Genomic DNA, 144179 nt, shown 5'->3' with positions numbered 1-144179 from the left:
ATAAAAGTTTTCTGAAAGGGGCCATTTTCCATTTGTCATGTAATGTGTTTTAGTCCCTATTTTGGGGCTGAATATCAGAAAGTTATTAGTCTTATTATGGTGCATCTACTTGGAAGGACAATGTCTTGCCTTTCAAATTTATAGTCATTGAAGCAAATATATATATATATATATATATATATATATATATATATATATATATATATATATATAAATACCAAAAACTTGGTGAATCATATTTTTTGCTCTCCTACCCTAGCTAAGATAGCTTTTCATACAGGAACTAATAATGTTTTAGCTTTTATTTTTCATAGAAGAAGTCATTGAAACAAATATTGGATCCATAGATAAAAGGAGATGGGGTAGAGAACAGCAAGATATTTGAAATAGGGCTCAAATTAGGCAATAATAGAGGAAAAAAAACTTAAGGTGTCCCTGAGAGTCTGTGCGAAAGTTTGAGCTGGTGTTTCCCAGAGAGCATTCAACTGAGTAATAATCTTGCAAGATGTCTGGCAAGAAGTGTTCCATTACAAATAACTTTGGGAAGCCCCTACATATTCCATTTCTTTGATGATCAGAAGGCATATTTGTAATAGCCTATTTTCTCTTTGAGGGGTAGAAGGCATATTGCTAATTGAAAGCTATAGGAAATCTTGCACTAAGAAAATAAAGAGAAATAAAATTTGATTTTGCTTATACTACTGAATCTTAAACATTTGAAATAAGAATTTTTTCATATTCTCCCTATTAACATTATGAAAGGTGAGTGTTTCACAAAATTTAGAGAATGCCGTTCTAGCACATAATTTCCTGCAACAGCTCCGCATATAAAGAAGCAAAATTGGAAATGAGGGAGATGATGGAGAGCAGTATAGCCTTTTCTCTTCTTCCTCTTTCTTTGAGTGAAAAAAAAAAGTACAAATTTTAATATCCTGTGGAGAAGGAAGCTGGAGATTAAATATGGAGGGAAAAGGTAGGCAGTAAAATGAAATTTCATGGTCTGGGAGCATTAAAATGTTATTGAAAAATCTAATATTTTTCTTTTTCTCTCTTCTTTTTGCAGTAAGCAGTAAGGACTGTAATCCCCTTAGCATTCTGGAGTCACACATTAGGACAGAAATAATTCAATTTAGAACATAGAAAGTATGTATATAGAGGAATATTTTGTTAAGCTAAAGAACATGAAAGTAATAGTACTTCTTCCAATATTTTGGGTTAAGTTGTACCCACTTTAAGTGTTCTAAACACTATTACTGCTGTTGTGTTTTATTGTGCCTTTCCTTATTCAAAATGACACATAACATATTCACACTTAATATACTTGATATATAGAGAGCAGCCTGAATATGAACTGCTACTTCATGTGCATGTCTGAACACATGGATCAAGGTTAAAAAGAGGATATTTTGTCTAAAATAAAATCAGTATGCATCTAAGCTGACTTCAGGGAAATTTTATTTCCTTTCTTTCTAATCATTTTCAAGTGGTAGAAACATGACTATTTATGATTCTAATGAAAGTCTCTTAGTTTTCTGGCATTTTAGAGATTATTTTAGCTTTTCTTAAATTTCACCTATTTGAAAAAAGAGGAAATAAATACAAGTTATTAATGATGTGAATTACATTGTCATGGCAACAAATTTTTCCAGGTACTCTATGCTCATACAACCATTAACCCCTAGTCTCTATTTAATATTCAAGAGAAATCATTTTTGGAAGAAAAAAAAAATTGCCTGTCTTCAAAAAGGACAAGACCCTCCGTGTAAATTCAGATTATTTGCTCAAAATGAAAATAGCTTTCCAGTCCTAAAATGATTACAATTTGCATTTTTCATATTTTCTTCTTGGTTGTCTTTTATTCTTCTGGGAAATTTATCACTGAAATAAAAATTCACTATCCTGGCTAAAGGATTAACTTGAGATTTGTGACAAAGACAGTTGTACATAAAAATCTGTGTTCCTGTGCGCATACTTTGGCTGGAAGTAGCCACATTATATGGATGTTCCCAGCCTGCCATGCACTGAGGTGGGGCCAAGTGTTTAATTCTTTTCTGTGGAATATTAGAGAAGGTGATATATTTCATTTCCATGCCAAGGTAGAAAATGAGCTAGATATGGTTCCTCCATATTGCTTGCCCTTCCTCTGGAGGATGCAAAGAATATTGAGGTCATAGTCAACTAAGAAGAAGGCACAAAATGGAAATAATTTGCATCCTCAAAGCACTTGGAGGTCAGCCTTCACTGACCAAGAATACCTGCACAGATATATTAGAGAAATAACTTCTATTGTGTCTAGCCATGGACATTTTGATGCAACATTTTTAATACTAGATTGCAACCCAACCTATTATAATGCTTTGCTAGTTAACTGGTACAGAGAAGGCAATGGCACCCCACTCCAGTACTCTTGCCTGGAAAATCCCATGGATGGAGGAGCTTGGTGGGCTGCGGTCCACCAGGTCGCGAAGAGTCAGACACGACTGAGCAACTTCACTTTCACTTTTCACTTTCATGCATTGGAGAAGGAAATGGCAACCCACTCCAGTGTTCTTGCCTGGAGAATCCCAGGGACCAGGGAGCCTGGTGGGCTGCTGTCTATGGGGTCGCACACGGTCAGACACGACTGAAGTGACTTAGCAGCAGCAGCAGCAGTTAACTGGTACAGTAATCCATTAAATGCACTCGGAAATGTTAGTCATGTTTGAGTGCATTTACCTATTAAAATAAATAGATTTTATTGTACATGATGGATGACTAAAACCAATGGATGACCATTGTTCTCTGCCGTTTTAATTTTCTAATTCTCATGCAGTTTTAGATTCAATGATTTTAGGTTCGGTACCAACTTAATTAAAATCTTGGTCCCAAAGCAAGTCTCACAAATTTTACTTATACTATACTAACCATTGTCAAGGGGACAAAAACATTACTGGCTAAAATTTCTTACAAAGAAAAGCAACTTAGAAAATAAGCAATTTTCTAGCAAAATTTCTCAATCCTTGAGCAAGAATTTATGTTCGTTATATGAAATTCAGTCCCTTTTCCTGTCTTTTGGTATTCTGATTACTTTGTAACTGATATCTATCCTATTGATCAGCTCACCTTATTTAGGTTCTTTCTGAGTCAACTATGAATAAAATGTTGAATAACCTAGATAGCATCACCAATAGGGTAACGTCACTGATTCAATGGAAATGAACTTGGATAAACTCCAGGAGAAGGCCCCTAGGGACAGGGAGGCCTGGTGTGCTGCTGTTCAGGGGACACAGAGTCAGACATGACTTATCGACTGAACAGCAACAACTACAAGGCCAGAAAGGAACTGAGGAAAGAATTATGTGACGTGACATTGGAAAATTTCCACAAATCTAACCCTGATTGGTTGTTCAAACCATCACTTTCACACATTGCTCTACTATTGGGCATCCCCTTCTGCCTTCACCTGGAAGCTGACATGAGGCCTATCAACCTCAGGGCCCTCCCATGACTATTCCAGAGGATTCGTGGATCTTTATCCCTTTTCCGCTCCAACCAGTGATATTCACCACCTAATTTATATTTAAATGTTAATATAATTTCTCCAATATTCAATGTTTTTGTGTGTGTTGCAAAACTGTTCAACAGGTCCCATGCTTCTTTTGAGATCATTCTCAAACCCCAGGGTCAACAGCACTGTGCTGGCCGTGTAATGAGGACAAAGCATAATTTCTGGCTGCTATTCTAACCTCAGGTAAGGACTATTTTGCCATATTTGTTGTTTTTGGAGCTTGCTTTGCATATATAATATTGTATTAGTTTGCTGGGGCTGCCACAACAAAATACCCCAGACCAGGTGGCTGCTGATTCCCAGGTGGTGCTAGAGGTAAAGAACCTGCTTACCAATGCAGCAGACTGTAAGTAGATGCGGGATCGATCCCTGGGTAGAGAAGACCCCCTGGAGGAGGGCACAGCAACCCACTCCAGTATTCTTGCCTGGAGAATCCCATGGACAGAGGAGCCTGGTGGGCTACGGACCATAGAGTTACAAAGAGTCAAACACGACTGAGTGACTTAGCACTTAGCACGCACAGGCGGCCTCACCAATAGACGTTTATTTTCTCACAGTTCTGGAAGCTGGGAGTCGAAGCTGATGGTTTGGTTTCTTCTGGGCCCTCTCTCTGCGGCTTGCTTGCAGACGGCCACCTTCTGGCAGCGTCCTCGCGTGGCCTTTCCTCTGCGCCAGCGCATCTCTGTGTCCCTCTGTGTGTCCTGATCTCATTTTCTTACAAGGACACCATTCAGATCAGGTTAGGGCCTATCCCAAGGGCCTTCTTTTCATCTGTTCACACTTCAGAGGCCCTATCTCTAAACTGTCACCTTCTGAGGTCCTGGGGGTTAAGGATTCAGCATATGGATTTGGGAAGGACACGATTCAGCCCAAAACGAACATCTTGAGGATTAGGGTTTTCGGCGAACACCTAAATCAGCATTGCCATGGGTAGTTTTCAAATCATCTGCATCACGCTTTAATATGCAAACCCCTGTCTCTTCATTCTGGATACTGTGAATATAAATCATTCAGGGTATGGCTTGGGAAACTTTATTTTAAATAAATGTCAGTGATGAGTCTTACGTATATTATTTAGAGCTGGAAAACAACTCGTATAAAACATGAGAGTTTTCTTTATAGTCTGAGCAAAGGGTGGGGGCAGGGCAGAGATTCATTTGCTCTTTGGTTACTGAGTTATTTGCACTCACATCTAAATATGGCTAGGATGACCACACTGTCACTCAAGCTTAACCCTCTCTCCATTCTAATTGACAGTTTCTTGGAGAGGCCATCGGCTGTGGGTTGTTGCTATGGTAACCCAGAGAGGCCCACAAGGTGGGCTTAGAGGATAGCTAAGATCCTAGTAGAGTCTGTGCTGGATGGGATCTAAAGAGACCCCCTGACTTGCTAACAAGCCAGGTGATCGAGTCTTTGCAGAACTCCACCGCAGAGGTGATGAGAGAGTTTTCTGGCCAATAGTGTGTCACTAGGCAAGAAGAGTGCCTAGAAGGAAATCAAAAGCCTTCTCCTCCCTTAAGCCCACCGATCACTCAATAACAGGCAGTGCCCACCGAGTCTCCATTTCCAAGACTCGAGGGACTTAAGGTAGGTTGGTAGGAAAATGGTCCCTGATTCTTTGGAAGACTGACTGGCTGGGTTCAAGGTGAAGGCTTGTCTTCAGTTTGGTCTTTTCTCACAAGTCTAGGAATCACAGTAAAAGGGCTGTTAAAGAAGGAAGGAATCTTTCTCTCCCCACCTACCAGATGCCTACAGTAGAGTCAAATTTGGTGCCATTAGCTTAAAAAAAAAAAAAAAAATCCACTCACCACTTCCCATCATGATGACTTTGGGGTTGCTGCTCATGGATTCTGAGGAGCAGGGCCAATTCTTTGACTGGTGATTGTGGTGGTGGAGGGATTTGTAGTAAATAAAGGTTGACTTTAAAAATTTTTTTATTAAGAATATATTTTTCAAAGCAGTCCTAAGTTCAAGGCAAAATTGAAAAAGAAGTACAGAGATCTGCCATGTACTCAGAGCCCCAGCACATGCACAGCCTTCCTCTTTTTCAATAGTCCCCACCCACCAGGGTGGTGCATTTGTTACTGTTGAAGAGCCTACAATGGCCCATTTTTGTCACCCAGACTCCACAGTTTGCATTAAGGTTCCCTCTTTTCAACATTTTTGTTGGAGTACAGTTGACTTACAGTGTATTCGTTTCTGTGTGTGGGTGTATGCTCATTTTCTCAGCCATGTCCAACTCTTTGCAACGCCATGGACTGTAGCCCACCAGGCTCCTCTGCTAACTAAGGAATTCTCCAGATAAGAATACTGGAATGGGTTGCCATTTCCTACTCCCCAGCCCAGAGACTGAGCCTGTGTCTCTTGCATCTCCTGTACTGGCAATGGGTTCTTTACCACTGAGCCCCCTGGGAAGCCCCTGTGTTAGTTTCTGCTAAAGAGTAAAGCAAATCAGTTAGACATATACACATACCCACTCTGTTTAGACTCTTTTTCCATATGGGCCATAACAGAGTACTGGGTAGAGTTCCCTGTGCTATACAGTGGGGCCTTAGTTATCTATTTTACATTCAGTAGTGTGTATATGAGGATTTATTCTTGATGCTGTATAAGTTCTATGCATTTAGACAAATGCATACTGACACACATCCTTAATTATATTATCACAGATTATTTTCACTGCTCTATAAATCCTGTGTGCTTCGCATATTAATCTCCCATCAACCTCTGGCAACTTCAAATTTTTTTTCCCATAGTTTTGCCTTTTCCATAATGTTGCATAGTTGGAGTCATATATAACTATATATTATATGAAAGTGAAAGTCATTCAATCATGTCCGACTCTTTGTGACCCCCATGAACTATATAGCCCACCAGGCTCCTCTGCCCATGAGATTCTCCAGGCAAGAATAATGGAGTGTATTGCCTCCAGGAGATCTTCCCAACCCAAAGATTGAATCTGGGTCTTCTGCCCTGCAGGCAGACTTTTTTACCATCTTGAGCCACTGGGCTGACTATCATGTATTAACAGTATGTAATGTCTTGTGAGTCCCTTGGACTGCAAGGAGATCCAACCAGTCCATCCTAAAGGAGATCAGTCCCGGGTGTTCATTGGAAGGACTGATGCTGAGGCTGCAACTCCAATACTTTGGCCACCTCATGCGAAGAGCTGACTCATTGGAAAAGACTGATGCTGGGAGGGATTGGGGGCAGGAGGAGAAGGGGACAACAGAGGATGAGATGGCTGGATGGCATCACCGACTCGATGGACATGAGTCTGAGTGAACTCCGGGAGTTGGTGATGGACAGGGAGGCCTGGCGTGCTGCAATTCATGGGGTCGCAAAGAGTCGGACACGACTGAGTGACTGAACTGAACTGAATGTTTTCAGAATGAACTTTTAAAAATTATATAAAATATACATTTGTGGCACATGAAAATTTCTCATCTCAATTATTAATATTATTGTCATTGCTATTATTACCAGTTATACTGAGGAAGCCACCAGTTGCTGGGGAACAGCTCTTAGGCTGCAGTAAACACAGGGAACGTTGCTTCAGAAAGCTATATTGACGGGATACCTGAATGAGAGCTCTGATTCATTCTGCCAGAATTCTCAGGGAAGTCATCCCATGATAGGCACAGATCTTCTTTATTTTATTGGGGAGGAAGTGGTAATGGTAGAGATACATAAATATTTGGATATTTCTAAGTTTCCCTGAACTTTTCAAAAAAATTTTTTAACAGATTACTATTCCAATTCCTGTAAAGGCTACAGCAAAATACAGTGTTCCTACATAGGATGAGGTACCTGCCAACATTTTATTCTGTCTCAGTGAGCTGAGTGCAGAAATTTAGATGATGCTTAGAAGGGCTAGAGTCTGATTTATTTTTCCAGCTCTGTGAATTGTTAGGATCATGCTTGTGTGACTCAGCACAGACTAAGCCTGAAAAGAGTACCTCACTTGTTTGTATGTTTACACCTGGTCTTCATTATCTGATGAGCACATATGTACTCATTAATATGACACAGACTTAGCATTAGAATTTAAAGGCATCTAAAGGAGAAAAAGAAGGTTCACTAAGGTCTAAGTCATTCTGATGCCAAATTCTTGCTGAGGCCTTAGAGATGGCTTCTTAATCGGATTTCCTGAAAACAGAGCCTGAAACAGAAGCTAATATTTGGGTAGTTTATTTGGGAAGATGATCCCAGAGGTAGCAAATACTGGATAAAGAGAATAAAATGAAGAAGGAGCAAAAGTAAGAGGAAGGTGTTATCCATCTCATGGGCTACAGGCACTTGAGTTTGCCTGAGCCTCCTGAGAAGGCTTCGGAAATGCAGTTCAGAACATTCCCTAAGGAATCAAAGACGGAAACACCTATCTGCTTCTTCTTACTGCATTGGTTAAAAAATGGTCCCTGGGCATTGACCTCCATCCCCAAACCTCCCCCCGCCCCACACACACACATTTTAGCTGTCAGGGTATAAGAGAAGCCCCGAACAGCAAGTAAAAGCTACTTCGTTGGCCTCAGGCAGAGGTTGTACCTGCTAGAAGAGAAGCCGTTGGAAGCTTAGGAGAAATTGGCCCCTGCAGCCATAAATGGAGTAAAGTTAGAGAAAGATGCTTTTGACATGGCACAGGACAGGGTTCTGATACAAAGAGAAGATTCCTTATATGACTCTATATATACATTTATCCCTATTTTGTACCAAGTTTCCTATTAAGCATAGTGTATGTGGACACGCCATGGTAGAAGTGCTTTCTTAGGAAGAACTCCTTGACCTCAGTGAGCAAGTCAGGGAAAACTGATATATTTGAAGCAAGTTCAGTTCAGTTGCTCAGTCGTGTCCTACTCTTTGCAACCCCATGAATCCCAGCACGTCAGGCCTCCCTATCACCAACTCCCAGAGTTCACTCAGACTCACGTCGATCGAGTCAGTGATGCCATCCAGCCATCTCATCCTCTGTCGTCCCCTTCTCTCCTGCCCCCAATCCCTCCCAGCATGAGTGTCTTTTCCAGTGAGTCAACTCTTCGTATGAGGTGGCCAAAGTACTGGAGTTTCAGCTTCAGCATCATTCCTTCCAAAGAACACCCAGGGCTGATCTCCTTTAGAATGGACTGGTTGGATCTCCTTGCAGTCCAAGGGACTCTCAAGAGTCTTCTCCAACACCACAGTTCAAAAGCATCAGTTCTTCGGCGCTCAGCTTTCTTCACAGTCCAACTTTCACAGCCATACATGACCACTGGAAGTTAGAGACTGCTAAACGCAATTCCAGTGCCAGAAATCCTGACTTAGGTTATGGCAGTCACTGAAGACTCTTGGAGAGGAGGTGTTTAGCTCGTTCTGGAAGGTGAGTGATTCTTATCACTCTGCTGATTTCCAATGTTAATCTGGTAGCAATAGTAATGATTGACCTCTGTGTGTATGTGTTTATAGGAATTTATAGCTTACACACTGCTTTCTCACATGAACACACTTTAAGAACATCTGAAGAAGTGCTAGCGCCTTTACAAATACAAGGTAACTAAAAAGTGAAGTGAAGTGAAGGCATTCAGTCATGTCTGACTCTTTGCAACCCCATGGACTGTAGCCTACCAGGCTCCTCCATCCAGGGGATTTTCCAGGCAACAGTACTGGAGTGGGGTGCCATTTCCTTCTCCAGAGGATCTTCCCGACCCAGGGGTTGAACCCACGTCTCCCTCATTGTAGGGAGATGTTTTACTGTCTGGGCCACCAGGGAAGTCAAGGCAACTAAGGCCTTCCAATTTAGTGGAATTAAGTGACTTAGTAATCCCACATTCAGTAACTAGGAGAGCCAGTACTAGCACTAGGGCCTCTGACTTCCAAGCCAGTGACCTTTGCAGGACAGAATCACATGGGATAGAACTGGGCATGAGTCATAGTCATAACTCTGAGATTCAGCAGTGCTCACGTAGTGAAATGCATGTAGACTGAATCGGATGGAGTAGAACATGCTCCAAGGAAACCACGCTAGTGTTTTCCAAATCAGTTACAATGCTAGGAATATAATAAATTCTCAAATAATATCAATAATCATTGCTATTCTAATTCCATAGGTATAAATAGAGCAAGTTCTAAATGCCTGGGGGATGAACTTAAAGAAGATGCATATGGATAAGAATAAGGAGGATTAAGCAGATATAGGCTCTTAATTGGCAAGGATAGATATGCTTTCTACTTCTGCAGTAGATGGCTGGAGAGAAGCCATTTCTAGGCAATGGCACCCCACTTCAGTACTCTTGCCTGGCAAATGGGTCGCTAGGAGTCGGACACGACTAAGCGACTTTGCTTTCACTTTTCACTTTCCACTTTCATGCACTGGAGAAGGAAATGGCAACCCACACCAGTGTTATTGCCTGGAGAATCCCAGGGACGGGGGAGCCTGGTGCGCTGCCGTCTATGGGGTCGCACAGGGTCGGATATGACTGAAGCGACTTAGCAGCAGTAGCAGCAGCAGCAACATGAGTGATGTAGGTATTCTAGATTTTAATACACAGAGGCAGTTTTCAGCTTCTCAGTCTTTTTCACTATTTATTGTTTCTAATAACCGTTTATTGTTCCTAATAGGCTCAAAGCATTGTACGTCTGACTGCGAGGCCATAAGGCCACTATTCTTAAGTCATGATTGACAGTCTACCTAAGGAGATAAGCCTTGAACACATGCACTTTTAATCCAAGGCGGTAAGACAGTGCTGGGAGAGATTTTCAGACAACATGTGTTAACAGCGGGGGTGAAACAGGATGATTAGCAACTGCTTTGTGTCTTTCCGCTGGGATGTCCCTGGAAGCCACCTGTGGTGACAACTGCAGCTGGTCTCCTGGCAGGCCTCTGGCAGAACCTGTAGTACTGCCCTGCCCGCGTCTGTTGAATTTTGCATGTTTTAAGAAATGCTATCTAGGCCAAGATCAACTTTTGGCCTTCTTTCCTCCAGGCATTGCCCCAGGGTGCTTTCCACAGGGTCCCACACTGACTTTTAAACCCAGTGTCAGAAGACTGATGAAGGAAGAATATTTTGCAAAAAACCTGTATAGATCAGAGATCTTGTCAAAATCTGGATTGGGTATTTCTGGCAAAATAAAAATCTGTGAATAAATATGGGTACGTATTTCAAAATAGTGTTCTGAATATTCTTTCCTTACTTAGTAGTTGTAAATACTAAGCATGATTCCAATTTATAGGATAGAAAGATGATATATGAAGATAAAGAAGATAATTTTATTACTGGCTAGAGAATATAGGAACCCAAAGGGTAAATGATTTATGACTTTCAAATTTATTTCAAGTGACCAACATAAATTTACCTTAATATTTAATTTTTATTCTTGCTTAAAAGACTTGCTGATAGCCAGCCAATAAAAAACATTTTTTAAAAGGTGAATATTCTAATATTACTTTAAACTTGGAATTTTGACCTATCTTTCCTTCACTTTTGACTCACATGTCTTCAAGTCAAATAAAAATCTATTAAGTAAGGAGAAATAAAGCAAGGTGATATTGACCAGATATTCTCCTAAAATCCCCAGAGTTAATAACTATCAGGAAACACCTGATTCCTGTATGAACATTGTGGGTGAGCCTGAGCCTCATTCTGATCAGGAATTTACTGCCAGCCTATAGATGGCAGTACACTTACATTCCATTGCCAGAGTCTAATCTTATTTCTCCTTCCAGTTATTCTGTTCTGCTAGTTTTCTCATTTATAGCAAATAACTGGAGAAGGAAATGGCAACCCATTCCAATATTCTTGTCTTGAAAATCCCATGGACAGAGGAGTCAGGCCAGGCTACAGTTCACAGGGTCACCAAAGAGTCGGACTTAGTGACTAAACCTAACAAATGGTACAATGAAGAGAAAAATTCATGACTTTCCTGGGACGTAATTTAAGAGACTACTGGAAAATTAAAGGGAAGCAAAAGAAAAATGAAAAAGAAAAACGCTTGAGGTAAAGATTGGCAACAGACATTTTCACAGTCATAACTTGTTTTTTTGTATTAGTTTTACTGAGTGGTAATGTGGGTTCTGCTTTTTTATTAGACCATCTGACATGATATGTTCTTTAGCACTGTCTAAGTTGAAGGATGGTGCCCTGTTGTATAGTTCAATGATGTGTCATGCTGCCAATAAAGACATTTCTCTTAAGCAAGTAAGCTGGAATTGAGATATTTATGGGGAGACATAACCAGTACATCTAAAAGAATAGCTAGCAATGACCAATTAGCCATAATGTTAAGTTTCAATGGGTGAGAACCATCCACTGAATGTCCTAGTGCTATGGTGTTATTATCTGTTGCCCTGTCTGAGGAATCATTACTGCTAAGGAGAGATTAATTCAATGTATTGATGGCAAGGCCATTAAACCTTTGATATCAGTTGTATTATGTGCACCAGATTTCTTAGCTAAAAATGGATTTTTTTTATGGGGAATAATAGAAGATAATGAGGATAGAAACAATTACTGAGACTAGGGTTCAGCGATTATCAGCATATCAGTATTTGCATTTTAGGCCCCAAGGAACTACGCAGAGGACATCTGCCTGATTAGCAAGTCTTCATGAGCCATAAGAGATTTTGCTTTGCATTATTTATTTTTTAACAAAATGTCATGGGAGCTAGGCTCATTTGCTTTTTTAAGCCACCTGTCTCCTGGAATAAACAGGTGTGCTGTGCAGGTAATGTTCTTAGTGTAAATAAGCACGGACCAAAGAGAGGGCATGAGAGAAATACATTTACAACAGAGAAGTTAAATTCCTGACAGCTTGGCCATTAGCGAGTAAGTGTTGGGTCTGCAACACCTTTTTGTGTTAGCATCTGTCGAGGTTAAACATTTGAGCTCTAAATGTGATGGTAGACTACTCAGATATCAACCTCCTAAACTGGCATTTTTGAATGATTATCTTTTAGATGATAATCATCACACTTTTATTATATCCGAATGCAGATCTGCCACGTTTTTATTTATGATACTTTTTCAAGTGAACTTTAAATTGACTAAACTCCCCCTACCTAGCCATGTTTTATTCAATGCAAGGATGTCAGGAAAATCACAAATGCACCATATTTTTTTTAATAATATAAGAAGTATATCATTTAACATTTACAAAATGTTTCTGTGTTTAAAAAAAACTTCTGATATGCTACATGTGGGACTTCCCAGGTGGCTCAGTGGTGAAGAATTCGCCTGCCAATGCAGGAGACACAAGAGACATGAGTTGGATCCCTGGGTTAGGAAAATGCCCTGAAGAAGGAAATGACACCCTACTCAAGTATTCTTGCCTGGGAAACTCCATGGACAGAAGAGCCTGGTGGGCTACAGTCCATGGGGTTGCTAAGAGTTGGGCAGGACTCAGCAACTGAGCACGCCCACGCTGCAAATACTGGATATATGTTGGCTATTATTATTATTTCTAAACTTACTAAATCTGATTAATGCTATCAACTAGAACAGAATCATTACTAAAGCACTGCTAAGTACTTTGAAAGTTGCAATAACTTAATAAATTATCTTGAAATATTTGCTGATTGAAATAGGGGAATTTTGGAAAGGGAATGGAGTTTACTTATGGGGCATGTCCTGTGAATCAAGTTTCTCTGTTTGTTATTGGGAAATCAGAGAAGCATTATAAAACAGAATTAATAATGTATTTTACAGATGATGCCACTGGGAGATAAATTTACTTTCATGAAGATGCAGAGAGGGAAGACATCCGGTTTTAAGTCCTCTGATCTGTCCTGATAGTGCACTGCAGTGTCTCAGACAGAAAACTCACACACTCTCCACTAAGAAAGTGACACACTCATGGATTAGACCAGATGGAGGAAAGTGCTTGGTGATCCTGGGCTCCAAAGGCAGGTAAATAATTAGGGAACAGTTGGTCCTCAGGTGAACTGGAGAGGAGATGTCCTATCTGAACATTATCCCTGCCAGTCAGCTCCAGAAATGCTGACAGAGTTCTTAGACCATCCCATTTCTCAAAAGAAGCCAGAAATCCAGGATTGTTTGTTCCTTTGTTTTTCTCTGAAATCTCCCAGTTTTTCAATTTTTGCAACTAATTTGAATGCAGACAAAAATGAAATGAAAACCATCATCTAATGGTCATAGAGCCACTGCTTTTCAACTTCTGCTTTAGAGGCCGCTCCTGACCTACTGCCATTTCCAAACTGAAAGGCATGCTTGCATGAAAAAAGAACATGGACATATCTGGCCCACTTGACTAAGGAGTGATTTCTTTTTAAAAGGAAGAAAAAGTAAAATAAGTTTGCATCCTGATAAAAAGTAATTCTCCTTGAGCCCACTTCCTTTGACTTCTTATTTCATTCCTTGAGCTATTTTTCTTATCTCTTTATAGTTCTGAGAGGGTGATAGGGATCATGACTTCTCTAGATCTGGATTTAGGCATCACATCGGCCAATGAATGATGAACAGATTTTTGAGACTTATACATGTTTCAAGCAGTATGGAAAGAGCTTGGGCTAGAAGACAAGACAGCATTTTTGTTTGTTTCTTTCTTTCTTTTAACCAGGAAGTCCCTTTTCTTATATGAACTTCTATTTTCTCTTATGTAAAACTGAAGACTTGAATTTCAGCATGACTGAATAAAATGACCGATGAAATTGGTAAAGAATTTCAGTACCTAAGTTTCACCACCAGTTGAATTCATGTACTTGTCTGATTTCGAAGAAAGGGTCAGTGTTTAGGTCATAGTGATTAAGGACATGTTTGCTCCTGTTGATTCTCTGAATGATTTGGTCAATACTGAAAATCCACTTAACAATTTCAATCAACCTTTGAGGATCACCATTAGAATAAATGGTGAAGGGTCACCCACAAAATACATCTTACTTAATTCAAATTTGATTTCCTATTATGTCTAATGGTTAGATCTAGGATGATCATTCACTACCATTTTACAAGTTGTTTTAGTATTTCCTTCAAGGGATTCTGTATTTGGGAGATTCTGTCAACCAAACAAATATGTACAGGAAAAGCATAAGTAAACCTCTAATTTTGCATTAATCAAGACAAATAAACCTGAGCATGCAATAAAAGCAGTAATTTTCAAAAGATATTAGATTGCCTTGTTTAATTAGATGCTTGATATTTAGCTAACCTGAGCTTTTTGTTTGTTTTTTTCATTTTAATTAGCAAGCACATTCTTTCCTTAGATAATAACTGGAAGCCTCCTGTTGCTATCATAATTAACATCTAGGCATCCAGGGATCATAAAATGAGAATAACTTCTGTGATCCACAATTTAGACATTAAACTCTGTATATAACTCTTGTGTCCTCAGAACTACTTCTGGATACCATTAGTAAGCCTCATGCTTTCAGGAGATTTTTGTAGATGAGTTAATGCTATGTATTCATGATTATTTTTTCCCATTATTTGATGGGGGCAGTGAAAGCCTACATTTTTAAGAACACATATTTTGGGGAGGGTGGTCTTCAGCATGAGCTCTAGACAGGAGAAAGTGGGAAGAGTGATTATATACCACTTCCTGACCTGGCCCCAAATTCCCTATGAGATTCTTTGGCTTAATATCTCTTTTCACTCTCTGGCAAGCTAGATGCATAAAATCCATCTGTGGTTCTGAGGGCCACAAATGTCATTTAGGAAAAAGACCTCCCTTCCTCCGAATCTATAGGCTGCTTTGGGTTGAGGCAGGTGTGTGCTATACAACTATACTGTATTAAGATCCTGAGCTTTTAGGATTTCCTGTGTCAATTCCTGGATGTTATTCATCCTTTATCCTGATAAATTTCTGTCATCTTTCCATTCATTCTGCCCTTCCTCATGGTCTTGAAAGGGAACTTTTTTTTTTTTTTCAAATCAACCCTTGACCAGTTAAAAGTCACATGATAACATTGCTGATGCTCAGAGTCTGAGTCTGGGAAGAAGGGCTGTGTGTATATCCCCGTGTTCTGGATTAATGGTTCTGAGACATAAAGATGAAACCACTTTGGCCACAGCCATGAAGCTAATGAGTGAAGTTGGGACCTACATTAAAGTCTGCTGCCTCCAAATCTTGGCCTTTTTCTCCTAAGATTATTTTATTAATTGTGGAAGCTAAAGTCTTAGATCCTTAAGGCTGCATGTAATCAACTAATCAATGCCAATTAAAGATTAACATCTTCCTACCAACCACTGGAAAATAAACAAAAACTTTGTATTTAACCTCCTAGACATATTGCTCAATTTTTATCCCCTTTATTTTTTAATCTAATTAGAATGATTTTATTTATTTACTTTTTAGGATTCAAATATGGTTTTTAAATTAATTTTTTTATTGATTTACAATGTTGAGTTAGTTTCTGGCTGTACAGGAAAGTGAATCAGCCATGCATATATGTTGACCCAGGTCTCTTGCTTTGGAGGCAACTTCTTTACCATCTGAGTCAACAGGGAAGCCCATTTATACATATATCCACTCTCTCCTAGACTCCATTCCTACACAGGTCACTACACAGCACCAAATACAGTTCCCTGTGCTGTACAGTCGGTCCTTATTAGCTAGCTTTTACACATAGCAGTGTGTACATGGGCTTCCCTGGTGGCTCAGAGGTAAAAGACTCTGCCTGCCAATGCAGGACATGTGGGCTTGATTCCTGGGTCAAGAATATCCCTTGGAGAAGGAAATGGCAACACACTCCAGATTGCTTGTCTGGGAAGTCACATGGGCAGAGGAGCCTGGTAGGCTACCGTCCATGGGGTGGCAAAGAGTCAGACACAATTCAGTGACTGAACAACAACAGCAACAGCAATGACAGCAAAGTGTATATATAGGACAGTATATCCACTATAAGACAGTATATCCACTATAAGACATAAGGTCCTATCGCTTATGGTGAGAGTGGTGAAGTGACAGTGGAAACACAAGCACATCAGGAGAGGCGTCTCATGTCATATTGTTACATGACTGTTTTTGTTTTATGGAAGACCATCCTGAGCCATATCAACCTTCTTTATCCATTTTCAAATAGTCTCAAATGTTTGGAAAATAAATGTTTTTTTCAAGACATAGAGTAAAGATATAAGGGGATGAAGAGGATGAGATGGCTGGATGGCATCACCGACTCGATGGACAAGAGTTTGAGTGAACTCCGGGAGTTGGTGATGGACAGGGAGGCCTGGCGTGCTGCAGTCCATGGGGTCACAAAGAGTCAGACACGACTGAGCAGCTGAACTGAACTGAACTGAAGGATATAAGAAATATCAGTGTCAAAAATTGGCTATACAAAGAATACCTTATTTTTATGACAAGTGAACTCATTTCTTTGAATATTTATATTAAGATTCATTCTTCAGTGTTTCCATCTGAATCTATGCTAGCAAATACATCAGACAAAGGATATATTGTGTCTCTATCTGGCACCTAGTACGTGATACAAGATGAAAAATTGTTTTCTGAACAAATAAACAGATGAAAATATGAATGAAATAATGGTCCTCAGCCTGGAAACCCTCATTATAAACTAGCAGAGACAGTCAAGTGAGTGTTTTGCTTCCAATGTTTTTAGAAATCTGGCAGCAACTGAACATTATTCTATGATGCTGCTGCTCTAGGTTAAGTGGGTCACCATGTCTCTTTCCTTTTGCCTAGGTTTGGATCAGATCATGGCAGCAGCTGAACATTATTCCATACTGCTGCTGCTCTAGGTTAAGCGGGTCGCCATGTCTCTTTCCTTTTGCCTAGGTTTGGATCAGATCAGTGTGCCATGCTGGATGTCTCGTGGTGTGCAGAAACTCTGATTGATACTTATACGTCTAATTACAAATGAGGAAATGGATTAGCTGTTACACAATCAATGTTGTTGAATAGGCAAGAGTTTTTCAGAAGTGACTGATGGAAAAACAGTAAACTATATTATTATTGGCAGTTGTACATGCTGTATTCAACATTAAAACAATAGACAATCAAGCAAAATAAGAAATAGTGTCTCCATTCCTTCCCTGTAAATAGGTTCATCAATTCCATGTATCTAGATTCCATATAAATGAGTTAATAGACTATGTTTGTTTTTCTCTTTGACATGTGGACACAGTAGGGGCGGGAGAGAGTTGGACGGATGGAAAAAGAAGCATCAGCGTAGACACCCTATCAGGTGTAAGACGGAGAGCGGGTAAGAAGTTGCTGTGGAGCAGAGAGAGCCCAGGCTGGGGCTCTGTGATGGCCTGGAGGGATGGGATGTGGGGAGGGAGGGGTTTTGCAGGGAAGAGATGTATGTATAATTATGGCTGATTTCCATTGTTGTATGGCAGAAACCAACACAATATTGTAAAAATTAAAAATAAATAAAATAGTAATAAAAAAGTAAGAAATAGTACCTCATTTAACAGATATCAAATAAATGCTAAAAAAAAAAAAAACTACTGTCTATACGTCTTGATTAGTACCCCATTAAAAAGGCATGAAAACAAGGAAATTTATGGTTAATCCAGGAGAACACATACCTGCTTTGATTTAGTCTGGGACTTGATTCAAAATCTTTATTAGTGTTGCCAGATATTATTCTGTTCCAGTTTCTAGGGACTTTCTACTACTGTTACATTTAAAAGGCAATCCTATGAAACAATCAGAGATTTTCTCCACTAGGGGTGAAACAAGAAGTCACACTTCCAATTGGTCCCTAATTCAAGCTGAATTAAGCATATCAACCACTGTATCTTAGAGTTGGTAGGCTTTCTCTGCTTTCTTCTTTTTCCTGAATTATGCATCCCATTGGGATCTGTAAAGCTTGGTATAAATCTGGAAATCTCACAAAAACAGAACCTCATGAAATTTTCAAGGCTCTATGCCTTGATCAGCTTGAAAGTATGCTGGCACAGCCAGCATCAGCTCCAGCCAAGTCATGGATGTGCAGGGGGGCCAGCAGTACAGAATGCAAGGCAACTTTAGAAAGTTAAGTTCAAAGTGTTTTTGAAACTTCCCAGAAGTGGTGCCATAATTTCTGGGCAGTGGCTCAGGTATGAAAGTTCTTATTTCAAATGAATTTCTCCAGTAATTTCTGTACAGCAATTCTAAATGGAAAGGAAGCGAAGCTCTTTTTTTTCTTCTCAGGGTCATTCAAGAGTATTATTCTCTCCAATATAAATATTACCCTGCAGTTCTCATTCACTGAAAAAATAAGATATCAGAAATTAAATTTTATCTATCTCTTTAATGAAGGAAATCAAGAATTATTAGGGCCCTCATTTCATTATATTCTGTTTGACACACTTTATAAATGTTATTCTCTTTAATCCTCATGAAAACTTTTTAATGTAAATATTCTTACTCTGATGTCACTGAATGTGAAAGTGTTAGTGGCTCAGTAGTGTCCGACTCTTTGCAACTCCATGGACTGTACCCTCCCAGGCTCCTCTGTCCATGGGATTCTCCAGACAAGGATACTGGAGTGGGTTGCCATGCCCTTCTCCAGATGTCACTGAAGAGGCTGTTTACCGAAGGTCCACAGACCACCGAGTGCTAGAGATGGGATTCAAACCCACGCAAATATGAAACCCCAAACTCTACAGTATACCAAGGATTCTCTTTGGAGATAGCTTTAGAATTTTGGAATGCAATATACTTTGAAATATCTTCCTAACTTTTAGTTTATTTCTGAAATATGCATGCAATTCCATTCATTATGATTGATTACAATGCCTCAAAATCCACTTACTCCATGTTCACCAGACTCAGGGTACGGCATGTTAATAATCAAAAGTTGAATGACTGTCTAAGCCTTGTAATTTCTAAATGACTTTATGAGTCTTATCAGAAATAGAAAGGAAATAACTCATACTCTGATCATTGATAGCAAATGAATTTTTTGCATCTTCTTTTTTATTTTATTTTTTTATTTTTTTGGCTTCTTGGCCCCCTTTCAGAGCTTCCTTCAGGTCATTTAATAGAAAATGAAGCTTAAAGCCAATAAAAAAAAAGTGGGAGGAGTGTTGAGCTCACAGAAATAAAAGAATGGATGCTCACAGCAGGTGGAATGAAAGATAATGACCAAATATATGTGAGAATTAATACCATTCCACCTCTGTGTCCCCTGCCCAGGAAAAATTAACACCCCCACACCACTATATACTCCTGGAGAGTTAGATTAATTCCCATTTTCCTTAGGCTCATGATGAGTGACTCTAAGAGAAGGGATTCCATTCATGGAGCAAGAAACTTGCTGGAAGTGAAATTGATTTCTAATCACCTCCTGATGCTGTAAGTTACAATCAAATTGCTGGAGGTCCCATGGGAGCCCAGTAACACAAGGGCCCATCTAAATTGAAAACAATACCAAAAAACAGAGACTCTCAGAGTTGGATGTATCCTTCTGGACTGCTGCTGCTGCTAAGTCACTTCAGTCATGTCGGACTCTGTGCGACCCCAGAGATGGCAGTCCACCAGGCTCCCCCATCCCTGGGATTCTTCAGGCAGGAACACTGGAGTGGGTTGCCATTTCCTTCTCCAATGCATGAAAGTGAAAAGTCAAAGTGATGTCACTCAGTCGTGTCCGACTCTTAGCAACCCCATGGACTGCAGCCTACCAGACTCCTCCATCCATGGGATTTTCCAGGCAAGAGTACTGGAGTGGGGTGCCATTGCCTTCTCCGATCCTTAGGGACTATCTGATCCAAATTTTATCATTTAAAACTGAGACCAGGAAGATTAAATAACTTTTCCAAATCACAAAGCTCACAGGTGACTGAGCTGGTTTAAAAAAAAAAAAAAATCCATGGCTATGATTTCAAAGAACTGGCTTTTTAATGACTAGATATATCATATGGCTTTGAGCAATGAATTTCCCTAGGATTCCATTTGGTTATCTAGAAAATGGAGATGACGACACCCAACTCACAGTACATTAGAGAGGAGTATACAGCCATGTATGAGCGTGGAGGGGAGCGCCTCTCCGTGCGGCCAGATCTGTAACTCTCTACTGACATTTGCAACAGCAACAGTAGTCACAGCCACAGCTCAGTTGTAGTGGAATTTGAGAGAGAAACCACGCTTGGAATTCAGGCATTATTGCTCAGCTGAATGCCCTTTCCAATAAACCGTGTTTTAATTTCCTCAAACAAAACTCATTATTTGTGGAAGATTGTTTGGATGGTTTGGTAATATGCAATTAGGACTTACTGGTTTTATTAGAAGCTTACAGATAATATTTTCCTATGCATGATTTGTGACTGCCTTTTGGGGGAAAAAATAGAAAACGAAGGCAACATACACACTTGGATTTAATTTTTATATCTTTAGGTGACTAAGCATATTATCTTCTGCAAGCCATTTTGATCTTAGGAACCTTAAATTTCTCATATTTAAGACAGGGATAAAATGCTTCCCCACCCAAAGTAAAGGATCGTTGTAAGGACTAACATTTTAACACGAGTGTGGACATACTGTTTAATCTTAATATGCTTCACTTTCTACTTCAAATGCAAGGATGTCATCTGCTAGCTGTCTGGCAGAGCGGCTACCTCTATTAACACATGACTCATGGGACGCTGGGAAATTCCGTTATAGGGTCTAAGACTCAGTGTCTACATACACTTCGTGGAGTTATTTTTGAAATAAAAATAAAGTATATAAAATGACTGGCACATAGTCCACTTAAGAAATTATGTACATTATAATTATTTTTGGTAGACTTCAGACGAATAAGGCTTCCCTGGTGGCTCAGACTATAAAGAGTCTGCCTGCAATGCAAGAGACCTGGATTTGATCCCTGGGTTGGGAAGATCCCCTGGAGAAGGAAATGGCAACCCACTCCAGGGATCTTTCCTGGAGAATCCCCACGGACAGAGGAGCCTGGTGGGTGACAGTCCACTGGTCACAAAGAGTCGGACACGACTGAGCGACTACCACACACAGTCCCAGAAGAAAGAGTCACAAAATCTTCAGTTATATGAGGTTGAACCTTCTGAATCGCATGCAGTGAACAGTAAAATAACCCTTTTTCTCATCCCTCATTTCTCTCTAGTGCCTAAAATTGTTTTCCAGGCTCCAAAGCATCAATAAATGTGATTCTGAATTTTGAAAGAAACACATTTGGAATTTTTGCAAATGTATGACAATTGATATGCTGGTTAGCCTATTCTGTTAGAAGCAATCTGCTTTTTATAATAAGAACCTGGGGGCATCTCATGCCTCCTGGTGAAGGGCATGAGAATGTCTCTGGCCAGGCTAGCCCCGATGATAAAAGAGCAGCTGAACAGACGCCCTGGAGGCAGGTGGCTATCACTGTCACATCAGCTAATACTGGCAGGATGACGTCCATCCACACGGACAACTTTATCCATGTCTCCAGCCAAAAACCTAATTAACTTTGCTGATTCTTCCTCAGTATAGCAGGTAGAGTAATAGGTAGAATGACAGTCATCCAAAACCTCAAACTTTGAAAGTCAATGTGCTGGAGCTCAAAGAGAGACTGCGAGGCAATTTAAATACTCAAGGCTCCTTGTGAACGAAGTTGTCAGTTCTTGAGGTTTATCTTCTGTGTGTGTGTGTGTGTATGTGTGTGTATGCTCTAGATGAGTGCTTGCTGCGGCAGGCACAGAGATGTCCTTCTCCTGCCCCCATCGGGGAAGGACTTGCTACCCTGCTGGAAGGGCGTGTTGTCAAGAAATATCTCCATATTCTCAGCAATTTCAGGGTCTGCCTCAGCTCCTGTGAAAGTGAAAGTTACTCAGTCGTGTCTGACTCTTTGCAAACACATGGAATTCTCGAAGCTAGAATATTGGAATTGGTAGCCTTTTCTTTCTCCAGGGGATCTTCCCAACCCAGGTCTCCCACATTGCAGGCGATTCTCTACCAGCTGAGCCACAAGAGAAGCCCAAGAATACTGGAGTGGGTGGCCTATCCCTTCTCCAGAGGATCTTCCAGACCCTGGGATTGAACCTGGGTCTCCTGCATTGCAGGCAGATTCTTTACCAGCTGAGCTACCAGGGAAGCCCCTGAGAGCTGCCTTTTCCAAGCTCACATCCTTCCAGGACAGTGACAGTCCACAGCTGAGCCAGGCAGAGCTATGGCATCTTCTTCTGGAGCTGCCCACTAGATTCACCCCAGGCTGTGTCAGCCTGCCTTGGAGTTTAACTTTTTTCCTATTTCCCATATTTCTTTTGTCCTGTTCTTTCCATAGATACTGATCCATCATTAATGCTGACACATTAGACTCCATTTCATCAGCTACTGGAGAACTTAACATGCAGGGTAGGGTATTGAGGGTGATCCAAGTCAGCAGGAGACAAAAGGGGCATTTGAGCTAAGTCACTTACAGCTTAGCTGGTGATGAAGGACCTATCATGGTGGGAGGCCGAGCACAGGTTGCCTCTGCCATGAAGTGGCCTTCTGATGGTAAATACTGACCAGTGGTGAATTGAGAGGATATATAGATAGAAGGGAATGTGCTTCTGGATGTGAAATATCAGATAGTTGAGATGGAATGAGAAAAGAGCAGCTATAAGAATAAGAAATTAGAGGTTCATTACTAAACACCACTGGATGTTCTATGTAAAGATAAAGGAAGAACTGAGGAAATAACATGGAACTTGAAAGTCAGGTACACTACAGACTTGGAATGCTTGCAGAAAAAGTCTCCTTTCTTCTAGCAGAAAAAAAAAAAAAAATCAAGGATCAAGCCTAATCTTTACTAGTCAAAGTATTTTAACTTCAGAAAGAATTAAATGCCCAAAAAGGACAAATAAGTTATGTCAAGTTTAGGGCCTTATTTGAAAATAGAAACCAAAAACCTGAAACCTTGACACTTGAAGACATCTGAATGGACATACGTACAAAGATCTTGTTTCTCTAGTCTCCTTGGGAAAAAAGAAAACAAAACAAAACATGCAAGGGCCTGCCATGTTCATAAAAATTATAAGGGCTGAGTGGTCACATACGGACGTGAGAGTTGGATGTAAACAAGGCTGAGCACCAAAAAATTGATGCTTTTGAATTGTGGTGCTGGAGAAAATTCTTGAGAGTCTCTTGGACTGCAAGGAGATCAAGCCAGTCCATTCTAAAGGAAATCAACCTGAATATTCATTGGAAGGACTGATGCTGAAGCTGAAGCTCCAATACTTTGGCCACCTGATGCAAAGAGCAGACTAACTGGAAAAGACCCTGATGCTGGGAAAGATTGAAGGCAGGAGGAGCAGGGGGTGACAGAAGATGGAATGGTTGGATGGCATCACTGACTCAGTGGACATGAATCTGAGCAAACTCCAGGAGATAGTGAAGGACAGAGAAGCCTGGCATGGGGCACTTCATGGGTTGCAGGGTAGACTATGTAATTTTTAGTTTTATTATAGCCACAATAAAACCCAAAAGGAAACAAATGAAATGAATTTTAATGTATTTATGTAATCCAATATATTAAAATAGTATAATTTCCATATGTAATTAATAAAAATATTAATATGATACTTTTCATCCTTTATTTTTACTGAGTCTTTGAAATCCAAAGTATACATGTTATAATTTCAGCATATCTCCGTTTGGACTAGCCATGTTTCAGACGCTGAAACTACACAACTGCGTATGTGTAATAGTGACTATCGTATTGGACATGCTGTCTGTCTTCTCCACTGACTGAGGGGTTTGCTTTTTTTCCAAATAAGGAATAGTCTTACCATATTTCTGCTAAGAGAGCAACCCCCAAAATGAGTTTATGAGATACAATGAATAATTATAACTTCAGTACACCTCATCCTTACCAAGATACAGTTTATAAGTTTAAAAAAATCGTAAATGTTGCCAATAACAATTTAAAATGCTTAGTTTATAACCAGATGATGCATTCACATGAATTAAAATTTGTAGTTATAACGGAGTATACCCCAAATTTTTCTTTCCCACCCCAGTCTTCAGTTTGCCTCACCAACGTAATTTTCCAGTTTATTCTTCCAGAAATATTTTTTGTTACCTATTTTAATAGCTTCAAAGTTCAGGTAAGGAACATCTTGCTATGTGTGCAGTTCTGCTTGGAAATAATATGGACCAGTTTATGTAAAGAACTATTTAGGACATTTCCATATAGGTCTTAATGAGAATGTCCTAAATGGTTTTTTTTTTTTTTCTCTCTCTTTTTTTTAACCTAAATAAGCCTTACCAGTTCTCTCTGGGCTTCCACAGTTAAGCTCTTCCTCCCATATAATGCAGTAGTGAGACTTCATGATAAATTTGGAACTGCAAACTAATAGTAATATGTACCACAAGTGTGTGCACTTATTTTTTTAATACCTTAAAGTAATCTAGGAGAAGATAAAATGCATTTTATTTATATCATACACTGGTTGCTTACAGTCCTGTGTGCATGCCAGCTTAGGACAGTAGCTTGAAAGTTGCAATACAGTCAGAGAAGGTAAGGAATCCACCTGCAGTGCAGGAGACCCCAGTTCAAATCCTGGGTCAGGAAGATCCACTGCAGAAGGGATGGGCTACCCACTCCAGCATTCTTGGGTTTCCCTTGTGGCTCAACTGGTAAAGAATCTGCCTGCAATGCAGGAGATCTGGGTTCAATCCATGGGTTGGGACAATCCCCTGGAGAAGAGAAAGACCTCCCACTCAAGTATTCTGGCCTGGAGAATGCCATGAACTGTATGTGTGTATATATATATATATATATATATATATTTACTGTATGTATATCTGTATATATACTGTATGTATATCTGTATATATACTGTATGTATATATATATTTACATAATCCATATATATATATAAATGAATTTGTATATGTACATAGAAATACATATGTACATAGAAATACATAGAAATTTCTATGTATGAATTTCTATATATAACTATGTGTATATATATATAAATTTACATAATCCATATATATATATATATATAAATGAATTTCTACAAATCTTAATCTATCTTTGCTACACTGGCTGTAAATATGAACTAGCTATTAAATTAGCTGAGAGAGAGAGAGAGCTTCATTTAAACATTCTGCAAATATCTTTCCTTCAGAACCTGACACCTGATTATGCTGCATTCTTTCTAAAATTCACATCCATCGGCAGCAGGCTAGAGAACGGTTGCAGTATTTATTTACTGGCAAAGTAAATCTTTGTATTGCAGATCCTCTTTTTATCATCAAGATTGTATTCAAGACTATCCTAACAAAACGCTCTAGTTGAGAGCATGTCAGAGAGATCAGATTTATGCCTCTCGTGACAGCCATAACTTGGCCACAATGCATGTAATTAAGGTATCAATTTAACAGCCTGTATAATAACCCAGTTCTATAAACACGCAGGAAGCAGTGAGTTACGACAGTTATGGGTCCTCCCTCCAGTGCTGAATTTCCTCTCTGCCGAAGATTCATCGTCAGGGCCAGACCGTGGTCCTTGCGGGGTGTGGAGTGACTGCTGTCCGCTGGTCTTCCTCTCCTCTCCCTGGTCCCTCCGTCAGCCTTCTTCCCTGACCTTCCGCGTCTAGCTCCCCTGTTGCACAGCACGGTGACATTCGATGGCTCTCTTTGAAAATGATCTCTGCAGCGCCTTGGGCTCTTTAGAGAGAAGGTAACATATACCTACTAAGCCACACCAAGGCTTTTATTGAAGAGATAAGTCATCTGCGGCCTGCACACCATTAAGCCTCGTCAGCCTTTCTCTAGAGGGCACCTAATTCTGAGCTGGAGCTTTCCCTTAGGAGAATTTCAGACAGCATACCATGAAGAGAGACTAAAAGGTGATATTGGGTAAACTGTCCATGAGCTGACAAGAGCTCAGACTATGAAAAGAATTTATCAACTTTTTGTACAATACCAAGGTCCTCAGGGCTGCACAGTTATTTCTTTGAAACTATATGAGGGGATATATGTATGAAGATGCACTCCGTTACACAGCCGAAACTAACACAACACTGTAAAGAATTATACTAAAAAAGAAAACGTATTACAGAATGGGCAAACAGCAGGGTCATGTATACAGCGCAAGGGGCTATACTCAGTATCCTGTGATAAACCACAATGGAAAAGAATGTGAAAAAAAATGTGTGAATATATGTGTGTGCACTTTGCTGTGTATATACCGAAATTAATACAGCATTGTAAGTCAACTATACTTCAATAAAGTCAATTTCTTACAGACTATATATGGATGGAAAAAGCTATTAGGAAATGCGACCTCTTTCACAGGTATGACTAGAACATTCTAGTTTTATCCTAGGGAAGCTAGTCTATCACTGGGTTCTTTCCGTTTCTCCTTGTTTGTCCATATGTGCTTCTTGGCAAATATGGTGTTTATGTCCTTGTTAAGCCTTAATTTAATCTCTGTCTCTATGGAGCTTGCCTCCACAGCACGTGGTTAATCTGTATCATCTTTCTCTCTGGCCTGAAGAATCTCTCCTAGGAAAGAACATCCAGATTGATCCCATTTGTTTTCTGCTGCTTAGAGATCAGCATGAATGAGTGAAGTAGGGTGAAGGCAGGCAGGAAGGGCAGGGTAGGAAAAAATGCTACTCTATTTTTAGCTTTTCCTCTGAAAGGTTTCGTCTTGATGGCAAGCTGAGGGAAGAGAATCAGCAGCTTGCTTCTTGCAAAATTCTTTGAGCTGCTTTGGGAATTCTTAGCTAAAGAGACTTTTGAGGCTTTCAGAAATGTATTTTTAGTTAGAACCCCCAAATGTTTTCCTAAAAAAGCAATATAACTTCAATAAAATGTGGGATTCCTGTCCCAGGGAGCCACTTGGGCAAGGGACTAACCTAGGATTTCAGTTTCAGCATTTGTAAAAATAATGATAATAATAAAAATGGTCTCATGTTGTTCTTTTGAGAATTCAAGTAAATATGTGTGCAGAACATCAAAAATTTCCCCCTTGATTATTAGTGTACCATTAGTTAAAAAGGATGGTATTCATTATTGTTTTATGATCAGAAGACGTTCATTGAGAACTGGAGGAAAAATCATGTATTTATATATTGACTCTTTGTGAGTTGGAATGGGTTAGGCAACCAAGTGTCATCGAAGACAATATTCACTTGTACTCTTGGAAGGAAAATAATCCAACTGTTTGGTACTTCAAAGATTCTGATATTTAAGACAATAAGACAATAAGCTATGAGCTCCATTCACCTAGTTGGTTGGGTTATCTTTGTTTCATCTGGAATCACTCCTACACATGTGCCAGCTTGTCTTCACAACAATGCAGTGACCCCTCCGAGCAGAGTGGGTTGCATTTTAAGTAAAGAAGTAGCCTCTGCTTATGCTGTAAATGCGATTCCAGAATGGAAATTAGAATTTATATCTTCTGGTCCCGTGACCAACATCAATCCACCAAACTCTTTATTTTGCAACCTTGAAAAGCAAAACAAAACCATCTTCATTTGAAGTGTATATAACTGATCTCTAAGAAGATCTCCAAAGTAGAAGTGAACTGAGCGCCAGCTTTAGAAAGCCAAAATGAAAAGTAGTTGATGTGTAAAAATGATGCTAGCCCTGGAGCAAAGAGAGCTCCCCTTTGAGACAGGATGGATCACGTGCCGGGGCTGAGAAGCTTCCTGTTGCTACAAGGTGTTCTGCAGTCGCTAAGACAGAATGCCAAGAGCCCCTTCCATTGGGATCATGAATAAAGCTGTGTGGCACCTTTGATAAGACTGTTACCCTTGGAGCTGGACCAAATTCCATTTGGGAAGCTGTATTTCCCATCTATTTTTCAATGACTCCATATAATTCCATCTTGCCTTAAGTTACTCTGCCATTAATCATTTATCTCATTTCCTCTCATACTCTAGAAACTATAATAATAAAAACTCATCACATAATGGCTAATATACTGTGCCAAGCTACAACAAAACAAAGGAGCCATTAACAGTGAAAAGATCTTAAAAAACATTCTCACTAGCACCCTTGAATCATGGGGAGAAAGAAAAAAGACAATGTTGTCCTATCTTACAAGAAAAAAATTGAGGTCAAGGACTGAAATTGACCTGGCTGATAATCAATCAATAGCCTAATTAATTATTGATTATATATTTACATAATTATTAAAGTGTCCTTTATAATTGATGTTTTAAACATTTTCCCACTTACAGTTGAGGACTTTTAACTCCTGCAAACCTATTTGTAGAATTTTTCTTTTCACCTTGGTTGTTTGGGCACAGTTATTGATACATAAGAAGTGACTTTCAGTGTCATTTATAACTCAAAAATACCTGCTGACATTAAATCCATAGCAAGAGCTGAGTCATCAGCCACATGGAAATGTTCTTTGGTTAGACTTCAGCATGGGGTACTCAGCTCAGAGATGGATTTCAGAGGACATCAAGGGTTGCCCATTTTCTTATACTTTATTTAGTTGTCTTTTGTTTGAACCTGCCAATTTTAAAATCCTTGCACTTACTTGGTCTTAATAATTACAAAATGACATTTAAATAGGTCAGTATATCATCATGTTTTATCAGTGAATGAAGATCATTTCTTAGAAGCAAGTCACCATTATGTTTTTCAAGTAGAAGAAATCAAGCTGGAACTTGATCCCCTTCCTCCAATACACACACACATGCGTGCGTGCGCGCTCACAAACATACGAGTTTGGGGCAGGGTCACATTGCCCTCTATGGCATTACAGCATTGTGGCCGAATTCCCCTCCAAGCTGTGCAGGATCACACCCACTGAGTGTTCATAGATCGTGTCTTTTCTGCACAGCCTGAGAGAAGCAGCGGAAGGCAGGAAAGGGCCATGGGCTTTGACGTCACACTTTCTTATTTTGGGGCTTCCCTTGTGGCTCAGCTGGTAAAGAATCCGAGGTGCTGGAGACCTGGGTTCGATCCCTGGGTTGGGAAGATCCCCTGGAGGAGGGAAAGGCTATCCACTTCCGTATTCTGGCCTGGAGAATTCCATGGACTGTATAGTCCGTGGGTCCCAGAGAGTCAGACACGACTGAGCTACGTTCACTTTCACTTTTCTTATTTTGCTTCCAGAGATGCTGTGTGAATTTGGGGACAGATTTCTTACCCTCATCTTCTTAATACACATTTTGTGAGACAAAATATCCCTTCAAGTATTTCAGAACACTTCTGTTTTTTTCAAATTATCTCTTTCTCTCCCATTTTCTTATTTTTTTTTTTTCAAATGTGCTTACCAAGCTCTTCTGAGGTTGGCTTTCTGCAGTCTGAGAAGCAAGTGGTCCAAAAAGAATACCTATTTCTGTCCTAGACTCTTCTGTGCTCCTGAACCAACAGCAATAACAATCAAAGAAAAATAAAACAAGTTAAAAAAAAATCTTGAGATTCCTTTACAATCAATGTATGTCCATTGGAATAACTGTGGCCCGAGTAAACCATACTGAAACTTACCCAGGAAGCAGTGATAGCACTTACGGATGAAAGAAGAGTTGTGGACAAGTGTACAAGTGTCATGAACTCTCTGGGAAAGGATGAACATTTTTCATTGTCCCAGTTTGACATGATTCCTTTTCACTGGTAAGCACTAGAAATACAAGTTCATCCAGTGTTTTGGGCTAAAAATATGTCCTGAACATTGCATTGCAAAATAGATAACACATATCCTGCTTATCTTCACTCATGGAGCATTAGATTTCATGCATTTCTGGTGAAAGATAAACCCAGCATGCTTATGGATTTTATTTTCTCTAAGCAGACCTAAATGGTTTTATGAGGTCTGTCATTGGAAACCAATAAGAAAGAGCGAGAGAAAGAAATCGACCTGCTGCCACAGGAGAGACCTGAAATATTAGATCATTCCCGGAATGCAGAGACCATTGAGCAGGCAAACCCACTCTCCGCTAAGCTCTGATGGAGGCAAGAGTGACAGCTATTTATTAGGTCAGAAAACAGGGTATGTACTTTCAAGATCAGCAACATGATGTAAATATTGACTCGCCTCAATTTTTAAGCTGATGAAAGGGTGTTTGTAATGTTAAACTCTCCTTTAGCAAATCAGTCCTGTCAACACAGGATGATGGGAGGGGTGGATATTGACATGAAATGAGAAAGGATTTGCAGACAGAGTATTTGTATTTTTTCCCCCCTCATTTTAAATACACAGAGATACTTTATAAGTCCCCGTGGAGGAGTAGAGAGCCAGGATCTCAATTTCTGGAGCAGTATGACAGAAAAGTCCCTTACTATCTCTCAGTTAATCTAGGACCTTACTAAATCATGTTCATCCCAGAGAAGGATCACTGTGCTAATATTTTAGCATTACGATACCCATTTAACTTCCCCCAAATGAACAGGTTTATCTTTTTTCCTCCTTTGAACTCCTCCTGGAAATTTTCAAATTTGATGTTTGAGAAAATTACAGGAAACTTAGAAGACAGCTGTGTCCTGCTTTTGCAAATCTGTCCCTCTGAATGACTACAATAAAATCATTCCTTGTGGTAGAAAGGGTTTCCGCTGGGGTTAGCAAAGGAAATTTATTTGTTTTCCTGGATAATTTTACTGACTCATGAGGGCCTCAGATGTCCACTTACCTCAGAGTCTCCATCTTCTTATCTTTAAAAGTGCAGAGCATTTCCCTGACACCTTTCTTAAGTCATTGTTTTAAGGCTTGATTTAGAAGCTCACAGAGAGGTTAGCAGGCTTTAAAAGGGAAGCTGCTAGAAGCTTTAGGGTTTCCTGTACTCAGGTTCTCCTGCCACTCTGCTCTGATGAATGCCACAGGGACTTTAGGGCAAATCTAAAGTGGTACCCTTTCAGGTCAATTTCCAAGATAAATGAATTGTGTAATACAGTCAATCAAATCCATGCACTTTCTTTTGTCAAAAGGTACATACAAACGAGACTCAGTTTATAGTCTCAACATTTTGTGTTTCTGCACACCTGTATGTCCCAAGTGTGATTCATAGTCAAGCAAATCCTGGATTTAGAGGTAAGAACCGCGCCCCACCCCTCTTTTTTTTGGCACTGACCAGCCCCTTGGAGGCTGTCCAGCTTCAGGGGGAAGACACATGGCTACAGTGTTGCTTTGGGGTAGCACATCTGATCATTACCAGGTGATGACTCACCATCTGGCCAGAGGTTATGGGCAAAAGATCACCCAAGCAATCTTTCTTGGCAATTCCTTCTACCTTCTGATCCGTTTAGTAAAACATGTGTGGCCTTCATCCCTGACTCTGCATATACCTCTGGCAAACCAGAATTGTTCAAGTTTGGGCAGTTGGTCAACTCAAAGTTGAGGGGGCTGGGAAAGAGGAAATTCACAGGGCATCTAGTTGAGAGATGATGGAAGGTCTGTGCGATGTTAAGGTAATTGACACACCTGGGATTAAATTCTGGCTCCGTCATTTCACAGCCTTGAGCAAATTTTCTAAAGTTTCCAAACCTTAGTTTAAAACTCCCTCTCATTCTGTTTTTCTCTCTTGTTCTTTCTCTCTCTCCATCTATCTCTCTCTCTCCCTGTATCTCTGTCTAGCTCCTAGCTCTATTTCTATCTCTGTCATCTCAGCTTCTGTGGCATTAACAGGATTTGCAGATTTTCCATGATGTAATAATTCCACCACAACAGACTTCAAGCTACTACCATGGAGTCAGTGAATGTGGATTTGGGACAAGATGTGCCCAAATGGCTCCAGGGAGCTGGTGTCAGCGGGCTCTAGAATGCCGTTGGGTGTAAACTATTCGATATAGTGCCAGACCAGTGGAAGCCTGGTTCGATCACGCAGAGGAGGAGGCGAATGGAAGAAGAACACGCATGTGCCTTTGCAACAATTATGACAAACAGGAGCGACATAGCCCTAGAACCTGAGAGGAGGGAGCATCTGTTTTCAGAACAATGAGAAAGCAGTGTATCTTTCCTGTGATCAGGACCAAGCTCTTACCAATGCAAAGTGTGAGTTGTGTCTGACTGCAACCCCATCAACTGTAGCCCGCCAGGCCCCTCTGTCCATGGAATTCTCCAAGCAAGAACACTGGAGTAGGTTGCCATTCCCTCCTCTGGGAGATTGAACCTAGCTCTCCTGCACTGCAGGCAGAGTCTTTCCCATCTGAGCCACCAGGGATGAAGAGTTTGGACAATGTGTAAGAGGTTGGGTGGAGTCTAGGTAATAAGCAGGTGGTAAACAGTGTCTCTGACTTTCTTAAGCACTGATTCAATTTTCAGAGAAGTGCGAGGTTCTAGTTTAAATCTCTGGTTCATGAGCTATTGGAGAACACTAATATTTAAGTCATGTGATGGAGCAACAGGTGAGAGACGGAGTCCAAGTCTCAGTGGGGTAGCAAAGAGCTCAGTTTACCTTTCCAAGGCACCGTTTAAAGGACAGTGAATATTTCATTCAATCTTGAAAATGGATAGAAAGTTGATGAGGCATCTGGGGCAAAGATAATCTTAGCTTGCAAAGGTATGGGAAAGGCAAAGACTGTTGCTTGTTTGGGAATCTTTCTTGCCATCACCTTTGTGTAGATGGATGCAGAGTATGAGTGAAGACCATCCACATATGACACAGAGGGATGGGAGAGGGCAGGTCCTCAGGGGTGCTATATGTCTAGCGCAGAATCCTGTCTGTTATCTTTTAAAAATGGTAGCACAGTGGCAAGTAACACCATCACATCACTCATGTGAGACCTCAGGACACCTTATGGGTGGAGAAGTGATGTTTAGCCCCGTGTATCTAACATTGCCCGAACAGTCTTCCCCATATAACTCTTCTTGCACCTAATTCTCGGGTTGATCATCACTTCCCCAGAGAAACTCCCTTCATTGATATATTTGCCTATTTTTCTTTTCCACACAGCTCCCAATAAAAGCAATTTCCTGTTTTATAGATATGCATCCCAGTTTCAGGAATAAAGACTATACCATATTTGTTCTTATTTATATCAATGTAATTCTGACCTTAAATATCCATCCTGCTAGGATGATGAGAAATTTAAGCACTGCTATTTTAGAAGCTTTTTGCCCCAAGAGCTCTGGAAAATTTCTGTGATGAAACAGCACAGGGGATTAAGAAGAGCCTTCACGTCATGTGACACCACTTTTCCCATCCTATTCTGCACCGTGCTAAGGGCATGGAGACTTTGGGGAAAGATAAGGCCCAATCTTTCCACTCCTGCTGCACAGGCATTCCTCATCTAGGTCCTACCACTACCTGGGACACTTTTTGAGAATATGGCTGTTAGGGGAAGACTTGGTTCCCTTCCAAGGATTTAGGGGTCACCTGCCTCTTCTGCTTGAAATAAGATAGAAAGAAAAACCCAGGGGGAAAACTCATACTTATTTCTTTTAATTTAGTCGTATTATTCATTTGTATTGTTTTGGATGTATTTCCCCAGGCTAGTGGGCCTTGGAGGAGCAAACTCTCATTCTTTCTTGGTCTCCAAGCTACTGGCGTTCAGTTGGATTTTCATTAATACGTGTTAAAGACTTTAATTTATTCTAACCCACTAAATAATTTTTTTTACTAACATTTTGCCAAATGAAGAAACATTTGATGCTTAACAAGTACCTTACTACTGAAGGAGATGAATGCTATTAAATAGTCTGGCTGGTCCCACATATAATAACATATGGGATTGTGGTTATAAGCATAGCAAGGCAAAACCTGAAGTGCAGAGAGCTCTAACTTACTTTTCTTTTTCTTCTAAATAAGATGGTAGGGTCCCTAAATCATACTATAATGAAGTCTTTAGGTTATCTAGCTCCCAGGAAGGTTGATTTTTTTTTTTTTTTTCTCTCTCTCTTTACCTCCTTTAAGCAAAATACTGCATTGATTAAAAAAAAAAAAAAAAGAACACTAAAATAAAGTTTTTAAACTCTCCCTTTGTATTGAATTTTCCATATAAGTGTGAACGATTAAAGATACTGATTTTTTTTTCTTCCCACAAATTGATGGCCTTAAAATGATCATTAACTGGAAGTTATATGGGTGAATAGCTAGTCAATAAAGGGTAGCTTCACTTGTGACAAGCAGGAAAGTTCACAGCATAAAACCCATGAAATTGACCAATGCACTTGGAAATTAGAGTCTTAAGTTAGAACACTTTTATATTATTCATACTCTAACATATTTTAGCACAGAAAAAATCACCTTTCCCTCCTCCTTGGAATAATCCAGAGAAGGCTACTCATCTTATAAGTCTGCTTATAGGATCTTGATTGTCAGTATTTCCCTACAAAACCATTCGTAGGTGCTTCTGTAATCATTACACCAAATTCATTATATTTGACTGTTCAACAATCATTCATACCAACCTCTTTTCTATAGTGATGTCTTTTTAATTAGCATGTAGCTACTATTTTCTTCTGTAGATAAATGTAGTGTAATAAAAAAGAACAAACATTTGGGATTTGCAAAACTCACTATTACCAGCAGAAGAACTTTAGCAAATCTCCACATCCCTCAGGCTTTGCTTTCTCTAAAATAATAACACTTGCTCTTGGGGTAGTTTTTAAGATCAAAAAATTCATATGCAGTCATCTTAAAATTACTCTTGACAGAATCCTAATGATTTTTAAAAAGAACGGATCCCGGAGGCCTCTTTAAGTCTCTGGAGGGTATGTGTTTTGTCTTTGTTTTAACTGACTCATCTCCACCATAATATCTCTAGCTTGTACTTAGTGTAAATTAGAATGATCTTCTGTAGTACATTTTGTTTAGAGCAAGATTCTGCTCTAAAATGCTTTTTGAATATTACTAAATAAATGCATGCAAAATATGTGTAAAGATTAAAAATGTTATATCATTTAATATGTGCTGTAAAGTAGGTTCCACTAATAGCAGTAAATAATACATTTAAGAAAAAAATTTTAAGTTATAGGTGTAAGAGTATTCAGTTTCTTTTGATCTGGCTGCCCAAATTTTATAGTTCTTACTTTTTCTTTAAACTCTTCAGCCACATGGCTCAATACTAACTTTTATGCTTGATCAAATGTGATTTATGCATGAACATGTTTCAGCACTGATTTTTAGAGACTGAGTAACACCATCCAGGGCCTGGCTGATCAGCTAATAAGAGTTTTGCATTTGCTTATATAATGATGATCTGAAATACTCCCTTAAAGAAAAATAAATCTGGCAATCAATAGTCCATTATAAGACTAATTCTCAATATTCTGTATAACACTTAGCTCATGTATTCAGTTATCAAGCATGTTGAGTTTATAGATTCTGATGTTGTTTATAGGTTGTATATGCATATTTTTCAGTTTTAATACAATCCTATGATACTTCCAAATTCTCAAATCTTATTCGCTTTGGAAAAGTCACAGTCACCATTGGGATGTATGGATATGGACTTTGTAGTCCCTGGAGTATTTTTGCCAAGATTCTGAGTATTCAAATACCGCAGAAGAGGCAATAAGGTATTTACTGAAAAGAGTGTAGAGTTCTGATAAGTGAGGGGCATCAAATAAACAATGTTTGGACTGGGAGTTGGCTATTTCAGACAAACCCGAGTTGTTCTATAGAAGATCTTGACTTTTGAACAGGTCTGCATTTCTGTATGAGGCAGGTATCATTGCTGCTACAAACTTTTTTGATCCCAGAGATTGATATTACACATAAGCATTTAATATTTAGAAGTTGAGTACTTAGTACAAAATTTAGTACTCTTACAGTTTTTAGCTTGCTTTAGTCTCATGTTTCCTTTCCTTAAATGTAATCAGGGGAGATAGCTACTTCAACTAAAACAGATTGGAAGAAACACCAAACAGATGTCACTTAACTCCTACGGTAGAACACAGGATTGGAAAAACATTTCACAGTTGTTGTAAGTCAACAACTGAACACCAGTCAAAATTTCAGTCCCCAGAATTACTGGGACATTGTTTTGCAAAGAAAGGGGACCCAGGAACCAAAGAGGGGTATGATGATTCCAAATTTTGAACTAGGATAAAAATTCTGTGTGAGGTCAGGTACTATCTTCATCCTTTTTGAATGATTATATCACCATTTTGCAGGAAAGTTCTGTTTTGTCTTCATCCTTTTTTAGGTGTTTAAATTATGTTGCTATTTTATATGGAAATTTTGTTAAGTAGGACTCAATCAAACAGAAACAGAGACGATGCAGAGGAGTGAGGGGAGTGAAGTAGAAGAAGCAGAAAGGAAGAAAAGCAGCTCTGTGAATAGAGACCATGGCAAGAATAATTAGGATTTGGGGGAAAGATGGGAAATTGTCATGGAGGCAAATTCAATTTCTTGGTGGTCGTTTAGGGAACAACTAGAGCCATGGAAAAACATTTCCATTTTGGGATAGTCTGACAACTTGAAATAAAGAATTAGACATAGATACGAGGTATAGCCATGTATTTACAGGCAAACTCACGTATTTAAAGCGGCGATTCTCATGTTCCTGACTATAAAGATGAGAAAGCTGAGGTCTAAGAGGTTAACTGTCTCTGGAGGTTACATAACCAATACCAGCCAGAACCAGCCCTCCAAATCCTGTCTTCTTCCTGCTTCTTACGCTGCCTTGCCTGCTGGTGTCCTGAGTCTCCAGACTCTGCCCTTTCTCCTCTTAGATGAATCACATGAACCAGTGTGTTTAGTATAGAACAATATTTGAGCACTCCTCTAGAAATCCTCTAGAAATCTGGACTTCCCTGGTGGCTCAGATGGTAAAGTGTCTGCCTACAATGCGGTAGATCTGGGTTCAGTCTCTGGGTTGGGAAGATCTCCTGGAGGAGGAAATGGCAACCCGCTCCAGCACTCTTGCCTGGAAAATCCCATGGACAGAGGAGCCTGGCAGGCTCCAGTCCATGGAGGTTGCAAAGAGTTGGACATGACTGAACAACTTCATTAGAAATCATAATAATAAAAAAAAAATAATCCACAGCAGGGACAGAGTATATGCTCCACCTGTAACTTGAGGAAAACACTGTCTCCACCCTATAAACATCCCGTGCTTTGTGAAGCAGGACAGCAGCTCCACATACCACAGGGATGGCCTGTCATAAGTTGAGGGGCCACTAGCTGGAGGGGACTTCACAGGAGAGTTTTGTTAAGAACTAGACCAGAGACTGATGGATGGTTGTTTCTCAAAACCATATTGTTTCACTTTGCATAAATATTGATTATTCTGTATATATGTGCTTCTACTGATTATATGGGCTACATTATAGGCACTTTCTGTAGACTAGAAAAAATGCCCTTTAAAATGAGTTTATTTGCTTCTTCCTCACTAATGAGAAATCTTTTTTCTTCAATGAATTCAATAAAGTTATTTCCAGAAAACAGAATTTGAAAGGGCTTTCCTTAATTCCACCTTCCTTTATAGCATGATCAGAATCTAAAATCCTGAGTATCAAGGACAATTTTCTTTTCCGTTTTGACCTAGAATCCTAAAAACTAATGAATTATTATTCATTTGGCTGGATATATATCCTTAATACTTTCATAGCAAGAATATGTTAAAAAGTCAGAGTAAGCTTACAATTAATTGATTTAATGGAGGACTTTTTGGCACAATAATTGCTTTATCTATGCTTGTTAAGACTCTCCAAAGCAAGAGTTTCTATTATTAAATACTTTCCCACTTCTGCAAAGAAAAAAATTCCTTAATTGATTTTTTAAGGTTTGGCAATGATATCTCTATTTGTAAGATCCTCTCTCATTTCACACAGGGTTTCTCTCAGTTTTAATGAAACTAACTATAATTTATATATCACTCTGGATCACTGCAATTCACATTATCCATGATTCTAGTATCACATTAAAAATCAAAATATTGTGTAATACATTTAGAAAGGCGATGAGAGAACATCAGTCTTTGAACTCAAGTGCAACTCTTCATTTTGATCTGAAAGACTGGCTTTTATTTACTCAGGTTTTAGAGAGGAATCATCTTGAAAAAAAAAAATGTGCCTCACACTGTCTTTCCTGCTGCCCATAACTCACTCTTCATCCTTAGCTCATAAATCAGGGCTTTCACCTTTCTCAGCTGCTGAAAACAAATGCACACCTTCATAAATGCATTTTCTATTGATCCAGTGCTTATGAAAACCTCTACTTTTTAAACTCAGGTATACCATTCATACCCAACTCCCAGATAAATCTCAATTTCAAACTGAGATAAGCGAACCTGGTTCAAATATATTTTGAAAACAAAATCTCTCTTCATAGAAAATGGTTTGGATTTGAAGGGAAGACCAGCCTTGGAAAAAAAGCCCTATGTTTCACCAAGACTACGGAGTGAGATTTTACACTGTATATTTTCTGGGGAGCATTTGGTCAGGAAAAAGGAAAGAAAAGAAAGAAAGTTGCTCTGTTGGAATTTAAGTGAGCTCACCGAGAGTCAGGAGTTCATGGGATGATGCAAGAGCCTGAAGAGAGTTTTGTCTGGATAGATGGGGCAAATCAATGACCTTGCTGAGTGACAGGCCGCCAGATGAGAAGAGACTGGGGAAGGACCGGGGAAAGGGCCTTGAATTTAAGCTGAGCAGCAACGGGACAGGTGACAGCTGTAGGTTCTTTATGCGAGGGATGATGTCACGAAGTGGCATGTCGTGAAGTTCTGTACCAGAAGCCAGTGAGAGATGGATTGGGATAAGGTCAGAACTAACTGATTCCTGCAAGAGCTGCTGAGTTCTGGAGTGAGGATGGGAGCCAAGCAGTGCAGGCACAACCATGGAAAGCAACCTTTGGCGTGTCCTGCTGTCTCTCCAGTTTTTCCATAGACGATCCCATTCTGATAGAGGAAATAAAATAGAAACACTAGCCCTCAAACAGAAGGCATTTCTTTTAAGTCTTGTGTGATATAATATATCATGCAGTGGAATTCAGGATTGAATTAACTTTCCCCTTCTACCTCAAAGGAAATAGAATTACTCAAAGATCTCCATGAGAACAGGAAGGGACTGTCTTGCACAGGAGGTATCTTTAGTACCCAGCACAGTCCCTGGCAGGCATTAGATGTTCGCAGGGTTACAGGGAAGAACTGACTCCATGGTAGACCTGTTTCTTTCACTGTAACCTTTCCTTCCTCTTGCTTTTGTTCACTAAAAGGAAGCTGTCCATACAGAATGGGCTGCTTCAGAGAACCTTGCCTGTCTGCTTGAATGTTAAATCAAAACGTCTTTATTCAGGATCATGTCCATCTGTGGATGGCTACAGGAAGGAAGAAATTAATACATATCCTCCCCAAGGCTTGCTGTTCTAGGAGATATTTGTAAAATTAATGGCCTTTATTACTTTACCTCCACATCTCCCTCACTCTCTGTTCTATGAAAGAACCTGGCATCCAGACCCAGACAAGATGGTTATTTTTGAGGTGTCTGCCATCTTTTCAATCATCAGACTTTCCAAATAAAGTCATATTCCTTTCCTCAACACTCAGTTCAGTTCAGTTGCTCAGTTGTGTCTGACTCTGTGACCCCATGGAATGCAGCATGCCAGGCTTCCCTGTCCATCATCAACTCCCAGAGCTTACTCAAACTCATGTCCATTGAGTCGGTGATGCCATCCAACCACCTCATCTGTTGGTAAATTGGCAACTAAGCAAATGGTAGCAACACTGCAATTTATTGAATGAATGAATGAATGAAAATATTCTTTGTTAGGGAGAATAACTGGGAGGTTAAAATAGTTTTATGGTCAATAGACAATTTGTGGAGAGCCGATATCTAGGAATAGTCAGAATGAATTAAAGAATGGAGCAGTAGACTTGTTGGGGTCATTTGTCTTATTGCATACTTCAGGATGGGACTGAGGGCAAAGGATTCTGATTGATACAGGGACACTCCTGTGTTGATGCCTGGGGAGACAGCATATGGTCTGAATTTTTCTGTAAATTGAAACCTATTGCTTTTCCACCTTGTTTAAGGTGGTATGCCACAGTTTTATAAAGACTAAGGGATGATTTCTTTCCTAGTCTAAGTTGAACTGTATCAACAGGAAAGGCAAAAGTTTCATTGGGAAGAGGCAAAGTTTCATCGTTGCCTATGACTTGCCGTCTTTCAAATGCTGAAACTGAAAATTTTAACAAAATCTGTCAAAATTAAAAGCTTTTGGAGAATCTGGTTGAAAAATTCTGAATATTTATAAGAAGGTATAATTTGTTCACAAGATAGTTTATCTAAATCAGCAAAACTATTAACACAGAGACATATGCACTCACACAAAGAATTCCTAATCTTTTAAAAAAATTCTTTTCAGGTAACATTGCCTTACTCTGTAAATTTCAGCTGTATTAGCAGTAGATTTATTCCTCCAACTGGAAACTATCTATTAAAGCAAATTGTGTAGGAAATACCAATCCATCCAAATGGCTATCTTTTTGGTTAGTTTATTGGTCATCTTTTACTTGACATTCAAGCCTGTCACACCTGTAATCTGAGTTTCACTATTTTGAGTCTTATCATAGGCAGAAGCTAAGTCTCTCCTAACTTCCTTATATTCACCTTTGGCTTGCATGCATACCTGAATTTTGGCCTTTGAAAGAGAATCTGCATCTTTGTATGTAATTGAGCCACAAGTGACAAACTAATGTAAATTAAAATGTATTTTAACAATTTAAGACTAATTAATCCCTTCTAAATGTAAACACTTGAATCTTTTTTGAACCTAACTAATAATTTCTTTTCTAGTTCAAAGCCCTTCACAAAAAAATATTTTAGAGAGTTAAACGATATAGAAGGAAGTGCAAAAATTAAATATTCTCTTTATTCTTCCATTATTTTGTCTTAAGGAACAACTTGCAAAGTTTACATACAAAAAAATGCTCAAATAAACAATTGAACAGGCAAGATTTTCTTTCTTTGCCAGAAGTAAAATGTGTTTCTCAATGTCTCATTGTGATACTGGATTTATTTAATTCTTCAATAGATCTAGTGATTTTTGTTTCATATATATGAGGCTATTTTATAAAGTATATGCATTTAATTTTCCTGGCTAGCTTCTCTTGGTTATTTCTATACCAAGCAACAGATCAGTAACAGCACAGAGATTTAACAATACAATAAAACATTTTGGTATAATGGTCACATACCAATTTTGCAAAGAAAAATGGATACATATATATGTATGGCTGAGTTCCTTTGCTGTCCACCTAAAACTATCATAGCATTGTTAATCAACGATACTCCAACATAAAACAAAATGTTTAAAGAAAACAAAAATTAGAACAGACGTTGTTTTCAATGATTATAGAAGATTTTACCCTATTTTCAATTATATGATCCCTTACCTGTTAGAGCTTCATTAGTTCTAGCTGTGCCACGTCTTCAGGTAGATTATGCTCGGTTCAGTTCGGTCACTCAATCGTGTCTGACACTTTGCGACCCCATGGACCGCAGCACGCCAGGCCTCCCTATCAATCACCAGCTCCCGGAGTTACTCAAACATGTCCATTGAGTAGGTGATGCTATCCAACCATGTCATCCTCTGTAATCCCCTTCTCTTCCTGCCTTCAATCTTTCTCAGCATCAGAATCTTTTCAAATGAGTCAGTTCTTTGTATCAGGTGGTCAAAGTATTGGAGTTTCAGCTTCAGCATCAGTCCTTCCAATGAACATTCAGGACTGATTTCCTTTAGGATGGACTGGTTGGATCTCCTTGTAGTCCAAGGGACTCTCAAGAGTCTTCTCCAACACCACAGTTCAAAAGCATTAGTTCTTCGGTTCTCAGCTTTCTTTATAGTCTAACACTCACATCCATATGTGACTACTGGAAAAACCATAGCTTTGAATAGACGAACCTTTGTTGGCAAAGTAATGTCTCTGCTTTTTAATATGCTGTCTAGGTTGGTCATAGCTTTTCTTCCAAGGTGCAAGTGTCTTTTAATTTCATGGCTGCAGTCAACATCTGAAGTGATTTTGGAGCCTTCCCCTAAAAAAAAAAAGTCTGCCACTGTTTCCATTGTTTCCCCATCTATTTGCCATAAATTGATGGGACCAGATGCCGTGATCTTAATTTTTTAAATGTTGAGCTTTAAGCCAACTTTTTCATGGTCTTCTTTCATTTTCATCAAGAAGCTCTTTAGTTCCTCTTCACTTTCTACCATAAAGGTGGTGTCATCTGCATACCTGAGGTTATTGATATTTCTCCCAGCAATCTTGCTTCCAGCTTGTGCTTCCTCCAGCCCAGCGTTTCTGATGATGTACTCTGCATATAAGTTAAATAAGCAGAGTGACAATTGAGTATGTACTCCTGCTCCAATATTGGGACTGGTCAATGACTTGTCCAAAAGAATGTGACAAAGTCAGGTACAATACAACAGAGAAGGAGCAATCATTTGCTTGTGTGGTGTGGATTAGCCTCAAATATTTCTATTCTTTCCCGTGAGGACAGCATGTCCCAGGCAGGTGTGGTGGGTGTTACTTCTCCCAGACAGGTCCTGGAAAGAAGAGACATGTGGAGTTCAGAGGAGCCCAGTAGAATCGAACACAGTTGGAGACAATGGTCAGCTCTCATGTAATGTGAGTTAAGAGAAAAAGGTTTTGTTGTTGCATGGCAAGCAACAGGAAAGGAAGAATATTTGCTAATATAACAAAAGTTGGCAGACACAAAAACACTGAACATTTGCTTACATTGACTCTGAACTAGGATATAAAGTAATTCTTAACAAATTTAAAGAATCTCCTCTGACCTCAATGCAGAGGAAAAGAATTCCTGTCTATGTGTCTATCTATGGATCTATCTTCTTTGTAACTTGGAAATAACATTAATATATAATGCGTAGGTCCAGGAAGAAAACAATGGAACTTTAATTTTAATATGTGGAAATTAAGTACATACTAAAACTGAAGGGACATAGCTAAAGTTTCAGTTCAGTAGCTCAGTCCTGTCCGACTCTTTATGACCCATGGACTGTAGCATGCCAGACCTCCCTGTCCATCACCAACTCCTGGAGCTTACTTAAACTCATGTCCATTGAGTCAGTGATGCCATCCAGTCATCTCATCCTCTGTTGTCCCCTTCTCCTCCTGCCTTCAATCTTTCCCAGCATCAGAGTCTTTTCAAATGAGTCAGCTCTTTGCATCAGGTGGCCAAAGTATTGGAGTTTCAGCTTCACCGTCAGTCCTTCCAGAGAGTATTCTAAAGGTGTACCTGAGAGCAATTTTCAGTCTTAAATGTTTACATGAGAAAATAAGAGAGGAAAACTATAAATTGTTTCTCAGTTTAAAATACAGAAAAGTAACAACAGAATAACTGGTACAAAGAAAATAAAAGCTAAATCAACGAAGAAACAAAGAATCCATAATCAAAAATTTGGATTTTGGAAACACTTAGTAAAATAGACAAAGCTCTAGCACAAAGCTTTAGAGCAAACAAAAATTAAAAATAAAATAAAAACCAAAGTGGGGGAAAGGAAAAAAAAAAATGCCTGTGTGTGTGTTAGTCGTGTCCGACTTTGCCACTCCATGGACTGTAGCCTGTCAGGCTCCTCTGTCCATGGAATTCTCCAAGCAAGAATACTGTAGTAGGTTGCCATGCCCTTCTCCAGGGGATTTTCCTGACCCAGGGATCGAACTTAGATCTCCCGCACTGCAGGCAGATTCTTTACCATTTGAGCTACCCAGGAAGCCCAGATGCTTAGTAAAATAGACAAAGCTCTAAAGCAGTTGAGGAAAAAATAAGACCAAAAAACCCCCAATAGTATTATGAATAAAAAGAGGTTATCATAGAGATAAAGCAAATTTTTTAGAAACAAGAGAGAATTCTCCCAAGTTTTCTGAAATACAATTTGGAATACTTATATCCTAGTAAGACAAATTGAAGAAGAAATGGAAATCACAAGTAAGCACAGAAATTTGCGTAGTTATTTCAAAAATTATCCCATGCAGCATAGATGAATTAATAAATGAATTTGAAAGAAATAAACACAAAAATTCTTTGAGAAGAGAAAATTCTCCTGTTCATTACATGTGAGTAGCATATCTTAATGCCCAATCCAATGAGGAATAATATAAGAAGGGTAATTTTAAGATTTTATTTGTTCACATTTAAGATTGAGGCACAAAGTCTAAAAATACAGGCAGTCCAAACTCAATAGAAGAAAAAAAAAACACATTTGATCTATCTTAGAAATGCAAGGATATTTTGTATACATATCTATATCTATCTCTTCATCTATACTATAAATCTATAAATGTGTATGGGTATGAGTTTAACATATGGAAGTCAATTATATATCGACACTCTGTCCAAAAAAATGGAGAATTCAATTTGTAAAGAGAGATCAATTTCAGCACTTACAAATATATTTACATATATATGTACACAGGGATATATATATACACACACACAAAAGTATAAAATTTTTAGACAAAAGCTGTATGAACTATGTCAGTTGCATGTAAAAATTATAAAATTATATCCAAACTCATTTGAATGAACTAATGAAGAAAGAGCATAACTCATGTTCATAGAAAGTCTAGACATCAAAGATACCTATTCACACCCCTTTGCTATAATGATTTAATATAATATTAATCAAAATCAACAAAGAATTTACTGAATGCTGTTGTTGTAGTTCAGCTGCTAGGTCATGTCCGACTCTTTGCAGCCCCATGGACTGCAGCGTGCCAGCCTTCCTTGTTCCCCACTACCTCCCAAGTTCATGTCCAACTATGAATGGTCCATGCAACAAGGCCATTCAAACTACGAATACAAATTTGTTATTCTAAAAAGTATATTTATCAATTCTTTACAGTAACCAAACATAAAATTTGAAGAAGTATCATTTACAATGACTTTCCAAATAGAAAGAAAGTCTAGAGATAAATCTTTGAGCTATTTCTATGTAAAATTAAATCATTATAAAATAATTCTAGGATCACTACCTAGGAGACTCTTAAAAATCCTGGGAATAATAAAGCATAAGCACCATATTCATGAGCAAGAAGAATAAACAAAGTAGAGTGTCATATTCCCCCAGATTGTTCTTAGTTCTATTACTGTTGTAATCAAAACAAACTTGGGCTTCCCAGGTGGCACTAATGGTAAAAGAACCTGTTTGGCAATGCAGGAGATGTAAGAGATGTGGGTTCAATCCTTAGGTTGGGAAGATCCTCTGGAGGAGGAAATGGTAACCCAATCCAGTATTCTTGCCTGGAGAATCCCAAGGCAGAGGAGCGTGGCAAGCTACAGTCCATAAGGTCTCAAAGTGTTGGACACAGCTGAAGTGACTTCACACTCACACACACGCAGAAGTATGTGTGCATGTGTAAAACTGATAAGTGATTTTAAACATTATAGGAGATGCAGACAACCAATAGATGAAATTCTCTAGAAGATGAAGAATATGGTAAGAGGATTTATGAAATCTGTATTGTTATTATAATTCAACTAGTAGATTATTGGAGCAAGGGTAAACACATACACATAAACAAAAGACATGAAATACAAACAGAACCACATCAACTTGACACTTAATTTGAGGGAAAGATGGTATTTCTGAGTAAGTGAGAAAGCACTTTTTTTAGTCAACATTTGGGGAAAAAACTGACATCCAGGGTCAGGGAGGGTAAAAAATATTGACAACCACCTTGTCACCCAAGACAGTTTCATCTGGATTACGAATGCAATTACAAAAAAGAGCATCAAATGTATAGTATAAAAACTATATATAACTTTAGATTGTAATACAAAATGATCTCATGTTTTGAGATATAGAAAGATTATGAAACAGTACAGAAATCTACCAATCACAAGAGAAAAAATTTAATGAATTTGACTATGTATTTAGAGTTCCTGTTTGCGTGAAAAACAAAAAGGAAGGTCAGTGGACAAAGATGAGAGAATGTGACCACCATTAGAAGAGTTAAAAAAAAGAGAAAATTTACAATGGAAGAAGAGATTTCCTATAAATTTAACCAAGAGACAGAAATTTAAAACAAAATAATTCTCACTAATAACATAAAGAGCAAGTAGGGGAAAATGGGCGTTAACTATGGAAACGATATATGACCAATAATCATATAATCATATGGAAATTAATTCAGCATTACTAGTAATCATCATGATCTACCACTACTCATCTACTAGAATAGCAAAATATTAACAAAACAAAACAAAAAGTTGACTATCAGATATTGGTAAAAATATGCAGTAGCAAGAACTTTGATATACTTCTTATGGATATTCAAATTGACCTATTCAGTTCAGCAATTATCTATTAAATTTTAAGTTATGTATTCCTTATGATAATCACTGCAGATGGTGACTGCAGCCATGAAATTAAAAGATGCTTACTCCTTGGAAGGAAAGTTATGACCAACCTAGATAGCATATTCAAAAGCAGAGACATCACTTCGCCAACAAAGTTTCGTCTAGTCAAGGCTATGGTTTTTCCAGTGGTCATGTATGGATGTGAGAGTTGGACTGTGAAGAAGGCTGAGTGCCAAAGAATTGATGCTTTTGAAGTGTGGTGTTGGAGAAGACTCTTGAGAGTCCCTTGGACTGCAAGGAGATCCAACCAGTCCATTCTGAAGGAGATCAGCCCTGGGATTTCTTTGGAAGGAATGATGCTAAAGCTGAAACTCCAGTACTTTGGCCACCTCATGCGAAGAGTTGGCTCATTGGAAAAGACTCTGATGCTGGGAAGGATTGGGGGCAGGAGGAGAAGGGGACGACAGAGAAGGAGATGGCTGGATGGCATCACTGACTCGATGGACGTGAGTCTGGGTGAACTCTGGGAGTTGGTGTTGGACAGGGAGGCCTGGCATGCTGCGATTAACAGGGTCGCAAAGAGTCGGACACGACTGAGCGACTGAACTGAACTGAACTGGATTCTTTATGATCCATAAATTTCAGTCCTATACTCTAGAGAAATGTGTGTGTGTATTTTCAGGAAGATATTTGCAATAATCCATTGAGATCTTATTCTTAATTGTTTCAAACTGGAAACAACTCACATTTCTGTAAGACAAATTAGTTGTGTGGCATATATTCATGCAATGGAATATTACATAGAAATAAAAATGAACAATACCGGCATGTAACAACATGGATTAATTTTTCAAAACATAATGTTACTCAAAAGAAGCAAGACAGAAAATGATATCTATCTCCACTAATACAATATTTAAAAGCAATCAAAAATTAAACTGTATTGCTAAGATGTGCATCCTGAAATGATAAAATATGAAAGCATAACAGGTGAGTGATTATCAATGAAAGTAGAATTGTTTACATTCAGGGAATAGGAGATAGTGATTGAGAAGAGGCAGTTAGGAGACCTCTGGGGAGAAGGCCATGTTCCTTTTCTTAGCTTTACAATGATAATATTTTATTCAACTGCTCATTTATATTTTATGCACTCTTCTGTAAGTGTGCTATATTTCACAGTGAAATGCTGTTTTAGAAAATGTGTACAGACTTGCAAATTGGGAAGAAGATCCAAAATATTTTTGAAAAAGCTGATTTAGGAGGGGCAGCTGCAAAAACTTATGACAAAGTACCAGTAATTGAAATGAAGTGGTATTTATGAAGAGAAAAAAAATTGATGAACTGAATAAAATAGAGAACTCAGAAGCAGACTCATAATAAGAATTATATATGTAAAGAAATAGCATAGCAAATTACTGAGGAAAAATGTTTTGTTCAACAAATCTAGATAAAACATTTATTATGCTTATATTGAAAATCAAATCTCTAGCTAACATTAGGCACAAAACCAATTATAGATGTATTAAGCATTCAAATACCTAAAGAAAATTATGAAACTTATAAAAATAATAGATGAATATCTTTCTCATCTCCAGATAAGTAAAAATCTCTTAAACATGAAGTCTGGGCCATACCTACAAAGACTATGTTAAAATTAAGTAGAACAGTTCATCAAAAGATACCATTACAATTGTGAAAAGATAACCTAAAAACCAGAAGAAAATAATTGCAGCAAATTTAATCAACAAAGGATTACCACATATCAATACAGAAGAGGTTAACAGTAGTAGACTTGAATGTGAATTTAATAACCGTAAGAATAAATATCAGTCTCACTACTATCCAGGAAAACGAACATTAAGGTCATAATGATAAACCATTCGACAATTATTTGATTGGAAAAAGTTAAGAAGCAGTGTCAAAAAGCTATGCCACACCATTGTTGGTCAAAGTGTTAATCAGTATAACAGCTTCAGAAATTTAGCGTTTTCTTATAGATTTGAACATTCACATAACCTCTGACTTGCCAAGTTCAGGTCTAAGTATACACTCAAGATGAATTTTAGCTTATACACATAAATGTATTTTAAGAAAACTTTGTAGTGTTTCTATTCATCATAGATAATGAATAACTACATGACTTTTAATGGGAAACAGATTTTAAAAATTTTGAAACATCCCTGCGCTGGAATATTATAGAGCAGTGAAAATAAATAAACTGTGACTAACAAAAAGGGAAAGATTGTAGTAACAAAATTTGGAAGAATTTAAAATTTTAAAAACTTGAAGAAAAAGAAATGAATCTTATTTTATTTTTATAAATTGTACTCAGTTTGACCTATGTGTGTGTATGCATGTGTATATGGTAAATAGATATGTGTATACGGAAAATGCTTAAAGAGATGGGAGCACCAGACCATCTTACCCACCTCCTGAGAAACCTGCATGCAGGTCAAGAAGCAACAGTTAGAACTGGACATGGAACAACAGACTGGTTCCAAATAGGGAAAGGAGTACATCAAGGCTGTATATTGTCACCCTGCTTATTTAACTTCTATGCAGAGTACATATGAGAAACACTGGACTGGAACAAGCACAAGCTGGAATCAAGATTGCCGGGAGAAATATCAATAACCTCAGATATGCAGATGACACCACCCTTATGGCAGAAAGTGAAGAGGAACTAAAGAGCCTCTTGACGAAAGTGAAAGAGAAAAGTGAAAAAGCTGGTTTAAACATGTGATATATATTTCTGTATCACAAAATTCAACATCATAGTGACCTCTAGGGGAGATGAGAGCACGAGGATGTGAGATGGGGGACGAGCACATTAAGTGATTGAGAACATTCTAGTTTTAGACTTGTACGATAGTTCCCTTGTGATTTGCTGTATTATTGAAAATAAATGACGGGCCGACTGAATGAACAAAGATAAACCTCTAAAGTTATCTATTTTATCTGTGTACAAAAATTGGCCTTCTCTGGACTTTCTTCATCAGTTTTGGGAGGACAAATTGTGCAGTGGATTTCCAGGACTAAACCCCCTACTTATGAGACTGATAACCGAAGTGCACAGGTCTACTTCCTCTTCCATTAAAACGCTACTCATTAGCCCTTTACCAGCTATGCATTTTGGGGTGCTTATTTATACCTAGAATCTCGTTTCTTTCCCCTCTGTATAGCACAATGGGAGAGATCTACCTTGCCTTTACAAGGCAGCAGGGCGTTCAAGTGAAGCAACATAGGAGAAAGTCTATGACACTTGCACACTGTTAATCAAATATTTTACAAGAATATTATTCATGAAGCATCTTAATGTAGGCATTATTAGAAATTCCACACAATCTTGAATGCTAAATATTGTCTTCTGATACATTTAACGCTAAATCCATCCACCAGTAAGTATGCACTAGTGAGCATCTTTTGGATGCAAAAGATGACATGGGAGGCTTGGAGGTCCACAGTCATATAAAAGAGACTTTCCTCAATAAAGGTAACTGACCAGTTAGACAGGTGTTGTGGACTGATGCACCCAGGTTCTAATCTCTAATGATTAACTAAAAAGCTATCCCCAATACCGTTGCTATAACTTTCTAAAGTTGTTTTTTCCCTTTATCTCCCTCTTTGCACTGTAAATCCTCATTTAACAGCTCTCATCTCGATATCTCCCCTGCTCATTCAGAAGGGTTTGGAGTGTAGCATTTACTATTTATTTTTTTTAAGTTGACTAAAGTCCTCATTTCAAGGTTATGGTTTCTTGTGTGGATCTGTTTTATGTGCGAGATGTTGCTTAAGTGAATGTTCATCAACTCAAGTGCAGTGTTTTGAACTGAGGTTAGATCGTTATGGTTATGGACACATCATTTACCCAGTGAGAATAAGGTAACTTTTCTCAGTCTTTTTTCCATAATATGACTTGGAAGCCTTACTTTGTTTTTGGATGAGGTAGCCTAAATTTCTTTGACAGCAGTTATATACTTCCTGAAGTATGGTGACTGGAAGCATCTCCATGCAAGATATTAGTGGTAGATTTTATACTGCTAACAAAATCTCAGAAAAAATTATTCACATTTCTCTTGTTGCCTTCCCATTTCAATATCTCTACTATTATTCAGAAAGAGAATCAACAATGTTTCAAACTAGCAATGGAAACCAGAGTAAACTTAAATGTTCCTAACAGTTAGACAGATGGATAGATAGATAGATATTGTCATCAATATCAAAAATAAAGTCAAAATGAATTAAAGATCTAAACATAAGACCAGAAACTATAAAACTCCTAGAGGAAAGCATAGGCAAAACACTATCTAACATAAATTACAGCAGGATCTTCTATGACCCACCTCCCAGAGAAATGGAAATGAAAGCAAAAATAAACAAATGGGACCTACTTAAAAGCTTTTGCACAATGAAGGAAACTATAAGCAAGGTGAAAAGACAGCCTTCAGAATGGAAGAAAATAATAGCAAACGAACCAATGGACAAAGAATTAATCTCAAAAATATATAAGCAGCTCCTGCAGCTCAATTCCAGAAAAATAAATAACCCTATGAAAAAACGGGCCAAAGAAACTAAACAGACATTTCTCCAAAGAAGACATACAAATGGCTAACAAACACATGAAAAGATGATCAGCATCACTCATTACCAGAGAAATGCAAATGAAAACCACAATGAGGTACCATCTCATGTCAATCAGAATGGCTGCTATCAAAAAGTCTACAAACAATAAATGCTGGAGAGGGTGTGAAGAAAACGGAACCCTCTTACACTGTTGGTGGGAATGCAAACTAGTATAGCCACTATGGAGAACAGTGTGGAGATTCCTTAAAAAATCAGAAATAGAACTGGCATACGACCCAGCAATCCCACTGTTGGGCATACACACTGAGGAAACCAGAACTGAAAGAGACACGTGTACCCCAATGTTCATCATAGCATTGTTTACAATAGCTAGGACATGGAAGCACCCTAGATATCCATTGGCAGATGAATGGATAAGAAAGCCGTGGCATATATACATAATGGAATATTACTCAGCTATTAAAGAGAATACATTTGAATCAGTTGTAATGAAGTGGATGAAACTGGAGCCTATTATAGAGGGCGAAGTAAGTCAGAAAGGAAAACACCAATACAGTATACTAATGCATATATATGGAATTTAGAAAGATGGTAAGGATGACCTTATATGTGAGACAGCAAAAGAGACATAGATGTAAAGAACAGACTTTTGGACTCTGTGGGAGAGGGCGAGGGTGCGATGATTTGAGAGAATAGCATTAAAACATGTATATTATCATATGTGAAATAGATCGCCAGTCCAGGTTCGATGCATGAGACAAGGCACTCAGGGATGGTGCACTGGGATGACCCAGAGGGATGGGATGGGAGGGAGGTGGGAGGGGGGTTCAGGATGGGGTACACATGTACACCCGTGGTGGGATCATGTCAATGTATGGCAAAACCCACTACAATATTGTAAAGTAATTAGCCTCCAATTAAAATAAATTAATTAATAAAAAAAAACATTCTGGACTTTTAAAGATAGTTTGCAAGTTAATTCAGCAGAAAATTATACAGATATTAAAAATTTCCTAAATAGTATCCTCATTCTTTCCTTAACTGAAGACCAACTCATGCTCACCTGCTTCAATATCTTACTCAAACTTCAATCTAGCAAACTTCAAACAAAAATATGTAATAATAAAATTAAAATGCACTTAAAAATAAATAGTATCTTACAAGCAAAATAAGAAGAAACTACTTTTCAAGGAGATTTTATGTTCTCTAAGTAATCTAAGTTGGTTCCAACAAGAAAGTGATGCTGTGACCTCTGAAGCAAACTTTTGATTCCTTATTTTTTTATGTGGATTTTTGGATGTTTAATTTTTCTGTTGGCATAAAGTTACTGAGTGTAAATAATTTTTGACTAAGCTATTGTGCTTGTCAAAATCAACAATTTATTTGAGTGCAAAAAACCCTGTAAGGATGAGTAGTAAAAGTCTTACTAAGATTTTGGTGAGAAAAGGAGCTGAAACTATTAATACTTATCTAATCCTTGTGTAATCCTCATATAGATAATTTAATCTTTGTTTTATACAGTGCCCTTCATGCTGAGATCAAGATGGCATCATCCTAGTATAATTAATACCTAATGCCTGGGGACTAATAAAAAGGATTTCCTGGCATCTTCATTGCCCACCCAATGGTCCTTGGTCTCATCTCGAGAAGTACAGCATTTACCGACTATAACACTTTAAGGGTTCATAGCTCTCAGAAGTGCTGGAAACTAACTCCAGTATCAGACAAGGACGGATTCAGTCATTTAATGCCATGATTAGGATTTAGCTTGATATTCGGATATTATCACCTCCCACATCGTTCTGTTAATACACTGAAACTTGTAGATATTCACCCTATCCTATGAGGTCTCTTCTAGAATCTCTGTACTGAGTTTCTGTGAAAAATGATGTCATGTGCTCACGTGCTCAGTTGCTCAGTCATATCCGACTCTTTGAGACCCTTTGGACTGTAGCCCAGCAGACTCCTCTGTCCATGGATTTTTCAGGCAAGAACACTAGAGTGGGTTGCCATTTCCTCGTCTTGGAGAATCTTCTGGCCCAGGGATCAAAGCCACGTCTCCTGGATCTCCTCATTGTAGGCAGATTCTTTTACCTACTGAGCCACTGGGTAAGCCCCCTTTTAAAATGATATGTTTGCAAAATTAAGATGTCAAGGTGCTCCTAAATATCTCAGGGTCATCACCTGTTGCCTCTACCCATGATACAACCTCACAGTGGTATTATTTTTTTTCACTACACTGTTCTTTTGGTTATGTGAGCTTATAAGATGACTCATGTATAAGCTTCTCTTGGGTATTGTTTTTTAAACTACAATAATACATGCCCTACAATATCTTGTGTAAATAAATATATCCACCCTTTACATATAAGCCAAAGAGGGTGAATATTAGAGTCTAGAGGAAAATTTTTAAAGAAAACTTAGAACAGAACAAAAGTATTTAAAAGGAAGTCATTGAAAACATAACAAAGCATTAGTAAGTGAAGTAGATATAAGATAAACTAAGAGAAATGCCACCAAATACTGCCCTAGGTCAAACAGCCTGGGGTAGACAAATGCGGTCTTCTGAAGGGGCAAAAAAAAAAACCAGAAATGGTATGGATCTAACAGAAGCAGAAGATATTAAGAAGATGTGGCAAGAATACATAGAAGAACTGTACAAAAAAGATCTTCATGACCCAGATAATCATGATGGTATGATCACTGACCTAGAGCCAGACATCCTGGAATGTGAAGTCAAGTGGGCCTTAGAAAGCATCACTATGAACAAAGCTAGTGGAGGTGATAGAATTCCAGTTAAGCCATTCCAAATCCTGAAAGATGATGCTGTGAAAGTGCTACACTCAATATGCCAGCAAATTTGGAAAATTCAGCAGTGGCCACAGGACTGGAAAAGGTCAGTTTTCATTCCAATCCCAAAGAAAGGCAATGCCAAAGAATGCTCAAACTACTGCACAGTTGCACTCATCTCACATGCTAGTAAAGTAATGCTCAAAATTCTCCAAGCCAGGCTTCAGCAATATGTGAACCGTGAACTTCCTGGTGTTCAAGCTGGTTTTAGAAAAGGCAGAGGAACCAGAGATCAAATTGCCAACATCCCCTGGATCATGGAAAAAGCAAGAGAGTTCCAGAAAAACATCTATTTCTGCTTTATTGACTGCCAAATCCTTTGACTGTGCAGATCACAATAAACTGGAAAATTCTGAAAGAGATGGGAATACCAACCACCTGACCTGCCTCTTGAGAAATATGTATGCAGGTCAGGAAGCAACAGTTAGAACTGGACATGGAACAACAGACTGGTTCCAAATAGGAAAAGGAGTACGTCAAGGCTGTATATTGTCACCCTGCTTATTTAACTTCTATGCAGAGTACATCATGAGAAACTCTGGACTGGAAGAAGCACAAGTTGGAATCAAGATTGCCGGGAGAAATATCAATAACCTCAGAAATGCAGATGACACCACCCTTATGGCAGATAGTAAAGAGGAACTAAAAAGCCTCTTGTTGAAATTGAAAGAGGAGAGTGAAAAAGTTGGCTTAAAGCTCAACATTCAGAAAACGAAGATCATGGCATCTGGTCTCATCACAGTGGAAACAGTGTCAGGCTTTATTTTTCTGGGCTCCAAAATCACTGCAGATGGTGACTGCAGCCATGAAATTAAAAGATGCTTACTCCTTGGAAGGAAAGTTATGACCAACCTAGATAGCATATTCAAAAGCAGAGACATCACTTTGCCAACAAAGGTCAGTCTAGTCAAGGCTATGGTTTTCCCAGTGGTCATGTATGGATGTGAGAGTTGGATTGTCAAGAAAGCTGAGCACCGAAGAATTGATGCTTTTGAACTGTGGTGTTGGAGAAGACTCTTGAGAGTCCCTTGGACTGCAAGGAGATCCAACCAGTCCATTCTGAAGGAGATCAGCTCTAGGATTTCTTTGGAAGGAATGATGCTAATGCTGAAACTCCAGTACTTTGGCCACCTCATGCGAAGAGTTGATTCGTTGGAAAAGACTCTGATGCTGGGAGGGATTGGGGGCAAGAGGAGAAGGGGACGACAGAGGATGAGATGGCTGGAAGGCATCACTGGCTTAATGGACATGAGTCTGAGTGAACTCCGGGAGTTGGTGATGGACAGGGAGGCATGGCGTGTTGCGATTCATGGGGTCGCAAAGAGTCGGACATGACTGAACGACTGAACTGAACTGAACTGAAGGGGTGAAACTTTGTCCCTTTTATTCTCTGCTTTCCTAAGATAAACAGTGGGATAAACAGATAAACAGAACCATTTATAGCCAGGGTGTGGTGGGGGGATAAAGATAAACAGAACCATTCATAGCCAGAGAGTGGGTGGTGGGACTCATTCCATCACATTCACTACTTCTGCTTCAGAGGATTCCATATTCCTGTAAACCTGTAGTAGAGAGAAGTTTCTATTGCTGGGTCAAAGATGGGTAGAAAAGGTATAAAGAAAAGCCTACAGTGCATCCTTTAGCTTAACCTCTGCCCTCTATAGTAGAGCTCCTTTTTTAAAAAGTTTGCAAGCCAATATGTCTAACTTAATCAGCCTCAATTATGTTGGTGATAGAAATAGAAACAGGGATGATGAACAGTATAAGCTTCCCCTATGTGATAATGAAGCAGCACATAGATTTCCATCAGTTTGGGAAGCCCTAGGTAGATCCAGTTTCCATCTCCTTACGGGTAAGTCTGGCTCTTCAGAAAGTTTTGGAAAACCTGGGTCATATTTAAAAGAAAAGGGGGATTTTCCACATTTCTAGGTATTCAGAATGGCTTATTATATTTTCACATCTTTGGCATAGAGGAATAAAAATACTTGCATCTTTGATAGGTAAGCAACATCAGTCTTTCCTAGAGGCTTAATATATTGTGGCTCAGAGCATGTACACGTGTTGGAGATGACACGTGTAAAAATGGGCCAAATGTTTATAATCCCTGAACCTCAATTTTTCTAAAATAAGAATAAAATCACTACTTCACTAGAAGTTTGTGGGGCAAAATAAGATGTTATACATGCTGCTGCTGCTGTTAAGTTGCTTCAGTCGTGTCCAACTCTGTGCAACCCCATTGACGGCAGCCCACCAGGCTCCCCCGTCCCTGGGATTCTCCGGGCAAGAGTACTGGAGTGGGTTGCCATTTCCTTCTTCAGATATTATATATGGCACATAGGTAAACAACAGTTTCTCTACTGAATATTTGCCACCCAGATCTGACTCATTTGAAAAGACCCTGATGCTGGGAAAGATTGAGGGCAGGAGGAGAAGGGGACAACAGAGGGTTAGATGGTTGGATGGCATCACAGACTAAATGGACATGGGTTTGGGTAAACTCTGGGAGTTGGTGATGGACAGGGAGGCCTGGCGTGCGGCAGTTCATGGGGTCGCAAAGAGTTGGACACGACTGAGCAACAGAACTGAACTGAACTTTTCTGTATCCTTTCCCCCCATTTAAGATTAGGAGGTTAGAATGGGGAACAGATGTTTGTGGGTATGTACATCCCCAGACTGCATCTGATGGTGGAATTGATTGGTCCATAGTTTGGACGTGTGCTCCAAGCAAGTCACTTATACTCCTTACCTGACATTGACCCACAACCACAGGCAAGAAAAATGAACTTTGTTCTGCTGCACCTGTTAGAGCTCAGATCCTGAGGGTGCTGGTTGTCTCCTAAAAAGAAAGAGACCTACACAAAGTAAGCCAAACTGAAAATGGGTGGGTGTGTGCTCGGGAAGATGGTGAAAGACTTTGTGGTCATTTCAATTTTGGATTCTAGCTGTGCCTGCAACTATATCTAGTCTTGGAATTATCAGTTATGTCATCAAATAAGTGTCCAAACTTTCACATTGCTTTATCTTATTATATTCCAATTGTCAGTGACAATTGGAAATTCTGACTGATACAATCAGTACCCATGAACGATCCTGGGGCTTTCTTGGAACCCTGTTGCAATCTTCAGCCACACCTTCATGTAATTAGGTTTTGGGGGGTGGGGATCTTTTACCTGATTCTGATGGTCATTTCTTCCCTTGATCATAGTAAGGATTGATAGGATAAAGAAGAAAATAAAAGTAAAACTTTAGTCTATGAACTACTTTAAATTGACAAATAAGGTCGTACATTATGGTGCTCATCTCCAGCATGATCAGGATGCTCCTTTTAGGTAAACATGGCCTCGTAAATGGGGATGTGGTGCTTCCTTTTATATGTTGTACTCTGTAGAAACTTGCCAACTTGGTATAAATACCTATTTTGTCACAAATTTGTAATCCTGGTAAAACTAGTTAACATCTTAATGGTTCCATTTCTGTTTTGGTAAAATGTGGAATTTAATAATAAAACACAACTCCTAAGTTGTTATATGAAATAATTGGGAAAATGCATGTGCATAGCTTAGCTAGTTTCTGGTGCAGACAATACCCTCAAATGGAAATTATTACCATTGTTTTTCCAAAGGACATTAACCCACCTGGTTTTACCAACTCTTTCTCTCTCTCTTTAACAAGGAATTGCTTCCCTGCTTTGGGAAATTACCTGTGTTCATGTATACAAATTACAAAAAAAAAAAAAAAAAAAACACATTCTGACTCTTTCTACTTGTTCTCTTCATAACTACATACCCCATCTCTCCTATAGCTTGTCTATTGCCTTTAAGCTGGGTTTACTTGATCAAATGCATATAACTTAATGTGGGTTTAAATATGGAATCCAAGCCAGCTGTACTGATTTGGACTCTATAAGCATAATTATTTTTAGGAGACCCTGTAGAGGTTAACATCATTATTTTGATTATGAATCACATATAGAACACTTTATTTTTGCAAAGAGTTTTGGCATGGTTTCATAATTTAAAGTCAAAAGTGACTCAGTGGGGGAGGTGTCACCCATTACAGATGGGGAAAGAAAAGCCAAAGGGAGTTAAAGAATTGCAGAGCAAGTTCATCATTAACCAAGTATCTGGACATGGGTTTCGTAAATACTTACGTCTGCATGAGACCGACTCAACCAGAGAAGTGAAAATTCACACAACTGGATATCATTAGTTTGTCTGTTTCTCTGTCTCTCATTTTTTACTCTCTAAATAAACATTTTGAGGATGGATTTAATTAGCAGAAACAATCCATGTTACTGGTAGTACAGCAGCGACTCACTCGACAGCAGTTCACAGGTTTAAGAAATTAATTACAGAAATCAGGTCATATTGATTCGATAATGATATTTTAGATTATCTGAACTAATTTTTTCAGTGTTCTGTTCTTCATCCACTAGTCAACCATGGCTATCCTGAAATCATTTTATAATGGTGGTTTTCATTATTTACTCTTCATCTGTCTGTAACTGCCATCCGTTGACCACAGGAAGAGCAGTCCTATCTAACAGATCATGAAATCACAGATTACAACCTGTTTTATGGCACCCTATTTGCTTAAATCACACATTCAGAGGAGGGAAAGTCTGATAAAATTTAAAGGCTGGATTTTTGAAAAAAAAATATCCAGTGTTTCTTCATATGTAAATTTGAGGTAAATTAGAAAACTCTCCAAATAGATCAAATATCTTTAGGAGCCAGAAAAATATTGCTCACAAAGAAAGCTTTCTAAAAAAAAAAGAGAGAATTAACTGCTTTCTATTAATATAACCTGAGTGAAGGGTTACATTTCTTTCATGAAATGGTATCACTTACCTGAAAGTCATGTGAGAGAAAATGAGGTTCCTCACAAATATTTACTTTACTGCTTACAAACAGGAGGAAACCAGTCCCAACTGCACCATGTAGAAGAGCGGCAATGCTAAAAAGCTTAACTGTAGGAGACGTCCCTCCAGTGGTTAAGACTCCACCTTCCAGTGCCGGGGCTGAGGGTTTGACCCCTGATCTGGGAGTTAAGATCCGACATGCCTCTGGGCCAAGAAACCGAAACATGAAACAGAAGTGATATTGTAACAAGTTCAATAAAGACTTTAAAAAATGGTCCACATTAAAAAACAATTAAAAAAAAACTTAGGTATAGGCTCCATAATGAATTTGATCCAGGAGTCCGAATGATATCAAGTTTTGGCTTCTCTCCATTTTTTTCCCCCCTCTCTTCACATGATGAATTCAGGCTCACATTCTTTTGGTTCCAGTTCATTAAAAGAGAGAGAGAGAGAACTTATATTTCTCTAATCATTTAAACATAAAGCTTTAGGTCTGATTTTTGTTTATCGTTAAGTTTTGGACTGAGTTGAGTCACATAGCCACCCCTAATCTATTTTGCTCACTGACTTATTTCATTAAATAAAGAAATAAGACCTTTTTTTTCAGAAATAAACTTTTTCCGAATTCTAGAAAAAGTGTGAAGTATAGACCCTTTTTTTTTCTATCTATAAAAAAAAAAAATAAGATTTCTGAATTCTAGAAAAAGTGTGAAGCATAGACCTTAGACTTCCCTGGTGGCTCAGATGATAAAGCGTCTGCTTGCAATGTAGGAGACCTGGGTTCGACCCCTGGATTGAGAAGATCCCCTAGAGAAGGAAATGGCAACCCACTACAGTAGTCTCACCTGGAAAATCCCATGGACAGAGGAGCCTGGTGGACTACAGTCCATGGGGTCTAAAAGAATCAAACACGACTGAGTGACTTCACTCACTTCATAGACCCTTCTTATAATAAAATTTCTATTAACACTTGAATTTCTAAACATTTTGTGGAACAAACAGCTCATAAAATATGCCAACTGAAAGAATCTATTCCAGAATCTATTCCTCTGCTCAGCTGACTTTTTAAATGTTTTGTTTTCTTTTAGGGTTTATACCATTCCTGCAATGTGTCTACATGATATCTGAAAGACCCTTTCTATCTAGTACACCACAAGTTAATTCAAGGCAGCCAAATTAAATCATCCCAATGATTCAGTAATTTCCCAAGAAGACCTTCAGACCCCAAATTAAAAGGAGTCAACCTCAGCGCTTAATTGTTTTTACAGATTTTTTTTTCTTTATTGATTTTAATTAAGGTCTTTCTTGTCTGTGAGCTAGGAGGACTTTCACTGTCTATTGAAATAACTTTATTTGAAGTCAGGTTGACCAGAAAGTCACACAGACCTAATCATTTTGCAGGAGAAAGTTACTCTGAAATATTGGGAAACTAGAATCTGCCTTCCCTTTTCAGTGACAGTTACAAGTGCATATTGATTTCTGTTAAATGTCTCTTCAGTACCTAAGAGGCAGCAGCCATTCTAGGGAACATGGAATGTAAGAGCTCAAAACTATGGTCATAACTTTGAAGAAGGAAAATCTTTTTGGGAAGCTGACCTTTAAGTTTCTCTGTAAGAACTAATTTCACAGTTCTTCAAATCAGTTCAGAGAAGGCAATGGCACCCCACTCCAGTACTCTTGCCTGGAAAATCCCATGGATGGAGGGGACTGGTGGGCTACAGTCCATGGGGTCGCTAGGAGTCGGACACGACTGAGCGACTTCACTTTCACTTTTCATTTTCATGCATTGGAGAAGGAAATGGCAACCCACTCCAGTGTTCTTGCCTGGAGAATCCCAGGGACGGGGGAGCCTGGTGGGCTGCCGTCTATGGGGTCGCACAGAGTCGGACACGACTGAAGAGACTTAGCAGCAGCAGCACCACCAGCAGCAAATCAGTTCAACTTTCTTATTTGGGAAAAGAGTCCACAACCTTTTTCAACTGCAGAAACAGTCAACCATGATCATGTCCTTTCTTCAGGGATTTCCAGAGGCTAAAAATATGTTCACTGTAGTAGTCTGTGGAGCAGGTTGCCATTTCCTTCTCCAGGGGATCTCCTGACACCGGGATTGAACCCTCATCTTTTGGGTCTCTTGTGTTGGCAGGCGATTCTTCATTACTAGCGCCACCTGGGAAGCCCATTCTGTTTAAAGTGGAGGATTTGTGGTTAGAGAGATTAGGTTTCACATCCCTGGTCCAAGACTCACGAGTGCACAGTGTTGGATAATTACGTATCACCCTCAAACATCAGTGTTCACATCTGTGCAATGGGGAAAACAATATTCTCTGTCTTAGGCTTGCGTATATGATGTCGTTTTCATTTTCTGGAGATTAAATTAGTAGAAACAATGCTTAATGATATGTAAACATCATCGTGCACTATGTGTAATGTTATAATTTTGTACAAAAGAAAAGGGAGAGGGTGACTACTTTTTAACTTGCATGACTGGGGTGAGGAGGATAAGGCACTTCTCTAAAGCATACCACTTAAAAGAATATTAGAAAACTCAGTAACCAAGATAATATTTCAATGCAATATTTTATAAAACTAAAAATTAATATAATATCTACAATAAACAAAATATAAAAATGTTTAATAAGGATATATTATAGAGTGATATCCACATGATGTTGTCATAAGATATACATCAAATTTTCCTTCCTTTAACATCTGAAATTCAGCATCTTTGTACAAACAAAAGCTGCAATGAACATTGGGGTGCATGTGTCTTTTTTAATTATGCTTTTCTCTAGGTATATTCCTAGTAGCAGGATTACTGGGTAATAGGGTAGTTCTATTTTTAGTTTTCTAAAGAACCTCTGTACTTCTCTCCATAGTAGCTGTACCAATTTACATTCCTACCAGCAATGTAGGAGGGTTCCCTTTTCTCCATATCATCTTCAGCATTAAATGTTTGTAGAATTTTTAATGATGGCTAGTCTGACCAGCATGAGCTAATACCTCATTGTAGTTTTGATGTACATTTCTCTAATAATTAATGACGCTGAGCATCTTTTCATGTCTTTTGGCCATCTGTATGTCTTTTTTTGAAAGATGTTTAGATCTTAATTGACCTTACCACCAAAAAATGATAATTACATGACATGATGGAGGTGTTAGCTAATGCTACCATGGTGATCATATGGCAACATATAAATGCATCAAATCAATACATTGGGTACCTCAATTTTACACACATTATATGAATAATATCATTATTATTCATATAATGAATGAATTCAGATACCCCATGTCCAAGGTAAGGAACAATGGCTGCACATTGCTGGAGCAGCCGTGAAGAGATCCCCCATGCCCAAGGTAAGACAAATGCAGGTAAGATGATAAGTGTTGCAAGACGGCATCAGAGGGCAGACACACTGAAACCATACTCACAGAAAACTAGTCAATCTAATCACACTAAGACCACAGCCTTGTCTAACTCAATGAAACTAAGTCATGCCTGTGGGGCAACCCAAGATGGGCTGGTCATGGTGGAGATATCTGATAGAATGTGGTCCACTGGAGAAGGGAATGGCAAACCACTTCAGTATTCTTGCCTTGAGAACCCCATGAAGAGTACAGTTCAGTTCAGTTCAGTTCCTCAGTCGTGTCCGACTCTTTGTGACCCCATGAATCGCAGCACACAAGGCCTCCCTGTCCATCACCAACTCCCGGAGGTCACTCAGACTCACATCCATCGAGTCAGTGATGCCATCCAGACATCTCATCCTCTGTCGTCCCCTTCTCCTCCTGCCCCCAATCCCTTCCAGCATCAGAGTCTTTTCCAATGAGTCATCTCTTCCCATGAGGTGGCCAAAGTACTAGACTTTCAGCTTTAGCATCATTCCTTCCAAAGAAATCCCAGGGCTGATCTCCTTTAGAATGGACTGGTTGAATCTCCATGCAGTCCAAGGGACTCTCAAGAGTCTTCTCCAACACCACAGTTCAAAAGCATCAATTCTTCGGCCCTCAGCCTTCTTCACAGTCCAACTCTCACATCCATACATGACCACAGGAAAAACCACAGCCTTGACTAGACAAACCTTTGTTGGCAAAGTAATGTCTCTGCTTTTGAATATGCTTTCTAGGTTGGTCATAACTTTCCTTCCAAGGAGTAAGTGTCTTTTAATTTCATGGCTGCAGTCACCATCTGCAGTGATTTTGGAGCCCCCCAAAATAAAGTCTGACACTGTTTCCACTGTTTCCCCGTCTATTTCCCATGAAGTGATGGGACTGGATGCCATGATCTTTGTTTTCTGAATATTGAGCTTTAAGCGAACTTTTTCACTCTCCACTTTCACTTTCACCAAGAGGCTTTTGAGTTCCTCTTCACTTTCTGCCATAAGGGTGGTGTCATCTGCATATCTGAGGTTATTGATATTTCTCCCGGCAATTTTGATTCCAGCTTGTGATTCTTCCAGTCCAGCATTTCTTATTATGTACTCTGCATATAAGTTAAATAACTCCTTTTCCTATTTGGAACCAGTCTGTTTTTCCATGTCCAGTTCTAATTGTTGCTTCCTGACCTGCATACAAATTTCTCAAGAGGCAGATCAGGTGGTCTGGTATTCCCATCTCTTTCAGAATTTTCCACAGTTTATTGTGATCCACACAGTCAAAGGCTTTGGCATAGTGAATAAAGCAGAAATTGGTGTTTTTATGGAACTCTCTTGCTTTTTCCATGATCCAGCGGATGTTGGCAATTTGATCTCTGGTTCCTCTGCCTTTTCTAAAACCAGCTTGAACATCAGGAAGTTCACGGTTCACATATTGCCTAAGCCTGGCTTGGAGAATTTTGAGCATTTCTTTACTAGCATGTGAGATGAGTGCAATTGTAGTTTGAGCATTCTTTGGCATTGGCTTTCTTTGGATTGGAATGAACAGTATGAAAAGGCAAAATGATAGGATAGTGAAAGAGGAACTCCCCAGGTCAGTAGGTGCCCAATATGCTACTGGAGATCAGTGGAGAAATAACTCCAGAAATAATGAAGGGATGGAGCCAAAGCAAAACAATACCCAGCTGTGGATGTGATTGGTGATAGAAGCAAGGTCCAATGCTGTAAAGAGCAATATTGCATAGGAACCTGGAATGTCAGGTCCATGAATCAAGGCAAATTGCAAGTGGTCAAACAAGAGATGGCAAGAATGAATGTCGACATTCTAGGAATCAGCAAACTAAAATGGACTGGAATGGGTGAATTTAACTCAGATGACGACTATATCTACTACTGCAGGCAGGAATCCCTTAGAAGAAATGGAGTAGCCATCATGGTCAACAAAAGAGTCTGAAATGCAGTACTTAGATGCAATCTCAAAAACAACAGAATGATCTCTGTTCGTTTCCAAGGCAAACCATTCAATATCACAGTAATCCAAGTCTATGCCCCAACCAGTAACGCTGAAGAAGCTGAAGTTGAATGGTCTATGAAGACCTACAAGACCTTTTAGAACTAACACCCAAAAAAGATGTCCTTTTCATTATAGGGGACTGGAATGCAAAAGTAGCAAGTCAAGAAACACCTGGAGTAACAGGCAAATTTGGCCTTGGAATACGGAATGAAGCAGGGCAAAGACTAATAGAGTTTTGCCAAGAAAATGCACTGGTCATAACAAACAGTCTCTTCCAACAACACAAGAGAAGACTCTACACATGGACCTAACCAGATGGTCAATACCAAAATCAGACTGATTATATTCTTTGCAGCCAAAGATGGAGAAGTGCTATACAGTCAACAAAAACAAGACCGGGAGCTGACTGTGGCTCAGATCATGAACTCCTTATTACCAAATTCAGACTGAAATTGAAGAAAGTAGGGAAAAACACTAGACCATTCAGGTATGACCTAAATCAAATCCCTTATGATTATACAGTGGAAGTGAGAAATAGATTGAAGGGCCTAGATCTGATAGATAGAGTGCCTGATGAACTATGGACTGAGGTTCGTGACATTGTACAGGAGACAGGGATCAAGACCATCTCCATGGAAAAGAAATGCAAAAAAGCAAAATGGCTGTCTGGGGAGGCCTTACAAATAGCTGTGAAAATAAGAGAAGCAAAAAGCAAAGGAGAAAAAGAAAGATATAAGCATCTGAATGCAGAGTTCCAAAGAATAGCAAGAAGAGATAAGAAAGCCTTCTTCAGCAATCAATGCAAAGAAATAGAGGAAAACAACAGAATGGGAAAGACTAGAGATCTCTTCAAGAAAATTAGACATACCAAGGAAACATTTCATGCAAAGATGGGCTCGATAAAGGACAGAAAAGGTATGGACCTAACAGAAGCCAAAGATATTAAGAAGATGTGGCAAGAATACACAGAAGAACTGTACAAAAAAGATCTTCACAACCCAGATAATCACGATGGCGTGATCACTGACCTAGAGCCAGACATCCTGGAATGTGAAGTCAAGTGGGCCTTAGAAAGCATCACTACGAACAAAGCTAGTGGAAGTGATGGAATTCCAGTTGAGCTATTTCAAATTCTGAAAGATGATGCTGTGAAAGTGCTACACTCAATATGCTAGCAAATTTGGAAAACTCAGCAGTGGCCACAGGACTGGAAAGGTCTGTTTTCATTCCAATCCCAAAGCAAGGCAATGCCAAAGAATGCTCACACTACCGCACAATTGCACTCATCTCACAGGCTAGTAAAGTAATGCTCAAAATTCTCCAAGCCAGGCTTCAGCAATACATGAACCATGAACTTCTTGATGTTCAAGTTCATTTCAGAAAATGCAGAGGAACCAGAGATCAAATTGCCAACATCCACTGGATCATGGAAAAAGCAAGAGAGTTCCAGAAAACCATCTATTTCTGCTTTATTGACTATGCCAAAGACTTTGACTGTGTGGAGCCCAATAAATTGTGGAAAATTCTGAAAGTGATGGGAATACCAGACCACCTGATCTGCCTCTTGAGAAATTTGTATGCAGGTCAGGAAGCAACAGTTAGAACTGGACATAGAACAACAGACTGGTTCCAAATAGGAAAAGGAGTACATCAAGGCTGTATATTGTCACCCTGCTTATTCAACTTATATGCAGAGTACATATGAGAAACACTGGACTGGAAGAATCACAAGCTGGAATCAAGGTTACCAGGGGAAATATCAATAACCTCAGATATGCAGTTGACACCACCCTTATGGCAGAAAGTGAAGAGGAGCTCAAAAGCCTCTTGATGAAAGTGAAAGTGGAGAGTGAAAATGTTGGCTTAAAGCTCAATATTCAGAAAACGAAGATCATGGCATCCAGTCCCATCACTTCATGGGAAATAGATGGGGAAACAGTGGAAACAGTGTCAGACTTTATTTTTCTGGACTCCAAAATCACTGCAGATGGTGACTGCAGCCATGAAATTAAAAGTCGCTTACTCCTTGGAAGGAAGGTTATGACCAACCTAGATAGCATATTGAAAAGCAGAGACATTACTTTGCCAACAAAGGTTCGTCTAGTCAAGGCAATGGTTTTTCCTGTGATTGTCTATGGATGTGAGAGTTGGACTGTGAAGAAGGTTGAGGGCCGAAGAATTGATGCTTTTGAACTGTGATGTTGGAGAAGACTCTTGAGAGTCCCTTGGACTGCAAGGCGATTCAACCAGTCCATTCTAAAGGAGATCAGCCCTGGGATTTCTTGGAAGGAATGATGCTAAAGCTGAAACTCCAGTACTTTGGCCACCTCATGGGAAGAGATGACTCATTGAAAAAGACTGTGATGCTGGGGGGGATTGGGGGCAGGAGAAGGGGACGACAGAGGATGAGATGTCTGGATGGCATCACTGACTCATTGGATGTGAGTCTGAGTGAACTCTGGGAGTTGGTGATGGACAGGGAGGCCTTGTGTGCTGCGATTCATGGGGTCACAAAGAGTTGGACACGACTGAGCAACTGAACTGACTGATATGAATAATAAAACCAATACAGTATTGTAACATAATTAGCCTCCAATTAAAATAAATAAATTTATATTTAAAATAATAATAATAAAAAAAGATATCAGGATGGGAACAAAAACGATATGGTTTAATCCTAAGTTTTTCTAGTGTTAGGACTTGCTGCCCTTGCTGTCCTGACTGTTCTGCAGAAAAGGTTTCACAGAAGAAACAATAACCCATCACAGTATTTAAAGTAAGGACAAAGTAGTTCTTGGCAGGTTAATAAAAGGGGAATGGAAAGTCCACTGGACACTGGGAACAGGCTGCACACTGTGAGTCTAAGAACTACTATCAAAATCTGTAATAGTAAAACTGTATTATAGAGATTAGAGAAATTAAGAAGGTACAGAAAGGAGACAACCAGGTAATGCCAAGGGTCTTATATGCCGTACTGAGTGTCAAGACTTTATTTGGTGAGATAAATAGACAGAAGTTATTGCTTCTCTTCATTTTAGATACTTTGATCTAAAGTGATTAAAGTCCCTTTGCCTTATTTCTGAGATTCTTAGTGTGATTTTTTATTGTTTTAAACATTACGTTTGTTTGTTTGTTTGTTTAAGCATCGTAAAGACAATTGAGTAATACAACAGTGCTTGCATATAATTATCAATCAATAAATGCTATTGGTATTATCATCAATATCATGCTATTACTATTTTCTCAGAGGATCTTTCCTTTATACCTTTCATATTAAACTTAAGATCACCATAAAGATCACCTAAGTGATCCAGAGGGAAGTAACAGACTCTGCGAATCACCCTGTGTTCTTCACTCCAATCTCCTTGACCTGTATTTTATATTTTCCACAGAAACTCCTTCAGTCACATCCAAAAGCCATCAATTAATAAAACAACAACTTCCAGAATCTGAGCTTCTACTTTACTTATATCCTGCCAATTGCCCTGCCAGACCACTGAACATCACTTATATAAATTGTCACATCCCCAAAAGTGTTTACCCTTTAATCCTGAGAGATTTACTTTATGTTTAAAAATATTTTTATACTGAAAGAGGAATGTACAGTTAACATTTCATGACAATGGCAAATGGATAAATATGTTTAAACCTTGGGTTAAATGGGAATGAGACTCTCTTCGCTTCATGCCACCTTGGGAGGAAGGGCGTTTTTAGGATACCTTGTATATGAAAATGTAACACTCTGTCTATTGTGCAGGTGGCCCAACAGCTTCAGTCACTAGAGGAACTGAGATACATACACTTATTATGTAATCTAGATGTAAGTGGTGCTTTATTTTTATTCTTTTGTTCTAGGAGGTGTTATAAACTGAACCCTTAACTTCAGAGACTCATCAAATGACTCAGCTGAGCCATACTTACCACTCATGTGTAATATTGACCAAATCCAATAGCGTTTAATGACACATACTGAGATTATTTTTAGAGGCATACATGTGGTGAGAAAAATCCCCACAGCATGGTGCCGTGGCTATGGAACAGACAGAAACCAGGTACTGTCTGAGATGTTCAGAATACAGTTCTTACTGTTAAGAGATCAATTCATGCAATCAACAGTGAAGAAGTGAGAGTTAAAACTAGCCAAATGGCAGAGGTAAAAGTCTGAGTCATTACACATATACTTAATCCTTTTTCCTTGAGGGTTCTGCTTTGATCAATTTATCTCAAAGCGGCATCTCATTCAATATTTGTAATTACCTGATTCTGCACAGATATCTTTCCTTATAGGAATACCAAGTTTTGAACAAATTATGTTTTCTGCTTTAATAAGGGCTGTTATTTAGTTGCTAAGTCATATCCAACTCTTTTGCAATCCCAAGGACTGTAGCCCACCAGGCTCCTCTGTCCATGGGATTTTCCAGGCAAGAATACGGGAGTGGCTTTCCTTCTTCATGGTATCTTCCCCACCCCGGGATCGAACCTATGTGTCTGTCCTATATTGCAGGTGGATTCTTTACCACTGAGCCACCTAGGAATCCTGGAATAAGGATAATGGACATTAAACAACTTTCCCATGATCTCAAGACAAGTCTCTGTAATGGCAATCAAAATGTTCAGGCTTCTCATAGTAATTTTGTATCTGTGAATTATATATGTAAAAGACATTTTCCAGGGCAGTTGAGAAACAAATAGAAGAGAGACACAATTAGTAAGTGCATCTACTTGTGGGGGAGTTAACAGTACTGAGGAATAGCTTGCCAAGGATACCAGGAAAGGATGGACAAAGAGAAGGAAACCAACTTGACTTTTCCAACTGTTAAAGGTAACTATCATTAAATTTGCAAAAGGATGACAAGCATAATCATAGTAAAAAATAGTGTTAATTAGCTGGTAGTTAACTAAGATCATTAGTTAGCTAATTAGTTAAAGGTATCCAGTACCATTACTTCATGACAAACAGAAGGGGAAACAATTGAAATAGTGACAGACTTTACTTTCTTGGGCTAAAAATCACTGCAGCAATTAAATTAAGACACTTTCTCCTTGGAAGAAAAGCTATGACCAACCTAGACAGCATATGAAAAACAGAGACAATACTTTACCAACAAAGGTCCATCTAGTCAAAGTTATGGTTTTTCCAGTAGTCATGTATGGATGTGAGAGTTGGTCTACAAAGAAAGCTGAGTGCAGAAGAATTGATGCTTTTGAACCGTGGTGTTGGAGAAGACTCTCGAGAGTCCCTTGGACTGCAAGGAGATCAAACCAGTCCATCCTAAAGGAAATCAGTCCTGGGTGTTCTTTGGAAGGATTGATGCTGAAGCTGAAGTTTCAATACTTTGGCCACCTGATGCAAAGAACTGACTCATTGAAAAGACCCCGATGCTGGGAAAGATTGAAGGTGGGAAAAGAAGGGGATGACAGAGGATGAACTGGTTGGATGGCATCACCAACTCTATGAATATGAATGTAAGCATGTTTAGGGAGATGGTATGGAGAAGGAAATGGCACCCCACTCCAGTATTCTTGCCTGGAGAATCCCAGGGACAGAGGAGCCTAGTGGGCTGCCGCCTCTGGGGTCACACAGAGTCAGACACGACTGAAGCGACTTAGCAGCAGCAGCAGCAGCAGGGAGATGGTAATGGCTAGGGAAGCCTTGCATGCTGCAATCCATGGGTTCACAAAGAGTCAGACAAGACTGAGTGACTGAACTGAACTCAACTGGGGTAAGACTGGCAGATTCAGATTATGCCAGAATGCCCTGAATACTAACAGAGTATCCAGAATTCGGCTTGCAAAAATACATCCCACTCTGAATGGTCTTTGAGGTGGAAACATACAAAATAAGGCAAAGGAAGGCAAACAAACTTACTTTCAAGCCTTAATTCCTTGTAAGGAGTTTTGGTTGCCTCGATTGGATAGTAGAACTATAAATACTTCAAATTCATTTATGCATATATCTCAGGATATAGTTAATTTGCTGAGTGTTTTTGGACTAGCCTGTGGTTTCAAATTAAAGAACATTAAAGATACAACATACAGGACTGAATTCTAGGGAAATATAATCCAGAATGCCTAATATAGAGTCTATGTAAGCCTCCGCTTTTCTTAGCTCCCTGGTAATTTTGATTTCTAACTAATTTCGGCAACCATTGCATAGACCCTTTAATTGAGTGCAGTGATTCTATTTCTTTCTTTTTTTTTTTTTTTTTGATTCTATTTCTAACAGAAATGGCCTAATCCACATAGCAGGACTTCTAGTGGATGGTGTGTTGTTACTGTCCGTGTAACATATGTATCCCTGATATGAGCTGAGAAATGTGTGTGTGTGTGTCTGTGGTTTGCCCTAAAGGAAAGGTCATCTGTCAATCCACTGACTCCTCCCAGACAGAGGAGGATGTCTGTTTTGAACAATGCTTTATACTAGGATTGATTAACAATGACAACAGTAATCAAAATACAAGGGAAATATAGATACTGTAACTGAGGAACCCATTAAGACCACCGAGGCTTCAGAGGGAAGAAGTGACTTTCACTCGTGAGAGGAAATAAATGTTCATGTGCAGGAGAGATATTTTGCAATACAACTGAGAGAGGAATGGAAGCAGCGTGAGACAGATACATACTCATGAGCTTAGTTCATTGTGGGAGGCGATGATCCTTTAAATAAGCAGGGTGTGCTTTCAGAACTTGTAATGAATTTCAACTTTAGACAGTTAACAGAACTGGGAATTAACTTACTTCAGGAAGGAGGTATCCTGTGAGTTCAGCCTTTAAAGATGGCATGTGTGAGCAGAATGGAGTTTACATTCTGTACTACAAATATAGAGACTGCAGATGGTCAAATATCTTATCCACAAAATAGAATTCAAGAATTTAAGCTTCCCAAGCATTTCCCATTAATTCTACCACTGTTAATATAAATTGCTCTTAATGAGTTTTAAAATTAGAAATTTTGAAGGGGAAATACATTCTTCTATTGGTAGTGCAAAAAGGAAGGCTTTGGGAAATACACAGACTGTACAGTATTAATTTACTTTCATTGTCCGAAAATTAACAATATCGTTGTTACTCTCACTGTGCAATTCTTAAAAACAATATTACACAAGGCTTTCATGTTTACACTACTTGTTGTTGTTGTTCAGTCACTAAGTCATGTCCGAGTCTTTGGGACCCCATGAACTGCAGCGCACCAGGCTTCCCAGTCCTTCACTAGCTCCCACAGTTTGCCCAGACTTAAGTCTACTGAGTCAGTGATGCCATCCAGCCACCTCATCCTGTCACCCTCTTTTCCTCTTGCCCTCAATCTTTTCCAGCATCTAAATACTTTATAAAATACCCACCTAACTCGCTTTCACCTTTGGATGCATTTTCCATTTTTCAGGTCCTCTTTATAACACGTGCCCAGAAATACTCCGACCTCCATTGCTCCTCTTGCACTGTTTAGATTACATTTTGAAGAAACATGGTAAGTTTTCCTGAATGAAGATATGCAAAGAAAGCTCATTCATATCTTGGTTTAATGTTTAAAACAAAAGCAGACTTTAGAATTCCCTCTGCAAAGAAGCTGCCCAGAAATCTTGGACCTTTTGTCTAAAAGGGTAATAAATTTCTGACGTACAAAACTGAACATTGGATGAAGGGTCTGTATTCTCCCAGGAGTCTATTTCGTTACTCAGGAGCTACAGAAGAGCATCCTATGTCTGTCATGAATACCCTCACCATACAGTTCTAATGCTTATACAAAACCTCTAGAAACCCCTAAGATTTTAGCTATCATTCTATTTCTACTCTCCAAACTAACTTCAGTCTTTCAAAGTTATCCCTCATACTTTATTAAGTCTCCCTTCTTTGCCTCATGTTCTCTGGAAACTTTTACCTCCATCATCTCTTTCTTCTTTATTTTATTTAATACTTAATTTTCTATTCTCTCCCTTGCTGATTTTTTTTAAACCTCTGCTTGATGAGCCAGAGATTAAATTTAAACTTAGTCCATCCTCCTTCCCATCTTTCTAGAACTTCAGTATAAACGGAATCGCTACAAGCCGTGGGGAAATCATGTCAACCTATTTTTCCTCCTCAGGTTGACATGTCCCGTGTTTCCATTGTGTGTGCTCAGTTGTGTCCAACCCCGTGGACTGTGGTCCTGCAGGCTCCTCCGTCCATGGGTCTTCCCAGGGAAGAATGCTGGAGTGGATTGCCATTTTCCTCTCCAGGGGATCTTCCAGACCCAGGGACTGAACCCTCGTCCCTGTGTCTCCTGTATCGGCAGGCAGGTTCCATGTCAACTGCACCACCGGGGAAGCCCATGACTTGAGCCCCGTCTGCAGTGCCCACCTAACTCATTTTCCCTTTTGGACACGTTTTCCGTTATTCAGGTCTTCTGCATAACACCTGCCCCAAAGTACTCTGACCAGTGCTCCTCCTGCAGTGTTTCAATTCCAACAGCTCTTGTATTTTACTGAACTCCATAATTTTGGTGTTTTGTACCCTGTATGTATATAACTTTTTATCATTTAAATCATTTTCTTACATAAATTTGTGTGGCAGGTACTATCTTCCCCAATTATCAGACAGAAAAACTGAGGCTAGATGAGCTGATCCCAATTTTTAGGCTAAAGATGGAATAGGCAACATTTGGATCCAGGTGTTCTAACTTCAAGCCCTAAACATTTAGTTTGATGCCAAAATATTGTATAAATATCATCCATTCAGGGTCTTATTTTCATTTTTATTAATTTCAAATTAGAATAAAATTTATCTAGCAGAAGTTATCATGTCTTACACGTATTCTAGACAAGGAATACTAAATATACAGCACATTTCCCACTACTTTCTTATGAACTGTCTCATTGAATGGAATGGCAGCCCACTCCATTATTCTTGCCTGGAGAGTTCTATGGACAGAGGAGCCTGGTGCATTACAGTGCATGGAGTCGCAAAGAGTCAGACATGACTGAAAGACTATCATTTACTATAAATTATCATTTCATCTTACTTATATGATGCAGAGTCTATTTCATCTCATTTCCCCAATGTAAGTTTTGTTTCTATTCTTCAGTCTCAGAAGAGGAAAGCATACAAATATTTCCCCAGATATAATGAGAAAGATGAATACTTTCTGCTTGGCTTAAAAGGATGGCCTCTGAGCCAATCCTTCATGATAATCTCATCTGGAAAATCACTGGGAAGATGAGACCAGTAGATGGCTCTCTAATTCCTGAGTTACAAAGGAGAATGAAGCTAACACATTTGGCTACTGGGGAACAGATTTGATTCGATTGCACCAATGACAGGAATAAACTCCATGCACACTTGCTGAAATGGGACACTCTCTGCTGTTTTGTCACGTCCCTTAAAATGAGAAAGCTATTCCTGACCCTCCTCGTCCTTGACAAGTTCCAGAGATAGTTGAAGGCATCAGCACCAGCATGAAACACAATTTGTTCAGCCCTGGATGGAACACTGGCTTTATCAATGCAGAGCAGGTTCTTCCCCAGGATTTCAGTCTACCAGGAGCCCTGGAACTAATAGCGAAAAATGGATACAGCTCTGTTGGTCAGGTGGCAGCCAGTTGCCTGTCACAGTGTGACATCTTATGTCACTGCACAAATGTAGGACTTGTTTATTTTTACTAAGATGGAGCTGGAAGGCAAGGAATTTAGAGACATGAGATACAGGGAGAAAAAAAGCAACAATATTTCAATTTCTCCTTATAGACATTTCTTTTAAAAGTGTAATGTCTACTCAGTTTTCAGAGCTTCTCCCGTGTCTGCTGATTTTTTTTTTAATAACCAGCTTAAGATAATCAAAATGCCATAAAGGCATATTAGGGGTGGTATATTTTATTCCCCTTCAATAGCACTATGCTTTTCTTGTCTTGAAATGAAAAGTTTAAATACAAAGAAAACAGCATTTTTAAAGTATTGGCCAAACTATATCGCAGTTCTGAAAAGAAAGGAAGAAAAATCATGTCTCTGCATATGCAGGGATGTGCCTGTATAAACATGCTTGTGTACGTACGTGGTTCTAAGCCTTTACGGGTGATTTGTTCCCTTGTTCAGAGATCATTACAACTCTATTACATGTGGTACATTCTGCCGCTCCTTTACGGAAGTCAACTTTTGAAAAGCCTCTAAACAGTCCTCAGATCAGATCAGTGGCTCAGAAGTGTCCGACTCTTTGCGACCCCATGAATCACACCACGCCAAGCCTCCCTGTCCATCACCAACTCCCAGAGTTGACTGAGACCCACATCCATCGAGTCAGTGATGCCATCCAGCCATCTCATCCTCTGTCGTCCCCTTCTCCTCCTGCCCCCAATCCCTCCCAGCATCAGAGTCTTTTCCAATGAGTTAACTCTTCGCATGAGGTGCCCAAAGTACTGGAGTTTCAGCTTTAGCATCATTCCTTCCAAAGAAATCCCAGGGCTGATCTCCTTCAGAATGGACTGGTTGGATCTCCTTGCAGTCCAAGGGACTCTCAAGAGTCTTCTCCAACACCACAGTTCAAAAGCATCAATTCTTTGGCACTCAGCCTTCTTCACAGTCCAACTCTCACATCCATACATGACCACTGGAAAAACCATAGCCTTGACTAGACTGACCTTTGTTGGCAAAGTAATGTCTCTGCTTGTTAATATGCTGTCTAGGTTGGTCATAACTTTCCTTCCAAGGAGTAAGCGTCTTTTAATTTCATGGCTGCAGTCACCATCTGCAGTGATTTTGGAGTCCAGAAAAATAAAGTCTGACACTGTTTCCACTGTTTCCCCATCTATTTCCCATGAAGTAATGGGACTGGATGCCATGATCTTCATTTTCTGAATGTTGAGCTTTAAGCCAACTTTTTCACTCTCCACCTTCACTTTCATCAAGAGGCTTTTGAGTTCCTCTTCACTTTCTGCCATAAGGGTGATGTCATGTGCATATCTGAGGTTATTGATATTTCTCCCAGCAATCTTGATTCCAGCTTGTGTTTCTTCCAGTCCAGCATTTCTCATGATGTACTCTGCATTTAAGTTAAATAAGCAGGGTGACAATATACAGCCTTGACATACTCCTTTTCCTATTTGGAACCAGTCTGTTGTTCCATGTCCAGTTCTAACTGTTGCTTCCTGACCTGCATGCAAATTTCTCAAGAGGCAGGTCAGGTGGTCTGGTATTCCCATCTCTTTCAGAATTTTCCACAGTTTATTGTGATCCACACAGTCAAAGGCTTTGGCATAGTCAATAAAGCAGAAATAGATGTTTTTCTGGAACTCTCTTGCTTTTTCCATGATCCAGCGGATGTTGGCAATTTGATCTCTGGTTCCTCTGCCTTTTCTAAAACCAGCTTGAACATCAGGAAGTTCACGGTTCACATATTGCTGAAGCCTGGCTTGGGGAATTTTGAGCATTACTTTACTAGCATGTGAGATGAGTGCAATTTTGCGGTAGTGTGAGCATTCTTTGGCATTGCCTTTCTTTGGGATTGGAATGAAAACTGACCTTTTCCAGTCCTGTGGCCACTGCTGAGTTTTCCAAATTTGCTGGTATATTGAGTGCTGCACTTTCACAGCATCATCTTTCAGTATTTGAAATAGCTCAACTGGAATTTTATCACCTCCACTAGCTTTGTTCATAGTGATGCTTTCTAAAGCCCACTTGACTTCACGTTCCAGGATGTCTGGCTCTATGTCAGTGATCACACCATTGTGATTATCTGGGTCATGAAGATCTTTTTTGTACAGTTCTTCTGTGTATTCTTGCCATCTGTTTTTAATATCTTCTGCTTCTGTTAGGTCCATACCATTTCTGTCCTTTATCGAGCCAATCTTTGCATGAAATGTTCCTTTGGTATCTCTGATTTTCTTGAAGAGATCTGTAGTCTTTCCCATTCTGTTGTTTTCCTCTATTTCTTTGCATTGATCGCTGAAGAAGTCTTTCTTATCTCTTCTTGCTATTCTTTGGAACTCTGCATTCAGATGTTTATCTTTCCTTTTCTCCATTTCTTTTCACTTCTCTTCTTTTCAAAGCTATTTGTAAGGCCTCCTAGCAGAAGATAAATATGTGTCCTGTCAGAATTTACTTCTTCATGTTTTGAGATGTGGTTCATTCCAATATCACTTCTCTCAAATAAGACAGGGGAAGCCCAAGATGCTGTCTTTGGAAAAATCTGCATGAACAGGTTAGGAATTCCTGAACGTGGTCTCTCATGGGCGGACTATGAAACTTCTGCCTAGCTTCCACGCTCACAGTTACTTTATGCAATGCTGAAAGGCTCTGAACACATATGACTTGAATGAAAGTAGAACTATACATATTTGAGGTTTGGAGTGACACAGCCAACTAACCATTCATATAGATAATTTCAGTGGCTAGGGCACAGCAGTGCTATTTAACATAGCTCACCGACCTCATAAGGTTTGAATATGACATGAATGATCACAATAAGCCATTCTCAGTTGTTTCTGTGCAATTTGAGGTTCCTGAATATTCCAGGTCTCTCTAGGATAGAGGAATCTGATCTGAAACAGAAATGGACACCACAGGATATCGAGTCTGCATTTTAACCAGAGCTCATGTAGCCTAGCCTCCTTTGCCTGAAATTCCAAAAGCCCACATCTTGGATTCAGCTTCCTTAACCACTGAGATTATGAGCAATGAAATCAGCCACTGTGTGCATCAATTTGTCAAACTTCAAATCCATGAAATATGAAAATGAATAGTATTTATCTTAAAAAATTCATATAAGCATCATCATTTTACAAAGCTTTTAACTCTTTGGAGGAAAGGACATTTCTATTTTCCTTCTTTGTATACTGTTACTTTTCACTGCTTTATTTTTATCATTTTCACAGAAGTGAGTGGATAAGCCCAGATTCTCCAGTCTTCTGATTATTTATACAGCAGGGGATTTGATGAACACCCCTTGTGTTTATGGAAAACTGTGTGTCATGTGGATAAAGTGAACTTTACTCAAGTTTGAACTGTTCTAGGGACTCAGGGTGGATAGAAAATACTCTAAATATATGACAAAGTGGATTATTCTTCTTTTTGACTTGTAGTATATCTGGGAAAGCCAGGAACTAAGGAGGGTGACAGAAAAGATAGAGGGAGAAAAAAGCTCATATTTGTTCATCTTCTATTTATAGAACAACTTAAAATGAAACCAGTGCTTACGATTTGCTTACAATGCCCGACAAGACTTTTAGTTACTCCCATTATTGAAAATTACACCCCTTATAGGAGCAGTCATAGCAGGTGGTGCTGAGCTAGCGTAACATCATTTGTGGAAATACCTGTCTACGTATCCTGGAACTGATGACTAACCCTGGAAGCCCAGGACATTTATCAGTCCATGTCCTAAAGAGGGAGATGCCCAAAGTGAGGGTCTGCTATCTCCCTCGGGGTTAGTAAGAAAAGGCTCTGTGCCCTAACCTTCGCTCATCCTTTGCCCTCCCAGACCTGATAAGGCTGAGAATAGAGGGAATCTCTTATAAATCAACTATACCTCAATATTTCTTTTTTAAGATTGAGAAAATAATAGGGGGGGGGGTTTCAGATTGGAGAGGCATTGAGCTGAGGAATACTAGGGCCTCCCCTCTGACCCCGACAGGAAACAGCTGAAGATTGCCGTATCTAGTGAGGGCGGTGTGCATGTGTTCTTAGTCGCTCAGTCACATACAACTCTTTGCGACTCCAAGGACTGCAGCCCACCCAGTTCCTCTGTCCATGAGGATTCTCCAGGGTGGAGAGGGTGGCCATGCTCTCCTCCAGGGGAATCTTCCCAGCCCAGGGGCTGAACCCAAGTCTCCCGTACTACAGGTAGATTCTTCACAGCATGAGCCACCAGGGAAGCCCATAGCTACGGAGGGCAGCACCAAAAGAGCCACTTTACAGACATGGAGGGTGCTTGCAAGTGTTGTCTCCTTCCCATAGCGGGTATCACTTTTGGTAGTAAACTTTTTTTTTTTTTCTGCAGCGAAGTGATCTAGGGAAAAGAGATCTGAGGAGGAGATGCCTGATCATAGAGAGGGGGCCACAGTGAAAATTCCAGTATTTTCACATTTTGTTCTGTCAAAATTGTCTGTGTATTCTGTGTGACCCAACAGATACAGTAGGAGATAGTTTAGCCACTAACCCACCCATATGGTAACTCAGCATTTTGGGATCACCAAAATGCTACGAGTGATCCCACTGAAAAACAGGAAGCTAGGGATAGGTGGGGTGAAGGGGAACTCTGCCATATAGAATGCCACCCAAGAGCTTGCTTAAAAACATTCGTTCTTAGGGTCCAAGATGGAGCTGACATGAGATACAAGCAGCAAGGATGGAGATGTGCTTCTTTGTTGCCTGTGCTGGGTCTTCGTGCTGCACACGGGCTTTCTCTGGCTGCAGTACCACGGGCTTCCCATTGCAGCTGTGGAGCAGCTCGTCATGCAGCATGGGCTCTAGGGTGTGCGGGCTTCAGTATTTATTGGCACACAGGATTAGTTGCCCTGAGGCCTGGGGGCTCTTCCTAGACCAGGGATCGAAGTTGTGTCTCCTGTATTGGCAGGTGGATTCTTTACCACTGAGCCACTAGGGAATCCTGAGATGTGAGTATTGAATTCAACTAGTCTCCATTCTTAGTAGCTCTACACTATAGAGAAACTATGAGACTGGCCCAAGAAATCAATAACAATCCAAAAAAAAAAAAAGAAAAAAAAGGAAGAAGAAGAAGAAGGGGAGATCCCTTGTGACTCATGGTAGATAGTGGTAAAAAAAATTTTTTTTTTAAGTATTTCAAGCTTTCCTCCCACCCCCTATTCCCACCATGTACAAGGCATGTAACGAACTACTGTATGAGGAGTTACCCATGGCCATGATCCTTAAAAGCACATGAGTAATGGGGACACTGACTCTTCATTTATTTTGATATCCCAATGTCCTGTTCCCCACTCTAAATGTCAATGTCTCATTAATGTACATGAGTGTTTTTAGATATTTGCAATGATAAAGTGACTGGCTTACATGATACCAACCAGCATACTGATTTTATAACCTATTTTGCTTAAATATTATTTTTGCTTCTAGGCAACTCGTAAATTGAGAACAGATTTTTGCCGAGGCAATGAGTGACTGAGCCATAGTGATGTCACTTGCTCATGTGATTCCTATTACAACTTTCAGAGATTTCACAGCTGAGTATTCCCCACCATCTTCCTCAGTTCTTCCTTGAGCCCAGCATTTTTGTATCTCCCTCTCTCTCTCTCTCTCTCTGGCAAACCAGTTTGAAAAGAATTGGGACTCCCGGGGTGAGGTGGAGAGGTGGAAGACAGAGAATTGCTGTTAAATAAATTGGAAATTGTTGAGAAAGGAGATTTTTCCTGCAAAGTGATTGCACTTACCACTGGAATGTCTTTAAAGGGGGGTATTTAAGAACGCATTTTTGCTTCACATGTATGTCAAAATATGGCCTGTCCCCTGCCACTCTTAAACAAGGGGAGGAAAGGAAAAGAGCAAGGGAAGTTCTGAAAATAGGTGACAAGTACTTTAAAGGCGTCTGCCTGTCTTCCCCAGTCAGCAAGCAGTGGATGAGATGGCGGCCACGCAGAGGTCCACCTCCAGTCTTCATGATGACGGCACATTTTTACCCAGCTTGCTACTCCCACATAGAAAATACGCCAGCCCTCACAGACAAATAATTTGGTTAAACATGATCACTCAGACTGCTCGTTTTCGGCAAATAAGAGACATGTCATTCTCTCAGCCTGAAACATGGCTTACTTTACTTGTTCTCTCTTCAAAAAGAAACAAAACAAAATAAAACAAAAAAACTAACATGCTATTCATATACTTTAAATTTATTTTTGTTTATGGTATGCACATATGCTATACATTATTTAAAACCCTCATCTTAGAAACCTAGCCCTCAGAATATAATTTTTGACAGTAATATTGGGTGAGAAGGTAGTCATTTCCCATTTCGAATGTTGTGGAAATTCTTATAAGGAACATGCCTATTTCTCTAAATAAAACAAGATGCCATTCTCGGAAACCGACTCTTCTTTAGGGCTGAGGAAATGAACCACAGATTTTGGAGTTCTGCAAAGAATGGGCTAATGATAACCAATCAGATTTGTGTGCAAATTACATGTGATCTGTGTAGGCAGATACAACTGAAAAGATACTGTGAAAGTCAAGAATCTTAGCTAAATTGATAACTCAAATAAATACATATTTTCAAATACAAGACTCTTAAACACAGAGTTTTAGTCAAGCATGACCAAATTTTTCTCGAGGCCCATCCAACTTGTAACTTTATTTTTATGGTTTTCTCATACAATTTGGAAACCATGCTCCATTCTCCTGAGCCATGCCTTCTTCCTCTGGGTTTGTAATTTCCACTAACTACACCTCTGCATTCAATAAGAAGGTAGGTGAGAAAAGGCAAGCAGTGTTGGCTAGAAAGTCTTCTGTAAGGCTTCATTATAGTTTCCAGTCCACATTGCTACCAGGAAGATGATGAACAGACAGAATTCTGCAAACAGTTTAACCAACTAATACTTCCATCTTCAGAAATCTGCAGTGATAAATATTGTATAGACGTAGGAGTCATGTAGATACTGAGTTTTGCAAAATGCACACATTTGAAGTTCAAAATAAAAAAATAAAATAAAATTCACCTTCAAATTATCTTTCTCCCAGCATGACTAGATGTTAGCATTTCTGGGGTGAAAGGCCATGTAGATTTTCTCACATTCCAATTAGGTCTGACCTTTAGGTTGATACATTTCTAAGGATACACTTATTTTATATATAACTTGATATATTATTTTTTGTGTGATTTAGAAAAAAAATATTTCTAGAAAAATTTTTCTTTTATTATACCATAACCAGAAATTGGCTCTCTACCATACTACTTCTTCAAAGCTAAATAATGTAGACAATTTACTTAGAAGGTGAAAGATACATAATAAAACAGTGAGTAGCATATAAATATTTTAGGGCCAGATTTCTGCTACTTGTTAGTGGACCATGGCTAAGCTTTTTTAGCTTTGTTATGCCTTAGTTTGCTTAATTATGTAATGGATGATAATTATACCTAAACCAATCAATCATAAGTAAATCAACCCTGAATATTCACTGGAAGGACTGATGCTGAAGCTGAAGCTTCAATACTTTGGTCACCTGATATGAAGACCCAACTCACTGGAAAAGACTCTGATGCTGAGAAACACTGAGAACAGGAGGAGAAGAGGGCAACAGAAGATAAGATGGTTGGATGGCATCATTGACTCAATGGACATGAGTTTTAGCAAACTCTGGGAATTGGTGAAGGGCAAGGAAGCCTGGTGTGCTGTAGTCCGTGGGGTCACAAAGAGTCAGACACGACCGAGCTACCGAACAACAATGAGCATGAAAGAAGAGGAATAAATAGGACTAAAAGGCTGTTAAGAGGAATAAATGATTAGTATTTGTAAAGAATTTATAACTATACTTGGCACATAGTAAGAGCTACAAAAGTGTTTGCCAAACCATTAAATAATGCATTTAGTAAATAATTATTGAATAGCTAAATTGGTTACTTTTTAAATTAAGTACTCTTAAAAGGAGGAAATAAATTGTAGAATTCAGTCAGTACACTTTGATAAAGCATGATTTTCTCTGATATAACCTAACTCTTTCAGCCACATATATAGGCACAGGCTCCTCTGAGTCATGTTTGGTCTGCTGCTGCTAAGTCGCTTCAGTCTTTTCCAACTGTGTGGGACCCCATAGACGGCAGCCCACCAGGCTCCCCCATCCCTGGGGTTCTCCAGGCAAGAACACTGGAGTGGGTTGCCATTTCCTCCTCCAGTGCATGAAAGTGAAAAGTGAAAGTGAAGTCTCAGTCGTGTCCGACTCTAGCGACCCCATGGACTGCAGCCTACCAGGCTCCTCCGTCCATGGGGTTTTCCAGGTAAGAGTACTGGAGTGGGGTGCCTAGAGGGCTCTCAAAAGACAATGAGCACTACCACAAAATGCTTATTTCTGTGACACACTTCTCAGCCTCTTAACCTTCATACAGATATGGTTAAAACTACAACACCGAAGTATAATATTTCTATTTGCATAAATTGCATAAATACATTCTCTGAGACCAGAACATCATCCAAATACATTTCTTCATTGGGAATACTGTTTGTAGAGTAAACGACTTATGTTATCACTGCTGTTATTGTTATGGGCATTTATTCACTCTAGAGTGTACTTTCATTGTTAAAAAAATAAGGTTCTCAAAATAGTCACCACACAAAATTTTCTCTCTTCTACATATTAAGTGAGCATTTTTAACTAGCTAATAATTATCTTCATTTTTTTCCCTGGTTTCCTCTAAAGGTATTGTGGCCTAGAAATATACTAAGCCCACTGTCATTGATGTAAAGAACTTTAAATGCAAATAAAGCTATTTTATGTCATAACAAAAGGAATGGTGAAGAGGAAGCCTCTTTTGGAAATTTAAGGGAAGCCAATATAGGAAAGTATGTGAAACTAATCACATTGGCTTTTGGAGCATGGCATTTTTGGACTTGGATTCCAGTGTTATGAACTATGAGAACTTGGGCTCTGTTCTTTTATTTCCCCATCTGTAAAATGGCAATGAAAACATCCACCATGTAGGAATATTAAGGGGATTAAGAACTGCTTGGTGTAGGGACTGGCACGTAGTCAAGGAGCATTTTTGTTTCAGATAGCTGTTAAATTAATCAAGACAGCCAATCACATGTTATAAGCCCCCTGAGGACAAGTACCACATACCCCACCAAGCACACTGAGTACCCAATAAAATAACCATTGATTGGCAGGCAGGGCAAACATCTGCTTCCAAAAAGATTACAGAATAAATCAACTGGATGTATAGGTAGTTCATGAAACACTGAGCTAGCTTGAGCAGTATTACCACTGAAGTCTAGACCTGCTGAGCTTCAGTGTTATTCACTGGATAGAGAGATTTGCCTTTATTTTGATCAACATTTCAGTATTAATTTGAGGTGACCTGGAAAGAAAGACAAAAAATGATGGATATCAGTTTGTAACAGTATACAAATCATGATAGATGACAGGATCTTGAAAACTCTTCCTTGAATGTGTTAACTAATAAAATCTGTTTTAATATTTGAGGCATTTCCTGAACTTCAGTTAGTACAAACAATTTTTTAATTGTATAATTTGATTTTTCTCTTCTCTTAAATTTTATATCATGGAAGTCAGGACTGTTTTAGAAATCTCTATACTTGGTTTTTTTGGAGTTGCATGAAGCTCAATGTGGTTGAGCAGAGTCCTTCTTTAATAGACGCCTCCTATAGAGGAAAAGCTGTTTGTTTTATATAAAGGGAATATATCTGCTATTTTCTGCCCTATCCATTTGCAGAGCTGGACATAACTTGAACATCATGTATATGTTTCCATTTTTATTCTTGAACAAGCTGTTGTACCAGAGAGTGAGTCACGGTAAGAAGGCCTGGCTTACCCTGAAGGAACATTATTTAGAAATCTAAAAGGCTTAGACTGAGGATATGAAACGGCCAATTGTGAAAAAAAAGTTCTTTTATTTATACATTTTTCACTTTGTTAAAATTATGCAAAGTAACATTTATAAATCTTTGATTGTGACTAAACACAGGAGTGTAACTAAATACAGGTATCACATATTACCATAGTTTTCTCTTTCTGGTTATTTCTTGGGAGATTATAATGCTGGGAATAAAGCTGGGAAATGTGGGCTTCTGTGATACTCCATCTTATTATCTCTTATTGGATCTCACTCTTAGAATTAAATCCATATTATTATTTATTTAATTTTAGAAAAGCAAACTAAACAATGCTTCATAGTACATTGTATTGGTCTATTTACTCATTTTTTTAATGTCTTGCTTTCTTCAGCATATCAGAGTGCAGCCTGCCCATCATTAGAAGCTCTATTTGGTTTGACTGCTATTTAAACAATGTTAGGCAATAAAATGTGAGTTTAGAGAAAAATGATAATTGGTACAGACTGTAAATATTTAAACTGAAAATCAGACTTCAGAACCACTGATCGGTATCTCTGAGAACTGTATCTGAGAAGTTTATTGATAAAAATTTTGGTAGAAATTTTGAAGAAAGACATTTTCAGATAAATCTTACAAATTATAAACATTAATTTAACAACAAGAAAAAAAAGAGCTTGATGAAAAAAAAAAAAATTGAGCAAAAGGCCTGAACAGAGACTTAGGCAAAGATGTACAGATTGTCAAGCAAGCTTATGAAAGTATGCACAACGTCATATGGGAATTTGCATCAAGGACATGCAAATCAAAAGGAAAAGAACAATAAGATACCACTACACGCCAATTAGAACAGCTGGAATTCGGAACATTGCCAATACCAAGTGCTGGTGAGGGTGCAGAGCAACAGAAATGATCAGTCATTGCTGGAAGCAATTCAAAATGGTATAGCCGCTTTGGAAGACATTTTAGTGACTTCTTAGGAAACCAAACATACTCTTACCATATGATCCTGCAATAAGCCTCCTTAGCATTTATCTAAAGGAGCTGAAAACTTATGTCCACACACAAACCTGATATAAATGAATGTTTATGTCCTCTTCATTCATAACTGTCCAAACTTGAAAACAGCTAAGATGCCCTTTAGCAGATGAGGGATAAATTAACAATGGTACATCCAAGCAATTAGTGCTATATTGATTAGCACTAAAAAATAAATGAGTTATCAAGCCCCGGAAAGACATGGAGGGTATTTAAATGCATATTACAAAGTGAAAGAAGCCAGTCTGAAAAGGCTGTGCGCTGTATAAATTCAAGCATAAGCTGTATTGGAAAAGGCAAAACTACGGAGACAGTGAAGAGATCAGTGGTTGCGGCGAGGGGTTGGCAATGAGGGCAGGATGAACAGGTGGAGCATGCAGAGTTTGGGGGCCAATGAAACTGCTTTGTATGATGCTACAGTGATGGATATGTGTAATTAAATAGCTTTCAAAATCCATAACATATACAGCACCAAGAATGAAGCCTAATGTAAACGACGGAGTTCGGATGATTATGACGTGTCACTGGAAGGTTCCTCTATTACAACAGTGTACCGCTCTGGTGAGAGATGTTAATACCAGGAGAGGCTGTGATTGTGTGGGAGTAGGAAGCATATGGAAAATCTCTGCACCTTCCACACTTTTCTTTGTGAACCTAGAACTGTTCTAAAAATAGTCTACCTGAGAAAATTATTGAGGCTCATTCTAAAATAATTTATAGAAGATATAGGGAAAATTCTGAACATTTCACTACATGTTTGAGGCTCTCAAAGCTCTTGCAAATATTTATAATAATCTTTAAGTCTGCTTAATCAATGCAATTTAAATATTCATTCACATCCTGATTTATTCACGAAATATTTATTGATGCCTGTCTGTGATGAATCAAGAGATTGCATCTGCCCTAACTGACAGTGCTGGGGGAGAAACATACCATTAAATAATCATAAAGGAGTGTCACAAGATTGATTTTAAATGCATATATCATTATGAAAGCATAATGGAGAAATATGCACATCTTCCATAATTGAGAAGTCAAGGAATTTTATCTGGAGGCTGTGACACAGGTGAATTGTGACTCATAAGATGCAACAGCCATTGAAAAGATATGGCCATGACGATCTTACTTCTGATGGAGTGACTCTCAGGTAACAAAAGCCCTTGATTTGGCTCTGTATTTTTTAGTGCAGTTTTATTGTGTGTGTGTGTGTTTCATTTCTAGAATAATCCTTCACAGAAGCAGTGATGAAGCCAGAGATGAGAAATGAAGTGAAAAACTTTTGTAAATTCTCTACTGCACAACCAGAAAAGAGAGATTAAGTGACTTGGTCTCTTTTAGTAGTTTTAATTCAGAAAAGGCAATGGCACCCCACTCCAGTACTCTTGCCTGGAAAATCCCATGGATGGAGCAGGCTGGTAGGCTGCAGTCCATGGGGTTGAGAAGAGTCTGGCGCGACTGAATGACTTCACTTTGAATTTTCACTTTCATGCATTGGAGAAGGAAATGGCAACCCACTCCAGTGTTCTTGTCTGGAGAATCCCAGGGATGGGGGAGCCTGGTGGGCTGCCATCTATAGGGTTGCACAGAGTCAGACACAACTGAATCAACTTAGCAGCAGCAGCAGTAGTTTTAATTGGACTTAGGCTTTTTACAGAAGCACACGGAGGCAACCATTCATAGACACAGAGCTTGCAAAGCATTTAGAATAATTGTATTAAAATCACCTAAACACAGATACTGCTTCTTGGACCAATGTCTAGTCTGAACTTCATCGAAACACTCAATGAATGATCCTCCAAGTGGGGAAGGTCCAGATGGTGGCTTAGAGCTTCCTTTGAGCTCTGGAAGGGTTGCCTTAGAAATATCCAAGTCATCTTTTCCAACATCTGTATTGGGTTACTTACATTACTATGAGTGACGTGGCTAAGGAGGGATTGGGGAATAGCATTGTGTTCTACTTGCCCAGATGTCATGCTTGACCCAAATACTCTCTTTCACTTCTGTAATATCTAGACCCAAGATGTCCTTTAAAATATTCACACCTAATATCAATAACCTCAGATATGCAGATGACACCACCCTATGGTAGAAAGTGAAGAAGAACTGAAGAGCCTCTTGATGAAATTGAAATAGGACAGTGAAAAGTTGGCTTAAAGCTCAACATTCAGAAAACTAAGACCATGGCATCTGGTCCCATCACTTCATGGCAAATAGATGGGGAAACAGTGGAAACAGTGGCTGATTTTATTTTTCTGGGCTCCAAAATCACTGCAGATAGTGATTGCAGCCATGAAATTAAAAGATGCTTACTCCTTGGAAGGAAAGTTATGACCAACGTAGACAGCATATTGAAATGCAGAGACATTACTTTGTCAGCAAAGGTCTGTCTAGTCAAGGCTATGGTTTTTCTAGTGGTCATGTATGGATGTGAGGGTTGGACTATAAAGAAAGCTGAGCACCGAAGAATTGATGCTTTTGAACTGTGGTGTTGGAGAAAACTCTTGGGAGTTCCTTGGACTGCAAGGAGATCCAACAAGTCCATCCTAAAGGAGATCACTCCTGTGTGTTCATTGGTAGGACTGATGTTGAAGCTAAAACTCCAATACTTTGGCCACCTTATGCAAAGAGCTGACTCATTTGAAGAGACCTTAATGCTGGGAAAGATTTAGGGCAGGAGGAGAAAGGGACGACAGAGGATGAGATGGTTGGATGGCATCACCGACTCAATGGACATGAGTTTGACTGAACTCCAGCAGTTGGTGATGGACAGGGAGGCCTGGCGTGCTGTGGTTCATGGAGTCGCAAAGAGTCAGACACAACTCAGTGACTGAACTGAGCTGAACTGAACATGGATCAATCCTGAATATTCATTGGAATGACTGATGCTGAAGCTGAAACTCCAATACTTTGGCCACCTGATGCGAAGAGCTGACTTATTTGAAAAGACCCTGATGCTGGGAAAGATTGAGTGCAGGAGGAGAAGGGGATGACAGACGATGAGATGGTTGGATGGCATCACCGACTCCATGGACACGAGTTTGATTTGGTGATGGACAGGGAAGCCTGGCATGCTGCGGTCCATGAGGTTGAAAAGTGTTGGACATGACTGAGCGACTGAACTAAACTGAACTGACCACTGACATTTCCATTTCTCTCAAATCTTCTCTTTTCTCTGAGACATACGTCATTTGCTGATGCCAGGGAAACTGAACTTTCTCATAGCAAGTCTGATCCTTTATGAGTAATATATAAAAGAAGAACTTTCTGGTTTGTTTGATTTCATTTGATTTTTAGTTCTTTTGAAATATGGAAAGATTCTCTTCTCCACTCTGTTATTTCCATCTTTTATGTGTGTAGCCATAAGTGTTCAGGTTATAATAGAAAATGGCAGATAAATATGCTATTATACAAGTTTTGCATAATTAGTTAAAGTATAATACATTCACTTTTGAAAATGTCCATACTTAGTATAAGTGCATCATGCTGCCAGGATATTTTTTCCCCTCCCCTCTGGGGTTGCAGTTCTGTTTTGCATCTCATCTCAGACACATAATTAGTTGTAGCAGGTATATTATAGTGGTCTCACAGCCCACATCACCCAAATCTTCTTTAAACATCATTTCAGCAAAGTAAACCCAGGAAATTCTGTTCACCTTACTTAAATGCTTGTAACTTTAGTATTTTTACAATTCTTTCAGGCTCAGCACAGATGGGATTTTTCAAATGAAAACCAGATGAATGTAAACAGCGATCTCACCATCAAAACCTAAAGGTAGAAAGACGCAGGGCCTGCTCTGTGCTGTAATAAGATCCACGTTTGCAATGAAAGTATGTTTCCAATAACGGTGCAGTTACCTTTCATTAGAGACTCAAATCAGCATTTTATTTTTCCTTTTATAATTTGACATGGTAAAAGGAGAAGTGGGCTTTCAATTCTCTAATCCGCGTCAACCCAAGATGAAAGTTTTTAGCACTCTGCCTCTGTGGGGGTATTTGGATTTGTAGTTCATTTTACAAATCCTGTTTAACATATAATTAAATAATAATGTAAATATGTGACATAATCTCCCCTGGCTACAAACTTTCACTGACCCTGGTGATTTCCTTCCCTTGGGGTTTTAAATTTGATTTCTATTGCCCTCCTTTGCTGAAACCTATAGTCATGGCTTCTTCAGTTGCCATCTGCCAAATAGTCATTTAATGTGTATCCTCTTTAAAATTTATTTGCAATAATTATCATTAGAGCAAAAAGAGTCCTTGATTAGAAAGGAGGCATCTTAACTCTGTTGCCAGTTTATTTTGGTTTTTTATTTTAACTGTATATACACCTAGATCTTCTACAAAGCAGCCCCCAAATTCGATGAACTTCAAAATCATTTGAGAAGCTTTAGAGCTTTGGAATTCCTTCCCCAGCTGAGCCTGTTTAGCTGATCCAGAATTGGGACCTAAGCATTTTCAGTTTTAAAATATTTCTTTATCTAATATGTAGCCCTAGGTTTAGAATCACTGACCTAGGACCTAAACTCTCCATTCTTAAAGGGCTTTGTTCTTGTGTTGCCAATTTGTGGGACTTTCTTATATTTGCAGTAAAGTATAGAAATTAGTCAGGACTGGAAGGAGAGTGAATTCTCTTGTAGACACACACACAGTCTCCAGGGAAGTCCTCAGAAGTAATAAATAACTTTAACCTCGTATGCTGATTCTAATGAGGGACATGTGAAATGAAGACATATTTGCTCTAAAATTACAGTACCCTTACTTCATCTCTCATCAGCATTTGGTACAAACTTTCTGAAAACCAGAGGCTTATTTGCCTTGAGACTATTAATCTCATATAGTGGTACAGTTCAAGATTTGACATGGCAAATATTTAAAAACAATAATGTTGTGGGTTAAACTACTGAACACCTACAGAGTGGATAATCTCTCTGGGGGTCTCTATAGTTCTCTTTCAGATGTTCTTCCTTCTCACTATACATGGAGAAATAAATGACTGAGTTCTGAATCAGTTAGCCAGGCAAGATTGACACAGATGGTGCAGATATTGTTTTATATCATTTCAGAACATTTAAGCAGAAAGAAAACATGATTCCTGAATCTAGAAATATTGTTACACATCCTTGGGTTTTCTTCAATGGCTATTATTTCTCTCAATGCTCTTTCACTCTAATAGTAGAAAAAGAAGTATTCTTCATGATAGAAAGTCATGTTTTATTATTAGTAAGATGGCTATTTTTTTTTACTACAAATAATAGGAAAGTCTTTTTAAATTAATACTAATGCTAAAATTTTCAGGAACAATACATAGAAAAATTAGGAATAGTGTATTTTTTAAAATTTTTCTAAGATCCCAATAAAATTATATGCAACTAAATGTTGTTGTCTAGTTGCTAAGTTGTGTCCAACACTTTTCGACCCTGTGGACTGTAGCCCACCAGGTTCCTTCCTCTGTCCTTGGGATTCTCCAGGCAAGAATACTGAGTGAGTTGCCATTTCCTTCTCCAGGGGATCTTCCCAACCCAGGGATTGAACCCATGTTTCCCATCAATACAACTGAACCCATTGTATTGCATGCAAATTCTTTAATGCTGAGCCACTGGGGAAGACCAGCTAAATATTACATTTTGTAGTTCTAGTAAGTAATTCTTCAAAATGGGTTCCCTCTTTTCCCCATATTATTTCTTTATCTTAAAAATTTTTTAAAAATTAATAAATATATTTAGTTTGGAGGGCTTTAACATCTATTATGTTTAAAGGAACTTGAAAAGAGCAAAGAGGTATTTGCTGTATAAAGTGAGATGTAGGAATCTTGCGCCTGTGAGCACTAGAGGTCCCATGAATAACTCTGATACAAATACGAGGCTAAGAAGTTCAGATATGTTCTAGGGAAACAGTAAGTATGATTGAAAGAGAAATTAATAGTTAGAAGTAAACTATGGGAATATAATGTGTTTAATGTGCTGTGACTAAAGGACTGACTACTGAAGAGAGTTGAAGCCAATGGAGAGGTGTAAATAACCTAGAGGAGAAAATACAACTTCACCTTGAAAGGGTCCCTGGTGGAGCTTGAGTGTAAAAGTCACCATAGGGTCATACTGGAAAACAGAAAACACGTCAAGAAAAACCTCTGACAGAGGATGAAAAGGAAGTGAAATAAGAGGACATTTGGAAAAATTACAGTTGCAATCTCCTCTTAGGTTTCAGAAGAAATCATTCACAGAACATGTGTTTCTACCAAGGAGAAAATGCTCAGGGTCAAGGACATGAGGTTTAGGGCCAGAGATCCCCAGTGTGAATTCTTGATCTATCATTTACTGCATAACATAAGACATATCACACTCTTGCTTATAAAATTGTATTTACAATATATTGTTTTCATAGGTGTCATGGTAACAAAAGGCTATTAGTCTATCCAAATGCTTTGAAATTTTTTTTTTCTAATTTTATTTTTAAACTTTACATAATTGTATTAGTTTTGCCAAATATCAAAATGAATCCGCCACAGGTATACATGTGTTCCCCATCCCGAACCCTCCTCCCTCCTCCCTCCCCATACCATCCCTCTGGGCTGTCCCAGTGCACCAGCCCCAAGCATCCATCATTGTGCATCGAACCTGGACTGGCAACTCGTTTCCTACATGATATTTTACATGTTTCATTGCCATTCTCCCAAATCTTCCCACCCTCTCCCTCTCCCACAGAGTCCATAAGACTGTTCTATACATCAGTGTCTCTTTTGCTGTCTCGTACACCGGGTTATTGTTACCATCTTTCTAAATTCCATATATATGTGTTAGTATACTGTATTTATGTTTTTCCTTCTGGCTTACTTCACTCTGTATAATAGGCTCCAGTTTCATCCACCTCATTAGAACTGATTCAAATGTATTCTTTTTAATGGCTGAGTAATACTCCATTGTGTATATGTACCACAGCTTTCTTATCCATTCATCTGCTGATGGACATCTAGGTTGCTTCCATGTCCTGGCTATTATAAACAGTGCTGCGATGAACATTGGGGTACACGTGTCTCTTTCCCTTCTGGTTTCCTCAGTGTGTATGCCCAGCAGTGGGATTGCTGGATCATAAGGCAGTTCTATTTCCAGTTTTTTAAGGAATCTCCACACTGTTCTCCATAGTGGCTGTACTAGTTTGCATTCCCACCAACAGTGTAAGAGGGTTCCCTTTTCTCCACACCCTCTCCAACATTTATTATTTGTAGACTTTTGGATCACAGCCATTCTGACTGGTGTGAAATGGTACCTCATGGTGGTTTTGATTTGCATTTCTCTGATAATGAGTGATGTTGAGCATCTTTTCATGTGTTTGTTAGCCATCTGTATGTCTTCTTTGGAGAAATGTATATTTAGTTCTTTGGCCCATTTTTTGATTGGGTCGTTTATTTTTCTGGAGTTGAGCTGTAAGAGTTGCTTGTATATTTTTGAGATTAGTTGTTTGTCGGTTGCTTCATTTGCTATTATTTTCTCCCATTCTGAAGGCTGTCTTTTCACCTTGCTAATAGTTTCCTTTGATGTGCAGAAGCTTTTAAGGTTAATTAGGTCCCATTTGTTTATTTTTGCTTTTATTTCCAATATTCTGGGAGGTGGGTCATAGAGGATCCTTCTGTGATGTATGTCAGAGAGTGTTTTGCCTATGTTCTCCTCTAGGAGTTTTATAGTTTCTGGTCTTACATTTAGATCTTTAATCCATTTTGAGTTTATTTTTGTGTATGGTGTTAGAAAGTGGTCCAGTTTCATTCTTTTACAAGTGGTTGACCAGATTTCCCAGCACCACTTGTTAAAGAGATTGTCTTTAATCCATTGTATATTCTTGCCTCCTTTGTCAAAGATAAGGTGTCCATATGTGCGTGGATTTATCTCTGGGCTTTCTATTTTATTCCATTGATCAATATTTCTGTCTTTGTGCCAGTACCATACTGTCTTGATAACTGTGGCTTTGTAGTAGAGCCTGAAGTCAGGTAGGTTGATTCCTCCAGTTCCATTCTTCTTTCTCAAGATCACTTTGGCTATTCGAGGTTTTTTGTATTTCCATACAAATTGTGAAATTATTTGTTCTAGCTCAGTGAAGAATACTGTTGGTAGCTTGATAGGGATTGTGTTGAATCTATAAATTGCTTTGGGTAGTATACTCATTTTCACTATATTGATTCTTCCAATCCATGAACATGGTATATTTCTCCATCTATTAGTGTCCTCTTTGATTTCTTTCACCAGTGTTTTATAGTTTTCTATATATAGGCGGGTGCTTTCAAATACAGGTGGAAGCTTATAACACAAAGCGAGATTCTGGATTTTGACAAGATTCCCAAGTTGACTTGAAATTCCTGTGCACATTCAATTTGGACATGCACTGGTCCAAAGAAGGTGGGGACTGCAGTGGGAGACACCCTTAATCTTGGAAACAGTCAACTTTAATTTAGACTGATAATGCTTGAGCAAAATGCCTAAAATCTCTGATTCTTCTCTCTTCTCATCTATAAATCTGTGAGAGGAAACCATTTTGAAGGTTCCCTGAAGTGTGTGTGTGTGTGTGTGTGTGTGTGATTTGTGTGTACAACAATCATGAGGGACATTTCAAATTAATTTTTACTGATAGGAATTAACTTCTTTGGCTTGATGGTGTCACCGACTTGATGGACATGAGTTTGGGTAAACTCTGGGAGTTGATGATGGACAGGGAGGCCTGGCGTGCTGTGATTCATGGGATTGCAAAGAGTTGGACATGCCTGAGCGACTGAACGGAACTGAACTGAATAATTCATGTGTCACTATAAACGTATTTAGAACATTTCTACAGTATTAGTCAATTCTCTTGCCATGCTTCCTCTGAAAGGAGAAGAGGTGGAAATTGCCTTTACCGACAGCTTATATATACATGTTCCATAAAATGTGAGTTGTGTGAAGTGCCATTGATCACAAGTATGATAGCAGGAAATGGAAAAAAATAAAAATGCCTGAGAGCTTTGAAGTGGGCTGTGTTTGAATTATCCTAAGCTTTGGGGGAAAAAAAAAATCTACTGAGTAGCAGCAGAACTTACAACATTCTAGGATAACTGAACATTCTAATTTCAACTGTTTTCTTCTTGGATATCATTTTCTTAAGTTCTCATTCTTTTTCTATCCTAGGTTCCTTTAAGTTTGCAATGAATTGATGTTTTATAATTATCAACAGGGCGTCGTCCTTCACAATGAGAACTGCCAGCCATGTGTATGTAGTGGCATAAAGGAAACAAGGCATTTATCAACTAACCTCATATTTCCATTGACACACATTTCCAAACACAAACATCACAGCCAGGTGTGTGGTCTGTGTAGGCACAGAGGATGTGTTGGTGCCAGCAAAAATCTAAAACTGAGATAAGGAAATGAGACATTATGGATGGTGTTCTTACGAATCCAGTTTGGCTTAAGTGAGCTCTTAGACTATACCAGATAGGTAGATTGCATAGATGCACTATGTCTCATCAAGAAATGTTCCCTAGACCATGACACCCAGTTGATAACGGTGATAAGTTGAATTGAGCTTGCTCCTGCTTCGTCCAGGGTTCATTTCTTTCCAACCCAGGCCCACTTCTAGTTTGTAATCCAGCCTCTGGTTTCTGTTAGCTGTCTAATAGGACCTAAGGGGTCTGAACACAGTCTGATTTGTATTACTAATCTTTATGTTTTCCATCTTGTTCTGGGCATCCCTAACCAAACCAAGCTAACTTTCATTCAGACTACCAACAGATTTCCAACCACTCAAAATATTGGTATTCAGACAATTCTTAGCATACTGAGGAATAACTCTCATACTATACTAAAGTTTACCTGATTACAGTGCATAATTAGGTGATAGCCCAGTATATGTACAGAGTTGTGCAATCATCATATAGTTTAGAACATTTTCATCATTTCCCCCAAGCAGCCTCATGCCTGTTAGCAGTCACCTCCCGCACCACCTTCTCACAGACCTAACGCACCTTGTGTACAGAAGGCACGCTAGACGACCACAATGTACCTGCTGTCTCTATAGATTTCCTGATAATCTTCAAATAATGATTTAACTACTCCAGAAAAAGCTTCTTTTTTCTCTGCAAATCCCTAGGCACATGATCTCTAACTTCTCCGTCTGAAGTTATTTACTTTGCACTAGGGTTTGAAATGTTAACAACTAGACATTTATTTTGCTATACATTTCTCAAAGTCCAATTAGTCATTCTCAAATTATATAGACACACTGCGTTTTGCTCTCTGATGAATTTCCTTCTATCTTTTATCAAGAAGGGGAGGGACACATTAGCAGAATCAAGAGCCCATGAAATATTGATGACTTCGCTTCCTCAAACCTCTGAAAGTATTTTTTTTTTAATCTGATGCACCTCTGAGACTGAAAGGAAATGAAGAGCCAATCTTGTTCTTTTTTTTTTCCCTATTATTTAAAAACTGTTTTATTTATTTGAAAGAATGTGTATAGGTAAAATAGCATAAAATATAAAAATAATTATAAAATGAATAGGTAGCTATGATCAACCAGAGAGCTATCATCAACTTTAAGAAAACAGCACATTACCTAAAATGTGGACATCTCCTATGTGCACATCCTGGTTCCTAAATCACCCTTTCCCTTTTATGTAAGTAAAATGTTAAGTTTTGAATGCTTTTGAGCATCATATAAATTGAATCATACTGCATATATGTACTCTTCTACAAGTTGTCTATTTTTTCTTCAACATTACACTTGACAAAGGACCTGTCAACCTTGGGTTTTAATGGGCAAGGTTCATCTTTTATATTCCATGACTAAGATTGGTCACTAAGGAGATATCCTTCTCTAGTCATACACATTTCCGACCTTGCAGACTATAATTACATATTTATCCTTTTGCTTGCCACAGGTGGGAATGGCAGTGACATAGAACTATATCAACAGTTTAAATGATCACAGCTCATGACTTGAGTACAAGAACAGTTTAGAATGATTGCATGCATGCATACTCAATCATTTCAGTCATGTCTGACTCTGAAACCCTATGGACTGTAGCCATCCAGGCTCCTCTGTCCATGGGATTCTCCAGGCAAGAATACTGGAGTGGGTTACCATGCCCTCCTCCAGGGGATCTTCCTGACCCAGGGGTCAAACTTGCCTCTTGTAAGTCTCCTGCTTCAGCAGACAGACTTTTTTTTTACAACTAGCGCCATCTGGGAAGCCCTTAGAATGATTACTTTGACGCTAATAATGAATAAAATTTTATTGTGTGCCCACTATTGTATGCACAAGCACAGGTAGGGGTTATTTGATGAAAAATAATAGAAACTAATTGAAGCAAAATAGGGAATGATTTATCAAAAAGATAGAGATTGACTAGTAGAATTGATGGATAAAGTAACAAAACACCTCTTGGAGTGGGCAGACGCAAGGGCAACCTTGGATATCCTGAAGTGAGAAATTAATGCAGGGTACCTTTAGGATACAGTCATCAGGATGAATAAATTTCACAACAGTCTGTGTAGTACCTGCTAATGCATCAAATTCCAGGGATAGAGTACCTGATTAGCCTAGCTTGGGTCATTTTCCCAACTCTCAGTTAGAGCTGGGTGAAGCACTTGGATTGACTACTTCGAAGACTATATTCAAAGACAGATGATGGCATTATTGAAAGCAAAAATGAAATGCTGTAACTGGAATTAGAGGAAATGAATATCAGACAGTTAATAACCAACACACTGTTTGTTTTGTCAATTTTTAAATATTATTTACTCTGATCTGGGTACTGTTCCAATCACTTTACAAACTAATTACTCATTAAAGCCTCATAATAATCTTAAATGGAAGATACTATGATCACCAAACTATTCATGGGGTTCTCAACTTAAGAATAATATAAGTGGTTTGCCACATCTCCAGGAAATTGCATTTTATCAGAACTCTCCACCATGACATCTTGTGTCACCCTACATGGCATGGCTCATAGTTTCATTGAGTTAGACAAGGCTGTGATCCATGTGATAATTCTCCAGGCCAGAATACTGGAGTGGGTAGCCTTTCCCTTCTCCAGGGGATCTTCCCAACCCAGGGATAGAACACAGGACTCCTGCATTGCAGGCAGATTCCTTACCATCTGAGCCACAAAAGAAGCCCAAGAATACTGGAGTGGGTAGCCTAACTCTTCTCCAGTGGATCTTCCTGACGAGAAATTGAACTGGGGTCTTCTGCATTGCAGGTGGATTCTTTACCAACTGAGCTATCAGGAGAGCCTTGTGATCAGCTTTAATTCATGGCAAATTGATGGGGAAACAATGGAAACAGTGACAGATTTTATTTCCTTCAGCTCCAAAATCACTGCAGAGAGTGACTATTGTTATGAAAGTAAAGACGCTTGCTCCTTGGAAGAAAAGCTATGACAAACCTAGACAGTATGTTAAAAAGCAGAGACATTACTTTGCCTACAAAGGTTAGTATAGTCAAAGCTATGGTTTTTCCAGTAGTCATGTATGCATGTGAGAGTTGGACCATAAAGAACACTGAACACTGAAGAATTGATGCTTTTGAACTGTGGTGTTGGAGAACACTCTTGAGAGTCCCTTGGACTGCAAGGAGATCCAACCAGTCCATCCTAAAAGAAATAAGTCCTGAATATTCATTGGAAGGACTGATTCTGAAGCTGAAATTCCAATACTTTGGCCACCTGATGTGAAGAACTGACTCATTGGAAAAGACCCTGATGCTGGGAAAGATTAAAGGCAGGAGGAGAAGGGATGACAGAGGATGAGATGGTTGGATGGCATCACTGACTTGATGGACATGAGTTTGAGCAAGATCTGTGAGATGGTGAAGGACAGGGAAGCCTGGCATGCTGTAGTGCATGGGGCTGTAAAGAGTTAAACACAGCTGAGTGACCGAACAACAAGTATGATCATCAACATGATTTTGTAGGTCCAGGCTTGTGAAATAACTTCTCTCAACTTACACAGTTGATGAGAGAACAAAGTCAGATTTGAACACAGTGTGTCTCCCAGGGCCCTGCTCTTAATATAACTATGTTACCTCTTCCAAAGCATAATGATTTGTGGATATTTCATTGCTTTTCATAGAAACGCTGTAAGATGAACACCTATTTTAGAAATAAGAACATTTAGGGAACTTAGTGTTTGGCTAAGATAGCATGATTCCAACACCCACATGTTTTTCACTATACTGCCTTTTCTTGCTTTTTATATAGCAGTGGGTATTCACATTATATTAATGACTTAAAACATCTGCAAGATTACTAAAGCTGACTTCATATCTCCTTGCTGTGTTTTTCCCTAAAAAAAATTTAAAGGCTGTCTTTTCCTTTTATTAATACTACTGCATGCATTTCTTTCAATAAGAAGGCAAATATCAAATCTCTGAGGAAGACTGTGTGAAAAAGATAGACTGTTAAAGCTGAATCAAGACACCATTTGTGCCTCATGTCCCTTTTCCAGATTTTCCTGTGTTTCTAAAATGCAGCATTTCTCTTGTACTGAGCATGCTAGGGTTTCATTCCCAACCTGATTAGCCAAATCACTGGTGGGTCTAAGACCTTTTGAGCGACCAATCTGTCCAAGATCTGAGAAAGTTTCTTCTTTTCCTGTGTGAATGAAAATGTGTTGCTTTGTTCAGTCACTAAGTCATGTCCATCTCTTTGTGACCCAATGTACTGCAGCATGCCAGGCTCCTCTGTCTTCCACTATCTCCTGGAGTTTGCTCAAACTCAGGTACATTAAGCCAGAATGCAAATAGAATAGGCTAATTTTGCATTTTGTTTATATCATATACGTTTAAAGTCGCCGTGCAGACATAAGCTCTTTTCTGAATATTTTCGGCCTCCAGGCATCTTTTTTAGGACTTTATACCTCAAAACAAGTTGTATCTTAAATAACACGACAGGGCAGGATTTGGGGAGAGGATTCCATTATCTCCTTCTTTTGGTCAGATTTAATCCATGGAGCAGAAACCTAACTGATGGCCACTGTTCTCAGAGCCCTTTCCTAGCAGATGTGGTCTCCTGTCCAGCAAGAATATAAAATAGTTGCATTGGCCATTCGTTCTTCAGGGACTGAAAAACATGTGATAGGTGGAGTGACATCCCAAAGAGAGACAGGCAAGGCTGTGGATAAATCCAGGGATCCTGGTTTCATGAGTTCTCTTCTCCCTCCATCTAAGCTGATACTGCTCAGTGATTAAGTGCAGGAGCAGAGGAGAGACTGCCTGAGTCCAGATTCAGGTTCTAACACACTCCAGCTGGGTGACATACGGCAGGTCAACTCTCTCTCTGGCTGAAGTACCCCCACAGGGTTGCTGTGAGGGTTAGATGAGACCATCCGTGCTGAAATCAGAAAGTAATTGCTATACCAGGCATCACTAGAGTCTCAGTGGGAAAGGTGAAAGAATCAGCAAGATACAGTGTACAGCAACTCTTGGAAATATGCTGTTTAATGTTCATATGCTGAACTGAGTTTCTTCACAAATAAAGCATTATTTTAAAAATTGCTGAAAAGCATCTGTAGAACAACTAATGCCATTTTTCTTGATGTCGTCAGCAGAGAACCTTTGATCTAGATGTCTGGTGAAAGCAGCAGGTAATAGGATGAAAATAAAATAATAAATAGATAGAGTGCCAGTATTAAATATATTATTAACTTTCTTTTGGGTTTCTCTGGTAGCTCAGAAGTAAAGAATCCGCCTGGAATGCAGGAGATGAAGGTTCGATCACTGGACTGGGAAGATCTTCTGGAGAAGGAAATGGCAACCCACTCCAGTATTCTTGCCTGGTAAATCCCACGGACAGAGGAGCCTGAGAGGCTGCAGTCCACAGGGTCAGAAAAGAATCGGACACGACTTATCAACTAAACAACAACACCATCCTTTTAGCTGTAGCACTATCACTGCTAAATTTCTCTCAGTGGAATCGAGCTAGATAGTGTGAAGTAGAGGGGAAGCATGATGTCTATACCAATGTGCAGTGTGTAAGTAAAGTATTACTGTTTATTTGCTTCTTCATTTCTACTGAAGCAGTTGGGTATTTTGAATGCATTTGACATTGGGGAGTGTTCACCAGTGCTGCTTTTGAGTTCTCCAGTTCTAACTCTGTTTTCTGAAAGGTAATCAGTAATGTTCCCTTGGTTTATTGTGATTTGGGGGTTTCTAGTGAAAGACACCAACTCAGTTTATTATTCAGAGTAAGTACAAAGTTTGTTCAGGAATGAACGGAAGTGTCTTCCCACTCTTACTAGTGTGAATAATTTCCTTCTCAGTCAGTCACTTAGAGGATGTAACTAAGACCTCCATAATTCTTTGGTGATAAAGGAATGCTACCATTTTAAAATATCCCCTAAGTCATAATTTAACTGTTTGTCAATCTGGTGTCTTGCTGTGCATAGGAGTGATGCTATCTGCATAATATCCCTTCTTTCAAGTATGAAGTTCTAAGGGCCTCTTCTACAGTGTGATGAATGAAATGTTATTTTTATAGTTTCCAGCCAAGATTGAAAGCAGCAGTCTAAATGCCACAGAACATAGCTTGCAAGATTTCCAGAACAGTCTTGGCAACCAAACTGCCTGGGGAACTTGGATATGAACTTGAATACCAGCTTGACTGTGTTTCCCTTAAACAAAGGAAAACTTGGAGTTCTATCCTTCAACCACAGTGATAAATAACTCTAGAGCTTCAAATTCTGTGACATATTTAAACAGGACAAAGACAATGGCCCAACAGCCATAAGAATAATCAGATTGGTCTTTGGGCAAAGACTGATAATAAGGTAAAAATGGCTGCATCACAAAGATGCTTTCCATCTCTGCCTCTGTCCCCACCTAATTCACTGTTATACAACTTCTAGATTGATTTTCCCATACCATAGTTGCGGTCATTTCCCTCACCTCTTTAAATTGCTTCGATTGCTTCCCCATGTCTATTAAATAAAATTGGCATTCCAGACCCTTTACCCTCTGACTCCAAGTCACATTCTAACTTCTATATTTCACCAAACTCTGCTTCACACTTAAATCTTCATCAAGCCTAAGACTGCTTGTGAGTGTAAAAAATATTTCTTGTAATCATTTTGAATGATATATCTATCACTTTGCACATCAAACACAATCCCTTCTCAGACACTTAAGCCAAAGCCTCCTTCAAAATATGGGGTCCCAAATGCAAAACTCTTCAGAATCCAGGCCCAATGAGTAAAAGGAAAAGAAAAGCAGGATGGTTATCTTAGATGGGTTTCCTTGGTGGTTCAGGCAGTAAAGAATCTTCCCACAATGCAGGAGACCTGGGTTCAACCCCTGGGTCAAGAAGAACCCCTGGAGAAGGGAATGGCTACCAACTCTAGTATTCTTGACTGGAGAATTCCATGGACAGAGGAGCCTGGTGGGCTACATGCCAGAGTGTAGCAAAGAGTTGAACATGACTGAGAGATGAACAGTATCTTAGTTAGCTTGGGTTGCCATAGCGAATAAATACCATAAACTTGGTGGCTTACACAATATAAGTTTATTTCCTACAGTTCTGGAGGCTAGAAGTTCAAGATCAAGAGCCAGCATGGATGGGTTCTCGTCAGATCCTTCTACCTGGCTTGTGGATAGCCTCCTCACTGTATCTTCAAGTGACAGATAGACAGCTTTGCTCTCTTGGACATGGGTGTTAAGTCGTTTCAGTTGCGTCCAACTCTTGTGACCCTATAGACTGTAGTGTGCCAGGCTCCTCTGTCCATGGGAGTCTCCAGGCAAGAATACTGGAGTGGGCTGCCATTTCCTCCTCCAGGAGATCTTCCCAACCCAGGGATCAGACCTGCATCTCCTGCATCTCCTGCATTGCAGGCAGACTCTTTACCACTGGGCCACCAGGGAAGCTCTCTGGTCTCTTAATCTTCTGTTAAAGCTATTGGTCACTTTATGGGATCTCCTAATCACCTCCCAAAGATCCTACCTTCAATTACTATTACTTTGGGGGACTGAGATAGAAACATATGGAATTCAAAGGAGCACAAGCATTCATTCAGTCTATAGTGATGGTAAATGATAACTGGTAAGGTTTTGGTGACTGAAGCTGATAGGAAATGTTGAGAATAATGGCGAATAAGAGAGTGCATGACCCATGCAATGCTTCACATTGCTTCCCATTGTCTAGCAACTGCTGTCATATATGAATGTCAGCTCAACTGATTGTTTTTTTGTTGTTGTTTTTAAAAATTAAAACCATTATTATTATTTTTTTTAATCTAGAAGCTTTACTGATACTTTGCTTTTACAGTTCACAATGCATTCCACAGACTTAGAGTTCAGTACAAATTAAACAAAAATTATATAACTCATCATTGTATAATTCCTTATGTAATGATGTTTGATATTTGCAAGCAACATTTTTGTAAGCAAGAGACTTCCCCAACAGTCCAGAAGTTAAGACTCCACACTTCCAATGCATGGGATAAAGGTTCGGTCCCTGGTTGGGAACTAAGATGCCACATGCTTTATGGCATGGGCAAAAGATCAGAAAGAAAGAAAGGAATGAAGGAACGAAGAAAGAAAGAGAAAAACAACCCTGTTTAAATCTTTATTTTTAGAGCAGCTTTAAGTTCACAATAAAACTGAGAAGCCACAGAAATTTCCCAAATACCATCTGTCCCAAAACATGAGCATCATTCTCCATTAGTAACAACCTCCACAAGACTGGTGCCTTTGTAACAAGTGATGAAATCTGTGGTCGTTCAGTTACTCAGTCATGTCTGGCTCATTGTGACCCATGGACTGCAACATGTCAGGCTTCCCTGTCCCTCACTATCTCCTGGAGCTTGTTCAAACTCTTGCCCAAACTCTTGCCCATTGAGTTAGTGATGCCATCCAACCATTTTATCCTCTGTCATCCCCTTCTCCTCCGGCCTTCAGTCTTTCCCAGCATCAGGGCATTTTCCAATGAGTAAGTTCTTCTCATTAGGTGGCCAAAGTACTGGAGTTTCAGCTTCAACATCAGTCCTTCCAAAGAATACTCAGGACTGATGTCCTTTAGGATTGACTGACTGGAGCTCGATGATGTCCAAGTGTCTCTCAAGAGTCTGCTCCAACACCACAGTTCAAAAGCATCAATTCTTTGGCCCTCAACTTTCTTTATAGTACAAATCTCACATCCATACATGACTAATGGAAAAGCAATAGCTTTGACTAGATGGACCTTTGTTGGCAAAGTAATGTCTCTGCTTTTTAATATGCTAAGTTAGTCATAATTTTTCTTCCAAGGAGCAAGTATCTTTTAATATCATGGCTGCAGTCACCATCTGCAGTGATTTTGGAGCCCCCAAAATAAAGTCTCTCACTGTTTCTGTTGTTTCCCCATCTCTTTCCCATGAAGTGATGGGACCAGATGCCATGATCTTAGTTTTCTGAATGCTGAGTTTTAAGCCAACGTTTTCACTCTCCTCTTTCACTTTCATCAAGAGGCTCTTTAGTTCTTCTCCACTTGCTGCCATAAGGGTGGTGCCATTTGCATATCTGAGGTTATTTATATTTCTCCTGGCAAACTTGATTCAAGCTTGTGTTTCATCCAACCCAGCATTTCACATGATTTACTCTACATATAAGTTAAATAAGCAGAGTGACAATATACAGCCTTGACGTACTCCTTTCCTTATTTGGAAACAGCCTGTTGTTCCATGTCCAGTTCTAACTGTTCCTTCTTGACTTACAAACCGATTTCTCGGGAGGCAGGTCAGGTGGTCTGGTATTCCCATCTCTTGAAGAATTTTCCGCAGTTTGCTGTGATCCACACAGTCAAAGGCTTTAGCATAGTCAATAAAGCAGAAATAGATGGTTTTCTGAAACTCTCTTGCTTTTTTGATGATCCAGCAGATGTTGGCAATTTGATCTCTGATTCCTCTGCCTTTTCTATATCCAGCTTGAACATCTGGAAGTTCTCAGTTCACATACTGGTGAAGCCAAGCTAGGCTTGGAGAATTTTAAGCATTACTTTGCTAGCGCATGAGATGAGCACAATTGTGTGGTAGAGTGAACATTCTTTGGTATTGTCTTTCTATGGGCTTCCCTCATAGCTCAGTTGGTAAAGTATCCCCCTGCAATGCAGGAGACCCTGGTTCAATTCCTGGGTGGGGAAGATCCACTTAAGGAAGGATAGACTATCCATTCCAGTATTATTGGGCTTCCCCTGTAGCTCGGCTGGTAAAGAATCCACCTGCAATGCGGGAAACCTGGGTTCAATCTCTAGTTTGGGAAGGCCATTGTATAGTCCACAGGGCTGCAAAGAGTCAGACACGACTGAGTGACTTTCACTTTTCGCTTTCTTTGGGACAGGAGTGAAAGCAGACCTTTTCTGGTCCTGTGGTCACTGCTGTTTTCCTAATTTGCTGGCAAATTGAGTGCAGCATTTTAACAGCATCATCCTTTAGGATTTGAAGTAGCTCAGCTAGGAGCTGAGAAGTTCCTCTTCTCTGTAGAGATGCTATTCATGCCTTTCAACTGAGGATTATGAATGATCTGATCTTCATCACATGCTTAACACAGAGACTGGCACACAGCAAGTATTTAGAGACATTTAGCTTTTACTTTGCTGATTTTAATGCTTATGACAACACTGCTTTGGAAAAATTCATTTTTCTATTTCTATCTAATCACATAAATTTGTCAAGAAAAAGGGTATATAGTGTATGTGGTTTTTGTATGTATGTATTTACCAAAGGCTATATTTTCAATGATTTTTAAAATTGATTATGAGCATAGATGCGATTTTTCTGATGCTTTATTGACTATATTTCAGTAGTTGCAGATTTGAATGCTTAATTTTAGATTTTCTAACATTATTGATCTAATTGATATAATTGGTAATCTATCAAAGAGGGAACAATTTTTACCCTCTACAACAGTTTTTGTTGAGTGGGGGTGGTACTCTGGGCAGTAATTACAACCTAGAAATTTCTAACTCCAAGGCTGTTCAACCCAATGTGTTTTCCTTCCATAGAAAGGATTTGTATAACAGAATATACTCTTTTTTTTTTAATCTGTAAGCCCACTATTCTGCAAAATTTATAGCACTTTTGTGAATATTTTGCTGTTACACATGAAGAACATTTTTTGGCAGTAATTATACAATTTGCATTTTTAAAAAGTAAATTGCAATCACGAAAAATATTATCATACAAATTGCTATGTGTATAATATGGTATCTGCAGAATGTAGTGTTTACTTCTCTGGTGTGTTCACTGGATCTATCTTAGAAAAACAGTGAAGGAAGGAGAAAAAGAAATCTGTTGCCAAAGAAAGGAAACAGACATGGGCAACCTCTTAGAATTTTTTTTTTTTCTCTAAAATTTGAAGAGAGAGAGTACTTTTTCACATTATGATTGGGAAACAATTTCTTGTCTGCTTTCAGTTTTATATAGCCCCTTCTCTCTTTTGTTCCCTCTGTGTTAATGTATTTGTTTAAAAGTATTGGTGTTACTCACTGTTTCTGGGAAATATTAACATCATCCGTTTAATCTTGATATCTTTAAAGGCAACCGGAGGAAAAAAAAAATGATGTTAGCTTCTAGACTAAAATGTGGGTAACCAGAGAGGTTAAAATTCCCAACCGAGAGTTAAATAAAGACAAACCACCCGAACAAAAGCCAACATAAAAGAGCGACACAAAGCTCCTATCACTTTATTATTCCCTGCTTGATTTTATGTGCACATTTTGCATTGTATTCATGGAAAATCGCTGTATATTCTATTTAGTTGGTGTATACAGAGGCTGTTTATCCCCATTAGTGTATTTTGTGACTAAGTTTTGACCATCTGAAATATAATTTTTTTGCATAGCCAAATTAATTAGTCATGCACTTGGTCGTAGCTGGTTATTTAAAAGTGTTGAAAGCACCAGAGTGACTTTTTGAGCTATTGTTTTTGTTTAAAGAAATTAAGTAATTTTTATTTGGAATGGGTTTATTTTGAATTATTAGCATGCTATAATCAGTTCTATGTATAGTTTTAGACAGCATTGTTTCTTCTTGCTGAAATTCATAAAAAAACAAGATCATCATTTATTAAGTCTAATTTTGAATCCCAGGTTGACGTGAAAAGTTTTCAGCACACAGGAGAGGAGTTTTCCAAAAGCTCATTTACATTTTTTGAGAGTCACTTTAGGGAAGTACTAGATTATGAAAAAGGTTTTCCTAGAAGCATACAATATTATTTGTACTCCATGATGTAAGATAATATATTGAATACATATTTTACTTTGAAAATTTTACTCATTAAAGTGAACACTGGATATTGCTTCCTGGACTAGAAGTGGAGGAATGAGTTTACAAGGTACTGAATTTGATTAAAATCAAGTCCCATGAAGTGTAAAAACTATGATTTTTTTTATGTTTGTGGTTGAAAATATGGTCAGAATTTTTCTTCCGTTATTCTTCACATTCTCCATTCCCTATTCTCACTAGGAATTAAAAGTGAACAAGCATGAAGGAAAAGGAAGTATTGGAAAAGTTTCAGGTGGATTCTCAAATGAAGCTTGATGCATATTTAATTCTGAAAAAAGAAAACAGCCTCTCAGGGTGTAAGTGTGAAACACTCACCATTCCACAGTGGCGATGATTTTTTCGTGCATGTGTATGAGTTTCCCTGAATTGACTGGAATGCAATACCTACAAGGTTAATTAGATGTGCTGAAAATGTAAACGTTCGGCAGCCTCAGAATGCCTAGTTAATTCAGGTCTCACCCAGGCCTCTATATTATCTTTTCAGCTACATTGTTTTCCAAGGTGTGGAGTGCATTTATGAGTCCACCCTATGAACTTTTTTACTGTAATAAAAGGGTATTTGAGATGCATGGTCAGTCAACATTTAACATAAAATCTTAAACCTCTGGTTTTGAAAAGAACAATGTGGATTAGCAACAGTTGTTTTTTATAACACTAATACAATTACTTGTCCAAAGAGACAAAGAAGAGAATTACTGTTGGTATTCTGGTCAAAAGCTGTGCTGATCCATCATGAAAATTGAAACTACTTTAGAGAATGGATGGGTTTTAACTTATCTATGGACTTAGTGAGGGGAATGAAGTCACAGAGAATATGCATGGATCATAAAGCAAAATCAATATGGATGCACAGTTAAAGAAAAGCATTTTATATTTGAGTCAGTTGAAATGGCAAAGGAACTATTGCCACAAAGAAAGATGAAGCATTACTGCTTATGAATTTTTATTTTCCTTATTCTTTAGTAATATGCTTTTAGCTTGTTCAGTTTGAGAATTACAGGATATTACAGTGCAAATATTTGTTATTTTTCATCTTACTATTTTATTAATATTTGTCTGATCTCAGAGTTCAGTATAATGTCTGCTCTAGAATTTGAAGGTAAGGATAGGGTTTCTTCTGTTTCCAGAATTTTCATACAGGAAAAAAAAAGGATATCGGAAACAGCTTTTCGTATCCTCGAATTTAAACTAGAGTGGGTACCTAATAACCATTAAATGTTTTTCTGAAGAAATATTACAATTGGTCCATGAAGTAACTCTAAAAGTGACAACTCTAGAGAGAGTCCCTCAAAGATATTAGTTGCTAGGTTGTTTTTTAAATATAACTTTCAAAACATGGTAGAATAATTTATTTTTAATTAGAGAAAAATTAAAGTTTAATGGTGTCATTATGGAGGAGTGAAGTTAAAGCAACATCTTTTTTTAATGCCCAAAGTATAACCCTGCTTATTTAACTTATATGCAGAGTACATCATGAAAAACGCTGGGCTGGAGGAAGCACAAGCTGGAATCAAGATTGCCAGGAGAAATATCAATAACCTCATATATGCAGATGACACCAGCCTTATGGCAGAAAGTGAAGAAGAACTAAAGAGTCTCTTGATGAAGGTGAAAGAGGAGAGTTAAAAAGTTGGCTTAAAGCTCAACATTCAGAAAACGAAGATCATGGCATCCGGTCCCATCACTTCATGGCAAATAGATAGGGAAACAGTGGCTGACTTTATTTTTCTGGGCTCCAAAATCACTGCAGATGGTGATTGGAGCCATGAAATTAAAAGATGGTTACTCCTTGGAATGAAAGTTATGATCAACCTAGACAGCATATTAAAAAGCAGAGACATTACTTTGCCAACAAAGGTCAGTCTAGTCAAGGCTATGGTTTTTCCAGTGGCCATGTATGGATGTGAGAATTGGACTGTGAAGAAAGCTGAGGGCTGAAGAATTGATGCTTTTGAACTGTGGTGTTGGAGAAGACTCTTGAGAGTCCCTTGGACTGTAAGGAGATCCAACCAGTCCATCCTAAAGGAAATCAGTCCTGGGTGTTCACTGGAAGGACTGATGATGAAGCTGAAACTCCAATACTTTGACCACCTGATGCGAAGAGATGACTCATTTGAAAAGACCCTGATGCTGGGAAAGATTGAGGGCAGGAGGAGAAGGGGATGACAGAGGAAGAGATGGTTGGATGGCATCACTGACTCAATGGATGTGGGTTTGGGTGGACTCCGGGAGTCGATGATGGACAGGGAGGCCTGGTGTGCTGCGGTTCATGGGGTCACAAAGAGTCGGACACGACTGAGCAACTGAACTGAACTGATAATCCTGCTTGGGATGGACATGTGCACACTGCTATATTTAAAATAGATAACCAACAAGGACCTTCTGTATAGCACATGGAACTTTGCTCAAGGTTGTGTGGCAGCCTGGAGGGGAGGGGAGCTTGTGGGAGAATGGATACATGTATATATACGACTGATGCCCTTTGCTGTCCACCCGAAACTATCACAACATTGTTAATCAGCGACACTACAGTATAAGATAAAAAGTTATTTTTTAAAGTATAATCTCATTACGGTTTCCTTCATCATCCAATCTAACAAGTTACCAACAGTTTTGTTTTTTCATTATTGTTCCATAAATTATGAATATCCTCATGCTTCGCTTGAAGGATACCTTTGGAAAACTTGTGAAACAAAGCTATCAGAGTTGCATGATTTTATTTATAAGGATCAATTACAATGTTTTTCAGTATGTCTATAATTCCATCAATGATATAGGCCTTGAACCACATATTCTAGTTCAAGTTTCTCTGTGTATAAACTTTGCGATCATGATTGCAATCTGTCTGATCTTCATCATCAATATTACAAATAAAATCACTTAAATGTGTGCCTACTTTTTGGGAGAACCAATAAATTAATCCATGAATCAGAACCTTGAAAGTTATTTAAGGTTTTACACATGTGAAGAATTGATGCTTTTGAACTGTGGTGTTGGAGAAGACTCTTGAGAGTCCCTTGGACTGCAAGTAGATTCAACCATTCCATTCTAAAGGAGATCAGCCCTGGATGTTCTTTGGAAGGAATGATGCTAAAGCTGAACTCCAGTCCTTTGGCCACCTCATGTGAAGAGTTGACTCATTGGAAAAGACTCTGATGCTGGGAGGGATTGGGGGCAGGAGGAGAAGGAGACAACAAAGGATGTGATGGCTGGATGGCATCACCAACTCAACGGACATGAGTTTGAGTGAACGCTGGGAGATGGTGATGGACAGGGAGGCCTGGCGTGCTGCTATTCATGGGGTTGCAAAGAGTTGGACACGACTGAGTGACTGAACTGAACTGAACTGAAGAGGCATGATGCTAAAGCTGAAACTCCGGTACTTTGGCCACTTTATTCGAAGAGTTGACTCATTGGAAAAGACTCTGATGCTGGGAGGGATTGGGGGCAGGAGGAGAAGGGGACGACAGAGGATGAGATGGCTGGATGGCATCACAGACTCAATGGACCTGAGTCTGAGTGAACTCCGGGAGTTGGTGATGGCCAGGAAGGTGTGGTGTGCTGCAGTTCATGGGGTCACAAAGAGTCGGACACAACTGAGTGACCACACTGTAAGAAGCTTCAAGGTAAGTAAGTGTTAGTTGCTCAGTTGTGCCTGACTCTTTGTGACCCCGTGGACTGTAACTCACCAAGCTCCTCTGCCCCTGGAATTCTCCAGGCAAGAATACCGGAGTGTGTTGCCATTCTCTTCTCCAGGAGATTTTCCCACCACAAGGATTGAACCTGGGTCTCCTGCATTGCAGGTGGTTTCTTTACCAACTGAGCCACCAGGGAAGCCCCTTTACTGCTATAATTATCTAAAAAAACAGTTATTCCAACTGGTTAGAGCCGAATATTCCTGAAATCAACAAATTAGGTTCCTTTTCCTAGAGAAATGGTTTGTTCATGAGCAACCTAGTAAATTTCTCTGAATTTCTGCTCAACTTCTATGTTTATGCTGTTTTCATCTGCTGGAATCAGGTAAGAAAATGCTGAACATTCAGTACAAACATTTTTACCTACTTGAAACAACTCAGGGTATATGCCCCATTGATAGCTTTTCAACAGCATCAGCTTTTCTGTAAACCTCAGCATCTTTTGGAATGCAGTGCTAAGTCCTAGCATTGGACAGAGTCTAGATTGACAAGGCTTATAGTTTACAATTGTGATTTTGATTTCAGGCAGATTTAAATCAAACCATCCAACACATACACGCACGCACACGCACACACACACACACACACACACACACACACACACTCTACTGAGGAAGATATGGGTTATATACTGCCCTCATTCCAGAGCTTTTCATAAGCCTGTATTTAGAATTTACAACTTCCTCCTCAACTAGCCAGCCTGTTTTAATTTTCATTTATTTTCAATCAGAATCTCAGCTTGTTGCTACTCTCTGTTGAGTGAGGTGATCCAAATCTTTGTTTTAGATTTCTTGTTGGCCCATCTGTGGAGAGTTGCTATAGAATTTCACTAACTTTTAGCACTGAACGAGATAGTTCTGGAACGTTATAAACCCTGGGTTGTACCTGTGTTCCTCCTGTCCCCACTAAATGGAAGCAATCCTATCTCACTCTGATGGTTGGGATCAATCATACCAGGCATCACTGTTAAACCCTTTTTGCTCAGTTCAGCTGCTGGCATGAAATCCCAAATTGCCCAGCGGTAATTTAGCTTCCAATTTTCTAGAACTAGGCACTGCTATGTCCACTGGGATGGTTTTCTCCCTGTGTAATGAAACGTCTGAACCGAAAGTCCAGAGTCATGGGGAAAGGAAGCAGATATTTTGAGTAGATGACTTTGTAATAGGAAGAGGTTATACCCCTGCTTCTATCACTCAGCTCCTGGATTTATGAATTCTGTCTACAGGAGAAACCATACCATAAATCAGTTGTGGTTCAAAGCATATTATCTTTATCTTGAGGTGCGTATATGCTAAGTCTCTTCAGTCGTTTCTGACTGTGAGACCCCATGGACTGTAGCACACCAGGCCCCTCTCTCCATGGGGTTCTCCAGGCAAGAATACTAGAGTGGGCTGTCATGCCCTCCTCCACGGGATTTTCCCAACCCAGGGATCAAAACCTGTGTCTCTTGTATCTCCTGCAATGGCACGTGGTTTATTTACCACTAGTGCCACCCAGGAAGCCATCTCGAGGTAATACCTGACAATTGTAACATAGTCAGACATCTCAAAGTAACATCTGACAATTGTCATCTCGAGGTGACATCTGACAATTGTACCATAACACAAACATTAAGCATTCTGTATGGTCAGGTGCTTCTGAGTTATTAATAAATGACCAACAAAAATAATGTGCATGAATACATTACCTTTATTTATTCCTTCCTTTATTTATGTGTTTGCATGCTTCTTTGTTAAATGGTAAAGGGAATTCTTAGGTCAACAACAAAGTTGAGTGGTACTATAACTAAATGGTGTCCCCTCAAAATTATGCTGAGGCCTTAACCTCTGTCATCCCCTTCTCCTCTTGCCCCCAATCCCTCCCAGCATCAGAGTCTTTTCCAATGAGTCAACTCTTCGCATGAGGTGGCCAAAGTACTGGAGTTTCAGCTTTAGCATCATTCCTTCCAAAGAAATCCCAGGGCTGATCTCCTTCAGAATGGACTCGTTGGATCTCTTTGCAGTCCAAGGGACTCTCAAGAGTCTTCTCCAACACCACAGTTCAAAAGCATCAATTCTTTGGCGCTCAGCCTTCTTCACAGTCCAACTCTCACATCCATACTTGACCACTGGAAAAACCATAGCCTTGCCTAGATGGACCTTTGTTGGCAAAGTAATGTCTCTGCTTTTGAATATGCTATCTAGGTTGGTCATAACTTTCCTTCCAAGGAGTAAGCATCTTTTAATTTCATGGCTGCAGTCTCCATCTGCAGTGATTTTGGAGCCCCCCAAAATAAAGTCTGACACTGTTTTCACTGCTTCCCCATCTATTTCCCATGAAGTGATGGGACCAGATGCCATGATCTTCGTTTTCTGAATATTGAGCTTTAAGCCAACTTTTTCACTCTCCACTTTCACTTTCATCAAGAGGCTTTTGAGGTCCTCTTCACTTTCTGCCATAAGGATGGTGTCATCTGCATATCTGAGGTGATTGATATTTCTCCCGGCAATCTTGATTCCAGCTTGTGTTTCTTCCAGTCCAGTGTTTCTCATGATGTACTCTGCATATAGGTTAAATAAGCAGGGTGACAATATACAGCCTTGACGTACTCCTTTTCCTATTTGGAACCAGTCTGTTGGTCCATGTCCAGTTCTAACTGTTGCTTCCTGACCTGCATACAAATTTCTCCAGAGGCAGATCAGGTGGTCTGGTATTCCCATCTCTTTCAGAATTTTCCACAGTTTATTGTGATCCACACAGTCAAAGGCTTTGGCATAGTCAATAAAGCAGAAATAGATGCTTTTCTGGAACTCTCTTGCTTTTTCCATGATCCAGGGGATGTTGGCAATTTGATCTCTGGTTCCACTGTCTTTTCTGAAACGAGCTTGAACATCAGGAAGTTCATGGTTCGCATATTGCTGAAGCCTGGTTTGGAGAATTTTGAGCATTACTTTACTAGTGTGTGAGATGAGTGCAATTGTGCAGTAGTTTGAGCATTCTTTGGCATTGCCTTTCTTTGGGATTGGAATGAAAACGGACCTTTTCCAGTCCTGTGGCCACTGCTGAGTTTTCCAAATTTGCTGGCATATTGAGTGCAGCACTTTCACAGCATCATCTTTCAGGATTTAGAATAGCTCCACTGGAATTCCATCACCTCCACTAGCTTTGTTCGTAGTGATGCTTTCTAAGGCCCACTTGGCTTCACATTCCAGGATGTCTGGCTCTAGGTCAGTGATCACACCATCGTGGTTATCTGGGTTGTGAAGATCTTTTTTGTACAGTTTTTCTGTGTATTCTTGCCATCTCTTCTTAATATCTTCTGCTTCTGTTAGGTCCATACCATTTCTGTCCTTTATCGAGCCCATTTTTGCATGAAATGTTCCTTTGGTATCTCTGATTGTCTTGAAGAGATCTCTCATATTAGCAACCATCTAGTCAGGTTTCTTCTAAGCCTCTGACTACTTTATTGAAACCATGAATCAAAAATATCCATATCTCAAAACTTTTTTCTTTTTATTATTTGTCATGATTATTTTATTTTTTATTTTTTTAAAATTTTTTTTCTAACTGTATTTTATTTTTAAACTTTAAATATTTTCAAGCAAGGCTGGGACTTGCTTCAGTGAACTGGCAAGAGTGTCACTGCTGCTGCCAAAGAACTCTAAGAGTGGATTGAGTTTTGGTATTCACAGTCCTCTGATTCCACATATAAGCCAATTTTATGAAGCTTATAGGTTCAGTTTTTCCATATCCCTAAATGTCCTTTGAGAGGCTGTGAATTCAATTATCATCATAATTTGGCAACCCACAGAAGTAAACTCTGTGTCTTGGATTTGGCTCTTAGTCCAGTGGCTCTAAGAGATAAGGAAATCTTTCAGAGAAAGCATAGGCAACTTCTGCTTTGCTGTTTGAATTTGAACAACCATAACAACATCAACAAGAACAACAAGGGGATTTAAACTTATCAAATTATTTTGCTAATGTTTCCAATCCCACTAGAGAAACTCACTCTACTCTGCAGTCTTGAATTTTATTTCTGATGTTTGGCTCTCTAAACATTCTTTTCACTGGGTGCTTCTTTCAAGGGAGCACTAATAATAACATAATCGATTTGTCATTCCCTATTGCACCCCACTCCAGTACTCTTGCCTGGAAAATCCCATGGATGGAGGAGCCTGGTGGGCTGCAGTCCATGGGGTCGCAAGGCATCGGACATGACTGAGTGACTTCACTTTCACTTTTCACTTTCATGCATCGGAGAAGGAAATGGCAACCCACTCCAGTGTTCTTGCCTGAAGAATCCCAGGGATGGAGGAGCCTGGTAGGCTGCCATCTATGGGGTCGCACTGAGTTGGACATGACTAACATGACTTAGCAGCAGCATTGCATATCAAGGCCTACCAGATACCCATCCATTAATGCTCAGTAGAATTTATTTTGTCATTGCCTTTAGTCTCAACTAAATATCAATAAACTCAGATATGAAGATGACATCACACTATGGCAGAAAGTGAAGAACTAAAGAGCCTTTTAATGAAAGTGAAAGAGGAGAGTGAAAAAGTTGGCTTAAAACACAACATTCAGAAAACAAAGATCATGGCATCCAGTCCCATCACTTCATGGCCAATAGACAGGGAAACAATGGAAATAGTGACAGACTTTATTTTCTTGGGCTCCAAAATCACTGCAGATGGTGATTGCAGCCATGAAATTAAAAGATGCTTGCTCCTTGGAAGAAAAGTTATGACCAACCTAGACAGCATATTAAATAGCAGAGACATTACTTTGCCAACAAAGGTCCATCTAGTCAAAGCTATGCTTTTTCCAGTAGTCATGTGTGGATGTGAGAGTTGGACTATAAAGAAAGCTGAGCACCAAAGAATTGATGGTTTTGAAATGTGGTGCTGGAGAAGATACTTGAGAGTCCCCTGGACTGCAAAGAGATCCAACTAGTCCATCCTAAAGGAGATCAGTCCTGGGTGTTCACTGGAAGGACTGATGTTGAAGCTAAACTCCAATATTTTGTCCACCTGATGGGAAGAGCTGACTCATTGGAAAAGACTCTGATGCTGGGAAAGATTGAGGGCAGGAGGAGAAGCAGACAACAGAGGATGAGATGGCTGGATGGCATCACTGAGTCAATGGACATGAGTTTGAGTAAACTCTGGGTGATGGTGATGGAAAGGGAGGCCTGGTGTGCTGCAGTCCATGGCGTGGCAAAGAGTTGGACACGACTGAATGACTGAAATGAACTGAACTTAGTCTCAACTGACTCTAAAAAACATACCCTGGATTCTCCTTATTTTTCTGAATATCTTTCACTCACAATATTTCCTGCTGCCAAGCCCTGTGGTTACCTTATTGGATGCATTAAACAGATGAAGACCTTAATTAAAGAACACAGGGCATTAAAAGAACATTTAGGAAGGCTACAGAATCAGATAAGGGAAATAAGCAGGGATGGGGTGAGTTAGGTCGTAGCCAGGGTCACGGTAGAACCACGCTGCCAACTGGCCTGGTGCTGATAATGCCAACTACGAGCCACCAAATTTGCATTGCTTCCATCACCACACTGTCTCTAGAAATTTGTTCTCATTTTTGACACTCTGGTCCTAGAATGACAATGTAACTGCTGCATCATTTCTGTTTTTAAGCAAATATCTAGTGAAAAACCTGCAAAGGGATTACCTGCTTAGCAAGAGGGACTGGGAAGACACTGTCAGCTGCAAGAGGCAGTATGTGTTTCCCTATCATTAACCCATGATTTACTCCTCACGTCACCCGTATAACTAAGTCATGTTTGACTCTTAGCAACCCGATGAACTACAACACGCCAGGCTCCTCTGTCCTTCACCATCTCCCTGAGTTCAGTCAAATTCATGTCCATTGAGCCAGTGAGGCTCTCTAACCATCTCATCCCATCTCCTTTTACCCTCAATCTTTCCCAGCATCAGGGTCTTTTCCAATGAGTCAGTTCTTCATATCAGGTGGCCAAGTGTTGGAGCTTCAGCTTCAACATCAGTCCCTGCAATGAATATTTAAGGTTGGTTTCCTTTAGGATTGACTGGTTTAATCTCCTTTCTGTCCAAGGGACTCTCAAGAATCTTCTCCAGCACCACAATTCAAAAACATCAATTCTTTGGTGCTCATCCTTCTTTTTGGTCCATATCTTGCATCTGTATGTGACTAATGGAAAAACCATAGCTTTGATTATGTGAACTTTTTTTGGCAAAATGATGTACCTATATATTAATATACTGCCTAGGTTTGTCACAGCTTTCCTTCCAAGGAGCAAGTGTCTTTTAATTTGTAGCTGCAGTTTCTGTCCACAGTGATTTTGGAGCCCAAGAAAAGAAAATCTGTCACTGCTTCTACTTTTTTCCCTTTTATTTGCCAAGAAATTATGGGGCCCGATGCCATGATCTTAGTATTTTTAATGCTGAGTTTCAAGTCAACTTTTTCAATGCCCTCTCTCACCCTCATCAGGAGGCATTTTTTAGTCCTTCACTTTCTGCATTTGTTTTATGGACATATAAAACAGATTGGCTAACAGAGCACTCATTCCTGTCTCCTTTTACTTGATCATTTCCTCTAAGTATTTTCAGTCCTGGCTTCTTTTTGAATTAGAAGTTGTCATCTGAAATCTTTTCAGCCAATGAGACATATATTGAATTATGCTGATGGATTTCTGGGGATGTTTCTGCTTTTCCTGATAATAACGATGGTTCCAAGTGAGGTCCCTGCCTTGCTTTGAATGTGGGAATAGGGCCTGCAGTTGTAGCAATCATTTTGCACTGTCACAAGAATAGAAAAATTACAAAGATGCAAACACTGATAATTTTGAACCAGTGACTCAATGCCAGGAAAAACAAAGTATAGACTTCTTGCAATGTAAGAAAAATAAACCCTATTTGCTTAGTTCTTTGAACTCAGGTTTCATATTACTCGAAGCTGAATACATTTTAACAAGTACAGTGGAGAATTCCCCAGATCCTGAACCACCAAAAATAAATAAATGTCATTTTTATTTCAAACACTGAATATCGTTAAATGGGTACTGACTTACCCAAGTTTACATCTGAAATTGTTATTAGGAATATTTACAAATTTTGGTCAATAGCGTGTTAGTTGATGACAACTTTTTCCAAATACCTTTAGAAATCTAATCCATAACATACATACTTTTCCTTTTAAACTCATATAGGCTCATATGGATAATTGTGTATATTTTTTGACTTTACTTTTTATTTCATGATCAAACACAAACAGTGCTTCATGTTTTCCCCCAGCAAGTAAGTAGATAAGATTAAATGTAACTAACAGATCTTTTAACATAAAGTAATATCTAACAGATGATGATGGCAATCTACCTCTCTGACACACAGCTAAGATAATCACAATTCAAGACTGTATGTGACAATAATAAATCTGTGTAAAAATTGCAAAGTTCAAGTGCCACAAGGCAAGCTTAATATATTTACATGCTAAATTTTTGACACCATTGCCAAACCAGTTGCAGTCGAAATTACTTCTGGGAGCAGATAGGTAACAGAGATGAGGCCAGGTAAAAGGATGCATGTGTACATTGAGACAGTGGCTGTACCTAAAGGGAATCAAAAGCAGAAACTCCATCAGAGAAGAAGTCCGTCAGCTCCAGCCCAGGAGCCCATGCATGAATGCAATGCACCAGTCAGCTCTTCCAATTGTCCACAGAAGCTGAACACTCCAGATTCCTAGGTCAGTGTTTAATGTTTTTCAATTTTATTCAATTAAACTTTACCATTTTATCAAAATCTTTATGTGATTTTGGGTCAATAACTTGTGACTTGACCTCATGGAAAGACCCTGAGTAGGGTCCTTGTCTTTTAAAGCTAGGGAAAATAGTATTTAAAACAGCATATACACACAGAGGATAATAAACGTAAGTAAATATTTTAAAATATTTAATAAAAATGTTTTGCCTTCAGGAATTTCCTGGAAGAAGTAATTACTAAGGAAAGCAGGCTAGCTTTGCTATTAGTAGTATATTAATTGGTATATTATGTATAAACAACACATTTTCAAAACAACTTTTTATTTACTTCCAACTAATAAAGTACTAATGATATTATATTTTCTCATTATTTTTATTATTAGAGTAGTGTCAGTAACAAACTCCAAGTCCTAATAACATAAATTATTTTTGTATTTCTGTTATATCTACTTGACTGAAAATCGGGGATGAGTATTTCATTTATATTTTCATCCAGGATCAAGTCTAACAAAGTCTCCACAATTTTCAACATGTGACTTACCTGGAAATTTTTATTTACTCAAAAGGAGCAATGAATGCTTTTTGGTCCAAGATTGATTGTACTCTCATTCATTCACTCTATGCTTTCTTATTTAGAATTGAATAACAATATCTCTCAGGAAAACTCAGCAGTGGCCACAGGACTGGAAAAGGTCAGTTTTCATTCCAATCCCAAAGAAAGGCAATGCCAAAGAATGCTCAAACTGGAAAAGGTCAGTTTTCATTCCAATCCCAAAGAAAGGCAATGCCAAAGAATGCTCAAACTACCACACAATTGCACTCATCTCACACGCTAATAAAGTAATGCTCAAAATTCCCCAAGTCAGGCTTCAGCAATATGTGAACCATGAACTTCCTGATGTTCAAGCTGGTTTTAGAAAAGATAGAGGAACCAGAGATCAAATTGCCAACATCTGCTGGATCATGGAAAAAGCAAGAGAGTTCCAGAAAAGCATCTATTTCTGCTTTATTGACTATGCCAAAGCCTTTGACTGTGTGGATCACAATAAACTGTGGAAAATTCTGAAAGAGATGGGAATACCAGACCACCTGATCTGCCTCTGGAGAAATTTGTATGCAGATCAGGAAGCAAGAGTTAGAACTGGCCATGGAACAACAGACTGGTTCCAAATAGGAAAAGGAGTTCGTCAAGGCTGTATATTGTCACCCTGTTTATTTAACTTATATGCAGAGTACATCATGAGAAATGCTGGGCTGGAAGAAACACAAGCTGGAATCAAGATTGCCGGGAGAAATATCAATCACCTCAGATATGCAGATGCCACCACCCTTATGGCAGAAAGTGAAGAGGAACTCAAAAGCCTCTTGATGAAAGTGAAAGTGGAGAGTGAAAAAGTTGGCTTAAAGCTCAACATTCAGAAAACGAAGATCATGGCATCCAGTCCCATCATTTCATGGGAAATAGATGGGGAAACAGTGGAAACACTGTCAGACTTTATTTTTCTGGGCTCCAAAATCACTACAGATGGTGACTGCAGCCATGAAATTAAAAGATGCTTACTCCTTGAAAGGAAAGTTATGACCAACCTAGATAGCATATTCAAAAGCAGAGACATTATTTTGCCAACAAAGGTCCATCTAGTCAAGGCTATGGTTTTTCCTGTGGTCATGCATGGATGTGAGAGTTGGACTGTGAAGAAGGCTGAGCGCTGAAGAATTGACACTTTTGAACTGTGGTGTTGGAGAAGACTCTTGAGAGTCCCTTGGACTGCAAGGAGATCCAACCAGTCCATTCTGAAGGAGATCAGCCCTGGGATTTCTTTGGAAGGAATGATGCTAAAGCTGAAACTCCAGTACTTTGGCCACCTCATGCGAAGAGTTGACTCATTGGAAAAGACTCTGATGCTGGGAGGGATGGGGGCAAGAGGAGAAGGGGACGACAGAGGATAAGATGGCTGGATGGCATCACTGACTTGATGGACGTGAGTCTGAGTGAACTCCGGGAGTTGGTGATGGACAGGGAGGCCTGGCATGCTGCGATTCATGGGGTCGCAAAGAGTCAGACATGACTGAGTGACTGATCTGATCTGAACAATATCTCAACTGGAATATAAGAAGGATATTAAGATATATACAATGATTGGACTGTGGCTTTAAAGCAATAAGCTTACATAAAAGTGAGGCAATGTGAATTGTTGGTGACTATTTTGCCATCACTGACACACAGTCTTAGATTATATTGACTACATATTTTTACTTCCACTGGCATTCTTACCCTATACTTTTGACTATATTGGCAATTAATTTATATAATTCAATAAAAATGTTTTTTCACTGGTTATACTGTGGTAATTTTGCTGAATTATAATATTCATATACATTGGTTATATGTCATTTTCCCAACCATGTCCCATTCAATTCATTTGACTCAATTGGCTTTACCAATATTTTATTGATCACCTACTATGTTCCAAGTATTGTGATGGTTTCAAGAGAAGAAGAAATGTGTAAAAATACCTGGGATTTTGCAGTTGTGGTGGAATATATATGCATTGATCTCTATGATCACTTCAAATACCACTAAAATGAGAGTGATTAAGACTAAACTATATATACTAAGATATAAAGAATGGAGGGAGGTAACTGGATTCTTTTGAAAGAGTGAAAAACATGTAGAGACGTGGTAACTGACAATGCACCTCAGAAGACAAACATAAGTCACTGTGTAGAGTGGGACTCTAAGTCATACAGATTTTGAAAATGTAGAACTTGAAAGTACAATCATTTTAGAAGATGAGGAAAACGCCTCACAATAACAGCAGGGGACAATGTAAATATTTACAAGAAATATACCCTCCCAAAGGTAACCCTCATTTTGTGCCCTTTCCCCCCAGTTCAGGTATCCAGCTCTGGGAATACGTTTATACACACACACACACACACACACACACAGAATGGAAGATCTTTCAAATTCAAGGACACAAGGAAAACAGAGGCATGAAGGAGATTTCATACAGAAAACGAGGATTCAGTGAAAACCTGCAAACCACCAATGACAACTCAGACCCTTTTATCTTAATGTGTCCTCACAATTCCTGCAGCAGGTTCACCTTTTCTTCAACAGTAGAGTAGCAGATTCATTCTTGGAGAGGCTCAAGAACCAAGGAAGAAAAATCACAGGTAATTTTGTCTTGAGTATGGGGGATTCCATATGAAAAGTAGGAAAATTCAGGATCTCCCTGCAATGAGGGCCACCAGTTAATATGCCTTAGTGAAGTCGCTCAGTCGTGTCTGACTCTTTGCGACCCCATGGACTATAGCCTGCCGGGCTCCTCCATCCATGGGATTTTTCAGGCAAGAGTACTGGAGTGGATTGCCATTTACCCCTCCAGGGGATCTTCCCAACCCAGGAATCAAACCCAGGTCTCTCGCACTGCAGGCAAACACTTTACCGTCTGAGCCACCAGGGAAATCCAAATATGCTTTACACTCGGACAAAGAGTTCTAAAAACAGTCAAGCCTCCTAAGACATGAAAGACAAAATCCAACATTAATTGACATGATAAAGCAACCTCACAGGAAACACAAGCCAGGGAGTAGAAGAACAGTTCGATTCAACTATAAGGGGTATCCTGAGAGGTATAAGAGAATAGAGTGTTGCTTTCTTTTATTTTTATTTTTGGCCATGCTTGTGTGCAAAGCGTGTGGGGTCTTATTTCCCCAGCCAGTGATTGAACCCACACTTCCGGCATTGGAACCGTCGAGTCTTCATCACTGGACCGTCAGGGAAGGCTCACTTAGTGTCTTTATGTCTAGCTTGTGAAATGATCTCTTAGTGCACCTATGAAGATTACAGTAATGAGCGTGGGGCTTGCACACATGCCAAGTAGCTTCAGTCATGTCCAGCTCTTCGTGACGCTGTGGACTGTAGCCTGCCAGGCTCCTCAGTCCATGAGATTCTCCAGACAAGAATACTGGAGTGGGTGCCGTGACCTCCTTTGGGGGATCTTCCCAACCCGAGGTTAGAACCCACATCTCCTGTGTTTCCTGCACTGGCACGCAGGTTCTTTACCACTAGCACCTCCTGATTAATGAAGCTGATTAATGAGTGTATACTAGAATAATGCCAGGCACATAAAAATGCAACATAAATGCTATCTATTATTTTGAAAGGAAAAGTGTGAACTACATGTTTACAGTTTTTAAGACTGAGGACAGTGCCCAAATTAATTTTACAATCTGAGAATGAAATCAAGAAGATAATTGTATTTATAATAGCATCAGAGAGTATTAAAATATTTACAAAAAATTAAACAATGGAAGCATAGAACTTGTACACCAAAAAGCAGAAAACATTGCTGAGAGAAATTAAGTAATTAAACAAATGGAAAAAATATCCATGCCCATAGATTGGAAGATACAACATGGCTGAGATGGAAAAACTTTCCAAATTGCTCAACAATACCTATCAAAATTTGTTTCTTTTTTTTTCATAAACTTACTAACCAGGAGTAAAATTCAAACAAATGAAAGTGGTCTAGAATTGCAAAAATAATGTTAAAAAGAAAAGAACAAAGTTGGAGGACTCAGACTTAAAATTTCAAAGCTAACTGTAGATATACAGCAATCAAGAGAGTGTGATACTGGAAGAAGAACAAGCTAAAAAGATAACTGAACTAGAACAGGCAACATACCTATAAATCCTATATTTAGTGTCAATTGGTTTTTGACCAGGGTGCTGAGACAATTCAATGAGGGAAAGAATAATATTTTCAACAAATGTTGCTAGGACAACTAAGACATTGACATGTGAAAGAGTGAAGTGGAGCCCTTACCTAATTTTATATATATCTCATATAAATATGAACTCAAAATAGACAGTAAATTAAGCATAAAAGGTAAACTATGAGATTCTTAGAAGCATAGGAGGAAATCTTTGTGGCATTCATTTAGGAAATATTTTTTATGACACTACAAGTGCAAACAACAACAACAACAAATGAGATAAATCAGATAAATCAGAATCCAGAAGCATTTCAAAAATTTGTGCTGCTAAAGATACCATCAAGAAAATAAAACGACAAGCCATAACAATGAAGGAAAATTTTGCATATCATATTTTATTGGAAAAATACTTCTAGAATATATAGATGACACTTACGAGTCAATGATAAGAAGACAACTTAATTTAAAGATAGACAAAGGACCTGAATAGATATTGCACCAAAAAAGATATTCAAATGGCTACAAATCACATGAAAAGGTACTCAAAGGGATTAGTCACTGCATGCTGAGTGCTCAGTCGCTTCAGTTGTGTACGACTGTTTTTGACCCCATGGACTATAGCCCACCAGAGTCCTCTGTCCATGGGATTCTCCAGGCAAGAATACTGGAGTGGGTTGCCATGCCCTTCTCCAGATAATCGTCCTGACCCAGGGAGAGAACACACAACTCTTGCATCTCCTGCATTGCAGGCAGTTTCTTTACCCACCGAGCCACCTGGGAAGCCCTAGGGAATGCGAATCAAAACCATGGTGAGATACCTTATCATAATCACATATGGTTTGATGATAACAAGTGATGTGGAGAATGGGGAGCAATTAGAACACTCATACATTATTGTGGGTGAGACTGTAAAATGTGGCAGCAACTATGGAAACCAGCTAGACAGTTCCTAAAACTGTTAAATATAGATTTACCACTTCGAGGTACACACCCAAAATAATGAAGACTTATATATTAAAAAAGTGTCTCTGTGGGAGAAGGCAGGGGGATGATTTGGGAGAATGGCATTGAAACATGTATAATATCATATAAGAAATGAATCGCCAGTCCAGGTTTGATGCAGGATACAGGATGCTCAGGGCTGGTGCACTGGGATGACCCAGAGAGATGGTATGGGGAGGGAGGTGGGAGGGGGGTTCAGGATTGGGAACACGTGTACACCCGTGGCGGATTCATGTTTCTGTATGGCAAAACCAATACAATATTGTAAAGTAATTAGCCTCTAATTAAAATAAATAAATTTAAATTAAAAAGAAAAAGTGTAAGGTAATGTACATAGAAAAATTATCCTTAGTAGCAAAAGTGTGGAAACAACTCAAATGAACATCAACTTAACGAATGGGTAAATCAAATACGATATATCCATTCAATGGAATATTATTTGGCAATGAGAAGAAATAAAGGATGCATGCTACAATATGAATAAACCATGAAAACATTATTGTTGAATGAAAGGAGCTATGCAGAAAAGCTCACAATTGTGTGATTCTGTTATATAAAATATCTGTAATAGAAAATTCCTTTGAGAAAAGAGGATAGAATTGTGCTTTTCAGAAACTTGGAGCAGAGGATTATGGAGAGTGAATGCTAATGAGTGTAGTTTTCTTGTGTGGTAGTGAAGATGTTTTAAAATTAGGTAGCAATGATGGCTGCACAAATCTGTGAATATAGGAAAAAACACTGGGGTGTAGAGTGCAGGCTTTAAGGAGTGAATTTCATGGTATGTAAATTATAGCACAATAAAGTTGATGTGATAAAATAGTTTATAAATTAGATTAATCTTATTAGAATGGAAAAAAAAATCAATGCCAAGACATCATGAAACAGAAGAGACACAGAGAGAGAGGAAGAAAGGGGGGCAGTGAGGGATTTGAAGAAGAAAGAATCCTGAGTACAAGCAAGGAATTATGGATGATTGGTGATTTGAATTAAAGGCACAGTAATGTTCTTAGAAGACTCAGACCTTACATTATGCAAGGACATTTATCCGGTGTGTATTCACCATAGAGTATAAATAAATTGATAGTGAAAGAGTGGATCTAGATGCTAGAAATTAAGAGATGGATGGAACTTTACTACATACAAAAAAGGCCTTTGATATAATCATGATGAGACATCTCTTGAGTGTATGGACAACATGAAGCCCCATGATGTATATTCTGGTTCTGCGTTAATTTGTGAATTGATGAATGTGACAATTTTCATCCACATACTGTATTTGCTCTTTAATTCCATTTGTGTGTATATCACATAAACCAGTCAGCAATAACATAGAAATTAATCACTAGCTCCAAATAATTTGTTAAAATTAGAATACACTTGAGCAACTCAAATACCTTTTTGAAATGCAAAAATCATATTCAATATTAACACTGCTCTTTTTGTATTTATTATCTTATTAATTTTGTTAGTAGTATAATGATGGCATAAAATGATTTATGAGCTGTAGTCCCCTCTGCTTGTTTCCTTTGATTCCATTATCTTCCCTCTGAATTACAACTTTATTTGTTATTTTTCTATCATTTCAATTTAAATAATTAGATTTACTTCACTGCAAGTCTACAGGATCACTCATTGAAGTAAATTCTTCAAGGGATTATTATAGGCTCATTGTTCTACAATCACACTATTAATCTACACTTTTCCTACATAAAGCAGGTTTTAAAAAGTGTCATATGATATTTACAATATCTATTACTTATCTTCAGGTTAAATTGTGATTTGTGCTTATCTGATTACCTCTAATTCTAGCTATTTAAGTATGTTTTCTTCAGATTAATCTAGAAGACTAGACTTTAGGTAACTAACCAAGTAAATGAAGCAAAATATAGTTTTAAATTAAATAGTGTTAATATTACATATGTAACATTTCTTTTTCCTTCTCCTCTTCTTTCTCCTCTTCTCCTCACCTCCCCCCCACTTTTTTTTCCTTCTGCAACTATATCTTAAAAGAGGTAAATGGGCCTCATTTCATGTGTGAAAGCACTTATAAGCATTCTCTTTATGCCATAGTCTCTTCAACTGAACTTCAGAGTTTTCCCTGAGAAAAACACTGAGATGCTTTTCATGAAACACAGTCAGTTCTACTAAGATGCTGATACTGTTGGTTTTGTTGATGGTGTCTCGTATCTCTCTGGAGTATATTCCTAAACATGACACAGATTCATCAGAGATATTTTTCTGTAATAGTTCACGGCTATTTGCCCTCTGGATTCAGTAACTGATTCCATCATTAATGAATAAATACAGCCAAACAGAGAAGAATAAAATGCTCTTGAAAGACATTCAGGTGAACATTGTCTGAAGTGGTGGATGCTATTTAGCACAAATGCTTATTCAACGCTTGTCATGTGCCAGACACCATTCTAATGTTTTTATAAACCTTTACTCAGTGATTTTACAAATCCTTGATCACATAACCTTCAAAATAAATCTGCAGGATAGATATTAATATTGCCATAACAATTTGGCACATGAAGAAACTGAGGCCCGTACGAGGTGAATTAAATAGCTGTAAGTGGCAAATTCAGGATGCTCTGCTGTCTCTAAGACGGATACCCATGCGCGTCCTTTGGTGGGTGCTGGGTTGTCTCTCTAGAAGGCCTGTCCAGTTGCATATTCCTCTTATCTTGGAAATGGGTCAGTGATCAGAATAGATGGCCAAGAACTGAGGACACTTCCTGCTTTTATGCTAGGCACAAACACATCTTCCAGGAGAAGGTTTCTCAGATAAACATACCCTTCTCTCCTGCTCAGGCTAAACTAATTGAGCTTTCCCAGATCCTTCCTCAAAGTTAATGGTTATTATATTAACAAGCAGCAAAATTATAAGAAAGACTTTGCTCTTGAATAATTTAGTCATAAGTCTAAGAATGTTGGAGAACAAAATAACAGTTTTTTTCATAGTATTAAGCACAGAGACTCTGAGATCCTCAAGTGTCAGGATTATTGACTTATTAATGTTTGTGTCCTATGTTAAAGATGTAATAACAAAGTGAATGATATATAAAAAGAGGTGATAAATAGTTGATGATGGATTGCCTGATGTAAAGAAGGGAAAAAAGGAAGGAAAGGAGAAAGAAAAGAAGGAATTACCAAAATCTGTGGTTTAAAAGTTTGTTTCTTATCATATCCCAAATAAAGGGGACAGTTAATTTCCCATTTATTTTAGAATTTTTTAGTATTCCTTAGCATTTTCAAATACACACTTTGCCACGTAGGTACTAACACTTCCTTATATTTCGAAATCATATTCTCGTCTAGACTCAGTACTACTAAAAGCATTTCAAATCTACTTTGTGCATTCAGTTTCACAGCATTTCCTATTTTAACATTTACTAATTTGGAATGTCTTTCACCATATGCTCAGTTGATAAAGAATCCGCCTGCAAGGCAGGAGACCTGGGTTCGATCCCTGGGTTGGGAAGATCCCCTGGAGAAGGGAAAGGCTACCCACTCCAGTATTCCGGCCTGGAGAATTCCATGGACTGTATAGTCCATGAGGTCGCAAAGAGTCAGACATGACTGAATGACTTGCACCTCACCATACTGGGAACTGCTTAATAGTAACAGAATATTAGGGCTTCGCAGGTGGCTCAGAGCTAAATAATCTGCCTGCCTGTAGAGAGATGCAGGAGATGTGGTTCGATCCCTGGGTCCAAAAGATACCCTGGAGGAGGGCATGGCAACCCACTCCAGTATTCTTGCCTGGAAAATCCAATGGACAGAGGAGCCTGGAGGGCTGCAGTCCACGGGGTCGTGAAGAGTTGAACATGACTGAGTGACTGAGCGTGCACACAGCAGAATATCGACTATCTTTACTATCTTACTCTAGGGAGAAAATAAAGGTAAGGTATTGAAACTCTATCTATATTATTTCCTGGAGAAAAATAATTAAAAGTATAAAAATCAGCAGACACCTCCTAAGAAAAACAGAAAGCAGATAAGGATTTCCACTCTTTTCATAGTCTTCACAAATGTGTATATGAGGCACTTAATTTGTGGTCTCAATATTTTGATCTAATTCCCTGTATTTGCATCTCTGGCGCCTGGAATGTCATTGCCCACTGAATAACCTCAGCAAAAGCACACGCCGCAAGCTGTCTGCAGACTCGGCAGAACGTGAAAGCCATCAGTGGGTCCTGCCTCAGACGCTGGCAGCATACGTAATGCTCTTGAGAAAGCAATTATTCCATCATTTAATTCATCATCTTCTTCCTGTTGCATAGTATCCCTCAACCTTCACAATTTAGAGTGATTCTTGTCACCTGACACTCGCCCATACAAGACCTAGTCATTTTATTTTTATTTTTATTTTATACTGGTGTAGAGTTGATTAACAATGTTGTGGTATTTTCAGGTGTCCAGCACGGTGATTCAGTTATATATATATATAAGAAATACATATGTCTATTGTTCAAATTCTTTCCCCATTTAGGTTATTACAGAGTATTGAGAAGAGTTCCCTGGGCTATGGAGTAAGTCCTTGTTGGTTATTTATTTATTTAAAAACTGATTTACTTTAACTGGAGGCTAATTGCTTTACCACATAGTGGTGGTTTATGCCACACACCAACATGGATCAGCCACAGGTACACATGTGTCCCCGATCCTGAATCCCCCCTCCCACCCTGCTCCCCACCCCAACCCTCTGGGTTGTCCCAGAGCACCGGCTTTGAGTGCCCTGCTTCACGCGTCGGACTTGCACTGGTCATCTGTTTTACATACAGTATAACAGTGGGATTTAGGGATTGCCAAACCCCAGGAATTTTAAAGCTTATCAGTCGGGTTGTTTAGTTTATATTGCACACCACGCAAGAGAGAGTCGCATATAGTCACACGCATGCTTCATTATCCTGTATACATGGCCAAAGGGAACATACGGAAGCCTGAGAGATAAGAATCCAGGTAGTTCTCTTATTCAATAATGAAAATGCTTATAATGCCATTTAATATCATTTACTCATAGTCTATAAAGTTCCTTACAGTTAAATTTCTTTGTTTTTATTTCTTTGTATCTTTCCTTTATGCTGTGTCCTGTTCCTCGTACCTCTCCCAACTCAGTATTTGCTGCCTAACTACCAACCCACTTGGAGAGGACGAAAACACAACAGAGCCACACTATAGTTAATTTTCATCAACAAAACGTTTCAACCTGGCATATGTTTGAAATGATACATTTTATCTGTACATATTTCTGTGTTACAATTAGTTTGTAAAAGATATCTGAAGCCACTTTTCATACAGTTTTTTTTTTCATATGCATCAACTCACATTTACTATACAAAACACAGAAATGATTCAAACATAGTCCAAAGTTTAGACAAAGTCTAACAGTTTGATGCCAGTGACAATTGAGTCTTTTTAAAGATTAGTGAAAAAAACTTTATAAGATCTCCCTCCTTCCATCTCTTCCTAAATGTTCTCTGCTGGGGACTGAGCTACTCAATGATAATATAATAATGAACTATTTGGATAGGACTTGGTTTCCATGTAGTTAACTGTTTAGTGAAAGAAGGAAATATAGAATTGCAGAGGAGTGTACTATCAAGCTAACTCTCAACAAAGTCAGAGAATAAAGAACAGGTGTGATAAGACAAGAGAGAAAGCTTAGACATACTTCATGCTGCTCTGGTGCATGAATGCTTTCACACCTGAACAGTCAGAAAATAGCTTCATAGAAATATGGACTGCAGAACTGGGAATCATAATCGAGCTTCATTATCCATCATCACAGCCCAAGTTCATCTTGCTGCTGTCATGTATGTCACTGTGGGGATAAGCGTTTTACTAAGTATGCAGCATCTGATCAGAGATGAAAGAGAATAAGTTGGAAAAATCAGTTTATCACTTATTGGTACGGTTCTTCCTTGACCCAAAGAATCCCCTGGAGTACTAGGATAATGGCTGTCTCTGAGCCTTAGGAGAAGAATTTCTTAAAGAATCTCTGGTTAAGAAATGTGGGAAGGCCAGATAATTGATCATGCAGAAACAGCTGTCTGATCACATGCCATATCATTTTCAATCCTACCTGTCAAAAGACTCTATCTTACCTGCCACTCGACTTGAACAAGACTTTTCACAGCTTTAGAACTTGACACTGAACTAGACTTCAATGGTTTCCAAGGACATTATAGCGAATTTGGTAACAGGACCTCTTTAATCAGGCCTCACCCAAGCCATTTGTCCAAGAACACAATATCTAGACTATATATTTATATATAAAGAAAAAAAGGCTTAGATAATAAAGTTAGGGGTTATGTTGTTGGTTAATTCAGATGAAGTCTATTTGCATGTAGTAATAAAGTTTTAATAAGAGAATTGTCACTTGTGAAACTTTTCCCTGATAATAGAAAGTATCTAATATGCATTATCTTACTAAATTCCTAAAACACTCTTTACAATAGATATTTTATCCCTGTTTTACAGGTATGGAGACTAGAAGCTCAGAGAGATTTGCCTATGAGGAATGCAGCTGGCAGCTAATAGTCTTTAAGTGTAAATTCATACTGGTAATTACAAGGTCCATTTTCTTATTACTACACAAAGCTGCCTCCTTGAAGAGGTATTTGAGATATATATATTTTTTTCATCAAGGAAGTTATGATCTAACAATAGAAATAGGACCTGTAAATGAATGTAAATCAGCTTGCATTTACCGAATACCTCTGTGGACAGCATACTACGGAGTTTATAAAAATAATTACAGGACAGTCCCTGCACTTAAGGACAGCTTCTTAAACATCAAAGCCACAATGAGCTATCACCTTATCCCTGTCATTCAGTCGCTAAGTCATGTTCAACTCTGCAACTCCAAGAACTGCAGCATGCCTGGCTTCCTTGTCCATCACCATATCCTGGGGTTTACTCAAACTCATATCCATTGAGTCAGTGATGCCATCCCACCGTCTTATCCTCTGATACCCTCTTCTCCTCTTGCATTCAGTCTTTCCCAGGAACAGGGTTTTTTCCAATGAGTCAGCTCTTCACATCAGGTAACCAAAATATTGGAGCTTCAGCATCAGTCTTTCCAATGAATACTCAGAGTTAATTTCCTTTAGGATTACTGGTTTGATCTTCCTACCATCACAAGGGACTCTCAAGAGCCTTCTCCAAGACCGCAGTTTGAAAGCATCCACTCTTTGGTGCTCAGTCTTCTTTGTGGTCCACTTTCACATCCAGACATGACTATCCATACATAGCTTTGACTAGACAGACCTTTTTTGGAAAAATAATGTCTCTGCTTTTTTTTTTTTTCTGACGCTCTTTTATTTTATTTTTTTTCCTATTTTTTTTTTTTTTTACTTTTAAACTTGCTGTCTCACTTTGTCATATATTTTCTTCCAATGACCAAGCATTTTTTAAAATTTCATGGTTGCAGTGACTGCAGTGATTTTCAAGCCCAAGAAAATAAAGTCTGCCACTGTTTCTATTCTTTCCCCATCTATTCACCATGAAGTGATGGGACTGGATGCCATGATCTTAGTTTTTTAATATTGAGTTTAAAGCCAGCTTTTCACTCTCCTCTTTCACCCTCATCAAAGGTTCTTTATTTCCTCTGCACTTTCTGTCATTAAAGTGTTATCATCTGCATATAAGAGACTGTAGATGTTTCTCCCAGCAATCTTGATTTCAGCTTATGCTTCACCAAGTCCAGCATTTCACATGATGTACTCTGTATGTAAGTTAAATAAGCCAGGTGACAATATACAGCGTTGAGGTACTTCTTTTCCAATTTTGAAGCACTCTGTTGTTCCATATCCATTTCTAACCATTGTTTCTTGTTCGGCATATAGGTTTCTCAGGAGACAGGTAAGGTGGTTTGGTATTCCCACCTATTTAAGAATTTTCCAGTTTGTTGTGATACACACAGCCAAAAGGATAAGTAACAATAAATGGTGAAAATGTGAAAAGAAATGGAGCCCTTATACACTTCATGGCAAATAGATGGGGAATCAGTGGAAACAGTGAAAAACTCTATTTTGGGGGGCTCCAAAATCACTGCAGATGATGACTGCAGCCATGAAATTAAAAGATGCTTGCCCCTTGAAAGAAAAGTTATGACCAACCTAGACAGCATATTAAAAAGCAAAGACATTACTTTGCTGACAAACGTCCATCTAGTCAAGGCTATGGTTTTTCCAGTAGTCATGTGTGGATGTGAGAGTTGGACTATAAAGAAAGCTGAACACTGAAGAATGGATGCTTTTGAACTGTGGTGTTGGAGAAGATTCTTGAGAGTCCCTTGGACTGCAAGGAGGTCCAACCAGTCCATCCTTAAAGAAATTAGTCCTGAATATTCATTGGAAGGACAGATGCTGAAGCTGAAACTCTAATACTTTGGCCACCTGATGCGAAGAACTGACTCACTTGAGAAGACCCTGATGCTGGGAAAGATTGAAGGCAGGAGGAGAAGGGGATGACAGAGGATGAGATGGTTGAATGGTATCATCTACTCAATGGACATGGGTTTGAGTAAACTCTGGGAGTTGGTGATGGACAGGGTGGCCTGGCGTGCTGCAGTCCATGGGGTCGCAAAGAGTCAGACACGATGAGTGACTGAACTGAACTGAACTGTACTCTGTTGGTGGGAATGTAAATTGGTACAGCCACTAAAGAAAATGATTTGGAGATTCCTTAAAAACAATAAAAATAGAGCTAATGTATTATTCATCAATCCTACTTCTGGGTATGTATGTGAAGAAAACAAAATTCTTAAATTGAAACAATATCTACATCCCCCACATTTACTGTGGCACTATTCATAGAGGCCAGGATTTGGCAACATCTTATATGTTCATCAACAGACAACAAAGGGACAACAAGTAGATAATGAAAGTGTGATTATATATAATCATATATATATATATATATACGTATAAATATATATATTTAATATGTTGTGTGCTTGCTTAGTTGCTCAGTCTTGTCCAACTCTAAGACCCCATGGACCGGAGCCTGCCAAGGTTCTCTGTGCATGGGATTCTCCAGGCAAGAATACTGGCGTGGATAGTCATTCCCTGCTCCTAGGGATTCTTCCTGACCTAGGGATAGAACCCAGGTTCATTGTATTTTGAATAGATTCTTCACTGTCTGAGCCACCAGGGAAACCCAGTATGTTATACAGGTATGTGCACATATAATATATATGTGTGCGCATATATAATATATACCTATGTATATATGTATTGGAGAAGGAAATGGCAACCCACTCCAGTGTTCCTGCCTGAAGAATCCCAGGGATGGCAGAGCCTGGTGGGCTGCTGTCTATGTATAGGTGTGTGCAAATACAATAAAATGTATATGACTGTGTGTTTATGACTATATATATTATATATATATATATACATATATGCTGCTAAGTCGCTTCAGTCATGTCTGACTCTGTGCGACCCCATAGACGGCAGCCCACCAGGCTCCCCTGTCCCTGGGATTCTCCAGGCAAGAACACTGGAGTGGGTTGCCATTTCCTTCTCCAATGCATGAAAGTGAAAAGTGAAAGTGAAGTCACTCAGTTGTGTCTGACTCTTAGTGACCCCATGGACTACAGCCCACCAGGCCCTCCATCCATGGGATTTTCCAGGCAAGAGTATTGGAGTGGGGTGCCATTGCCTTCTCCGATATATATATATAGGTCTTCCCTGGTGCCTCAGGGAAAAAATCTTGGTAAAAAATCTGTCTGCAACGTACGAAATCCTGGTCTGATCCCTGGGTTGGGAAGATCCTATGGAGAAGAGATTGACTACCCACTCCAGTATTCTTGCTTGAAGAATACCATGGATGGAGGAGCCTGGTGGACTATAGTCCACAGGGTTGCAAAGAGTAGGACACAACTGAAATGACTTACACTTTCACGTATATGTATTATTCAATCAATAATATGTATTATTTAATTATTCAATAAAAAAAGAAGGCAATACTGCCATGTTTATCAGTGTGGATGAACCTTGAGTGTGTTTCGTGGAATGACAGATACAGAAAGACGAATACTCTGTGATCTCGTTTATATCTGGAATCTACAAAAGTTGAACTCAGATTGGTTGTTTTCAGGGTCTGGGTGATATGGGATGGAGAAGTGAGAAGAGATTGGCCAAAGGGTACAAACTCTCAATTATAAATTGAACACATTCTGGGGATCTAAGGTGCAGCATGTACTAAAGGATGAAGCTGAAATTTGCGAAGAGACATTTCACATGCTAGTAAAGTAATGCTCAAAATTTCCCAAGCATGCTTAAACAGTACATGAACCATGAACTTCCAGATTTTCAAGCTGGATATGGAAAAGGCAGTGTAACCAGAGATTAAATTGCCAACATCCGTTGCATCATAGAAAAAGCAAGAGCGTTCCAGAAAAAACATCTAATTCTGCTTCATCGACTATGCCAAATACTTTGACTGTGTGGATCACAACAAACTGTGGAAAATTCTTCAAGAGATGGGAATGCCAGACCACCTTATCTGCCTTCTGTGAAACCTGTATGCAAGTCAAGAAGCAACAGTTAGAAATGTACATGGGACAATGGACTGGTTCCAAATCGGGAAAGGAGTACGTCAAGGCTGTATACTGTCACCCTGCTTATTTAACTTATATGCAGAGCACATCATGTGAAATGCTGGGCTGGATGAAGCTCAAGCTGGAATCAAGATTGCTGGGAGAAATATCAATAACCTCTGATATGCAGATGACACCACCCTTATGGCAGAAAGTGAAGAACTAAAGAGTCTCTTGATGAAACTGAAAGAGGAGAGTGAAAAAGTTGGCTTAAAGCTCAACATTCAGAGAACTAAGATTATGGCATCCAGTCCCATCACTTCATGACAAATAGATGGGGAAACAATAAAAACAGTGACAGACTTTGTTTTCTTAGTCTCTGCAAATGGTGACTGCAGTCTTGAAATTAAAAGACTCTTGCTTCTTGGAAGGAAATCTATGACAAACCTGGACAGCATATTAAAAAGCAGAGACATTATTTTGCTGACAAAGGTCCAAATAATCAAATTATAGTTTTCCAGTGGTCATGTATACATGTGAGAGTTGGACCATAGAGAAGGCTGAGCGCTGGACCATAAAGAAGGCTGAGCACCGAAGCATTGATGCTTTTGAAGTGTAGTGCTGGAGAAGACTCTTGAGAGTCCCTTGGACTGCAAGGAGATCCAACCAGTCCATCCTAAAGGAAATCAGCCTTGAATATTCATTGGAAGGGCTGATTCTATAGCTGAAGCTCCAGTACTTTGGTCACCTGATGTGTAGAGTCAGTTCATTAGAAAAGACCCTGAAGCTGTGAAAGATTGAAGGCAGGAGAAGAAGGGGACAACAGAGGATGAGATAGTTGGATGGCATCACCGACTCAATGGACATGAGTTTGAGCAAGCTCCGGGAGATGGTGAAGGACAGGAAAGCCAAGCGTTGCAGAGGAGGACACAACTGAGTGGCTGAGCAACAACAAGAGAACATTTGCTTAAATGTTCTCACCACGTACATGAAAAGCAATACATCTGTGAGGTGATGAACGTAACTAGCTTTATCAAGGTAATCGTTTCACAACGTGTTTATCATCATGTTGTGCATCATAAATTTACACTATATTCGTTTCACATATGATATTATACACGTTTCAATGCCATTCTAAAAAAATTTTTACACAATATTACTTGTCAATTATATATTCATAAATCTGGAAATTGGGATTCCCTGGTGGCTCATAGGGTAAAGCGTCTGCCTGCAATGTGGGAGGCCCCGGGTTCGATCCCTGGGTCAGGAAGATCCCCTGGAGAAGGAAATGGCAACCCACTCCAGTATTCTTGCCTGGAGAATCCCACGGACAGAGGAGCCTGGCGGGCTATACAGTCCATGGGGTCACAAAGAGTCGGACATGACTGAGTGACTTCACTTTCACTTTTCAAATCTGGAAAAACATTTTTTTATAAGGAAAGCTTAGGAAAAATGAGAACTGAGAGACCACAGAACCCTTTATTTTTCTGATAGGTCTCCATTCACCAGAACAGGTAAATTCCTTACCGAAAGTCATCTGGTTCCTTATCAGTAAAGTCACATCAGAAGCTCGTGGTAGGAGTGATGGTCAGAGCAGTTAGCCTCATGGATGACTGACACGTCTACAGGACCATTTTCTCAGGACTGCACATGTGGTTTAACATTCTGTGACTGATGTCTTGAAATATTTGACAAGTATTATCTTTGGATTGGTGTTTTGTAAGTGCAAACCTGGGCTTCCCCTGTGGCTTAGTGGTAAACAGCTCGCCTGCCAAAGCAGGAGATGCAGGTTCCATCCCTGGGTGGGGAAGATCTCCTGGAGAAGGAGTGGTGACCCACTCCAGTATTCTTGCTTGTGAAATCCCACGGGCAGAGGAGACTGGCAAGCTATAGTCGAGGGAGCTGCAAAAGGGTCGGACACCACTTTGCAACTAAACACCAACAACTAAATCACACCTGCCTCTCCAGCAAACCACTCTGTTCCCCCAACATGCCCAGGATGCTGGCAGACACCTGGCTTCTCATCTCCGTTATTGAGATTTCAATTGTTTGGAGAAAATGACTGCTGCATATGAGCTTTCTCTCTCTCCTCTCGCCACCAGAATGCTCATTTATGGAGGAACAGGTTTCAGTCTCTGAATGATTACTCTACACTTGGCAGGTGGGGATTGCAACGCCAGTTATGTTAATGATTTCTGAGGCGACACTGAGGCCTCTGAGGATGCTTAGCAGAGCAGCTGGCAGGAAAGTAATGAGCGTCACAGCACGACCTGGGCCTCCGAAAGGGGGGTGTTGGGAAGAATGGAGGAGAGAAGTAAATGGGAGACCTCAGCTACTGGTAAGAATATCAGTGAGGCCCTTAATGGAGTCTAGAAAACAAAATTAATCACCCCTAATGAGTGGGGTGTGGGCAAATATTTGATTTAATTCTGCTTGTAAATATTTTCTACAGAATGATGCATGGCATCACAGAGGATTGAGAAGCATGATCTGAACTGGATTTAATATTGAGAGGGGCAGAGTGCCAGAAGTCACAACAATTATAGGAATAATTGGGGAAGGCATTCTTTTTCTATTGCACTGGTGGTAATCTTGCTAAAAAAAATATAGAATTCTGCTGTGAAAAATATACCTTGGAAATCATGATCTTAAGCACTGGAGAAAAATGTGTTTCAGTTCAGTTCAGTTCAGTCACTTAGTTGTGTCCGACTCTTTGCGACCCCATGAATTGCAGCATGCCAGGCCTCCCTGTCCATCACCAACTCCCAGAGTTCACTCAGACTCACGTCCATCAAGTCAGTGATGCCATCCAGCCATCTCATCCTCTGTCGTCCCCTTCTCCTCCTGCCCCCATCCCTCCCCGTAACAGAGTCTTTTCCAATGACTCAACTTTTCGCATGAGGTGGCCAAAGTACTGGAGTTTCAGCTTGAGCATCATTCCTTCCAAAGAAATCCCAAGGCTGATCTCCTTCAGTCCTGGGTGACTAGGATGGACTGGTTGGATCTCCTTGCAGTCCAAGGGACTCTCATGAGTCTTCTCCAACACCACAGTTCAAAAGCATCAATTCTTCGGTGCTCAGCTTTCTTCACAGTCCAACTTACATCCATACATGACCACCGGAAAAACCTTAGCCTTGACTAGACGGACCTTTGTTGGCAAAGTAATGTCTCTGCTTTTCAATATGCTATCTAGGTTGGTCATAACTTTTCTTCCAAGGAATAAGCGTCTTTTAATTTCATGGCTGCAATCACCATCTGCAGTGATTTTGGAGCCCCAAAAAACAAAGTCTGACACTGTTTCCGTTGTTTCCCCATCTATTTCCCATGAAATGATGGGACCAGATGCCATGATCTGTTTTCTGAATGTTGAGCTTTAAGCCAACTTTTTCACTCTCCACTTTCACTTTCACCAAGAGGCTTTTGAGTTCCTCTTCAAGGGTGGTGTCATCTGCATATCTGAGGTTATTGATATTTCTCCCAGCAATCTTGATTCCAGCTTGTGCTTCTTCCAGCCCAGCATTTCTTATGATGTACTTGCATAGAAGTTAAATAAGCAGGGTGACAATATACAGCCTTGATGGACTCCTTTTCCTATTTGGAACCAGTCTGTTGTTCCATGGCCAGTTCTAACTCTTGCTTCCTGACCTGCATATAGGTTTCTCAAGAGGCAGGTCAGGTGGTCTGGTATTCCCATCTCTTTCAGAATTTTCCACAGTTGATTGTGAATTTTCCACACAGTCAAAGGCTTTGGCATAGTCAATAAAGCAGAAATAGATGTTTTTCTGGAACTCACTTGATTTTTCAATGATCCAGTGGATCTTGGCAATTTGATCTCTGGTTCCTCTGCCTTTTCTAAAACCAGCTTGAACATCTGGAAGTTCATGGTTCACATATTGCTGAAGCCTGGCTTGCAGAATTTTGAGCATTACTTTGCTAGCATGTGAGATGAGTGCAATTGTGCGGTAGTTTGAGCATTCTTTGGCATTGCCTTTCTTTGGGATTGGAATGAAAACTGACCTTTTCCAGTCCTGTGGCCACTGCTGAGTTTTCCAAATTTGCTGGCATATTGAGTGTAGCACTTTCACAGCATCATCTTTCAGGATTTGAAATAGCTCAACTGGGATTCCATCACCTCCACTAGCTCTGTTCATAGTGATGCTCTCTAAGGCCCACTTGACTTCACATTACAGGATGTCTGGCTATAGGTGGGGGCAGCCGTGATGGCACACAAGCCCTGTGGAGAGAAGCTACCCCATGTCCGAGGTGAGGGGCAGAAGCTGGGAGGACCCCATGCCCGATGGGTGGTGACCAAAAGGAGTTACCCCATGTCCGAGGTCAGGGGCAGAGGCCAAGAGTGCCAGCCTGTGACAGCTCAGAAACGGCCGAGAGGAGCTACCCCACGTCTAAGGAGCAGTGGCTGCACAGGCTCAGGAGGGCCTAGAGGAGCTATTCCATGTTCAAGGTCAGGAGGGGCGGCAGCGAGGAGATACCCCTTGTCCAAGGTAAGGAGCAGTGGCTGCGCTTTGCTGGAGCAGCCGTGAAGAGATACCCCACGTCCAAGGTAAGAGAAACCCAAGTAAGACGGTAGGTGTTGCAAGAGGGCATCAGAGGACAGACACACTGAAACCATAGTCACAGAAAACTAGTCAATCTAATCACACTAGGACCACAGCCTTGTCTAACCCAATGAAACTATGCAATGCCCTTGGGGCCACCCAAGACGGGTGGGCATGGTGGAGAGATCTGACAGAATGTGGTCCACTGGAGAAGGGAATGGCAAACCACTTCAGTATTCTTGCCTTGAGAATCCCGTGAACAGTATGAAAGGCAAAATGATAGGATACTGAAAGAGAAACTCCCCAGGTCAGTAGGTGCCCAATCAGTGGAGAAATAACTCCAGAAACAATGAAGGGATGGACCCAAAGCAAAATATGCTTACAGATGCACTAACCTAATATCAAGTTTTTAGTAAGAATGGGCAATGAAAACATAAAATTTCATAGTGACTGAGCTCTGACATGGAATGTTAATCATCCAGGTAAAATAATAAGAAAATAATAAGTTCAATGTTGACTAACTAAGCTGATAGAAAAAAAAGGTTTTTTGGGAAAAATCATTTTTTAAATTATTTTATAAGATTTAACAGGAGAAAGAGACTTCAGAAAAAAATATATATTATACATAGAAAGTCATTCTGAAGTAGGGAGAAGCAAATAAGCAAATAAAACATGTTACTGGTTATTAGACATCATGATTTGAAGAACTAATTCTTTAGTTAAATATCTCCCTGACCTTTTATCAAATCAGTTAATTTTCTTTTCCCTCAATAGTCTCATATTTAACCTGAGTGTATTTCCCCAGTCCCTCAACTGAGAAATTAATCAAGATTAATGCTTTAAAATCTACAAGTTTAAATTTATTATAGTCTTAATACAGAATAACAGATGGGGAATTATACAGGGGAGTGACTCCCAGAATAACTCACCAAGAAAGGATTCTGGGCCTTCTCCAATCGTGCAGACCATTTCAGCAAAAGCCAGAAGCTGTTCAGGGAGAGGAATAAATCTGACCCTCCATTCCATTGACACTTCATAAGCATGAGGACTAGGGAAGCCACTTAGCTTCTTTCTGCTTTATTTTTATTACCTGTTTTTAAAAGGTGATAATGAGTAACATTAGTCTGAAATATTATAAAGTGTAGGAGAATTTGTAAACTAAAAAGTACTTTGGAATGGAGTTTACTTTACACTTTATTTTGGTGCCTTACTTTCACAAAAGTAAGGCATACAACATCAAGGAAATCTAATAATTTAACAACAAAAAAAAATGAATGAGGTCAGATTGGAGTCGCTCCTTTGAAGGAGCAGTGTGGGAAATGCTTACTTCTTGGAGGAACTTAAATAATCGCACTGAGACTCAATAACACCCGCAATATCTCTTCTACATCCACTGCTGAAGTCTACCAAACTACATCAAAATGAAATGTCCATTTGTACTACTTATTTGCAAAACAAAAATATAGTCACAGATGTAGAAAACAAACTTACAGTTACCAGAGGGGAAATTAAATTTGGAGATTGGGACTGACATATACACACTTCTGTATATAAAGTGGGTAACTAATAAGAACCCTCTGTACAGCACAGGCAACTCTTCTCAATAATCTGTAATAGCGTATATGGGAAAAGGCTCTAAAAAAGAATGAACACATGTATATGTAGAATTGATTCATGGAACAAACTAGCAAAACCTTTTATTTATTTGTTAAATTTACTTATTTTAATTGGAGGTTAATTACTTTACAATATTGTATTGGTTTTGCCATACATCAAAACATGAATCTGCTCCATCCTGAGCACCCCTCCTACCTCCCTCCCCATACCATCTCTTTGGGTCATCCCAGTGTACCAGCCCCACGCATCCTGTATCATGCCTCAAACCTGGACTGATTATCCAAGTGCCTGAACCTGAGCGGCTTAGACCTGGTAGGTGCATGTAGCACAACCTTTTAAATCAATTATACTCCAATAATTGTTCTTTAAGAACAATAAGAAATAAATAAATAGACTTCATTAAAAAATGAAGTTCCTATATCAAACACTCTCCAGAAAAGTTAAGAGCCAGATGGCAGTATCATCTGTACTCATCTACTTGACAAAAATTGGTGAACAGGAGAGGAATAGAACCTAGAGATACATGCTCACCAAAAACTGCCCAAGCATCTCATCGCTCAGTCCCCGAGAGAGAGCGGACACAGAACACTACCTCAGGTAGACAGAACATCAGAGTGGTTCTCTTGCACCAAAATGACTTCTCCTGAAGTCAGGTAGGAGACATGTAATTCACCTCAAAGTTGGTCATTTAAATGTCATGTCAGCTGATGCCAAGTCATTTAAAGATCAATTCCTATAATTGACAAATTCGTCTCAAACTTATACTGTATAATATTACAATAAATGTCTGTCCCTCTGTGTTGTATATCGCTGTCATGTCTGACTCTTTGCAACCCCGGGGACTGCAGTGCATCAGGCTTCCGTGTCCACTAAGACACTGTTTTCTTAATTAATCTGAACATAACAGTTATCCAGAATGTTATTAAATATCTGTGTTTTACCTTATTAAAAATACAGATTCCTGGACCGCTTTCCAGAGATTCAGATGCTGTCAGCAACAGCTTTGGGCATGTATTTTAAGAAACAACTCAGAGGATTCCTTTGACTAGATAAATTGGAATAAACTTCTGCTAAGTATTGGACAAGGAGAAGGCAATGGCACCCCACTCCAGTACTCTTGCCTGGAAAATTCCATGGATGGAGGAACCTGGTGGTTGCAGTCCATGGGGTCGCTGAGGGTCGGACACGACTGAGTGACTTCACTTTCACTTTTCACTTCATGCATTGGAGAAGGAAATGGCAACCCACTCCAGTGTTCTTGCCTGGAGAATCCCAGGGATGGCGGAGCCTGGTGGGCTGCCGTCTATGGGGTCGCACAGAGTCGGACACGACTGAAGTGATTTAGCTAGCTAGCTAAGTATTGGGAAACAGAGACAAGATTTGATCTCATCCTTGGAGGACCCACTAAGTCTAGAGAGTGAGACATGCAAATATATGTTTAATAAATTACATCTGGAGGTAGTATAGCTGTTCAAGAAACAGGCAACAGCAAAGGAGACACTAATTTAATCAAAGGGGACATATGACAGTGTTTACACAGAGGAAATGACCATTTCACTTGTGATCATTGTTTTAACTTTCTCTTGGATTGGTTTTGACTTATCTTTTTAGATTCAGGATTTGATTCTTCCAACTTATGAACATTTCAAGAGCACTTCTGCTTCATTTTATATCCTTTTTATCTGATTAATTGTATCTCACTAGGAAGTCATCAATTATGTAACATTTGTATATACTGACTTTCCTGGGACCATTTCTAGGTTACATTTGCTTGTAATTTTATAAATCTGTTCTAGGAAATCAGTATGTATCCAAATCCATTAGTGTTTAGTGGAATAATACTTTGAGGATGCAAGGGAAAGAACAATACCATTTTGCTACATTCTCAACATTAAATACTTTAATCCCTTGGTTTTGACCAAAAAAAACAAAAAAACAAAAAAAACAAAAAAAACAGAGTTTTCTTTTCTAATTTGCAGGATTTTAAGCACTTGTGGGAATAAATTCTATTAGTTTATTTGGCCATCTGTATTCTTTATTTTATATATTTTATATTCATGGCTGTTAAAATTTTTGAAATAGGGAAACTAGCTAGAAGATTTTCTCATTTTATTTGAGGACCCATAAAATTCTGAAAAACCCTGGAGAGCTATCTTGTGCCCTCAATCACATGGTATTTGTGGGTGCAGAAGCAGGTAATGCATTCCATTTGTAGTTTAAGAAAATAGTATAGCTGTGCTTAGTCTCTCAGTCATATCATACTCTTTGTGACCCCATGGACTGTAGCCCACCAGAGCCCTCCTCTGTCCATGAAGATTCTCCAGGTAAGAATACTGGAGTGGGTTGCTATGCCTTCCTTCAGGGCATCTTCCCAACACAGGGATCTAATCCAGGTCTCCTGCATTGCAAGCAGATTCTTTACTGTCTGAGCCACCAGGGAAACCCAAGAATACTGGAGCGGGTAGCCTATCCCTTCTCCAGTGCATCTTCCCAACCCAGGAATCAAACAGGGGTCTCCGGCATTGCAGGTGGATTCTCTACCAGCTGAGCTACCAGGGTAGCCCATTATAGCAGCCTAATAAAGTGCAAACACTTTCCCCCATTGTTCCTTAATTATTCATATTTTCATGTCAGGAGATTTTGTAAAGTCCACAGTAATGGTGCAGTTAACTATACATTGGTCTGTGAAATCACTTTTTGATTGTTCAACCTGTCAACTTGTGCTTTGGCCGTCTATAACATGACCTTGCAGTATTTATATGGTCTTGTCACAGGTGAATGCAGACATCTATAAGGTTAGGTTCAGGAAATAGAGTCTTCAATGAGTAAAGGAGAAAAGTCTGAGAGAAGATGCAAAAAACAAAAGCTGTTAATGCTTGGAATGCATAAAGGGAACTTATCCCTTTCCTCTGGTTTCACCACCTCCTTCTGCAGTGATCAATTACGTGCCAGGCCAACTGCATTGGTTGCAATCCATGTAAAACAAGGAGAGCATTCAGCTCTTGAACTAGGAACACTTTCTGACTAACCAGTCTGCAGTTTATGAAAAACAGAGTGTTCATAAAGAATCCTGAAATAAAGAACATATTGTGAAGCAGTGATGCTCAGAATTTATAATTTCCATTTTATTCCTTATGACACTTTTAGCATATCAAATCTCCCAAAGAAATTGCTATTGGCTGATGACCTTGGAGAATCATAGAATTTTAGAGAAAGAAGGAAGTCTAGAGTTATCTTGTCTAATTCTCTCACTTTGAAATATGAGGTAAACATGACTGGGATTGACATATACACACTACGACATATAAAATAGATAACTAATAAGGACCTACTGGGTAGCCTGGGGAACTCTACTCAATCAATACTCTGTAATGACATTTATGGAAAAATAATCTTAAAAAAATGGACATGTATATGTATAACTGATTCAGCCTGCTGTACCCTTGAAACGAGCACAACATTGTGAATCACCTATACCCTAATAAAAATCTTTAAATTGTGAAAGATGGGATGATGGTTCAGGGTGGCACAGCAAGGCAGATGCAGCTATTGACACAAATATTTCTGATTTCCAACACAGTGTCATTTCTACTGTACTGTATTTACTTTGGTTCTGGGGTTCATACGTTAAATTAACAACTATTGGCACTTGCCTGGTGGTCCAGTGACTAATACTTCCCCTTGCAATGCCAGGGGTGCAAGTCTGATCCTTAGTCAGGGAGCTAAGTTCCCACATGCTTGCAGCCAAAAAAACCAAAGCATAAAACAGAAGCAATATTGAAACAAATTGAAGAAAGACTTTAAAAAAATATTAAAAACAATAACTATTGCTGAGCAACTATTACGTGGTACAAAAACAAACAGAAAAAAAATGACTAAGGCGTTTTCTTCTTTTAATCTAATTTCCTTAAAAAAAAAGTGAAGTCTACAACCAGGCATTATCAAGTAGTGAAAAATATCATGCTTTTCTGATGTTTAACTAGGCTGCTAAATAATCACTGAGAAGAACAAGTTGCACTTTTTCCTGACGTGGACTGGTGGTCCAAAATGCAGGTACAAGCAAATGTCTGCAGATTACTTTTGCACAGAGAGCTAATGTAATACGTGCTTGAAGACATTAGTTTTTAGAAATGTCAATCCATTCTCTTTCACAAAAGTTATAAGGCATCTTCCATAATCCAGACACTTCATAAGTAAGCAACTGCTTTTCCTAAAGGGAATGTACTCATTTTTCTGTTTTTCGC

The sequence above is a fragment of the Bos indicus x Bos taurus genome, chromosome 10 (genome assembly GCF_003369695.1).
Source record: "Bos indicus x Bos taurus breed Angus x Brahman F1 hybrid chromosome 10, Bos_hybrid_MaternalHap_v2.0, whole genome shotgun sequence".
NCBI classification, from domain to species: domain Eukaryota; kingdom Metazoa; phylum Chordata; class Mammalia; order Artiodactyla; family Bovidae; genus Bos; species Bos indicus x Bos taurus.
This window is presented reverse-complemented; position numbering follows the sequence as displayed.